The 144,179-nt window shown below is 47.8% G+C and overlaps 1 protein-coding gene across 1 annotated transcript; it reads left to right on the top strand.

Moving 5' to 3' along the window:
• The first annotated feature begins 69,020 nt into the window (after positions 1-69,020).
• Positions 69,021-140,386, top strand: LOC138520500 (butyrophilin subfamily 1 member A1-like). Its single transcript, XM_069632858.1, has 9 exons — positions 69,021-69,240; positions 70,394-70,497; positions 113,832-113,915; positions 125,708-126,055; positions 126,443-126,727; positions 126,840-126,953; positions 130,915-130,935; positions 131,029-131,055; positions 131,769-140,386. The coding sequence occupies exons 3-9, from the start codon at positions 113,843-113,845 to the stop codon at positions 132,278-132,280; spliced, it is 1,380 nt and encodes a 459-aa protein (XP_069488959.1). The 5' UTR covers positions 69,021-69,240; positions 70,394-70,497; positions 113,832-113,842; the 3' UTR covers positions 132,281-140,386.
• The last annotated feature ends 3,793 nt before the right edge of the window (positions 140,387-144,179 follow it).

Here is a 144,179-nt window from a genome sequence, read left to right as displayed (position 1 = left end):
CGTATTGTTTTTCGTCCTTGGAAATAAAGGGAGGATTCATAAGGAAAGGAAAGGAATGGGGGGGTTAGTAAAACCGTCAAATAAGATAAGGTTCAGCATTCCAAATCTGGGCAATGGAACCTTTAATTTAATTTCATGAAAATATGTTGATCTGAACGGACACTCTGCGTTACGCAGAGAGACTGGACATGCTGATTATTATGTACGTTTTACTGTAGACGTATTTGTAGACAAAGGAGTCAAGATTTCATTTTATGACCGGTATGTCTGGCTGGCTAACATTGCAATGGCTTGTTGTTTTGGCATTTTGTGAGGACACTCAGAAACAACCGGTGTGTACGTGTATTTGTCCCAGGCACGTGGGCAGTCCAGCACCGAAATGCATGGAGTCCACGTCTGTGTTCAAACAGGTTCCAACAACACCCAATTCTAGGCCAATGTTACGTTAAAATGCCATGTATGTGTTATTCAAATTCTTACGTCAACTTCCGCATCAGCCTCCCATTGCAAGCTAAACACACTGCATAGCACTAACCTCTCAATCACATCGTAGACTCCAACATTGCACGTTGTTTTCTCTGTGTTTGCATTGTTTCACATTTGTGTTCATCATTAGTTTTCACACAGTGCATAAGTAATGGATCGACTAGAATAGAAGAAAGAACGGCTACTGAGTCACATTTCTGTCATGTTTTATACACAGCCACATCCTGCCCTACTGCAAATGTCATAGTTTCCAGATACCAATTGATGGCTTCTTCAGCCGGCAGTTGATGATACACCTCAATGGTTGGATGACCATCACACTGTTTTGGGATGATTGCCCCGGGCCCATATGCCCTTTCGCGGTACCAGCAATAAGGAGTACCTTGACATCATTTATGGTGGTGTAGCAACAAGCTGATGCCGAAGCCTTGCGAATCACAGTGCCTACATCCAATGCGCTTATACCCAAAGGAACACTATGTGACTCACGATAAACATTTGTGTATCGAGAACAAAGAAAGAAAAAAAGAATTTGGTTGAATATGGAAATCGGCGGATGTTCTCGGAGCGTTTATTGTGAAATAAAAGCACATTATAAATTGCAGAGTTTTGCGGTTTCCTTTAAAGATAGTGTTTTGTATTCAGAATTGGGCCGTGCTGTGCTGTGAGAGGATATGTGTTGATATTCCGGGTTCTGTGTTAACTGACGTCGGGACGTAGGTGATGATTGGGCGTGTTTGGCTATGATGCACAGTAGCGCCACGTAGATAGGCGGAGAATATCGCTAGGAATGGTGATGTCAGCTTCAGGGGACGGGGACTATGATTTAGTGCCGACAGGGCACTTGAGCTTAGGGCGATGCAGCAACAGATCAGATTAGCACAAAAAGGCCGCGCCGTGCTACCTGATTTTGCATTTGTAAAAGTGAGGAAAACCACGGTAAGGTGCATAGGAAATGTTTTTATGATCAATCAACGTATGCATAAAAACACATGCCCGAACGCTTGGGATAATAATATTTTTGTGCGCACTACTCCTTTAAACCCAAACTTACATTATTTAAAAAATGGTACACTTCAGGAATCTGTCTTGTTAAGCATATATTTCATAATTACGCTGCTATTCCATTCCCTCAGGTATGCATACTTTTTGATCTCAATAACTCTCATTACAAAACATATCATACTCTTGTAAATCTAATTCTAAAAGTATCTCCTCATTATAACCAAAAAGAGCCATCAACATTTATAAAACTATTAATTAATTCTCCATCCACCAAAGCATCTAAACTATACTCAGTTCTCAATCACCCTAGAGAAGATAATAATCTCCACTCCAAAAGTTTGCAAACAATGGGAATTAGATTGGAATTTACAACCTTCTCAAGACATATGGGTTAAAATTTTGAATCAATCCTTTACCGAATCTATGTGATCACTGCGCCGCCTGTAATTCCGCCGACGAAAATGCCGATGACCATTAAAGTATGGCAGAGTGATCAGATAGACCACTGTAGCCTGCATACCCCCACCCCACTTACCTTAACGGCGGCACACATGGAAGTGTGCCGCCGACATCCCTCGATCCCTGCGTCATCAGATCCCACCCACTTGTGTGGGTCGGTTCTGGCGCTGCAGGGTTCTTTTTTTTTACACTTTCTTGTCCCCCCTGTCCATTTAATGGAAGCGGGGGACACCCCCACGACCCCTGACCCCCACTGCCATGACTAAGAGGAGCGGGGGATACCCCTGCAGCCCCTGCTTCCCTTAGTCACAGTAATGGAAGTCGGCATATTTGTTATGCGCAAAGGTGCAGTTTTGGTACCAGGCGACCTTATGAGGTTGCAGTACTGGTATGATTCCTCCTTTACCTTATCAGTTACTGCTAATCTTACGCAGTGCCACTACTTTATTTTACAGAGAGCTAATTTAACACCAACAAGATTGACAAAAATGTCTATAGTTGTTTCTAATCTATGCTGGTTCTGTCAATCCTCACTGGCTGATTTTACCCATTCCAAATATGTCTATTCTTTTTGGGAAACAATGTGGGATTGTATGCAACATATTTTTTCGTTTCGTTTCATGAACCTCTGACACTGGGTGATTTGATGGTAGGTGTCCTAGTGAACCCACATATGACCACCATCCAATCCCCTGATTTATTCTTTTTTTTCATCTTTGCTGCTTTTCTCCTTATTGCATCCAACTGGAAAACAGGTCAGAAGTTGTCCTATAATCTCTAGTGGAACTCGATTTGTACTTTTCATAGAATTGAGAGAATGTATGCCTTCTCTTCTAAGAATGTGCCTAAATTCAAAGCTAAATGGAGGGTGTTTACAATATATTTGTCGTAACCTTTCACATTTCGTATTATTTCAGCTAATAATCCCCATTCGTCTCTCCTATTGTTTCACCTGTATGTCTAGTCTGTCCCCCCGTGAGTCCTAATTTTTATAGTTTATAGTTATTAGTATCCGTTTTTCAAAATATCTTATTTAAATTTGCATTACTTTTACACGTATTACTTAATATTTATTGTATTTAATAATTCTTACATGTTACAAATGATTCATCAACAATTTGTATGTTTATCAATGTTCTAATGTTCTTGTAATCACTAATCAAAAATAATTTTACATAAAAAAGAAATTAGCACAGCGTCCCCAAGTTCGCCGAGGGTCAAAGATGTCTCAGTGACCTGGGGAGGGGGTGGGAACCAAAAGGACAGTAACTTCCTCTTGTGACCTCTCGCGCGAGGGGTCACAAGAGGACATTACAGTGACTGACAGTAGTGCCAGCAGCCATGTGGCTTGCTGGCACTTCTGTCAGCTTGCCTGACTCGAAAAAGGCAGGTGCATCTCCCGTCACGGCTGCGGCCGTGGCGGGTAATGTGCCCCGCCAATGTTGTGGTGGGACCGGGGGGCCCTGGCTCAGTCACACCTTTTGGAAGCTGCCGGGGTCCGGCCAAGGCTGGCCTAGGCCCACTTAAAGCACTGCCTATAACTAACCTACCCGACCCTGCACGGAGCGCAGCAGAGTGGGGGCAGTTAATTGCAGATAACGCTGTCTGAACTCGCTGGAGTCTGCCTTCACTGCCTTTCGACAGCGTTTTACCGAGGGAAGAGGCTCCTATAACTAACCCGACCTGGCGTGGAGCGCGTCAGAGTCGGAGCAGAGTAGGAGCAGTTCATTGTAGATAAGGCTGTTTGAACTCGCTGGAGTCTGTCTTCACTGTCTATCAACAGCGTTTTACCAAGGGAAGAGGCTCCTATAACTAACCCGACCCTGCGCAGTTACGGCTGGAGTGGACAGGGTGGGCAAACCTGCACATTTATGCGCGCTTAATCTTGGACAGTGTTTCATAAATAAAACTAGTAGGATTCCACATCCCAAACTATGCCACCAATGTTAAGAAGTAAAGTGACTATTGGGGAGACAACACTGATAACCAGCCTACGCTGCCGGTGGCACTCAGGGCTGAAAATGATAAGCTGCTCGACCACTAATCGCGACCCATCCGACCCACCTGCCCTGGCATCTCCAAGTATGATCCCATCAACTACAGCCCCTATAATAGCCCCTATACCAGCAGGGGACAATGCAAATCTTTTAAACAGGTTTGTTGGTCTCATTATCTCCTATTTATGGAGAAAGGCACTTGGAAAAAATTCTACAGCCAAAAACACAGCTACCAAAATCACTGCATACTTTAGTAAAACAATGACAGACACTCTGCATACAGATTTAAATAGACCTCCATCTGACGACACTCTCATGTTAGCTGCCCAGACGCAAGGAAGTCAGGCCAATAGGAAGGCCACTGTCCTACCTCCGCTCGAGGAAACAAATACAATACCTCCTGACATTGAACTGTTAAGACAATGTTTTGAGGGTGATGGTGGTTGAGACGGGATGGAAAGCATAGGGGTCCTGTTGGAAACTTTACCACCAACACCTATTGAATTGGGGGAGCATGCAAGTATCAGCACGGCCAAGTCGGTCACCCGCGCAAGAAAGCCTGTGGCTAAACTGAGGGAACATTCAATGTAACTTTCTGCCTCCTATGTTCTATGTCCCGACATTGAAGATGACAATATGGCAAACACTTCCTCCTCTACAGGTCTTTCTACACCCATTTTGAGGCCGTCATTTCGGGTCTCTCGACCCCAGGAGGATGTAATGACAGCTACCCCTACTCTTCAGCTTGCTCTAGCCATGCTAATCAAACTATATGACTCACTAAATGGAAAAATAAATGATCAAGTCGCCTTGTTAATAGTAAAATAATTTATATAAAGGGCTACATTACAGGCGTGACAGGGCACAATGTTCCTCCTAACCAAGACCACCAGTGTGATATACAGATCCCTATTCAGACCTTAACTATGGCTGTAACAGCCCCTGATGATAATCCGGAAGCGTGGGAAGCCATAGAAGTTGAACGTATACAAATAAAAACATAGGGTGAAGGTGATGCTAGAGGACCCTAGGATGAATCAGAGAGAGCACTTTGACACCCCTAGCTTGGAAGATATTCACCTGAACTCAAATTGTCTACCAAGTTCTTTTCCAAGCAATGGATTTATCCCCTTTTCCAAGCCTTGAAAAAAGCAAAGTCCAGATGAAGGAAAAGAAAGGGCCCTCCCAAAAAAATTACAAATGTAAAAGCAAAGCGCTTAACAAAGGCTTGAAGAAATTCTTGCGCACCCTAACCACTCCTGAGCACTCATATACAGAACAACTGCAAGAAATGGAGGAAGATCTAAAGAAATATGTCAAAAAGCATCAAACAATGAGACTTCGACACAGGCCCTAGAGGAAGTGCAATTGGTAGGTGGAGAAGCTTCCATAGAACCAGAAATATTGAATTTATTGACTTATAAATATGACGACCAGGTAGACCGACATGGGCCAGTGTCAACTATAGACTCATGCATTCCTGGATCGACACAAACTTACGAAGAAGGATAAAGTTCATAAAATGCTGCCGGAATCTCAGCACTGCAAAAGGAACAAGAGGTTCAAACTTTTTATACATTGGAACAGCACAGAAATCTTCTAAAGCAATCTAAGGAGAGCAAAACTTTATATAATCGCATTGTAGAAGGTCTGCAATCAAGTCACCACCAGCAAGAAAAGAGTTTAATTCTCGGATGTTTACCACTCTCCAAGAATGATCTGACCATGAAGGGATCAAACATATTGGTATTATTTTACACCATTCCTGCATTACTGAGTGGTTGGTTGCCTACACAACATCAATCTCTCCTTCTAGGTCCCGGCCTTCCCTCCAATCGCCCTCAGCCTTCTGCCCCATGCCAGCACCTGCCTTAGGGGACTCACTGGCTTGTGTTCTCACAGCCCTGCACTTAGTATTGACAGATGATCACTCTTTACCAAGTGATCTCTGCCAGGCACTTACTGTTGCACACAACTGACTCCTTGGCACTTCCCTATGTGTAACTCTTAGCACTTACCCCCTTCCCTGTCCCTTCACTCTTTCCCTGCACCTGCACGTTGTGAATGCTCACAAGGCCTAGTAGGACCGCCCCTTTCCTGTTCATCAGTTTATTCTATTTGCCTTTGTTCCCATGTTCCCTTCCCTTTGCCCTGTGGGTGCTTTGAAACACAATTTCTTGATGTATAAGTGCCTTACAAATGCACAATAAATAAATAAATACATTACGGCTGATCCAGTCAAGAGGCATTGCTCAAGTGGAATTCTGTTCAGATAAAGTTCTTGACTAAGATTTCTTGCATATTCCATGGAACATGATTAGGGAATATCATCCTGGAGAGCAAGTCTTTACTTCGGCCCGTAGGTTCTGATTTAAATGAGATTGATAAATTAGCTTATTTAAAGATGCTAAATCAAGAGCACCAGGCTGTGGAGATCACATCTAACCCTATTGTGTTTCAACCTTTGAGACTAACTTGCTCAGATAATAATCCCAGGGCCGAAAAGTACAAGATCTAACACCTCTAAGCCCGGCTAGAGATGTAGAACAAAATTGGTCTTGGCTAGCGGGAGCACTGGCTAGAAGAGATAACACAAATGAACTAGCAACTCTTAGAGGGTCGGCAGCCATCCAGCGGCGCTCCTGGAAAAAAAGGGGCATCTCCCATCTATTTGGGGTGGGGTTGGAGGCCCTTTTTGACTGTGACTTAATGGTTCTTCAAGAAGCCTGGCTCAAGAAATGTCCCGCCAATAATGAATTCTCTATACTTCTAAATCGGGCTATTAAAGGAAAGAAAGGCAGACCTATGGCGGGCCTAGTAATAGATTCTAGATCTGGCAAAGGCTTTACTGTTTTAGAATGGAGATCCCCAAACCCCTATACCCAAGCAGTTTAAATAACTTGGAAGGCCAGATCTTACCCATGGTTGGGCCAATGACATTATTAAATCTGTATTGGAACCCCACTGGTATGGCTGCTGATGCTTTTTTAGATGGGGTAGCTAATTGACGACCCATCCACAACAGGGATTATAATTTGCAGTGCTTTGAACATCACCTGTGAACAACTAGACAATCAATACAAATTGTATTTAAAAGTCAGGGTAGTATGCGGAAGCAGGGTAATCTATGGAATGACCTAATGGACTCGAGAGGGTTGTGTATGCTAAATGGTGCACTAGTGGCGGACATCCCACCGTGGCCATCATGGTCCAGATTAACTCAGCAATCGATTTCAGATTACGTTTTTCGTATCTGGTTCCATATTGGAATATGCATTGAGTTTGAAAGTGTACCCAAATAATGCTTTTAGTGAACAAAACATTTTGAAAGTAACTTGGAATTTCCCGCGTAATGCATGTCCGATAAAAATATACAACCCTGAAAATTGAGAATAATAGGGGTAGAAACAGAATAGTCTGGACAGAAGCACTAGCAAGTACATTAAATCAGAAGATGGCAGTAAAAACAATAAAACCACTACTTGAGGGACCCATATACCAATTCTAAATTTGTTTGTAGGAAAAGGGGGAAACAGTGACATACCAAAGTACAGACATAAGCACACTTTTGAACACTTTGTGAAAAAAAGAGGGAACTGAAAGATGCCCTGCAAAAAATAGGTAAACATTCCTTGCAGACCGTATGTACCGAGGGGGAACAGCTGAGGCTTAAATTTAGAAATTGGGTTAGAGGATATAGATCACATCTACTCCAGAACGACTCCTAAGCAATGCTGAGAACCCTGGCATCCAAGATCTCGCCGGAGCTCTGGAAATTACTTAAATCCTGTGACACCCCTGAGTTAGCAGGCAAATAAACACAATAGCAGAAGAAGCCTGGATCACCCACTTCACTAACATCTTTTTTTTAAATCAAAAAGATTTTATTGCCATTGTAATTATAACACAAAAAACCACAATGTATTTCTCAATATCCCTACTGCAAAAAAAATCCCCCCCAAACCTCCTCCCCCCATGTTATGGTCTTTAGCACAATACTCCACCAAAGAGTGAGCACACAGTATTATCTCCTTTCAAAGTCAAGGTTCTCCTTCCAGGGTACACCCAAACGCAGGGCAAGTGAACATCTCCTCTTTACCCCAACATAAGGAGCAGGTCCTTCCTTGACACTTCTTAATGGATGAATTACCTCCTTCCAACCCCATCCCCCTTTCTTTTTCAGTCCTTCTGATCTGTCTGCCCATATTTCTCAAAGAAAGGGAGCCACACACCTTCAATATTGGTCCTAGATTCAGCCAAAAGGTGGGCGAAATACTCCATGTCATATATAGCCCTTATCCTGGAAACCCATTCCTTCTCCCCAGGCATTTGTGGGTTTTTCCACATTTGGGCCAGACAATATTGTGCAGCAACCAAAGTTATTTGAAACATATGTCCCAGATCAACTTCAGGCTCTCCCTACTTCCTGTACATGGATTTTTTAAGCAGAAGGTAGTCCCCATTGAAGTGTACAGGCTAAAAATGATATGTCCAGCTGGATGATGAACTGGAACCTACTGGGAGGCCTTTTTTGGAAAAGGGTATTGGGCCTTCCAAATAGTACTCCTATACAACTGATCCATTATGAATTGGGACTGTTATCTCTGAAATCCATGGTGAACTGGAAAAGGCTGACTTTCTTTCGGAAGTACTTGCTGGTTGATGACTCCTCTCTTCTGTTGATTATAGCGAGGGGATTAAAGGTTGGATAAAGACACACCACACCATTGTTATATTGGAAAGAAGAATCTTTAGAAACACTGAGAGATGTGGGTAGTGAAGTGGAAGGCACAATCGTGAATCCAGAAGGAGCCAATCTAAACCTTTCAATGAGTTACATACCTGCTTAATGAAATTCCCTGATCGTCACCATAGAAGGTCCTTAATGAAAATGCGTTTAAATTTGCGACCGACAAGAAAGGTCTTGGGGGCAAGGACTAACTGGGAAATTAATCTTCTCTGCTGTCGCTTTTGTAAGAACTCCAAAGAATTGGAAACAACTAGACATATTCTTATTGAGTGTAAAGGTTTGTCAGAAAAGCGTGGGTTGATATTGGACAGATTCATAAAATATCATAGAACATTAACACTGGAGTCTTGGTGGGTGAAAATATTCAGGGTCAGCATCTTGGTATCTCTACAGCAGTAGAAACATTCTTAAATCAAATTTTTATTTAATCGTTTTAGATGTAACTATCTACTCATGAGAGCTGGGTGAATTATGTGGGTTTAGAAATAAGTGTAAAAGTGTTTATCAAGAACGGTTTATAGAGATTTGATGTAATTGTTTTTAAAGAAATGTAATATACATGTATGGTTGATTGTGTAAATAGTTAAAGGTTTGTTTTGATGCCTGCTAACAGTTAAATACAAATACAATTAAAAAAAAGAACAAGGCAAGACTGGATGGAAAGACAGAGAAAAGAAGGGGAGGAGAGAGAAGAGGCATAGCAGAAGGCAGTGAATACGGCAGGGCTAGAGGGAAAGAGAGAGAAGGGTAGGAGAGCTAAGAGGCAGAAGAGAAGAAAGAGAAGAGGCAGAGCAGAAGGAAGTGAATAAGGCCAGACTGGAGGGAACGATAGAGAAGAGGAGGGAAGGGGGTCCAGGAGGCAGAAGAGGAGAGAGAGAAGAGGCAGAGCAGAAGGGAGAGAATAAGGCAGGACTGGAGGGAAAGATAGAGGAGGGAAGGGGGGCCAAGAGGCAGAAGAGGGGAGAGAGAAGAGGCAGAGCAGAAGGGAATTAATGAGGCAAGACTGGGGAGAAAGATAGACAAGGGAGAGAAAACCAAGAGGCAGAAGAGAAGAGCAGAAGGGAGTGAATATGGAAGCACAGGAGGGAAAGAGAGAGAGGAGGAGGAAGGAAAGAGCCAAGAGGCAGAAGAGGGGAGAGAGAAGAGGCAGACCAGAAGGGAGTCAATAAAGCAGGACTAGGGGGGGGAGGGAGAAGAGAAGGAGAGCCAAGAGGCAGAAGAGGAAAGAGAACAGGGGCAGAGCAGAAGGTAAGACTAAAGGGACTAAAGGGAAAGAGAGAAAAAAAGGAGGGAAGGGGAGCCAAGAGGCAGAAGAGGAGAGAGGGAGAAGAGGCACAGCAGAAGGGAGTGAATAAGGCAGGACTAGGGGGGAAAGAGAAGGAGAAGAGAAGGAGAGCCTAGAGGCAGAAGAGGAGAGAGAACAGGGGCAGAGCAGAAGGTAGTGAATAAGGCAAGACTAAAGGGAAAGAGAAAGAAAATAAGGGAAGGGGAGCCAAGAGGCAGAAGAGGAGAGAGAGAGAAAAGGCACAGCAGAAGGGAGTGAATAAGGCAGGACTGTGGGAAAAGACAGAGAAGGGGAGGGAAGCCAAGAGGCAGAAGAGGAGAGAGAGAGAAGAGGCAGAGCAGAAGGTAATAAGGCAGGGCGGGAGGGAAATACAGGGAAGGGGAGCCAAGAGGCAGAAGAGGGGCGAGAGAAGAGGCCTAGCAGAAGGGAGTCAATAAAGCAGGACTCAGGGGGGGGGAGAAGAGAAGGAGGGCCAAGAGGCAGAAGAGGAGAGAGAGCAGGGGCAGAGCAGAAGGTAGTGAATAAGGCAAGACTAAAGGAAAAGAGAGGGAAAAGGAGGGAAGGGGAGCCAAGAGGCAGATGAGGAGAGAGAGAGAAGAGGCAGAGCAAAAAGGACGAGAGGGAAAGATAGAGATAGGGAGGCAGAAGAGGAGAGGCAAGGCAGATGGGAGTGATTAAGGCAGGACTGGAGGGAAAGAGAGAGCAGAGGAGGGGCGGAGAGCCAAGAGTCAGAAGAGGAGAGAGAAGAGGCAGAACAGAAGGGAGCAAATAAGGCAGGACCGGAAGGAAAAATATCCCTGCTGGCATCGGATGCTGGTGACAGCGCAGCAGGGAATCACAGCAGTGCCCAGTGCCTTACCATCCACCACGGCCTGCAGCAGAAGCACCAACATCCTTTTATTAATTAGCTAAGCTCACTTGGGATAGGGGGGCTAACAGGCTTCCCTTTTTTATAAAAACAAGGCATCAATCATTTTACACTTTGTTTGCCCACTATTGGGTGTGCGCCGTTGTTCGAGTGCGCACTACTCCAGGAAAGACCAGTTCGGCCTTATTCATATCTGGGCCTATTTTCCATTCCAAAATGGCTGCATCCGACCTGGGCACCAGAGTGCCTGGTGTCCCAGTCCTGTAGCTGCACTGATTGGGTGCAGCCTCACTCTTCAGGCCCAATCACGGGAGCCGGCAGGCGAACGCCATCCCCCTTCCAAGGCCCACTCCTAAGGCCCCTCTCTGGCCCAGTCTGGAGCTGGAGGGGGCACCTTGCAAACTTTCAGCTCCTCTGTACTTCATAACCATGAGCTACCTGCCTCCACTCTTCACCAGTAAGCACCCTGGCTCTGAACTACTACCCTTTGCCTGGTTGCCGTTGACTCTCGGCTACCTCTCTTTCTAGCCTTACTACAGACTGTTCCATTTGATTACCTTCTATGTGCATCTTCCTCTGAACTCACTCACTGCTTGTTTTCCACTGCTTGTTAATGCCTCCTCATAACTCCTCTCTAAGTTTGCTTTACATCGGTGCATCCTCCACTTTGTGCTGCTTTGTTGTGCTTTTGGGGAAAATTGAATCTTGGTGTGCTACTACATCTGTGCATCCTCCACTTTGGGCTGCATTGTTGTGCTTTTGGGAAAATCAAATCTAGGTGTGCCTAAGGCATTTGGCTGCTAGGCCGCCTGGTGACCCTTGTGTATTGGCAGCCTCTCTATCTATCACTCTTTCAGCTACCTCAATGGCACTCTTTATCTCCCCAATCTATTCTAACTGTTAGTCTATCAACTATCTCTCCTCTCTCACAAAGACGGGAAGGAAAACATTAAAAAAAAAAGACCTCTTGGCCTCAAATCCTGGGATATTACGGATACCTTTGTAAGTGCTACTTGCAGACAATCACTGATATCCTCTTCTCTGTCTCTTCTCCTGACCTTTGGACCTCTCATCTGATCTCTACCCTCTCCCCATTCTCCTCATCACCCATTAATGGTGGCATTAGATGGGAAATACTCTTGGCATACTTCTCATCCTCTAGGTGCATCATTAATGTCTACCACAATGGCAATGTCATGGCCCAGGGTCCTCAACCCAATCATTTTCTCTTCGACCGGCGCCTGCCGGCCCTCATCAGCTTCCTAACTTCTGCTACTCCCCTTTCCCCTCTCTCTGCACTTCCTTCACCACCTCCGATGGCTGTACCTCACTCCTGTACACCTCCCATCGTAAAACCTTCAAAGGTGGTGACATGCTACACTTAGCCACTCTGAATGCTTGATCTGCTGTCAAACATTCTTCTGACATCTGCCTCCTCCTTGAAGACTTTGATTTCAATGTCCTCGCTCTCACTGAGATATGGTTCAGTCTCCTGGAGAGGTTTGTCATCCCCCAAATGACCCAACACAGAGCTCGTTGGTTGTCTACATGACCATCAATCTGGATTCTGAGCATCCAGAGGCACGAGAACTGCTCTCCTGAACACCCTTGAAGAATTGCTCACAAATCTTGACTCTAATGCTCCTGCTGTTCTCATTCTCCTTGACCTCTCTTCCGCCTTTGACACAGTCAACCATTCTATCCTCATAAAGTGGCTGCAAGATACACTTGGTATATCAGAACGGGCACTGGATTGGCTGACCTCCTTCCTTAATGACTGCCCTTCTCTGGTGCTCCTGGACTCCTGCTCCTACCCCACCAATCTCTCTACTTGTGGTGTGCCCCATGGCTCTCTCCTCTTGCCTTGGCTTTTCAATATCTACCTAGCACCTCTTGCTTACTTGATCTCAGCCTTCTCTCCTCATTTAAAGTGTTACGCGGATTACACACAACTCTTCTTCAAGCCCCCTCTTCCTCCACCTCCTCTTGCTCCTCTTTCATCCCTTACTGCCTGTCTGCTATTCAGTCTTGGTGCACCTCAATGATCTCAGCCTTAATTTCAATAAGACCAAGATCCTGCCTATCGGGACACCTGTTCCAAGGTTCCCTCCTGCACTCTGGCCACCCTCTATGGGCTCATCTCCCTCTCCTTCCACTGAGGCCAGAAACCTCTTAATCCTCTTTGACTCCCCCATCTCCTTCACCCCTCACATCTTGGACCTTGCCAAGAAGGCCCACTTTCAACCTCACCTCCTTAGAGGCATTATTTCTTTTCTCACTTTCCCCCAGAAACTCAATGTCTCTATAACTCGGGTCCTCTCCAGGCTAGATTACTGTAACAGCCTCTTCCTCAAACTGCTTCTTTCTTCACTCCGGCCTCTTCAACTAATCCAGAATAGGGCTGTGACACTTAGCTTCAAGTCCTGGGACCGTATCTCTCTAGCTCTAAAATCTCTCCACTGGCTCCCGGTTGTTGCAAGGATCAAATTCAAGACCCTATGCATTATCCACAAGGCTGTCAGGGGCCTGGGTCCACGCTACCTGCAACTTTCTTTTACTAAATACTCTCCTTGCAGATACCTTCGATCTTCAGGCTCCAAATCTCTGCTGATCAAATGCTTTTCCAAGCAAAGAGGTGAGGGTAGATCTTTCTCCTCAGCTTGCTACCTCCTATGGAACAGTCTCCCTCTTTTTCTCCGTCTTGAACCACGTTCCGAAAACAGCTCATGATCATCTCTTTTCCTCCTCTTTCTCCCTCCTGTATTAAACATTCTCTCTGTCACTGAGATTGGCAGACTGGTCTCTCAAGAGTCAAATAGGGTCCTGGCCTCTGCCCAATCGCACCCAGCACCCCTCACTAGGCACACAGCCACCTGGCAGATGGTTTCGCCTCTGCCCCGCACTTACCTGCTGGGCGGTAATCCGCCCTCTTCCCCTGCGCTTACATGTTGCCTCCCCAATAAGCACCTCTGGCACTTCCTGCCCTAGAGAAACCCAATAGCACTTACCCTCATCCCACTCCCCCCTCTTTTTTTCCTCTTCTCTTCTCACTGCACTTGCGCACTTCGAATGTCACAAGGCCTAAAGGACCGCTGTTTCTTTCTATTTATTCATTGTTATTTCATGTGTACTTTTCTCCCTTGTTCCCTTCCCTTGTGCCGTGTGGCACTTTGAAACACTGTCTTGTTGTATGAGCGCCTTATAAATGTCCAATAAAATAAATAAAATAGGGAAGGGGGGCAAGAGGTAGAAGAGGAGAGAGAGAGAGAAGAGGAAAGCAGAAGGGACTGAGTCAAGCAGGACGAGAGGGAAAGAGAGAGAAGAGGAGGGAAGGGGACCCAGGAGGCAGAAGAGGAGAGGCATAGCCGAAGGGGGTGAATAAGGCAGGACTGGAAGGAAAGATAGAGAAGGGAAGGGGAGGTAAGATTCAGAAGAGGAGAGAGAGAAGAGGCATAGCAGAAGGGAGTGAATAAGGCAGGACTGGAGACAAAGACAGAGGGGGTGTGTCAAGACTTGATGGTCGTGCAGGCGATGATACCTCTGTCCCCAAGTCCCACTCGAGCAAACAATCAATATACTGCTCGAGCAGCCCTTGAGGCCACAGGTGGTGAATGTCGTCAGCCGGAACCAGGAATGCCGGAAGATGTCCCCCCGACCACTGTAAGGTAAATACGCGGGTTAGATAACAAATATACCCCGTACACAATCCTTAATGTTATCTACAAGGGAGCTTACCCTGAGTGGTTGTTTGGAAACCAGTGTTGATGTGGGGTGTTTGTCTGAGGGAGCCGGCAGGGTTGACGACAAGGTAGCAGCCTGGCACTGCCCTTGAAGGATGGAATCACCACCTGATACGGAACTTGGTACTGTGAGCCAAACAATATGGCACGTGATCCAGAGAGCAGAGTCTAAACCAAGGGGCAATCCAATTGCAGTCCAGGAGGAAATCCGAGGTCGTGTCCAGGGGGAGCGGTTCAAGACAAGGTACCAAACAAGGGAAATCCAAGAAGCAGTCCGTGGGAGGAGCCGAGGTCAAAGCCAGAAAGAAGCAGGTCCGGGCGAGGTACAGAAGGGGAAGCGGGTCGGAATCCAAGGGCAAAATCCGAGATCAAGAAAAAGCAGCGTCAAGTCCGTAGTCCAACCAAGATCAGCTGTGAAGCGCGGATGGGAGTTCACGTGTCGCTTTTGAACGCTCGCTCCAGTGACCATGTGACCCACGCACGTGATCGTGATCGGACGCTCCCGCGATCACGTGGCTCACACACGTGATTGGCACACACGATTGGACGCGTGGAGGAAGAATGTCCAAGCGCCGGCAGCAGAGACGCGGAATGCCCGTGGCGCGTCTCCACGGCAACCGCCAATGCAGAAATGGAGAGCGAGGCACAAACCAGCGCCGCTGAGTTCGGCCAGCCCCTTGTCGGCAAACCTGAGGGTGAGGATGTGCAATGTTGCGTGTGGGGACTTGCTGTGCTCTATGTCTCTGCCGTGTACTGATGGAATTACGGGGTGGAACAGGAGGGCTCGTGGATGTGGGCGTGACAGAGCCCCCCCTCAAAGGCCCACGACCCCGTGGGCTCGAAGGGTTCTCCCTGTGGAACCGAGCCACCAACCACAGAGCATGGACGTCAGGAGACGGGACCCAGGACCGTTCCTCAGGACCATAGCCCAACCAGTCTACCAGGTACTGCAACTGCCCTCTAACAATCCGGGACCCCAAAATAGCGCTAACCTCATAATCCTCCTGGGAGACCAGCGGAACAGGAACGGGAGCGGGCGTCATGCGAGTGGCATCGAGGCAGGGTTTGAGGAGGGACGTGTGAAAAACAGGGTGCAGTCTCCATGAAGCGGGGACAGCGAGCCGGTAAGCTACCGGGTTCAGGACCTTGGAGACCCTAAATGGGCCGACGAAACGGGGTAGTAGTTTACGTGAACCCGGTATGCGTAGGTGACGCGTAGACAACCACACCTGATCGCCCGGTGAGTATGATGGGGCTACCTTTCTCCTTTTGTTAGCGGCTGTCCGCATCAACTCCTGTGCCTCCCGGAGATGGACAAGGGTTTGGGCGTGTACGGATGCGAGATCCCGGGCACAGTCATTTGCCGCAGGAGTCCTGGTCCGTAGTGCGGGGGTATTGGCAAAATCGGAATCGGAAAAAGGAAGAGTACGTGGATGTTGGCCGTAGAGTGAGTAGAAAGGGGAGAACCCAGTGGATGAATGCAGGGTGTTGTTGTAAGCAAATTCTGCGTAATGTAGAGAATCAAGCCAGGTGTATTGGAATTGCAAGGCCAAACAACGTAGGTACTGTTCCAAGGCCTGATTTACTCTTTCGGTCTGGCCATCGCTTTCGGGATGGTAGGCTGATCAGAAGTGTGCGTCAATACCCAGTAGTTTGGTAAGGGCCACCCAGAAACGTGACGTGAACTGTGTTCCACGGTCTGACACAATGACACATGGCAGACCGAACAGACAGAAAACAGACCTGAAAAACATCCGGGCCAAGGAAGGAGCGGTGGGGATGCCTTTACACGGTACAAAGCGGGCCATTTTTGTATACGAGTCCACTACTACCCATACCGTGTCATAGCCCCGAATATGTGGTAATTCTGTTATCAAATCCATGGACACCGCATGCCAAGGTTTCGGCGGTATGGGTAAGGGCTGTAGTAATCCCAATGGACGGCCTCTCCATGTTTTGCACTGTGCGCATGTAGAGCAGGTGTTGACATAAGTCTCCACATCTCGTCGCATCGATGGCCACCAGCACCAGCGTTTCAATAATTCCAGGGTTCGTCGCTGACCTGGGTGGCCATTGATGAGAGCATTATGGGACCATTCCAAAGCCTGGTCACGAGTATCACTGGTGGGTAGGAATAATTTCCCTTGAACAAAAGGCAAGCCATCTTGTATGACGGGATCCCAGTCAGCTAGTATCTGGGGATGTTGTGCAACCCATTGTCCAATAGCAGTCAACATAGGTGGGGGTGGAGTGCAAGCACAAACTACATGGCCTTCGCCTAGAAGCATTTCGGGATATGAAGGAAGGGGTACCCCCCCTGGTGAACGGGACAAGGCGTCAGCTTTTCCATGGATCGCCCCAGGTCTATGCTTGACAAGGAAATCATAGGCAGAAAAGAAGAGATGCCAACGAACCTGTCTACTGTTGACACACTTCAATGACGCTAGGTCCTGTAGGTTTTTGTGGTCAGTGTAGACTGTGATCTGGTGTTTCGCCCCCAAGAGATGATGTCTCCAGACTAGAAACGCATCTCTGATTGCTAGGAGCTCTTTTTCGGTGACCGTATAGTGTGTCTCGGTCGGTGTGAATTTCCTGGAATGGTAGGCCACCAGGTGTAGTGCTCCGGTGGAGGGACATGGTTGGGACAGGATGGCCCCCAAAGCGAATGAAGAGGCATCTGCTTCCACGACATATGGGAGTTCTGGGTCCGGGTGTTGCAAGACAGGAGCCGTGGTGAACGAGGTTTTGAGGGTATCAAAGGCTACTTGATGTGTAGCGGTCCAGTCAAACAACACTGCGGGACTGGTCAATGCGGTTAGGGGTGCCACAATGGAAGAGAAATTTGCGATGAATCTCTGATAAAAGTTAGCGAACCCCAAGAAAGATTGCAGTTGTTTCACAGTGCCAGGGATCGGCCAGTCTATGATGGCTTGGACCTTGGACTGGTTCATAGTCAGCCCCCCAGGGGAGATATGAAAACCCAGGAATTCGACTTCGGCTGTGTGAAACAGGCATTTCTCAGGTTTGGCATATAACAAATGTTTTCTGAGTCTTGTGAGTACTTCTCTAACATGGAGGACATGCTCGGCCATAGTTTGGGAAAAGACTAGTATGTCGTCCAGATATACTACGACATATATGTCCAGAATATCACTGAACATGTCGTTTACGAACCGTTGGAAAGTGGCTGGGGCATTGCAAAGGCCAAAAGGCATCACCATATACTCATACAACCCCTGACGGAAGCAGAAGGCCATTTTCCACTCATCACCAGAGCGCATACGGACCAGATTATATGCTCCCCGGAGATCCAACTTGGTATATACGGAAGCATTGGTCAGCTTGTCTAGCAGGGTCGAGATGAGTGGGAGAGGGTAGCGGTTTTTTATGGTGACCGCATTCAGGCATCTGTAATCTACACAGGGACGGAGGTCACCCTCCTTCTTCGGACCAACCCTCCTTCTTCGGAACAAAGAAAATGGGACTAGCCACAGGGGAAGAAGAAGGCCTGATGTGACCTAATTGAAGGGCATGACGTATGTATTCCTTCAGGGCCATTTCTTCTGATGGTGATAGCGAATATATGCGCCCCTTGGGAAGCGGTACCCCATCGATCAGATCAATGGGACAATCATATGGTCTGTGGGGTGGTAGTACTTCCGCATAGGCTTTGACAATAACCGAATGTAAATCGTGGGATTCCGGGGGTACCCCTGACACAGTGGCTCCCACTGTATGTGCCCCTTCAGGAGGACTCTCATCCACTATGCGTAGCCCCCCGAGTGCCCTTACGGGACTGATGAGGACATCGTCTTCCAGTAGGCAAAAATGCTGGCAGATCTCGGATTCAAATGTGACCTGACCAGTACCCCAATCGATGAGAGGGTTATGCTTTTTCAACCAGGGAAGGCCCAGGATTATCCCGAACTGTGGTGTTGATATCAGATCAAAGGACAGTTGTTCCTTATGGTTGCCCTGGATGGTCACGTCCATCTGGGCGGTCAGTTCTCCAGCATGGGGTCTGGCATGGATTCACATGCTCATGAATATTCCCCGTCGTCAGGCTGGGAATCCTCGGTAAAGAAAAAACCAGTATCAGTTTCGTTTCTGATCTGTCTTTCGTAGTAATAACCAATCACTGGTCTCTGCGTCATACTGACCACAGCCAATGACTGCCCTCTACCTAAGCACCGCCTCTGGCAGCCATCTTCAGATTTTTACCGCACGTTCATGTGTTGGGATCCTCGTGCTATTGCTCTCGAGCGTTAGTGCTATTTTTCGCGCTTTTTCACAAAAAACTTCGATTCTTTCGGTCAAAAGAGCCTCAAGCTCCACCGATCCTACATCCGATCAACGGGGACCCGTGTCGGATTCATCTGTGCCCCTCAAGGGTGAAGATTTCGTCGAGCTACGCTTCGGAGGACTCCAGAAGCTTCTCAGGCCCGGTCTCGGAGATGGCCCAGGAGAAGGGAAGCTCGACGCCCGGAAAGCTGTTCAGGGTCTGCCCTGGATGCCAGCTGCAGAACGTCTTCAAGGAGGACGAACACTCTTTCTGCCTTTACTGCCTTCAAGAGGACAAGACGCATGTGGAGAAGGACTGTGCGTTTTGCGGCAACATGTCGGAACGGACCATGAAGGACCGCCATCAACGTCTCGCCAACTGGCTGGAGGGTAAGAGCCCGTCTGGCGAGAAGAAGAAGAAATCCGAGCGGTCTTCTAAGACCTTTGAGGGCGCCCCGGCGACGGGGGCCCAACATAAGGCCAAGCACCGCGAGTCCGCTGGCACCGGGAGCGCCGAACGGTCGGGCTCTACGGGCGCCAGGCAGGGCGCACCCTCCCCGGCACCATCAACCACGAGCCAACGCTCTGGGTCGGGTAAGAGGAAGGCCGAGCACCCGGCGAAGCTCCTGGAGAGGCCCCGGTCGAGCTCTAAGGCAGAGGAGGAGCGTGGCAGTGCCCCCTCCCTCAAGGATAAGGCGGTGAGCGCACCTAAGGTGGTGAAGGCCTTGGTCCATCCGACCAAGCCCTCTATCGAAACGGTCGCGGCGGCCCTGGCTCAGCCTGTGGTGGCTACACCAGTGGTGGCGACCTCAGGGCCCAGAATCTCCCTGCCTCCTCGGAGGGAGTCTTCCTTTGTGCCCATCGATAGGACCCCCGTGAAACCCTCCGTGGGGAAGAAGGGGGGGCAGGGCGTCGTCGTAGATTCGGCCTCAACCTCAGAAGAGGAGCTGATCGAGGTCTTAAGCCACGGCCTAGGCGTGGAAGAAGGCCAGCCCGTCGGAATGGACCCCGACGCAGGTGACGACGACGACATCGTCGAGGATACCGACGGGGCCCCTGCTCGCCCGTCGGATTCCCCTCTGCCAGCGCCGCAAGACAACTCGGCGGCCATTTTGTTGGCCATACAGTCCTTATGCTCCGAGATAAGGACGAGGCTACCGTTACCGTCGGAGGAACCTCTCCCGTCGGGGGATCCAGAACCGGGACCTTCTGGTGTTCCCCCTACCAAGAAAAGAAGGATCCATCCACCACCTCCTTTTCAACCGTCGCGCCCCGTCCAGCCCTCCTCCCCGTCCACCCGAGGGGATGATACGGGGACTGACACGGCAGCGACGGGTACGGACGACGAGGCATACGACGAGGAGTTTCCGTCGTCGCCTCCCACCAGGGCTTCTCCGCCCGACGAGATCGGATCTTTCCACTCTATGATCTCCAGGGCTTCCGAGCTTTTCCAACTCTGCCCTGAGGAGAAGAAAAAGGAAGGCTTCCTTTATCAGCGGCGCGAGGCCAAGAGGAAGACGGTCCTCGCAGTGCCTCTGTTGGACGACATTTGGGATGAGGGCCTTTCCCTCCTCAAGAACCCTTCCACGACGCCAGCTAGAAGAGACCGGTACGAGAAAAAGTACCGGGTCCCGGACACGGCCCCCCTATGCCTCCGGGCGCAGCCTACCCCGGACTCCGTCATCTCCGCGGCAGCCAGGAAGAAAGCGGGGGGGGGTGCGGCCTCCACATCGACTTCCCCGCCGGACGGCGAGGGAAAGAAATTGGATGCTATGGGACGTAGAGTCATCTCGTCGGCAGCGACGACGATTAAAGCGGCCAACGCCTTGGCTATCGTGGCCCGCTACGACAGGGAGCTCTGGTACAAGATAGCTCCCCTGCTGGATTTTCTGCCGGACGACAAGAGGGCGGAGGCCCTTGAGATCCTGCAGGAAGGTGAGGTGGCGTCGGACCACGCCATCACCGTGGCGACGGACATCGCCGACACTGGGTTCCGCCAGCTGGGCAACGGCGTTTGCCTTCGACGTCGTGGATGGCTCAAAGCTACGGACTTTCGGCAGGACGTCCAGACCAGAGTCCTGGACATGCCCTTCGACGGGAACAACCTGTTTGGGAAGACAGTGGACGATTCCCTTCAGGCCATCAAGGCGGATACTGAGACGGCCAGGGCCCTTGGAGTCCTGCAGCAACGACGAACGCCCTTTCGGAGCGGCGGAGGCAAGGGCGCCTCCAAAGGTTCCGGCGGCGGTTTCGCTTCCTACCGTCAAGCGGCCCGCTCGTCGTCGCAAGAGGCCTACAGAGGACGAGGCAAGTCTAGCGGACCCCGCCGTCGTCGCCAAGGAGGTCAAGGCGGCAAGGCCGCGTACAAGCAGGATTGAACCGGCCGTGGGGTCGGGCCCCCACCGAAGCACCCCGGTGGGAGGCCGGCTGGCGGGCTTCGTCAGCGTGTGGGAGTCCATCTCCACCGACCGTTGGGTGCTGGACGCCCTGGCCCGGGGCCACGCGCTCGAGTTTCAAAGAAGGTGCCCGCGCGTCCCCCCCGTGGCCAGGAAAGAACTTCACGTCCCTCAACTTCTCCTGGAGGTAAAGGCGATGCTCAGAAAGGGCGCCATCGAACTCGTCCCAAAGAGGCTTCGGGGCTCCGGAGTCTACTCGCGATACTTCCTCGTGAAGAAGAAGACGGGAGGATGGCGCCCCATCCTAGACCTGCGACGTCTGCACAAGTTCATCAAGGCGCAGAAGTTCCGGATGGTCACCCTCCAGCACGTCCTGGGTCAGCTGGAGGAAGGAGACTTCCTATCGTCGTTGGATTTGGAGGATGCCTACTTCCACATTCCCATCCTAAAGGGGCACCGAAAATTCCTCAGATTCGTGGTCCAAGGGCGTCATTACCAGTTCAAAGCCCTTCCCTTCGGACTACGGTCGGCACCCAGGGTATTCACCAAGTGCCTCGCACCGGTGGCGGCGCAGCTGCGCCGCGAGGGGATTCACGTCTACCCCTACCTGGACGACTGGCTCATCCGCGCCAAGACGAGGGAGCTCGCCGTGGTCCACACGGCAAGGACCGTCCAACTCCTCACGGACCTGGGATTCTCCGTGAACTACGCCAAATCCCACCTGGTGCCTGCGCAAGTCGCACTGTTTCTGGGAGCGAGGCTCGACACAGTGTCCCTTCTGGCCTCCCCGTCGGAGGAGAGGACCAGGACCATCTTGGGCAAGGTGCAACGGATGTTGGTGGCCGACGCGGCCAAGGTGAGGTCCATCAAGTCCCTCCTCGGGATGATGTCTTCCTGCATCTACCTCATTCCCATGTGCAGGCTCCGGATGCGCCCGTTGCAAGAATTCCTGGATGCGCGCTGGATCCAGACGACGGGCAGCTTCGAGGAAAGGATCAAGCTCGACGAGAGTTTCCGACGAGCGATACGGTGGTGGGGCACCCGCGCGCATCTGACGGCGGGCATGGACTTCCAGACCCCAGCCCACCAGGAGACTGTGACCACGGATGCCTCCCTGGAAGGGTGGGGAGCGCACACCGAAAATCTGCACGCAAGAGGACTCTGGCTCCCGACGGAGAAGTCCCTGCATATCAACGTCCTGGAGCTCCGTGCAGTGTTTTGGGCCCTCAGGTCCTTCCTTCCATCCCTCAAGGGCAAGGTGGTGAGGATCTTCACCGACAACACCACCACCATGTTTTACATCAGGAAACAGGGCGGAACCAGGTCCCCAGCGCTGTCCAAGGAGGCGCAGGACCTGTGGCATTGGGCCGTCGCCCAAGGGATTTTTCTGGTGCCGTTTCATCTGGCAGGGATAAAAAACACCATCGCCGACTCACTCAGCAGGGAGCTGCGCTCGTGCCACGAGTGGGAACTACGGCAGGATCTGGTGGATCGCCTCTTCCGACGGTGGGGCACACCCCAGATCGACCTGTTCGCGACGACGACGAACACCAAGTGCCGGAGGTTCGCCAGCAGGTTTCCCCAGACGAGGAGCATGGGCGATGCTTTCTCGTTCCCCTGGGAGGGCCTGTTCCTCTACGCGTTCCCTCCCTTGCCTCTGCTAATCCGGCTCGTCAACCAGCTCAAGAGGTCACGGTGCAGGATGATCCTCATCGCACCTGCGTGGCCGAGGCAGATATGGTTCCCGGACCTTCTGGACTTGTCAGCGTCCCCGCCGATCAAGCTGCCGGCGGACGCGGATCTACTCTCCAGGGAAGGAGGCGCCATCCTCCACCACGACCCGAAGTCGCTGAACTTGCAGGCCTGGCTCCTGCAGCGCTAGAGTTTGGAGGATACGACATACCGGCCGATTGCAGAGAGGTTCTTGCAAAGGCCAGGGCGTCCTCGACTCTTAAATGCTACGGACACAAATGGAAGAGGTTCTCTGTCTGGTGCCACGCACAGAAGATTAACCCTCTACGGATTACGGCTCCCCAAGTACTGCCGTACCTGCTGACGCTGGCCAAAGCTGGTCTGGCACACGTGTCCATCAAGATTCATCTTGCTGCGATCTCCCGATACACCAGAACCACGGGGCGGACGTCCTTGTGGTCTCATCGTCTGGTGAAGGAGTTCATGAAGGGACTGTTCAGATCGTTCCCGCCGGTGAAGGCTCCGGCCCCGGCGTGGGAGCTCAACGTGGTGCTGACCAAGCTCATGGGACCTCCGTTCGAGCCTCTGCACTCGGCCCCGTTGAAGTTTCTATCGTGGAAAACAGCTTTTCTTGTGGCCATCACCTCCGCACGACGAGTGGGAGAGATCCAGGCCCTTTCCTGCAAGGCCCCGTACTTGACTTTCCACGACACGAGGGTAGTGCTCAGGACGCACCCCTCCTTCATGCCCAAGGTGCCGTCGGACTTCCATCTCAACGAACCCTTGGTGTTGCCTGTGTTCTTCCCGTCGCCTTCGTCGCCGGCTGAGAGGACTTTGCACTCGCTGGATGTGGCTAGAGCGCTGAAGTTCTACGTAGACCGCACGAAGTGTTTTCGGAAGACGTCACAACTCTTTGTGAACTTTGGACCTGTCAATCAGGGGAAGGCTCTCTCGAAGGCTTCCATTTCCAGATGGCTCTCCGGCTGTATCATGTACTGTCACCGGTTGGCAAACCGACCGCTGCCTGGCCGTCCGAGAGCCCATTCCACCAGAGCGATCGCAGCTACCACGGCGTTCCTATCTGGTGTGCCCCTGCTGGACATATGCAGGGCTGCTACGTGGAGGTCGACGCACACCTTCACGAAATTCTACTGCATCGACCGGGATTCCAGGGAGGAGTCCAGGGTCGGCCAAGCAGTGCTGCGCAACCTGTTCGCCTGAGGTGAGCCTGGTGAGGAGGTAAGATGCTTAATGTTGAGTTGATGTGATGCTTAATGTTGAGCCTTTGCCACCTCCCGTGGTTGTGCATGTGTGTACTGCTATGTATTCTTTATTCATGAGCATGTGAATCCATGCCAGACCCCATGCTGGAGAAGGAACAAGTTACTTACCTGTAACTGTTGTTCTCCAGCATGGGTCTGGCATGGATTCACATGCGAACCCTCCCGCCTACCCCTCTGCGGCTCTTCACTTGGTCATACTGCCACTTCACGTGCTTCCAAATCTGAAGATGGCTGCCAGAGGCGGTGCTTAGGTAGAGGGCAGTCATTGGCTGTGGTCAGTATGACGCAGAGACCAGTGATTGGTTATTACTACGAAAGACAGATCAGAAACGAAACTGATACTGGTTTTTTCTTTACCGAGGATTCCCAGCCTGACGACGGGGAATATTCATGAGCATGTGAATCCATGCCAGACCCATGCTGGAGAACAACAGTTACAGGTAAGTAACTTGTTCCTTGCTTGATCGGACCGGATACGAGGGAAGACCTGTCCACTGTCTGGACTGGTTCGGGATGTATCTTGGTTACCAGTGGAAGGTTCAGTGACTTGGCCAATGATATGTCGATGAAGCAACCGGTAGCTCCTGAATCAATGACGATGTGGACTTCATGTGAACACTCCCTGGCCGGGTGAAGAACCGCTTGAACAACTACTGGTCTTACTGGGCCGAATGAAGGAACCCCGGGGTTATAAACTGAGCTCGCCTTGTCCGCCGTACTCAAGGGCGAGCTTTCTGAAAACCCGAAGCCTTGCTCTTCGGGCGTCGAGGGCACTCCTTGACAAAATGTCCACTGAGGCCACAATAGAAGCATGCATTGTCGGTTCTCCGACGCTCTCTTTCGGTTTGGGTGATAGGGCTTCGTAGACCTCCTATTTGCATGGGTTCACCAGCACCATCTGAGGAAGAGGGCAAGGGTTTTACGGAAAGGCCTGACTCCATCCGGCGTTCGGACTTCCGAGCGTCTACCTGGAGGGCTAGGTCTACCAGATCAGAATAGGTGTCAGGAAGGGAAGGAACAACAGAAAGGGCGTCCTTCATAGTGTTACACAAACCTTTGTAGAACACCACGCCTTTCTTGTTTTCTGGCCATGAGGTTTCAGCCGATAACTGGTTGAAGTGTGTGATGTATTCTATCAAGGATTGTCTGTCCTGGGATAGCTCTAGCAGCTCCAGGTCCCGGGACTGGGCTTTATACCTGGTGTCAAATATTTTGGCCAACTCACTCACCAGGAGGCCGAAATCATAAAGGGCCGGGTGATCGTTTTCAAGGAAAGGATTAGCCCAAGTAGCAGCAACCCCGGACAGATGGGAAAGCAGAAAAGCGGCCTTTGTGGTGGAATCATGAAAGACTAAGGGCCGACAAAGGAAATGAAGCTTACACTGATTGATAAAGGTGCGGTATTTTCTGGGGTCCCCCTGGAACTTCTCAGGGGATGCCAAAGGAAACTGGGTGGGCAATACCACGGGAGCAGGTGGCGTGAGGGGTGCAGAGGGGCCTGAGGTTGGTGGTGCCGGATCCCCAAATTCGGCATCTGGCGGTAAAGGGTTGCGGTTGCTCTGGATGTTGTCTAAGCGATGATGAATCGCAGTTGTGGCAGCCGCCATTTCCGTTCTAATGCTTGCATTAGAGCGGCCACGGGATCCCCGGCAGCGGGTTCCATCGCCTGAACGACCAGAAAGGGCTTCACAGTCTGTCAAGACTTGATGGTCGTGTAGGCGATGATACCTCTGTCCCCAAGTCCCACTCGAGCAAACAATCAATATACTGCTCGAACAGCCCTTGAGGCCACAGGTGGTGAATGTCGTCAGCCGGAACCAGGAATGCCGGAAGATGTCCCCCCGACCACTGTAAGGCAAACACGCGGGTTAGATAACAAATAACAATCCTTAATGTTATCTACAAGGGAGCTTACCCTGAGTGGTTGTTTGGAAACCAGTGTTGATGTGGGGTGTTTGTCTGAGGGAGCCGGCAGGGTTGACGACAAGGTAGCAGCCTGGCAATGCCCCTGAAGGATGGAATCACCACCTGATACGGAACTTGGTACTGTGAGCCAAACAATATGGCACATGATCCAGAGAGCAGAGTCTAAACCAAGGGGCAATCCAATTGCAGTCCAGGAGGAAAGCCGAGGTCGTGTCCAGGGGTAGCGGTTCAAGACAAGGTACCAAACAAGGGAAATCCAAGAAGCAGTCCGTGGGAGGAGCCGAGGTCAAAGCCAGAAAGAAGCAGGTCCGGGCGAGGTACAAAAGGTGAAGCGGGTCGGAATCCAAGGGCAAAATCTGAGATCAAGAAAAAGCAGCGTCAAGTCCGTAGTCCAACCAAGATCAGCTGTGAAGCGCAGATGGGAGTTCACGCGTCGCTTTTGAACGCTCGCTCCAGTGACCATGTGACCCACGCACGTGATCGTGATCGGACGCTCCCGCGATCACGTGGCTCACACACGTGATTGGCACACACGCGATTGGACGCGTGGAGGAAGAGTGTCCAAGCACAGGCAGCGGAGACGCGGAATGCCCGTGGCGCGTCTTCACGGCAACTGCCAATGCAGAAATGGAGAGCGAGGCATAAACCAGCGCCGCTGAGTTCGGCCAGCCCCCTGTCGGCAAACCTGAGGATGAGGATGTGCAATGTTGCGTGTGGGGACTTGCTGTGCTCTATCTCTCTGCCGTGTACTGATGGAATTACGGGGTGGAACAGGAGGGCTCGTGGATGTGGATGGGGGCGTGACAGGGGTGGGAGAAACCAAGAGGCAGAAGAGGAGAGAGAGAGAGAAGAGGCAGAGCAGAAGTGAGTGAATAAGGCAGGAATAGAGGGAACGAGAGAAAAGAGGAGGAAAGGGAGCCAAGAGGCAGAAGAGGAGAGAGAGAAGAGGCAGAGCAGAAGGGAGTGTTTAAGGCAGGACTGGAGGGAAATACAGAGAAGGGAAGGAGAGAGAGAAGAGGGTGGATAAAGGTCCATGGTGATATACACACATGTTCCTGACCCATAGGATACACACACGTATTAGGCAAAAGGGAAGGTTTTCATTTCTGGTTAATTATAATTTCATTTCCCCATGGTGCACAGATTCGAGGAAAGCGAGAGATTGTGCGTGGAAAGGACAACACGTGGTGGAGGGTAGGGAGTCATCACGTGGGCTTTGTTTCCCATGGTAGCAACATTTCTCGGGCCGTTTCCTGAATATATGTAAGCACTGCAATTAATGATAACTTGTAATATGTCTGTCTCTAATCATTTCCGTCCCTGCTGTGCCAGCGTCACCAGGCTACACCTGCTAAACACATTTGGGAGTGAATCCATTTAGCTTTTCTGTTTGTCGATAAAAGCCATGTAGCAGGGCTGGCCTAGAGCCCGGCCGAGTTGTGTGGGTGGAAGGCTGACACTATGTGTGGGGAGATGACTGGAGAGCAGATAGAGGGCTTAGCGGGGCTATCCCCTACTGAAGCACAGCAAAACATTGGAATACATCACATCACAAATTGTTCCCTAAAATAACTTTGACATACACCACTTTTTGATTGGAAAACAGTCACTTTATTGGAGTCATCCTAAGGGGCGTTCCTAGCAATGCTCAGTTCACTAGTATGCCTGGTCTACACATACTTTTACGCGTGACCTTGCCAGTTCTGTGTTTACTTAGTTAATTTTAAAACCGGTGAGCGCTTCTCACTCGGTTTCCGTTCTTGCGAGAACGACCCGCCCTGTTATCCAACTGCCAGTTCAGGCGCTCGCATATTCTTTTAATGGAACAAACCAGGTCACTGCATTTCTTTTTGAGGAGTCTCAACTGTCCCTAGTGGCGTCAGTGCCCCGCTCATCCCACCCTGGCTCATGCAGCTAGCGGCTATAGCTTGCGGCAGGACCACAGCATACCTCTGCCTCTAGGACCGACCTTGTAACTTCACCTGTAACAGAAAAACAAATGAGAAACATTACCAGAAATAACCTAAATATCAAGAGGAACTGTAGTTAAAACATGCAACACATTTCTGTTCAGATCAAATTCATGCACCTGAGCTGGGAGCGTAGGTGGCTGCTGGTACCCGGGGTGCAAAGAGGATGAGCTCCTGCAGACCGGGCCATTTTATGTGCCTTCCCAAGGCAAACTGGTTTCAGCCGGACCCTGGGGGCACGCGCCTTCCGCCCCCCCCCCTTCAGGAGAAGGGAGGCGAGCCAGAAGCAGGGGGCCAGAGGGTCATTCCACTATGCCAGCTGTCCCTCTAGCCCCCTGCATGGGCTGGGGCATCTGCTTAGAGAGACTAACTCCTATTGAAGCCCCCCAAAACATTGGAATACACCACATCACAAATTGTTCCCTCAAATAACTTTGACATACACCACTTTTTTATTTGAAAACACATGATCACTTTATTGGAGTCATCCTAAGGGCGTTCCTAGCAATGCTCAGTTCACTAGTATGCCTGGTCTACACATACTTTTACGGGTGGCCTTGCCCTTCCTGTGTTTACGTAGTTCATTTTTTTAAAGTATTTATATTGGTATTTTGCGTGAACAACAAACAATAACAACCCCTGCAGCCAAGCCCCCTTCGTTCCCCCCTCTCCCTTGTTTTTCTTAATTTATTCATTTGAGTTCCCGCTGGTGTACAGACCCCAAAACAGAATGCATAATGAGTGATTACAGCATTCCAACAATTACAGAGCATAGCAGCCATTTGCCATCCATTCCCCTCTCTCCAGAAGCCCCCCATCCTCCCAGTCTTTTCCCCCTTCTCCCGTACTTCCGCCCCCGCCTCTGTACTGTTTACTCCACCGTTCCCTCCCTTCATTGGGGACATCACGTCTACCGACGAGCACAACTTATTCAACATCTGGCTGCAGGCTACCGTAACTACCGTAACCGCTTCCCCCTGCTCGAGGTCCCTAATTTTCTGAAAGACATTTAACTCTGCCATCCCCCACCTGCAGACATCTTCCATCCAGCATAGCTCTCAACCATTTATGTCACAAAGGCGGGTGAAAACACCCGATTTTATTTTTGGCGGGTGAGAGGCCCATTGAAATGAATGGGCGTGCAGGAGGCTTGGCGGGTGAGTCAGCTGTTTACAAGGCGGGTGACACCCGCCAAAAGCGGGTGAGTTGAGAGCTATGATCCAGTGCACGGCAGATGGACCCTGGGGCTTCTTCCAGGCAATGGCAATCCATCATTTGGCAAGGATAAACAAACTGGGCCAGTCGATTTAGTGATTTATGTTGTTTGCTCCCTGGTGTTATACCCCATAAACATACCCTCGGGTTACACTCGAAGCTGGAGCTCAGCAGCTCGTTAATCTTGGACATAACTACTCCCCAGTAGTGCGCAATAACCGTGCATCCCCAGACCATGTGCCAATGCCCTGCCGCCCAATCCCATAGCGAGGGCAGTCCTGACAGAGGGTGCCTTTCATTGCATGAAGTTTATCCGGCGTCACACAGACTCTGTGCAGTATGTTGAACTAAATAAGTTGAAACCAAGCATTTCTTGATACCTTGCAGACCTGCTCCCAGATTTCCGTCCATTCCCCCTCAGATATCTGACATCCGTGTATCTTTCCCACTTGCCTTTCACCCTAGGTCCTTCTAAGGGAGCTCACTTCACACTGCTTGGTACATGCCGGAGATTTTGGCCTCACATCGGCCCAGTGCGAGTATGTGGGGATAGGTGTGTGGAGGGGGACGCCGGCGGTGCCGGACTGGGGGTACAGCAGGGTGCTGTAGGCGCTGCAGGGACAGGCGGTGGGGTGCAGAGATCACCTCTTCGGGCGGCAGTGCCGGCGCCGCCTGCAGTGCCGCGGCCAGGAAAGGAGCGAGGCGCTGGGGAGGAGCAGGGGGTGTGCCTTCGGGTGCCGAGGACACCTGTTCAGCCTCCACTGCCAGGGCCGCCCGCACTGCTGCAGCGCCAGCCCCTCTCAAGCTGGCCAGGGTCACTGACGCTGCGGCAGTGCGGAACGAGGCCGAGGACAGACGGGCTGAAAGCCGTCCCATTCCCCTCTGGCGTTGGCCGGCGGCCGACCTCGGGAACCCGAGTGCAAGGCATGGGCTGGCCGCCCAACGTCGGAGGGGATAAAAGCACCCCACAACCCACTGCCATAAAAAGACACAGACAACCCCCTCCTTACCTATAACGCCAACGGGCCCTGGTCATCCCGCACGGCGGTCAGGGCACAAGACCAACAACAAAACACCATACTCAGTGGGTGGAGCATATAGGAGGCTCACACGCCATGCTGTACACGTGTACCACGGCAGCAACCAGGAGACTGGGGGCTTGGTGGGAGGTCTTGGTCCAACCAACAGGGAAAAGGGAACAGGAAAGGGGAAGGCAGCTCCTTTTCTAGAGAGAGGGCTCACCGAGTCTCAGCCAATCAGAGGGAGGGGGAATTAACTGATCCCTGGTTGGCCCTCTTACAAGCCTACGACTGTGTATAAAAAGGACTGGCCTAATGACAATGGTGTTGCTCATTGCAGGGAGAAGGAGAGGAGTGTGGAAGCGACTGGTGGGCCTATCCGGGTCCGAGTGAGTAGGAGAAGCCTCACAAGGAGTAATAACCCCAGACTTTGAACTCACAGTGAAGTAACGGTGCAAGAGCCTGGGTCCTTCCTTTTGTTAACCACTAAACATTAACGGTCTGAATAAAGGTCTCACTAGCAACAATACCGGCTCCTGTCTTGATTGTCACAAGTGGTGTAGTCGGCAGGATAATGAGAACGCAATGGAAAAAATCATCCAAACGCTGTCAGAGGGGCAACAACAGCTACAGAAGCTCCTCCAAATACAGGCCCAGCAGGCGGCAGCTGACCGCCAGGCCTTCCAACAGGCTATCCAGTTGCAGGGCACCCTCCAGACAGCATCCCAGGAGAAGCAACATGAAACCATCCTTCACTTAACAGATGCGGTGACAAGCTCCCAAAACCAGCCTATGGTCCCCTCCGCCATTTTGCAGAACTTCAAGGAAGGCGAAGACCCAACATTCTTCTTCACGGGCTTTGAGAGAATAGCCCGGAACGCGGAATGGCCTGTGGACCGATGGGGACAGTATGTAGCCCCCTTGCTATCAGGCATAATGCAAGGAGCTTACCAAGCGGTAAACCCAAATGGAACCACTCCCTACGCTGAAATAAAGAAGGCAGTATTAGACCGTTTGGGCCTCGATGAGGAAGCCTACAGGATGAAACTACGAAACACTAAGCTTAAACCTGGGGAGAATCCACGTCAGCTTTATTATCAAGTGAGAGATCTTGGTAGAGAAATGGCTGCAAGTGCCTGGCCCAGGTATACAAGACATATTGGATAAAGTTACCCTGGAACAATTCATAGAGGCCCTTCCCCCTCCAATGCAAAGGTGGGTCCGGCAACATCACTGACCCGACTTAGCAGAAGCAGTGACATCGCCTCCACCTACCAAAAGGCTGGAGGGGGGAACAAACCTTTCGGGACAGGCCCATCCAACCGTAGCATGATTCCCCTTAATGAACTACCTATATCCAAGGGACCTAGAGCTCCACTGCCAAGATGGAGACCAGCAGAGGAACGCCCTCACCGACAGGAGGAGAAGAAGCCGAGCCTCGAAGGCTGTTCACCCACGTTGGCTATAGGATTCCGTCAACCGCAGTGCTATGATTGTGGCGAATGGGGCAATATACCCGCTTTTGCCCCCGAAGAAGATGAACCGAGCCGATGGAAATTGGGTTTATGAAAGCCGACCTGGTTCCCCGGTTCCAGGGACCATATACCATGGACATCAGGGTGGATGGGATCCCAGCCCGAGCATTGCTCGACAGCGGAAGCAGACAGACCACCGTACTGCCAACCGTAAGTGATTCCCCTTACCTATCTGATATACAAGTACCTATACGCTGTATACACAGGGACGTAAAGGCTTATCCCATGAAAACCGTAAGACTAGAAGTAGGTCCCCACATCACAGAGATGAGAGCTGCCTTCCTTACCCGCCCCGGTTGTCATTGGAACCGACCTAGCCCTCTTCCACGAGGCACTAAATGCCCTGGACCACCACTGGTGGGGTGAAGCACCATTCGCCCAAGAACCAATACAACCAGGTACCCAGGGGCATAGGAAAAACAGTACTGAAAAAAGGGAAAACCGTCTTGCACGGTGTGAATCCATGTATGCCACCCAAGGAATAGCCTGGAACCCAGAAGATCATGAGGAATCCATCCGGGGAGAAACCTTGACGGATCCCACCCTAAAGATGGCCTGTGAAAGGGCTACACAAGATAAGGATCCTGACCTAACCAAGGGACCGGGTTTCACCTCTAGACAGGGATTACTATACCGAGTCTACCTAACTAAGGAAGGCATCCGAAAAGAGCAATTACTTCTACCCAAAGCCCATGGCATGATTATACTCCAACTGGCCCACAACCACCCGTGCGGGGGCCATATGGCCTCCCAAAAGACCCAACAAAACATCTTAAGAACGTTCTATTGGCCAGGAATCTACGGAGAAGTAGCTATGTTTTGCAAAGAGTGCAAGACCTGTCAGCTGACAAGCTGAGAAAAACCAGCTAAGGCTCCATTACAAGGTATGCCTTTGATTACCATACCCTTCCAGCGCATCGTTATGGATTTGGCAGGACCACTGGAACTGGCCAGTAGGGGGTACAAGTACTTGTTGGTTATCGTGGATTATGCCACTAGGTACCCCAAGGCCTTTCCCCCAAAGGGGACATCCGCAAAACAAATTTGTGATCAGCTGATTCCTTTTTTTTCCACGGGTGGGCCTGCCTACCGAGATCCTCACCAATCAAGGAACAAACTTTATGTCAACCATCATGCGACAGGTCTGCGAGAGGTTACAGATAAAACAATTACGGACCTCGGTCTATCATCCCCAGACGGATGGAGTGGTGGAAAGGTATAACAAGACATAAAGAAAATGCTAAGGAGGGTGATAGGACCCGAAGGAAAAGACTGGGACCGAACCATACCTTTGATTCTAATGGTGCTGAGGGATAGGCCCGAATCCTCCACTGGGTTTTCACCTTTTGAGTTATTATTTGGGAGACAGTTCAGAACGATTCTGGATCTGGTTAAAGAGGATTGGGAAAACAATCAAGAAACCTCCTTAACAGATTACGCTGAAGAGCTACGGGAACACCTGGCCACCCTGAGAACAATGGCCGAAACCAATCTAGGACTTGCGCAAGATAACCAAGAGAGGGCATATAACAAGAGGAGCCGTCTAAGGAATTAGAACCAGGGGAACGGGTACTAGTCTTGTTACCCACTAGCATCAACAAACTATTAGCCCGGTGGAGAGGGCCATATATAGTGAAGGACGTAGTAGGACCGGTTAACTATCGAATACATCAACACGACAGGACTCCTTCGGACAAGGTATATCATATCAACCCCTTGAAGAAATGGACGGAATCCGCCCGGTAGATGTCATGGCCGCCTATGCAACAAAGGAGGAACCGCTACACAGACACCTGGAAGCAGTACGATGGGGTGCAACCCTGACGGACCTAATAAAGAAGGAGATCCGGGAAACACTCAAATCCCATATGGAATCCTTCTCTCCGCTTCCCTGCAGGACCAAGAAAATAGAGCACCGGATTGAGACGCTACCCGGACAAACGGTCCAACACCGACCTTACAGGATCCCAGAGGCGTCATAAGGAAGGAAGTAGAAGAAATGATCCGGTTGGACATCATAGAACCGTCTACCAGTGCTTGGTGTTCACCCACCGTGCTGGTGCCCATACCAGATGGAGCAATACGGTTTTGCATGGATTACAGACAGCTCAATGCAATCTCACAACACAAAGCCTACCCCATGGCTAGGATGGATGAACTGCTAGAAAGGCTAGGCTCTGCCCGTTACCTTAGCACCTTAGACCTCACCAAGGGGTACTGGCAGATCCCGCTCCAGAAATCAGACAAATAGAAGACCGCCTTCTTAACACCGCGGGGGCTCTTCCAATACAAGGTACTACCTTTCGGGCTACATGGGGCCCCGGCCACCTTTCAGAAATTGATGGATATTCTACTGCAGCCACACAACAACTACGCATCTACATACCTAGATGATATTGTGGTATACAGTGCGTCCTGGAGAGAGAATCTGGTTCATCTCTGTCATGATACACAAAAAGGCAAATTTGCCAATCAGGGCTTTAGATGACAGCATTAGCCGCTGAAAGCCAATAGTTTATTCAAAGTATGTGCTAAATGCTGACAGTAGTCTGTTGTAGCACCTCTGTTACGCAGTAGTGAGCTACAAGGAATATGCAGGCCTAGTAGGGGTGATAGGTCATATTATGCATTGTAGATAGACAGGCAGGGCAGAGGCCCAGTTCTGTAGCTAATAGACATTATTGGAGTGTTTGGAGCATTATGGCACCTATATAGCGCTTAGATAGCCAATCTTAAGCGCTATGGACACTAAGCTATGAGTGCATGCCTTTTAGAGCTTGCTCACATGGGGTTAATTCATCTCGGCTTCTCTTAGAATATTCTGCCTTTCTAACTGTAGCCCTGCATGGCTTCGTAAACAAATCCTGTTTCCCTGAGAAGGCCTGGTACGGCCTTGCCCACACGCTGATAAGGACATTCCAGTGCTTTCGCAGAGAGGGCTCCAAGGGAGGGGTAGGAGCGAGCAGGGAGCATCACGGAGTTGGGTTTTTCCATGAGCAAGCCTATATTTTGCACAGGGAATGTTCTGGAACTGTGCGTCATGGACTGACAGCACGAGATTACAAAAATGCATGCCCACATGACTCAGGTGGGAGATCGATCCGTGGACTTGGTTCGAGCAAGATCGAGTGTCCGGAACTGATGCTCTGTCGGCACCCTGCAGCGCTGTCCTCTAAGCGGGGCTGGCAACAGCTAGCTTATGAGGGCCAGGGTCTCCCAGTGCTGATTGAAGGGGCGTAAGACTGTGTTTCTCTATGTTCTATGTTTCTCTATATTTTGTATTTCTCTAAGTTTTGTGTTTTGTAATCTTCTCTAACTTGAATCCCAAGAGGCTGCTAAATTTTACTGTTTCTAATAAATGCTAAACTTTTTGAAGGTGTCATTTGTCACTAGCATGAGTTCACAGCTCGACACAATAGAACCTGTATTTTGGGCTGAATTGGGTAATTTTTGCTCTCAAGGGCTGGTCCCGAGGAAGATTTTCCCCATTTCAAGACATTTGGTGGCAGCTTGGGGTTTTGTGCAGAGCAGTTCCTTGCTGTGAAATGACAAATTGTGTGAGAGAACACAGTGCAGAGTGAGGAGCAGGCTGTCACATTTCCTTGGTGGTCTCACTGCAGCTCTGAGACACCAAAAAGACAGCATTTTTTGTGTCGGTTTGCCGCGGCCGATAGCTTGTGTAGTTAAGACTTTCCCCTTCAGTAAATCAGTCGTGGCTGACTTACTGCTTGGGAACGGAGCCAGGAAGCACAAGGCGATAAACAAGCGGGAAAATGGCTATGTTTAAAGCGCTCCGATGAATGGTGAAGAAAGATTTATGTTCAATTAGGAAAGAATTTTATCATGCGGTTTTCCCCAGTTAAAGTTGCAATTTGGAATGCAAAGTGAGACGGAGTTCTGAACTCTATTCTGTCATGAGGGCAGGAAAATAGTTGCGAGGATTTGACATGCAAATTGTGAATAGTGATTTAAATATTGAGATCCAGCCCCAGTGTGCTAGCAAGTGGGGGGCTGTAATGTAAGGAGGCGAAGGTTTGCTTTATAAATTTATGCTTTTGAAGTGTCGACATTCCTGAAGATAACATGGGAATGAGCGGAGTTTAGGAGAAAGAGTAACATCTGTGTTGAAAGCCTAAAGGGTTTGTTTTTTGGCAACTGTAAATTCCATGTGCTGGTGGTGCATTCTGTTTAAGGAAACACACTAAAATGGCTACATTGCATTTTAGCTGTGCCATGCTTACAATGGGTGAGAGACTCACTTAAAAAAGAAAGTGAGTGAATGGTATTTGGATTTTCGATTTTTTGTGTATTGATTTGGAATTGCAGAATCAGTTTGCAATGATTTGGGGGGAAAGACAATTTATATTTTTCTAAATTGCCCCTAAATTGCCCCTAGAGTATTTTTGACTGCTTCCCACGCTATGCCATGGATCTGCTGCTAAAAGACAAAGTACTGTTGCGTTATAAGTGATGTATGTTTTGGAGATAGTGACCTATTGACTGTGATACATGGTACAAAATGTTGTTGACACATTAACAGCCCACAAGCCATAGAGTGTGGGTTGCTCCTGCAGAAAAACATGCAGGGAGCTGCACTACACATGACATGTTTTAAATGCACTGAAATAAGTGGTTATAATCTGGCAATGGTACAACAGAATGAAAAATCTGTGTGTGATAAGACAGAACAAAGATTTAGTGGGTTCCGGGTTCTTTTGAAAGATCGCACATTGCATTGGAGTGAGTTAGTGAAGCCAAACTAAACGGTTACGAGGAAAAAGAAAAATGTATGCCTTTACATGGGACATTGATCAGTTTAAACAGGCTAAAAGATGATTTGCAAAATTACATGGAGTTGAATCTGATGACAAGGAAAAGTGCCTCTTTTGAAAATAAGAGTCTTGCTGTGCAGAGCTTGTTCCTTGAAGATAATTTGCACTGTCTTTGGCGAGGTGCGCGAAAAAAAAAACAAAAAAAAAACTGTTGGAGGAAGGCAGGAAAGCAGAATGCTGCGCTCCTGTTCAGTAAAATGGTGTTTACAGAAGCTGGCAGATATGGGAGTTTGTCCGAGTTGCTAAAGCAGTGCAGAAAACAGTTAATCTGGGTGAACTGTCTGAAACGAGTGCCTTCCATTGAAGCCGCCCCAGTTTAAGAGTTATAGGCAAAGAGACAAGCTTGCTGCATGGTATGGCGCTGCCATGTGCACAGGAAAGATAAACAATGACATTCCTGCATTCCATCCCCTGTGAGAGACACCGTCAGTGTGAGCAAAGACTGAGGAGGGGGGTGTAAAGACAGAATGCTGAAACAGAACTGAAGGCAATAATTGCTGTGAGTGAGAAGATGAAAAAGAGCACAATCTACCTTAGACATGCTGATGTACGCATGCTTTCTGACACTGGCATGCAATAACAGAGCTGATCAGAAGTAAAGAATTAGCCGAGTATCAACACTGGAAGGAAAATAAATGCTGCATGCAGATGGCAGACTGGGCGCATCACACATCTGAACATTTGGGGAACCTGTGCATCTGTGAATGGGCTAAGAAAACACAGCTGCCCATTTCAAGAGACATTGCCGTGCAAGCTGCATCCCCATGCTCCATGTGATGTGAACTGAAGTAAAGCGTTGTGCACTGAAGAAGAAACCTCTAGGCGCTTTGAGAAGTGAAAATACACCGCTGGCAAAAATGCAAGCTACATTGCCAGGGCTGGAGTAACTGACAAAGACATTATGGTGTTCCAGATGGAAGCAAAACTGACAAAGGTAGCCGTTTTGCAAGAGACAACATGCAGAGCGGGGCTTTGGAGTATAACATGAACACTGCACATTAGCCATGATCCAGAAGCCTCATGGCTTAGTGCAAGAATGAATGATTTGTTGAAGCAACAAAAGGAACTGATTCAGACTATCGCTCTCAAGGGGTGGCCCAAGAAATCAGCAGACACCCTTTGGGAAAATGACAAGTGGAAAACCAGAGGCTTGAAAGACACTAGCTGTATGGAGAAAAATAAACAAAGCTGCTTGTGCAACTGCAGGCGGTATGGGACTGAAAGACTTTACCTTTGAAAAATTGAGTGATGCCAGCAGGGCAACCTAAATCAAGATCATGAAACACTGGAAGCAAGTTGGCGCCTGGCATTCGTGATCGCTTTGGTGACAAAGAAAACCATTGATCCATTGAGAAGTGCGACCTGGGTACTTATTATATGGCTTTTGTAAAATCACAGATCAGTCTGAAGTACCATTGACCAACTATGATCACATTGTACAAATGAGTTTGTGATTAGGCAGTTACACCCCGTTTGGTTGAGTGTAAATAATCCCCCAGTAACACAAAGAAGGGTGACCAATAATTGTGGTAGCAATGATAAAGTTGTAGTTACCTGATGGGACTGCTGAAGGTGGGGGAAGTGTTAAGGGAAGGGGTGGATAACGCTGATATGGTCGTTTTGATGACATCCTAACGTGAATAACAATGACATTGTACTTTTGATGAAATCCTAACATTTCTGTTTGTATTTTGCCTAGGCAAAAAACCAAGACAGTTGCGTGCCATGATTGGGGTAGATGTGTGCAATTTGCGGGTGAAACTGATCAGTCAAGCAGACGCAATCTCAGAGAAAGCGAGTCACTGCGAGATGATATGTGAACTTTGAACCTGTCCTGCACCGCACTCAATGATGCTAATATGCATGACGTATGAGGACATTTGTTCTGCAACCTGTGAGAAGTGTCCAACAAAGTAATAACTTTTGCTGAACTGGCTAGTTATCAAACATTTGATGCTGCACACTCAAATGATTCAGCTGCTGGAAATAACCTGGTTGATATGTTTTGCCTTTCTTGTTTAAAGGACTGTGGAAAATGGGTTGTGGACTGTGACATCATGCACCACAAACAGCTGTGTGACACAGCACTTGAATGCTAACACACTGAAAAATGTTTTTTTTTAATGTTTTTTTGAGATGAATCTGAAAAAACGAAATGTTTTGCTCTTCCAACTGAATTGCTTTAACCAGAGATGCTTTGTTTAAAACAATTTTTTTTAAAACTATTACGTTGCGCGTAGCAGGAAAATGATTTAGGAATTGTTGGGGCAGCAGGATTATGCAAGCAGGAGCGTAATATATTTTGAGATAAAATGAGTGCACACACCAAAGTTAGTTGTGCGTAGGTTAAGGTTCTTAATTTGTAGTAATGCTGCCAAGTGTGTGAGCTCTAATTTGAGATGGTAACCTTTGAAACACTGGATACTTTTACGGCCAGCCTTAAGGCGGGTAAATGAAACCAAGACTTACTTGATATTTGATTTTATGACACAGTGTGTGACACGGTTTTTTGTTAAACCAACAAGTTTCATGTTTATGTGGGGACGGCTGTCTCCAGCACACTGATGCAAAGAGTCACCTTTTGATTGTAGACATTTAGATTAATTCATTAGAAAAGAAAAGCACTACAAATGAGTATCCACATGGAACTGCTAACTTACTGGCCTGGCACATTGTCGGGCATCTTTTGTCACTGACTCATATGACGGGTGCTTATGAAATCCTAGGCCCAAACGTTTCAGTGAATGGATCCAACAATTTGTTTGATGTTTTATGTTTTTTCTGACCAAGAACTGCAGCGAGTGTTCTCGCCAAGATTTTATGGACTATAATTTGACTAAATGCATTTCACACAATGGTACGATGAAACAGCCACTGTCGGATGGTAGTATGGTGTTTGTATCTAAAACTAATATTGTATATGGTAGGCATCCCACTTGGAGAAGGGTATTCTCCAAGTCACACAAAGTAGAAACTGTGAACATGCTAGATTTTCCAGTAGTAAGGCAACATATAAATTGTAGGCTGGTAATGCACACCTCTATTATTACAGTGATACACTTAGACATAGATTTATCACGATGCGATGTTTCCTTAGTACTACCAAGCTGCTACAAATGGAGTCAATTTCTATGGCCCATCACCAGAGTGCACGTAGCTAAGGAGCTAGATTTGTTAATTGCGGGAGCAGCAGGGGATAACAGGAGCTTTATACGCTTTTTGACATAGAAACTGCGCAATAAGCTAGCCACTATGGGTTGTGATGCCAGCTCTGCTATAAAACTTCTGGCCTAGTGGGGTCCATTGATACGCCCAGCATTGCTACAAGTATTGGCCACCACTGCAGATGGCAAAACTTTAGTTATGAAGACATTTTTTCTACCATAGGGCAGGTCAACAAGACTGCTAAATACACACGATGCATTTCATGGCAAATATTGTTAAATCAGCAGGTGTTGGCTTTTCGCTCCGAGTGGGGACGACCATCTTCAACCCACTGGCACACAGAGCACAGTTACCAGCAAACAAAACCGCTTGCTTTTGATTGCATGAATAACACATGCCATGCTTTAATGCAAATTAGTAGAATTGTTTTTATTTAGATAACCTGGTGCCCATGGGTTCATCTTGCTCATGAAATTAGATGGTTTTTGGTTGGGTTCCACATACATGGGGGAAGTGTCTAATCACAAAGCCCATAGTCACATTTGAATGCCCTGGGATCAGGGGGAGGAGTAGGCCCTTAGAGTGAAAGGCTGCCAGGTTTAGAATTGGTAACCATACAATAAATGCAATAGTGCATTGTAGATTAGACTACACCGGATTGCCTTGATATTCTAACTGCATGCTGCTTTTTAACTGACAATCAGTTATACGATAATTATTTAGGTATTTTTGTGTAGGCCAGGTTTTGGCAAGGGTATATGTCACTGTTCACTTTCTGTACATTTTTGTTTAGGTAGTGTTTTTATTAACCTAGCAGGCCACGCTGACTAACCGCCAGAAGATAGTTTGCTTAAACCTCTAGCAAAGCCCCAAGGTCTTTCACCACCTCATTTATCACTGCACTACATACTATGTTGATGGATATTAGCCAGCATTGTCGCCCACACTTTGAAAAGGGGTGGAGTGTCATGATACACAAAAAGGCAAATTTGCCAATCAGGGCTTTAGATGACAGCATTAGCCGCTGAAAGCCAATAGTTTATTCAAAGTATGTGCTAAATGCTGACAGTAGTCTGTTGTAGCACCTCCGTTACGCAGTAGTGAGCTACAAGGAATATGCAGGCCTAGTAGGGGTGTAGGTCACATTATGCATTGTAGATAGACAGGCAGGGCGGAGGCCCCAGTTCTGTAGCTAATAGACATTATTGGAGTGTTTGGAGCATTATGGCACCTATATAGCGCTTAGATAGCCAATCTTAAGCGCTATGAACACTAAGCTATGAGTGCATGCCTTTTAGAGCTTGCTCACATGGGGTTAACTAATCTCGGCTTCTCTTAGAATATTCTGCCTTTCTAACTGTAGCCCTGCATGGCTTCGTAAACAAATCCTGTTTCCCTGAGAAGACCTGGTACGGCCTTGCCCACACGCTGATAAGGACATTCCAGTGCTTTCGCAGAGAGGGCTCCAAGGGAGGGCTAGGAGCGAGCAGGGAGCATCACAGAGTTGGGTTTTTCCATGAGCAAGCCTATATTTTGCACAGGGAAAGTTCTGGAACTGTGCGTCATGGACTGAGAGCACAAAATTACAAAAATGCATGCCCACATGACTCAGGTGGGAGATCGATCCGTGGACTTGGTTCGAGCAAGATCGAGTGTCCGGAACTGATGCTCTGTCGGCACCCTGCAGAGCTGTCCCTAAGCGGGGCTGGCAACAGCTAGCTTATGAGGGGCAGGGTCTCCCAGTGCTGATTGAAGGGGCGTAAGACTGTGTTTCTCTATGTTTCTCTAAGTTCTATGTTTCTCTATATTTTGTATTTCTCTAAGTGTTGTGTTTTGTAATCTTCTCTAACTTGAATCCCAAGAGGCTGCTAAATTTTACTGTTTCTAATAAATGCTAAACTTTTTGAAGGTGTCATTTGTCACTAGCATGAGTTCACTGCTCGGCACAATAGAACCTGTATTTTGGGCTGAATTGGGTAATTTTTGCTCTCAAGGGCTGGTCCCGAGGAAGATTTTCCCCATTTCAAGACAATCTCCAAGAGGTGGTCCGCACTCTAACCCAGGCTGGTCCTCACATCAATCCAAAGAAAACGGTCGTAGGAGCCCAGGAAACTAAATACATGGGTCATACCGCAGGTGGGGGTGTTATCAGGCCCCAGGTATCCAAAATCAAAGCAATACAAAATATACCGATTCCAACCACCAGGAAGCAAATAAGGGCGTTCTTGGGGTTTATTGGATATAACAGACGGTTTATACCCAACTTCTCAACCCTGGCTGCACCTTTGACCGATGCCTTGAAGAATGGAGGTTCTCCTAACCTATCTGGCAACCCTGCGGCACTTTGTGCATTCGAAGAGCTGAAACACTGCATATCTACGCATCCTGTGTTAATGTGTCCTGATTTCTGGAAACACTTTTACTTGCAGACCGAAGCCTCAGGCCTGGGGTTGGGTGCTGTCCTGTCGCAGGAAATTGAGGGCTTCCCAAGGCCTATTCGTTTTGTGAGCCGGAAACTCCTACCGCATGAGGCTGTGTACTCAATGATTGAAAAGGAGTGCTTGGTCATTAAGGGGGCGGTTGACACCTTGCGTTACTATCTACTGGGGAGGAGGTTCACGCTGTACACCAACCATGCTCCTTTGCAATGGCTGGCTATGCACAAGGATACCAACCAGCGTGTGCTGTGTTGGTTCTTGTCCCTCCAGCCCTTCGACTTTGTCACCCTGCATAGGCCGGCCAGGTTTCAGTTGGTGGCTGACTACCTGTCCCGATGCTCGATCCTGCCCGACCGGCCTGGATCTGTGGTGGGGGTATGAGGGGGTAGGGGTGCGGAGGGGGATGCCGGCGGTGCCGGACTGGGGGTACAGCAGGGTGCTGTAGGAGCTGCAGCGACAGGCAGTGGGGTGAAGAGAGCACCTCTTCGGGCGGCCCCTCTCAAGCTGGCCAGGGTCACTGACGCTGTGGCAGGGTGGAACGAGGCCGAGGACAGATGGGCTGCAAGCCGGCCCATTCCCCTCCGGCGTTGGTCGGCGGCCGACCTCGGGAACCTGAGCGCAAGGCACGGGCTGACCACCCAACATCGGAGGGGATAAAAGCACCCCACAACCCACCGCCAGAAAAAGACACAGACAACCCTCCTCCTTACCTATAACGTCAACGGGCTACGGTCATCCCGCACGGCGTTCAGGGCACAAGACCAACAACAAAACGCCATACTCAGTGGGCGGAGCATACAGGAGGCTCACACACCATGCTGCACACGTGTACCACAGCAGCAACCAGGATACTGGGGGCTTGGTGGGAGGTCTTGGTCCAATCAACAGGGAAAAGGGAAGGCAGGTCCTTTTCTAGAGGGAGGGCTCCCCGAGTCTCAGCCAAATAATAAAAACAAAACAAACAAACAAACAATCAGAGGGAGGGGGAATTAACTGATCCCTGGTTGGCCCTCTTACAAGCCTATGAATGGGTATAAAAAGGACTGGCCTAATGACAATGGTGTTACTCATTGCAGGGAGAAGGAGAGGAGTGTGGAAGCGACTGGTGGGCCTATCTGGGTCTGAGTGAGTAGGAGAAGCCTCACAGGGAGTAATTACCCCAGACTTTGAACTCACAGTGAAGTAACTGTGCAAGAGCCTGTGTCCTTCCTTTTGTTAACCACTGAACATTAACGGTCTGAATAAAGGTCTCCCTAGCAACAATACCGGCTCCTGTCTTGATTGTCACAGAGTATCACCTGCATCAGCGGACTCACGCTCGATTCCTCAGGTATCTCCCCCCATATTGCAGCCAACTTCCTAGTCACTGCGCCATATGTTAAGAAGTGTCTATCATGTATTCCACTTCGCGAACTGCATCAGCCTTCCACCCTTAAACAAATCCTCCACCCCTTCTACTTCAGTCCCAAAATCCATACCCTCCCAAGTATCAGTCGTAACTTCGGGCCCACACTCCATGGCAGGTCTGCACTGTATAATCCCCTGACATGCAATTTCCTGAGAAACTTTTTCCATAATGCCTGCACCACCTGGAACACATTAGTCGCCCCTTAGCCTCCCACCGTACTCCACAATTATTTCATCCCTCGCCGAGACGCTGGAAGGGTTCCCAACAGTCCCCTCAACATCTCTCCCCTAGCATCCTCCCATGTCATTACCGCCTGCACCTGTGCCACCATAAAGAACAGCTCGTAGTCAGGTAGATTAAGACCTCCTTCCAAGCATGGGTGCCAAAAAGTCACTAGCGAATCCCTTCTTTTCCCTGCATGCCACAGCAGATCCCCAACCTTCTGATCAAGCATCTTAAAGAACACCCTTTTGATCACATAGGGAATGTTAGCAAAATAGTAGAGTAGCCTCGGCAGTATCACCATATTACAAAGTGCTACCCTCCCCATCAGTGACAATGGCAGCTTCTTCCAGAATTGGACATAGTACCCTATCCCCGACAATGCCCTTCCCATTTTATACACAAATGTATCCCCTATGTCGTGAAAAATGTGGGTTCCCTTATACTGAAATTATTCCCCTTCCCAAGGTATCCCCCAGTTCGGGAGAGCAGCGAGATGCTGGCTCCTGAGACCTTCCAGTGCAAACAGAAGGGATTTATCTTTATTGATCTGAAATCCTGATAACATCTGGAAATTCACTAATATTTCATGCAGCATTGGCATATTGTCCCACAGGTTCCCCACATCCAGCAGCAGATCATCTGCATTTAACAAAGCTACATGTTGCACCCCTCCCACTAGTATCCCTGCTTAGCTCATCTCCTTTCTCAAGAACCGCGCTAGCGGTTCCAATGCCATGGAAAATAAAATTGGTTAGACAGGGCATCCTTGTTCTGTTCCTCTGCTTAGCGCCCACTGCTGCAATATCCAGTTGTTTGTCTTCACCGCCGCAACCGGTTAGTTGTAGAGCAGACTCAGCCAGCAACAGATATTTGCCCCAAAATCAAAGGCCCACAACACTCTGAACAGCCATTCCCATTCTAAAGAATGAAAGGCTTTCATTGCTTAGAAGGATGCCAACACCATTTACCCCTTGAGATGTTTAACCTAGTCTATAACGTGATTCAAGCGACAGATGTTCATCATTGTGTTTAGGCCCCCAATAAATCTGCACTGATCCGGATGCACTAGTATCAGAGCCAACCCAGTTAAACTGGTGGCTATTATCTTACCTAAGATTTTCGCATCTACTTTCATTAATGAAATAGGATGATAGGATGTGCAGTCAAGTGGGTCTTATCGTCCATTAATAGGACTGTTATAAACGCCCCCCCCGCCTTAGAAGCCGGAACAATCCCTGTCTCAAATGCCTCATCATATAGTTTCTTGAGACATGGGATCAACAGATCCATGTATTCACAGTAGAACTCTACAAGCAAACGGTCACTTCCCATAGATCTACCCTTTTTCTTCGACTGCAACGCCCCCCATCTGTCCACCTCTTCAATTGGCTCCTCCAGCTCTTCCCTGAGATCCGCTGCCAGGAACGGCAACTGAATCAGCTGTAACAGCTCATCCACCACCCTCAAGGAATACGTCCCCTCACTTGTACATAAATCCAGATTAAAAAAGCCAAAAACCCTAATGAATCCCTTCCTGAGTGCAGGTCAGTTTCCCTGTCTGCCTATGGATTTGAAAGATGGTGTGCCGCGGTTGCTCCCGACATTGCAGCCAAGCCATCTCCCTCCCCATGAATTCGCACATCCCGCTGGCTGCTCTCAAAATTTGATAGTGAAGCCAGTGCCTTGCGATGAGCGGCCAGTGCTGGAGCCAGCTCTTCCCCACCTGCCGTCCTACTGCCAGGTCCCTCTCTAGGTCCTCCACCTCCCCTTCGATCTTTCTCAGAGCTTCCTGCAGTTTCTGTCTTATCCCCGTTACATTAGATATGCAGACCCCCCCTGATCGTAGTTTTGAAAGCCTCCCACAAGGACTCCACTGTCTCTACCGACCCCTCATTAATCTGTAAAAACTCCCCTATCTCCTTCCCACAGCATCCCTTTGAACTCTGCGTCCACTAAATCTGTGTCCTGGAGGTGCCACAGCCACCACAGGGGCTGCCGACGCAGTCCGCGCAGCTGTATTATCAAGCGGAATGGTCAAACAGGGTGCTCCCGAAGTATTCCTTTCCGTCAAAGGAGTGAAAGTCCTCCATCCCCACAGATATATAATCGAGGCAGGAGTGGGAGCCATGTACCCCTGAAAATAGGAATATCCCTGTTTTTGCCCATGTGTCTCCCGCCATAGCCCCATCAAGTTCAATCCCTGACTACCCTTCGCAGTGCTGCCGCCGTTTGTCATTTCTGCAGACCCGATGTCCCTGTGCTATCTAGTTCCGGGTCCAACAGACAGTAAACGTCCCAGTCTGTACCTCACCACTTGCTTCAAAGCGCATATGCTTGACCCATTATATCATATCACTACGCTTACTCACTACTCTACACCATCACTCAATTAGAGTACAGCTATACCCCTTGATAAATTTGGCCTAGCTGCCCCACGAAACACCTTATCACTCTAATAAAACACAGCTATATCCCATGACAAACCGTTCTAGCTGCCCACATAAGCGTCCTACAGGCCTAATGCAGCCAGAAACCAGTCTGGGTGTCCACCCACCAGACTGCACACATTCAACTGATATCTCCACCACCACACCTAATGTTAGGATGCAGCTACCACCAGGCAATTCCACCAGCTGCACACATAACTGGTGCACCCACGCACCCTACGACACTATCTCTCTCTATTCGCTATACTGACCTGGACACGGTCCCCGAGGGCGTTCAACCTACCAGCGCTTTGAGGTCATACCAATGATATATAGAGTGCTATTCAAATGCCAAGTAACATAACATAACATCTATGTTCGACACGTACGCGTTCACTACACACATACGCCTCCCTTCCAATACTCCCGTCATCACCATCGTCCCCCCAATCTCGCCCGTCAGGACCTTCTCTACCTTGAAAGGAACCCTTGAAGCCACCCAGATTAGTACCTCCTGGATGGGACAAGTAGGATGTTCCCACTACCATCCCCCCTCTGTATCCTAAGTGTTTCCATATCTTTCCGAACCATGTGAGTTTCCTGGAGCAGTGCTATGTGGACCCTATGCCTTCTGAGGAATCCCCCAACGCGCTCACACTTGAGCCGTTTTTTTTCCAACCCTCAAACATTCCACGTCCCGATCATCAGGCAATCACCCCCCATACTGAACCCATCTTGCACATCTCCCCCATTCTCTGCCCTTTCCCAGGCTGGGGCCTCTTGTGCTTTCTGTATTATCAGCACAAACCGTAATCCCATTGTCTTGAACGTGCACCCCCAACTACCCATGCAGCTGTCCTCCCCAACAACCCTAGAACCTCAAACAACCATTCCAGGGACCTTCGAACTCAACCCCACTAGGCCTGCAACTCCCCCCCTCTTCCCTTCCTGTCCCCCTTCGAACCCCCCTCACCCATACTCCTTCCCAACTCCCCTCCTCTATTCTCCCTTCCACCCACCTCCCGCCCCTTCTCCATCACTCCTCCCCTTCCACATGATCCTATAGTTATCCCATTCATCACTCCCTCTCCTCCAATGAATATGTAACCTCATCTCGCCTGGCCCCCCGCTCCGCCCGCTTAACCAAACAAATAGTTGCATCAATGTCCCACTGCCGCTCCTCCACCTACAAGCCCTTCCGGACATCATCATGGGACTCTTCCCCAACCTACAAGCCCTCTCTACCACAGGCTGCTCTCAGTCTCTAGTCTGTGGTGCTCTTCCTGCCGCTGCTCCGGGATCTGTCCCGTGGCCTCCAACCAGGCCCACACCTCCTGTGGCGATGAAAAAAACGACTTGCCCTCGGCCAGAATCTTTAACTTGGCTGGATAGAACATCATATACTTAATGTTCAACTCCCTGAGGTGCTGTTGCACCCTGTCAAAAGTCCTGCATTGCCACTGCTTCTCCAGGGTGAAATCTGTGAAGATTTGTATCTTCGAGCTGCCCACCTCATAATAGCTGACCTTGCAGGACTCCTGCAGGATAGCGTCCCTGTCCCTGAATTTGAGAATCTTCGCCACTTTGGAGGCACCCTGTGCGCACTTTCCACTGTGAAAAGCTTTGAGAGCCCCCTCCCTTGCCGCTTCTCCAGGATCAAATTCTCCACAAACAACTCTACACTTGGCCCTTCTTTTTCTGGTACACCTACCAGGCGTATATTACACCGTCGGGAGCAGCCCTCTGCATCCTCTGCTCTAGATTTCAAGGTCTGAGTCGCTCCTACTAAGCCCACCATCTGATTTTTGAGGCACTGCAGGTCATTCAGCGTGCTCACTCTCTTTTCTACCTCCATTACCCTCTTGCACACTTTGTAGAGGTCCACTCACACCAGGGACACATCTACTCCCACCTCTTTAATGCTCCCCCCTCAGTGAGAACCAGTTTGCCTGAATTGCCTCCATCAGTGCGCCCAAAGTGACCCCTCCAGACCTCTCTCTAGGTGCCCCCTCTGCCTCCTGCGGCATCACCTCTGAGCTTGGTTGTTTGTGTTTAGGGTCTGTGTACTTTTCCATTCTTTGTTGGCCCTTCACCATGGTCTTTCTGGGCCCGGTCTCTGCCACAATACCGCCCCTCTAGGAAAATACAGATCATTCAGGCCACCAATGGGGGGTTCACTTGCCTCCTGCACCTGAACTTCTCTCCAAGAATTCCACCACACCAGACTCTCTGCTCACTGCCTCAATGCCACCCGTGGATGACCCACATACTCTGCCTTCAGATGCTTCTCCTTTCTGCCCCCACTCAGGACTCACTGCAGGGCCTCTTCTTGTTGCTTAGGGCCTCTCACCGGCTTCCCGTGTGATTAGCCCTTGCTGCTGGTACTACCGCCCCTCGTGAGGTGTGACCACATTGGTAAGCACTGTTGTGTCTCTGCCTGTGAGACTCTTGGCAGCCTCACCACCCCTCCCCCTTTGCACTCCAGTGCAACTGCACAGCCTTGCCGCTTCTCACACTCCAGCTGCCCTCCACAGCCGTCTTGAGCCCGTCCCCAGCCTTATTGATATCTCGCCTTCCCCAAGCTCAACCAGGCAACAGCAATAGCTTCCCAGCAAAGCAGGGGGCTCTCTCGCCTCTCTCTTCCTCACTTCAGTGACTGGGGAGCCGGCAGGGGAGCCTCCTTCCTGGTTTCCTCTTCCCTGACACGGCTTGATCTTCCCCCCTGCCTGGGCTCACTTTCCCAGAGCAGGTTCTCTGGTGCCTGCTCCCCTTACAGCCAGCACACACCGTGGCCTGTGCACGTTCCTAGTTGCTGGTGAATCCTCATTTCAGGATACCCCCGGTGTGGGCTCTGACCGCCCTGTCTGTGATCTGCTTCTCTGCAGCTTGAGGCTGCTGCGCCTGCCTGTAGTGCGGCAGCCCGCATCCCACGGGCTGCTCCCCAGTCACTTCGTACACTGCAGGCTTGCCAACATGACCAGCAACACCAGCCTTAACACTGCCTGGAGGGATCGGACTCCCCCACAGGCTTTCACTGGCCTCTCCAGATGGCCCCTTCAAAGTTGTTGGCACCCACCGTGTCTGCCCGGCAAGGAGCAGTTGCTGGCAGAGCCTGCCGGCAGCCATCTTGGGGTCGCGTGTTCGCACCCAAAGCTGCGAGGTTCACAATGAAAAGTCACCTCCAAAAGCAGATTTCAGCTCTCACCGCACACCTGTGGGGACCCCAGGCATTCCCCTTATCTGCCGGGAGGTCCTTCTTTAAGTCAATGCTGTTTTGCTTCTATACTTTCAGGATGTTTACGGGCGGCCACGGGAGCTCCAGGAGATCACCTCGGCATGGTATGCCCGTTGGCCACATCCCTATTTAGTTCATTTTAAAACCAGTGAGTGCTCCTCACTTCGGTTTCTGTTCTTGCGAGAATGGGCCGCCCTGGTATTCGACTGCCAGTTTAGTCTCTTCCATATTCGTTCAATGGAATGCACCAGGCCATTGCATTCAATTATTTTGGAGTCCCAACTGTCCTTAGTGGCGTCAGTGCCCATCTCACCCCATCCTGGTTTATGCAGCCAGCGGGTATAGCTCACGGCAGGACCACAGCATACCTCCTTCTCTAGTACCGCCCTTGTAACTCTGCCATGCTTTAGGGTGCCCCCCTACAACCCTCAATGCCCCCACTAGTTCTGCCAGATGAAACCCAATATTCCACGTGCATAAACTCTCCATACCACTGCCAAGGATACCTGTTTCTCCTGGTCTTACCAACTTCTGTGTGGCCCATTATCATTGTCGGGAAATACCTCCCGCACCCTTTATGGAGCATAGCCCCGGGCCACTTACCCTTCATTGAGCAGTCCTACTGCCCTTAAAAATATTATCCGGTGCTCACTTCCGGGTGACCACCCAGCGGTTAACGGGCATTCTGGATGGCCTTTGTGCCATTACCGTTCACCCATGTGAACGGCTCTTTGCCAGTTTCCGACAGCCATTTATCTTTAGACACCACCTACCAGAGTGTAATGCATCTATGCTGGTACCTGGACCTACTCCTGGCACAAGTGATTTTCGCAGAGGTCCCAGAGCGGCAGGTCTACGTCACCAGCCACCACTCTTCCTTCTGAAACTGCTCTTCTTTCTCACCGATCCTACGGATCATCTTTCCGAAAGTTCCCCTGAATATCTGTGCGCTGTATCTGGAAGCTGCAAATACCCCTTCCTTGCAGTGCACACCGTTTACCTGGCCCATGATGATATCTTGCTCCAACCTGTATTCCCCCAGACAATGCTGTGGCATCCACCACTGTTTAACTGCTCGGCACACTAGCCACGTCAGTTATTGCATTTATGTGTGTGTTTTTTTACTATCCTAACTGGGCCCCCTTTAACTTGCATGCATGAGCCCACTTTACCAGTGCTACTCTGCACCTGTTCTCACCAATGAAGATTACCCCTGCATACTGCACAGGGAGTCTTGGTTCTATTAAAGCCACACAGGCAAGCATTATGCTTCAACTTCTTTAATAACTACTCTTCAGCAGTTTCAACAAAACAACAGAAATACTACACAATGGCTCTAACTACTCATTTTCTCTTCCGGTTCTGTTTTCTCTTCATCAACTACATTTTCCTCTGGTCTCACTCCTTCTGTAGTTCTAGGCAGACCTGCCCTGTCTACATGTCACTTCCTGTCCTCTGCTCCACCTCTTCTTTGGATGCTCTGAACGGATCCACACGGTAACTTCGAGTCAAACAAAAAAGTCTGCACAGAGTCCAACTTTCCAGTTCCCTCATAGATGTCTTTAACCTTGCACAGACATTTGCTCCAGCCTTCCCGCATTGTAGCTGTATTCTGCCTCTCGCTCAGCCGGTTTTCTGGTCATCCCTTGCGGACCAGAAAGAAAAGAATGCCATCATGGTGCGAAAATGCACTGCCGTAAACATATCAAACATCGCATTCATTATTCGCTACAGTGTATTCGCCGGGAGGGAGAGTAATGCTTGCCTCTGTGTCTTTAAAAGAATAAAGACTCCCTGTGCAGTATGTAGGGGTAATCTTCATTCTATGTCAAGACCGGAGGCAAGCATTATGCTTGTTCAAAGCGCACCACTACCGCTGTCGCCATTGACGTAATCGGCTTAAAGTAAAATGACTTAATGTCTTGATATGGGCAAAATCTTCCTCGGGGCCAGCCCTTTGAGAGCAAAAAATACCCAATTCAGCCCAAAATACAGGTTCTATTGTGCTGAGCAGTGATCTCATGCTAGTGACAAATGACACCTTCAATAAGTTTTAGTATTTATTCTAAACAGTGAATTTCATATACATTTGGTATTCAAGTTAGAGAAGATTACAAAGCACAAAACTTAGAGAAATGCAAAATATAGAGAAACATAGAATTTAGATAAACATAGAGAAACATAGAGAAACACAGTCTTACGCCCCTTCAATCAGCACTGGGAGACCCTGGCCCTCATAAGCTAGCTGTAACAAGCCCCGCTCAGAGGACAGCGCTGTCGGGATGCCGTCAGAGTTCCAAAATTCCGGGCACTTGATCTTGCACGAACCAAGTCCACAGGACGATCTCCCACCCGAGTCATGTGAGCATGTGTATTTTATAATCTCGTGCTGCCCGTCCGTGACGCACAGTTCCAGAACTTTCCCTGTGCAAAATATAGGCTGGCTCATGGAAAAAAACCCAACTCTGTTAATTTCCACTGCTCCTTCTTCTGAGCCCCTCCCTGGCTCCCTGGAGCCCATCTGCCAAAGCTCAGGAATGTCTTATCAGTGCCTTCCCAGAGAAAAGGAGATTAGCTTGGGGCCATGCAGGGCTACCGTTAGTGAGGCAGAATATTCTAAGGGAAGCAGGGATGTATTAACCCCATCTGCAAGCTCTAAAAGGCATGCACTCATAGCTTAGTGTTTATAGCGCTTAAGACTGGCTATCTAAGCGCTATATAGGTGCCATAATGTTCCAAACACTCCAAAAATACCTATTAGCTACAGAGCTAGGGCCCTCTCCCTGCCTGTCTATCAACAATGCATAATGTGACCTATCACTCATACTAGGCCTGCATATTCCTTGTAGCTCACTACTGCATAATGGAAGCGCTACAACAGACTACTGTCAGCATTTTTAGCACATACTTTGAATACACTATTGGCTTTCAGCGGCTAATGATGTCATCTAAAGCCCTGATTGGCAAGGTTGCAATTTTGTGTATCACTACATTCCACCCCTATTCAACGTGTGTGCGACAAATGCTGACTAATACCTATCAATATAGTATTTTAGTGCAGTGATAAAGACCTTGGGGCTTTGCAAGAGGTTTAAGCAAACTATCTTCTAGCGGTTAGTTAGCGTGGCATGCAAGGTTAGTAAAAAACACTACCTAAACAAAAATGTACACAAAGTGAACAGTGACATATACCCTTGCCAAAACCTGGCCTACACAAAAATACCTACACAAAGTGAACATGGACATTTACTCTAGCCAAAACCTGGCCTACACAACAATACCTAAATAATTATTGTATAACTGATTGTCAGTTAAAAAGCAGCATGCAGTTAGAATGTCAAGGCAATCCAGTGTAGTCTAATCTACAATGCACTATTGCATTTATGTATAGTTACCAACTCTAAAACCTGGCAGCCTTTACCTCTAAGGGCCTACCCTCCCCCCTGATCCCAGGGCATTCAAACGTGACTATGGGCTGTGTGATTAGACACTTCCCCCATGTATGTGGAACCCAACCAGAAACCATCTAATTTCGTGAATAAGGTGAACCCATGTGCACCAGGTTATCTAAATAAAAACAATTCTACTAATTTACATCAAGCATGGCATGTGTTATTCATGCAATCAAAAGCAAGCAATTTAATCCATATGTATGCTGGTAACTGTAGCTCTGCGTGCCAGTGTGTGGAGGATGGTCGCCCCCACTCAGTAAAAAGCCAACACCTGCTGATTAAACAATGTTTGCCATACAATGCATCGTGTGTATTTAGCAGTCTTGTTGACCTGCTCTTTGGCAGAAAAAATGTCTTCATACCTAAAATTCTGCCATCTTCAGTGGTTGCCAATACTTGTAGCAGTGTTGGGTGTATCAATGGGCCCCACTAGGCCAGAAGTTCTATAGCAGAGCTGGCATCAGAACCCATAGTGGCTAGCTTATTGTGCACAGTTTCTATGTCACAAGCATATAAAGCTCCTGCAATTAATGAATCTAGCTCCCTAGCTACGCGCACTCTAGTGATGGGCCATAGAAATGGACTCCATTTGTAGCAGCTTGGTAGTACTAAGGAAACATTGCCTCATGATAAATCTATGTCTTAGTGTATCACTGTAATAATGGAGGTGTGCATTACCAGCCTACAATTTACATGTTGCCTTACTACTGGAAAATCTAACATGTTCACAGTGTCTACCTATTGTGACTTGGAGAATACCCTTCTTCAAGTGGGATATCTACCATATACAATATTAGTTTTAGCCACAAACACCATACTACCCTCCGGCAGTGGCTGTTTCATCACACCATTGTGTAGAATGCATTTAGTCAAGTTATAGTCCATAAAATCTTGGCGAGAACACTCGCTGCAGTTCTTGGTCAGAAAAACATCACATGAAACAAATTTAAACAAATCGTTGTATCCATTCACTGAAACATTTGGGCCTATGACTTCATAGACACCAGTCATATGAGTCAGTGACAAAAGATGTCTGACAATGTGCCAGGCCAGTACGCTAGCAATTCCATGTGGATACTCATTTGTAGCGCTTTTCCAAAGAATTATTCCAAATGTCTACAATCAAAAGGTGACTCTTTGCATTAGTGTGCTGGAGACAGCTGTCCCCACAAAAACATGAAACTGGTTGGTTTAACAAAAACCGTGTCACACACTGTGTCATAAAATCAAACATCAAGTCAGTCATGGTTTCATTTACCTGCCTTAAGCTGGCTGTAAAGTATCCAGTGTTTCAAAGGTTACCATCTCAAATTAGGGCTCACACACTTGGCAGCATTACTTCAATTAAGGATCTTAACCTACGCACAGGTGACTTTGATGTGCGCACTCATTTTATCTCAAAATAAATTACGCTCCTGCTTGCATAATCCTGCTGCTCCAACAATTCATAAATCATTTTCCTGCCTACGTGCAACGTAGAAGTTTTTTTTTTCAAAAAAGCAAAGCATCTCTGGTTAAAGCAATTCAGTTGGAAGAGCAAAACCATTTCGTTTTTTCAAATTCATCTCAAAAAGTGCATTTAAAAACCATTTTTCAAGGTGTTAGCATTCAAGTGCTGTGTCACACAGCTGTTTGTGGTGCATGATCTTACAGTCCACAACTCATTGTCCATAGTCCTTTAAACAAGAAAGACAAGACATGTCAATTAAGTTATTTCCAGCAACTAAATCATTTGAATGGGTAGCATAAAATATTTGATAACTAGCCAAGTCTGCACCATGCCAGTTCAGCAAAAGTTATTACTCTGTTGGACACCTTTCGCAGGTTGCAGAACAAATGTCCTCATAGGTCATGCATGTTAGCAGCATTGAGTGCGGTGCAGGACACGTTTAAAGTTGACTCGCTTTCTCTGAGCACAGTTTGCTTGACTGATCAGTGTCACCCGCAAATTGAACACATCTACATTTGTCAATGGCGCGCTATTGTCTTGCTTTTTTTGCCTAGGCAAAATACAAACAGAAATGTTAGGATGCCATTAAAAGTACAATGTCATTATTCATCAATATCAGCGTTATCCACCCCTTCCCTGAACACCACCCTCATCTTCAGAAGTCTCATCAGGTAACTACACACTTTATCATTGCTACTGCAATTATTTAGCACCCTTCTGCATGTTTTCTGGGGGCTTATTTACACTCAACCATACGGGGTGTAACTGCCTAACCACAAACTCATTTGTGCAATGCGATCATAGTTGGTCAATGGTACCTCAGACTGATCTGTGCTTTTACAAAAGCCATATGATAAGTACCCAGGTCGCACAATGCTTTTCTTTTTCACCAAAGCGATCACGAATGCCAGGCGCCAACTTACTTCCAGTGTCTCATGATCTTGATTTAGTTTGCCCTGCTGGCATCACTCCATTTTTCAAAGGTAAAGTCTTTCAGTCCAATATCGCCTGCAGTTGCACAAGCAGCTTTGTTTATTTTTCTCCATACAGCTAGTGTCTTTCAAGCCTCTGGTTTTTTCACTTATCATTTTTCTCAAAGGGTGTTTGCTGATTTCTTGGACCACCCCTTTGAGCGCGATAGTCTAAGTCAGTTTCTTTTGTTGCTTCAACAAATCATTCATTCTTGCACTAAGTCGTGAGGCTTCTGGATCATGGCTAATGTGCAGTGTTCATGTTGTACTCCAAAGCCCCGCTCTGCATGTTGTCTCTTGCAAAACGGCTAAGCGCTTTTTGTCAGTTTTGCTTCCATCTGGAATGCCATAATGTCTTTGTCAGTTACTCCAGCCCTGGCAATGTAGCTTGCATTTTGCCAGCTGTGTATTTTCATTTCTCAAAGCGCCTAGAGGTTTCTTCTCCAGTGCACAGCGCTTTACTTCAGTTCACATCACATGGAGCACTGGGATGCAGCTTGCACAGCAATAGCGTTTCACTTCACATCACATCACATGGTGCATGGGAATGCGGTTTGCATGGCAATGTCTGTTGGAATGGGCAGCTGTCGTTTCTTAGCCCATTCACAGATGCACAAGTTCCCCAAATGTTCAGATGTGATGTGCCCGTCTGCCATCCTGCATGCAGCCTTTGTTTTCCTTCCAGTGTTACTGGGCAAATTCTTTACTTCTGATCAGCTCTGTTATTGCATGCCGTTAGAAAGCATGCGTACATCAGCATTTCTGTCTTTGCACCCCCTCTCCTCAGTTTTTTTTTTGCTCACTCTGCGGTGTCTCTCACAGGGGATGGAATGCAGGAATGTCATTGTTTATCTTTCGCGCAGCAAGCTTATCTCTTTGCTCTATAACTCTTAAACTGTGGCGGCTTCAATGGAAAGGCACTCGTTTCAGACAGTTCATCCAGATTAACTCTTTCTTGCACTGTTCTTGTCCAGCAACTCAGAAAAGCTCCCATATCTGAAACACCATTAAACAGGAGTGCAGTATTCTGCTTTTGTTTGCCTTCCTGCACCTCGCCCAAGACAGCTTCAAGGCACAAGCTCTGCACACACAGCAAGACTCTTATTTTCAAAAGAGGCACTTTTTCTTCTCATCAGATTCTACTCCATGTAATTTAGCAAAATGTCAAAGCGTCTTTTAGCCTGTTTTAAACTGATTAATGTCTCATTTAAAAGCATACGTTTTTTTTTCTCTCCTTTTTCCTCGTAACCTTGTAGTTTGGCTTCACGAGCTCACTCCAATGCAATGTGCGATCTTTCAAAAGAACCCGCAACCCACTAAATCTTTGTGCTATCTTATCACACACAGATTTTTCATTCTGTTGTACCATTGCCAGAATATAACCACTTATTTCAGTGCATTTAAAAAAAAAGAAATGCCATATTTAGTGCAGCTCCCTGCACGGTTTCCCTGCAAGGGCAACCCACACTCTATATTGCTTGTGGGCTGTTATTGTGTCAACAACATTTTTCACCATGTATCACAGTTAACAGGTCACTATTTCCAAACATGCATCAGTTATAAGGCAACAGTACAAATCCATGGCATAGCGTGGGAACAGTCAAAAAATACCCCAGGGGCAATTTAGAGGCAAAATATAAAAATATAAATTGTTTTTTCCCCCCAAACCATTGCAAACCGATTCTGCAATTTCAAATCAATACACAAAAATCGAAAATCCAAATAACATCACTCACTTTCTTTTTTTAAGTGAGTCTCTCACCCATTATAAGCATGGCACAGCTTAAAATGCAATATAACCATTTTAGTGTGTTTCTTTTAAACAGAATGTACCACCACTAGCACATGGAATTTACAGTTGCCAAAAGAAAAACAAACCCTTTAGGCTCTCAGCACAGATGTTACTCTTTCTCCTAAGCACGGCTCATTCCCCACGTTATTTTTCAGGAATGTCAACACTTCAAAAGCATACATCAAAAAAGCGAACCTTCGCCTCCGAACATTACAGCCCCCCACTCGCTAGCACACTGGGGCTGAGTCAATGGTTAAATTACTATTCACAATTTGCATGTCAAATCCTCGCAATTATTTTTCCCTGCCCTCATGACAGAATAGAGTTGAGAACTCCGTCTCACTTTGCATTTCAAATTACAACTTTAAACTGGGGAAACCGCATGATAAAATTCTTTCCTAATTGAACATATATCTTTCTTGACCATTCATCGGAGCGCTTTAAACAAAGCCATTTCCCGCTTGTTTATCGCCTTGTACTCCCTGGCTCCATTCCCAAGCAATAAGTCAGTCACGACTGATTTACTGAAGGGAGTCTTAACCACACAAGCTATCGGCCACGGCAAGCCGACACAACGCTGCTGCCTTTTGAAGTCTCAGAGCTGCAGTGAGACCACCAAGGAAATGCGACAGCCTGCTCTTCACTCTACACTGTGTTCTCTCACACAATTTGTCATTTCACAGCAAGGCACTGCTCTTCACAAATCCCACAAAGCTGCCACCAAATGTCTTGATATGGGCAAAATCTTCCTCGGGGCCAGCCCTTTGAGAGCAAAAAATACCCAATTCAGCCCAAAATACAGGTTCTATTGTGCTGAGCAGTGATCTCATGCTAGTGACAAATGACACCTTCAATAAGTTTTAGTATTTATTCTAAACAGTGAATTTCATATACATTTGGTATTCAAGTTAGAGAAGATTACAAAGCACAAAACTTAGAGAAATGCAAAATATAGAGAAACATAGAACTTAGATAAACATAGAGAAACACAGTCTTACGCCCCTTCAATCAGCACTGGGAGACCCTGGCCCTCATAAGCTAGCTGTAACAAGCCCCGCTCAGAGGACAGCGCTGTCGGGATGCCGTCAGAGTTCCAAAATTCCGGGCACTTGATCTTGCACGAACCAAGTCCACAGGACGATCTCCCACCCGAGTCATGTGAGCATGTGTATTTTATAATCTCGTGCTGCCCGTCCGTGACGCACAGTTCCAGAACTTTCCCTGTGCAAAATATAGGCTGGCTCATGGAAAAAACCCAACTCTGTTAATTTCCACTGCTCCTTCTTCTGAGCCCCTCCCTGGCTCCCTGGAGCCCATCTGCCAAAGCTCAGGAATGTCTTATCAGTGCCTTCCCAGAGAAAAGGAGATTAGCTTGGGGCCATGCAGGGCTACCGTTAGTGAGGCAGAATATTCTAAGGGAAGCAGGGATGTATTAACCCCATCTGCAAGCTCTAAAAGGCATGCACTCATAGCTTAGTGTTTATAGCGCTTAAGACTGGCTATCTAAGCGCTATATAGGTGCCATAATGTTCCAAACACTCCAAAAATACCTATTAGCTACAGAGCTAGGGCCCTCTCCCTGCCTGTCTATCAACAATGCATAATGTGACCTATCACTCATACTAGGCCTGCATATTCCTTGTAGCTCACTACTGCATAATGGAAGTGCTACAACAGACTACTGTCAGCATTTTTAGCACATACTTTGAATACACTATTGGCTTTCAGCAGCTAATGCTGTCATCTAAAGCCCTGATTGGCAAGGTTGCAATTTTGTGTATCACTACACTTAAACACGCTATTGCTAGCCCAGTCTGCTGCTTGCAAAATATCCTGCAGTGTCACTCCTGCCGCAAAAGCTTGAGATGCCATAGTGCCCCTCACTGAATGCGCTCCAAATCTACCCAAATCGATCCCCGCTGACTGCATGATCTCTCAGACCTATCTGGCAATGTTGCCCATCTCTACCGTTTTGTAAGGCTTTCTACGTGCTATTAAGAGCTGTGACACACCTGCTGATCGCACCTCTGGTGTCCCACACACAATTTTGGCTGCTCAGGTAAATAGGGGTATGAGATGGACGTGGAATTAGTCTTCGTTCTCTTAGAGATTGAGAAGGTAACTCTGTCCGGCCCGAATGTTTTCCTGTCTACAACCAGGGCATTGACGTCCGATACTCGCTTGTACGACACTAAGCATAACAGCATCGCCAACCTAACTGACAATTGCTTCAGGGACAGATATCTGTTTGCCGGCCAATTCGTTAGAAAGCCAAACACTACCGTCACTTCGCATAACTGAGAATATTTTGGGCCTCGCGGTACCCAGAAACGGGCTTCCTTTACAAGCTGGATCACCGCGGGATGTTCTCCTAGTGGCGTCCCGTCCACGGGCAAATGCCCCACTGAAATTGCCTACTTATATACTCCAATGGTCCTGAAAGTCTTCCTGTCCTGAAACAGACAGGCTAAAAATTCAGGACTGCCACCACAGGTGCAGAAATGGGATGAAAATGTCTCCTTTTGCACCAACTCAACCATCTGTTCCAAGCTCCGCTGTAGCTCCTCTGTGTAGAAAGCGCCCATGACTCTGCAATGAGCTCTGCAGCTTGTTTTGAAATGCCTGGCAGTTTCCAACACTGCCTGACACCCTGCATGCCATTAGGGGAAGTGTCCCCTTCAATCTCAGAGTATGAAACAACTCAACTGGGTCCGTGAGCAGGTGCTCGACTGGCAGGAGAATCCTTGGGAAATCCCCTGGAAAGTTCCTTCAGAGTTGGAAACCACACTTGCAAATTCCAAATGGGAGCCACCACTATGAGGTCTGCTTTCTGCACACCTTTGCTAGCACCCTGCTCAGCATCATGAATGGGGGGGGGAACACGCATAGTGCAGTTCCCTGCTCCAGTCCTCCAGAAAAGCGTTGGAGCCTAGAGCGGTTGGCTCCAATCACCAGCTGAAGTAGTTGCTCTTCTGAGTTTTCAGCCTGTATGTAAACAAATATGTGTGAACTGGCCCCCACAGCTGTTCCAGCTGTTGAAATATCCCTCTGTCTAGTTTCCAATCGCTGGAATCTATCAGGTATCGGGATTTCCAGTCTGCTACTATGTTGAGTGTGCCTGGCAGATATTCCGCTGTCACTGAAGTCCCTGTCTGAAGGCAAAAGCAGCAGAAATCTTTTGCTAGCTCTGTCAGGAGTCTGGACTTTGTCCCTCCTAGATGATTTATGTACTTGACTGCCAAAATGTTCCCTTTCCCTTTCGTGAAACCTTCGATTGCAAAGGACCCAGCTAAGAGTTCTAAACAGTTTTTGTGAAGCTGTAATTCCTCTGTGCTCCATTCCCCCTGTCTCTATTGTGCTGCACCTGGCTCCCCAGCCTACCCTGCTGGCATCTGACTCTATCACTAGGTCGGGTCGGTCTCTGAAGATGGCCCGCCCATTCCAGGCTTCCATATTCTGTAACCACCACTCTAGTTCCGAGACGGACTCTTGATCCAGTGGAATCGTCTGACAGTATCTCAGCCCCTGCTGGAGATGTCTGATCTTTAACCTCTGGAGGGCCAGGTAATGCAAGGGCCCTGGAAATATGGCCTGAATAAACAACGCTAACAGCCCTACTACTCTCGCCAGGGTTTGCAATGAAATCACTAATTTGTTGAGACATATCTTGATCTCTCTCTTGATGTCTCGGATTTTCCTTATCAGAAATTCTAGTGTCGCTGCCTTGGTGTCCACTATAAAGCCTAGAAAATATAATCTCCTTGTCGGGCCGTGTCTGACTTTCCTTGGTTCACTAGGAATCCCAACGATGAGAGAAGCTCTTTCACCCACGTCACCTGATATTCTAGCGTCTCGCTGTCGTCTGCTAATAGCAGTAGGTTGTCTAAATAAATAACCATGCGGATACCTTTCTCCCTGATCACCGCTGCTACTGGTCTCATGAGCTTGGTGAAAGACCACAGCTCTGATGCCAGCCCGAAAGGCATTATCTTGAACTGCCATAATCGCCCATCCCAACTGAACGCCATTTGGAAGTGGTGGTATATCACCCAGCTGTTCAATTCTTTCAAGTTTATAACTGGCCTCACTCTATCTCTCCTTCCTGTGAACCAGGAACATATTGTTCACGAACCTCGGGGCAGCTGCGCATGGTTCGATCGCCTCTTTCTAAATAAGCTTTCACAGTTTGTTGTGAAGGTTCTCCTTCTCTGCCTGTGCCAGATATATATATAGGGTGCAGAGCGCGCTGTTGGCTCGGCTCTGGAATGAACTCTAATCGCAACCCTCTGGCTGTCTGCAGTACCCAAGCATTGCTGGAAAGCAGACGCCAATTTTGCCAAAACTGCAAAGTCCTCCCCCCTACTGGTGAGTATACAAACTGTCTCACCTGTTATGGAGCCTGGAGCTCTTCTTTTTCCCCAGTTTCTGTGACCTCTGGGGACTCGCCCTCTGGAGGGGAAGAAGGAGTCTTGTTGTTTGTTTTCCCAGTATTGGGGGCTCTGCTGTTCTGAGGCCTTCTCGCTGTCTGGAAGCGACTGGCCGCTCGAACCCTGCAGGGACCGGACCCGGCAAAAACTCTGCTCGAGAAGATTTTCCTAATAGAGGCTTGAGCCTTCTCGAGAGAGATGTAGGTCCCCACGAACCTCGCCATCTTTTTACCAAAGGTCTCACCGAAGAAGAGGGCCTGTGCCACCTCGGCTGCCTCATACATGGCTAGGTCACTTGGCTTTGCATCTATTCTCAACAGGAGCCCTCTCCTTCTCTCTGAAGATATTGCACAGTTTGCGTTACCGAACAGGCTAGCGTATCTGTGTCTACCCCTTCTCCCATGTATTTGGCGTGTTCTGCCAGGTCCATAACTGTCACCAACGTGCCTGCGAGGTCTAGTACCTTCTCTTTGCAGCTTCTTCAATACCCGTCAATGCCTTTGCGTGGGTCTTTTGCTGTCTTGGTGACGAATGCTAGCATTTTGGGGTCTAACTTGGGTGCCTCTGCAACCTTCCCATTGCAGGTCTGGGCGCAGGCCCTCAGCCTTCATGCGCTGACTTGTCTTTGTGCAGCGCCTTCCGAAGTCTGTGCGTCATGTAGAAGAAAAAAACCCACAAAGACTCCACTTTTGCGCTCCAAATTTAAATTGTATTCAAGAGAAAAGTTTTCAGAATTACTTCATTCCTTTTTTATACTTTTTTACTTTTTGTTTGCAATTGTTTGAAAATTATAAACTCATTTTCATTCACATTTCTTGCTCTCAAGATAGAAAAATGATAACCTTTGTTTACATACACTTCTGTTGCTGGTTGTTTGAGCTACACCCTCTACACGTGTTTCCCCATACTGTGTTTTACATGGTTCTTCAGGAGGGAATTGCTTATATGTGTAAGAACGCTGTCTTTGTTACCAATTGTGCAGTTAAATTGTGCTATGCTTCGTTATGTGTTGTGCTTCTTCAACTCATTTCTTTGATGTCTGCATAGCCTGGTATAGTTGGTTTAACAGTTTACCACAGGGTCTCTGGGTTTTGTAATGCTTCTATATTGCTCGATTTTGAAGAGATGCATCAGAGTCTCTGCGTCATGTACTTATAGACCATGGGTGATGGCTGCCACTCGGAAGACCTGGGGTTCGTAATGTTCTCTGTATGAACATATCCGCTGTCTCCCCCTCATCACCTTCTAGGTGTTTCTCCTTCCAAGCTCTTTTGCCTTCGGTGGGCTTTGCCCAATCTTTCTCAGGCTTGCTTTCTTCATCCTGCGAAGAAGCTGTGGCTTCTGGTGACTCTTCTTTTGGGTCCATGCCTGCATCTCCCATATTTTCTTCCCCTGTGGATGGGATCATGAGGCCTGCCACTGCTGATCTCTGCAAGAAAGCTTTCCTCAGTTTTCCAAAAGCGTAGGCTGCCTCTGGGGCATCTTTGCTCACCACGTATTTATGACCGGGGGGGTCTGTAGAGGTCTTTCTCTTATGGGTCTGGTTACACCCCTGAAGGCCCTTCTCACTGGCCTTGGTGGACGTGCTCTTACTTACTTCGGTGCTTTTACTAGGTTGACTCAGGAGGGATTCAACCTGTCTTGTAAGGGCTTTACCCCTTGTGCCACAGCATCTACCAATGAGCTTCCCAGCACCTCTTTAAAGCTGTATACCAGGTTGTGCGCCTGCTCCTCCTCACACCACTCATACTCTGACATTGTAGTGAAGTCTGGGTGCTCTGTGCCAATACCTGAACAAGCACGCCTGAGTTTACACGGTCACAGCTGCGTTGAAATTAATGAAGACTACTGTCAGGTTTTATGGAATCATTCTTATAACTTGCTTTCCTGTCATATATATAATATATTTTTTTTTCATGACTTGCACTGTATGCTTTTGTACTGCTTTAGGCTGCAGTCACGCTGTGCATGATGTTCTTGTTCGTTGCCGACCCCGTGCTGGGCTGCTCTTGCCGTTCGCACAGGCCATACTGGTGACTTTGACTAAACCGGTTCCTCTGCCGTTGCCCACCGATCTGTACTGCTTTTCGTTCACTGCTGCATCCCAGGCTGCTGAAAGTCACGTTTCCTTGAGCGTCGCGTAGCTGTGACGTTACGTGAGCTCACGGGCCCCGCCTCTGCCAGAGAGGGGGCCGTTGTGCTCCTCCTGTGCCTGTTTGGGATCGCAGAAGCCAACCGGGCCCCCGGGCGTGCCAGGAATGTGACACAGGCCCCAGTCTGCCTCTGCTACTGCTTTTGCTGCGCACGCGAGCCACGCTTCATCCACAGCATGCACTTTATCTTTGTGCACTAATCGCTACTCCTGCGATGCCTCGCTGCTCACCGCTGCTGGTAAAGCGCTCGTAACCCCATATACACGTGCTCAATATTCTAGATTATGTTTCACCATTAAGCATATTAACGTTTCTTCACTAAAATTAACGCATTATGCTCACGCAATGTTGCTCTGCAGTAAGAGGATACTTATCTTGCTGAAGAGCAGGAAAAGAAGGGGTGGGGCAGAGGACAGGAAGTGACATGCAGACAGGGCAGGTCTGCCAAGAACTACAGAAGGAGTGAGACCAGAGGGAAATGTAGTTCTTGAAGAGAAAACGGAACTGGGAGGGGAAAATTAGTAGTTAGAGCCATTTTCTAGTATTTCTGTTATTTTGTTGAAACTGCTGAAGAGTAGTTATTAAAGAAGTTGAAGAATAATGCTCACCTCCGGTCTTGACATAGAATCCCCTCTGGACTGCTGCCTGGCTTAATCTTTGTTAGGCGAACCTCTCCCCGTTCCTCTGTTCCTGCGACATAACCGACAAAATTAGTAGTTTAGACATTACATGCACCACACCAACTCTCCATCTAGCCATTACATCCAGGTCATGTCGCTAATTACCTTTACAAAAGGGGAGGGGGGTGCTCCCCAATTTCACACATTTCACAGTGAAAAAACCTCAACAACCCACATCTTGACCATTACGGTCCGGCCCCGTGCCCAGCGACCTAATCCATAGCCACTGTTACTTTGTCACATTCCCGTGCTCCTGCCCCCTCGCTACGAGGGAACCAGACCCCTGGCGCACACACTTTCCCAGCTCCGCTGGTACCTGGACCTTCCTCCTGGTGCAAGCGTACACTCCCTGAGGCCCCAGAACATCTGATCCCCGTCACCAGCTGCCGCCATTTTCCCTTGAACTGCTCTTGTCTCCCGACCCTACGGATAGTCCTTCCGGCACTTCTCTTTGCAATCTGCAGGTCTTACCCAGGAACAGCACATGCACCTTTCTTCCGGTAGACAATGTTTACCTGAACTCTGCGAATATCCTGACCCCACCTGTACACCTGCCAACATTTTGCCACAGCTGGGAGGGAGATTTTGTGACAGAAATCGGGATAAGTGAACGTTCCCATTGTATTGAATTGGGGCTAAAAATATGTTAGGTGGGAGTCCCACCTAACATATTTTAAGGGCCGGCCTTACACCAGATTGCACCCCAGGCGAGAAGCATCGTTGGCGCCCGCCCACTACCAAAAATGACAACCAAATAAATTGTAATTTACAAATGTAACATCACAAAAAACATTAAACCCTAAACACACAAAGTGATGGAGCAGGACATATCCCTACAGCTGCCACATGCCAAGGTTTCCCTGACATCTCACTGGGAGTCACCCTTAATCCAGTGGCAGCCCACTTCCTGCAGTGTCCTATCTTTAGTGACTTCATATGGCACGGAGTGTGTGTACTCGGTCAGCAATCACTTTGTAAATACAGCCTTTACAAGCAGGTTAACAGGGTAACAGCGATGGCATGGGGTGGGTGTCTTGAATACTGTGTGTGACTATTTCCCACTGGCTCCAGGGTGCTTGAACAAGCACGGATTGGTCAGTGGATCCCTACCATATCCCATGAACTCCTGAGACTCCATCCCCATGGTGGGGAGGAGGGCTTGCCTGCCTTGTCTAGTGACATAACCTGCTGTTGGCTGTGCACCACTGGAGGTGATGCGGTCTCACCCATCTGATCCAGTGGTCGAAGTGTACGAAAAGAAGTAGTGGAACTATGTTCCCTACTGGCCTGCACCGCTCGCCACAGACCCCATCGCCGCGCCCCGCTCCCATGCACAATAAAACCCCCAAAAAACATGTGCCTGATCTTTAAGGAAACGTTGTGTGCAGTGCACTGAAAGTGCAAGTTTCAACTTCTTCCTACACTTTTATTTTAAAAACAAAACCGTTCCGGAAAGGTTTCTTTTTAAAATAAAAGTATAGGAACGGTAAAACTTATAGGAGCACCGCTCCCGCCCATTTCGACCATTGATCTGATCAAAGCCCTCCCTCCCAATGCATCACCAGGTGTCACTCCCAAATGCCTGCATCACCGCATGCATAGAAGATCATAACAAAGCCCAGAAATTATAGGGGTGCGGATGAGGAATAGGTCTGTTGTCTGTGCCGGTGCAAACGTTCAACTTGAACTTTTCAACCCAGCAGTGCTGCCTCCCTGGCCAATTCGGTCTTGTTTAGTGCGACAGAAAGAGGTGTGACCAGTTGGTCAAACAAGCGCTGGCTTGTTAATAAAGTTAGTACTTCTTTTCTACCCCCGTAAATTAAATAAACATCACCAATTTTGTGTTTTGCTGAATGAATGCTAGAGTGCTCTCACCATGCCTTTTAAGGACTGATACTGTGCAGTCCCAAACCTAATCCAGCCCCTTTAGCACTGCCCTCCATAACTTAGTAGTGAAGCAGGACACCATGCACATCAAACTCTCTGCAGACTCGAGCACTGACATTTATTTTTTACAGAGATCTACAAGGGTCGGACTGGGGCATAAAATTGTCTCGGGCACCAACGAAAAAGTCGTCCACCGTGCAAATGGGAATGTATTCCGTTTGTGGTGCTTTTTGCAGGCTCAAAAGCTATGGGGCACCTTACCAGCTATGGAGGAGCTTTTCCTGTGTTTCACGTCCCCATGGGCCATGGGCCCACTTACATCGGGTGAACAGACTACAGACACTGGTCTGGTCCCCTCACAGCAGCTCTAGCCTTGCCCTTTTCAGCCAGGAAAACCTTTCACTCTCTTTACGTAACACGGTCGGGCGCTCTCATTCCCCCTCTACTTACATGTATGTGCAACTCCAAGCCTCCTTTCTGCTAAGTAGTCCCATGCATGCTCCCCTTACAGAGGCATTTCCGTGCCACCTTCCCATAGATTACCTCAAATGGCCTGGGGCCGCCTGGCCACATGGAAGAAGGGAAGGATAGGACAACTATGGCACACCCTAGTGAGGAAAAATATTTATAAATAGTAAGAGTCAACTTGGATACTAGGTGTTTAGAAAAAATGCTTATCAAGTATGAGGTGCAGAGGAGAGAGGGGCAACCATGACACCTTGGTTGCACAATACAATGAAGAGAATTTAAGTTCCCAAACCGGGAACTTACGTCCCCTGCACACTATATATATCTGGAATACCAGACCAACAAGTAGATATATCTAACAAGTGATTTTTCTTAATAAATTCAAGAAAGTCTGTAAATGGTAATGCATAAAAAGCGGTAATTTGTTCAAAACAATGACTTTGAATCAGATAAGGTTACAAGAAACATTCTTCATTGTTTATTCTTGATGTTGAAGCTGTGGAAGGCCCAACGCGTTTCGAGTGCTACAACACTCTTCATCAGGGGCAATAACAAGGGTTTCTAGGAAAAAATATATATATAATATGTACATTAGGAATATATTTACACCAACAACATTTGTTCAACAACATTTCCAAATAACTCATTTTAGATCAGGATATGTATCACAATAACCCATGACATACAAGGATTACCTATGTAGCAGAACGTATGACATTTTTAAATATACTGAGTATACACTAACCCTCAAGGGGACGACCTATCCCTCATTAATAACTGTAGAAACTGATGGAAAATTCACTAGGTTAATAGTATCTTCTCTGCTATGATCGAATGAGGAAATATATAGAATAAATATATATATAGAGAATTTTGAACAAATTACCGCTTTTTATGCATTACCATTTACAGACTTTCTTGAATTTATTAAGAAAAATCACTTGTTAGATATATCTACTTGTTGGTCTGGTATTCCAGATATTAGATAGTGTGCAGGGGACGTAAGTTCCCGGTATGGGAACTTAAATTCTCTTCGCCGCCTGGCCACATACCACTCTTCCCGACGCGGGTCCCGCACCACACCCAACCTCATGTGAGCCCGCCCAAGAGCCGAGTCATGCCGCCGGCGCCTCCATACCTCACCTGACTGCAGCTCGCTCCTGGCTGTCCTGGATGGCCACGTACTCGTCCTTCCCATTCCGACCGTGACCACGTGCTCTGGCCCTGCATCAGCAGCTGTAGGGGCAGCCCAGAACCTGACTCAGTGCTAGGAGACCATGGGCGCAGTGCCAGTGTTACCCCACAGGACCGGTATGCCAATCTCGGTTGGCAGTGGCAGCCGGTATAACACAGGGATCAGAGAGTGGCTTCTGGGCTCGGTTTCAGGCTCCTCCTGGCAGGGCACCTGCAGCCTATGTCCTGGCTGGGCCTCGATCTCAATTCCTATTACTGCGTGCGCCAACTGACACTGGGCCCGCACAGGGCAGGCTGCCCATTTAATCAACCCTGTGTCAGTGCACTGTGGAGCGCTGGCGGAACGAGGGCGTTTGCGCCCAGGCCTGGTGCCTGGCTGGCTGGCGCCACGTGAAAGCAACAAATGTTTCTATTTGCTGCTCTACCTAAGCTGAGGCTGTTTAGCCATATACATTATAAAAATCAACGTGGCTGCCTGGTGCGGTGGCCTGGTTTTGCAGGAGCACCTCGAGTCCTGCACAAGATAATACAGAGACTGGCTGCTGTCTCTGCTTGCAACTTTGCCACTCAGTCAGTGGCAACTCACTTTAAACGTACGGGACTACAAAACAGTGAGATTCTTTTTTCACTAACACACACATTTTTTTAATGAGATTTGGTTTTTGCGCAGACTGCTGGCGCGGCGCCCCCTAGAGGCTCACGACGTCAGGCAGCCGCCTGATCTGCCTGACGTAAAGACCGGCCTGGAAAGTCTCGGGAGTCTCCCGCCTAAACCAGGATGTTGGCAAGTGTGCACGTGCTATTTACAGCAAACATTCATGCCGGGTCGTGTGGGCGGAAGGCTGACAGCAAGGGTGGGGACTCGGGAGCGGCCTGGGCTGTGGGAAGGGGCGAGGTAGGTAGTAGTAACACGGCTGGGCCGCAGGGAGGTGGCGGCTTGTGCTCCGGTGGACTTTCACTTTTGCTCTGAGCCAGAAGCTGGCAAGCCCTGGCTACCAGTGCCCAAACACTTCACATAGGCGCGCTGTTGCCGGAAGTGCCAGGCGGGCGAACCGGGAGCCGACGAGCCAGAACAACCCCCCCCCCCCCCCATTCACTGAGGACCGAGGGCCTGCACCGGATGCGGAAAGGTGAAGCAGATTTAATATGACTGAAGAGAGAGGGGCGAGGGCGAACAAGGGGAGACAAGACAGGGGGAGAGGGAAGGTCGAGGGAAGGGAGATGTGGGTGCAGGGCAGAAGGGAGGGGTGATCAGATATCCTTGGTTATGTGTTTGTGGAAGCCTCGCAGTCTCTTAGCAATATTCTCCTACTGGCAGAGGACCAGTGCCCGCACCCACCGAGTAATAGTAGACCTCTTTTGAAGGGGTTTGATATTGTCTGCACTGGCACCCGTGGTAAATTGCTAACAGTGTTCCCAGGGATATGCCAGCTACGGGTCCCGACAGATGTTGGATTAAAATTCCCAGGAGGCATTAAGGATGGGCCGCCAGGTGTTCATTCACATCATTGCACAGCCTGATCACGATGCGCCCCCTCCCCGGCACCCCGCGACAGACATCCCCCTAAAAGTAACGTGCCTGGGCTGTGGCGTGCTGCTGGAGGCGGCTTGAGGTTAGACCTCTGGCTCAGGACCCATGTGAACACAGTGCCACCGGTTTCGGCCACTTGGTGTCGCCATAATGTGCCTTTTAGCGCACCTGTTCCCCCTTCCCCTTTTCCTACAAGGGCGCCCAGATGTTTCTGCCTGGCGCGACGTGCTGGGGGCGCACGCCAGGATTCGCGGGTAGGTCTCGGGAAGCCGAAGACGATGCAGTACTGGACCTCTTGCTATCCATGTTAGAACACATTGAAAGGAAAGAGAGGGCGGGAGGCGAAGTGTGTCGGGGCTATCCGGGGCGCAGATCCGCCAGAGCCCAGAAATTACCGGGGCACCTGGACCAATGAGTGACAGTACTGCTCTTGCCGACTAGATGTCACTATCAACCAATGTTTAGATCGCATCATCAGGTTTACAATTTCCTAATGTATAATCTATAATATAGAGAATACATTGTTTTATGTTTGCAACATTGTATTGAAATCTTGCTATTAGAATGATTCAATCAAATTAACATATACATAAGAATCATTGATTTCCTTCGAAAGAACATAGCTATTGGAACCTGTATTGACCTATTTTGATTTAATTTCGTATTTATTCAGAATGTTTTTATTTTAGTGGATTTCATAACTGCTGATTAAATTATATTCACCAAATATATTTTACTCCTTTTCACCACAGGTGCGGCAAGGAAGAGACGAGCGGGCAGCTTCTAGCGAGTCGAGTGGCGGGAGGGGCGATGTGATGGCATAAGTGTTGAGGAGGAGAGACTAGTCCTTGAAGAGGTGGGCTTTGAGTTCTTTTCTGAATTTTAGGAGTGTGGGGGCAAGTCTGAGGGCGACCTGTAGGAGGTTCCATAGTCTTGGGCATGGGTGTAATTTTAGGGGGGGGGGCAGGGGTGTTTGTCCCCCCAACTTTCATGGCACACCATGTTGTCCCCATTCATTTGGCTGGGGCACCTTTTCTTCAGATGCCATGTCTCCCCCAACATTTTCAGCAAAGTTACTCCACTGGTCTTGGAACATAGGCAGAGAAGGCTAGTTACAAGAAATGGCACCTTCTGGGGGAGAGAGTTCTTGATGAGGTTAACAGAAATAGCCACATGGTACGTATCCCTTTACTTCCCTTTAGTAACGTGGTTCCAAGTGAAAGGCATGAGAGGCACAACCAGAAGCACAACCAGTTTACTAGCTCTTAAAGAAAACACAGTCAAACATATCACAGTCCAAACAAAGTTATCAACATACCGCATACACCATAAAAAGTTGAGCTAGAATCCTATTTGCTCCATACCCACGGAACTCCCTACCCAGTGATTTTAAGAGCATGCCCCTGTACTGATCTTCCAGGCTGCTTGCAAACAAGTATTGGCAAAGCCAAAAGATTTGGCTTTTGTTGCCAGGTACTGCCTTAATGGTACTTCCTGCACCTAAGACGGCAACAGCTGGAAAATGAAGTCAGTGTAACGGAAAGTCAGCTCTAAGGATTACACAGACTGCGCATTTTTGACTTTTAAAAATTACACAATTCTGGTCATTCTGTTTTTGGAATTGAAATCTGCTAATCGGATCCCACTTTTATAATACTCCATGCCAAAAAGAATAATGCACACATATACCTGGCTGTGACCGTTTGCTGACACCCCCACCAGCTGCACTGCAGTGGCAGCTAGGCAGCTTCAATGCTTCCCTAAGCAGAGCTGCTGCAACAACAAGTCCAACAAAGAGGGGGCTTTCTTAATTGCATGTTCCTCTGGTTCATGAATGCGCACCTCAGCACTCCGAGGGCAGTGATTCAAAAGTGAATGTAGCCATGTATCGTGCTGACATGGCGGCTACTGAGAATACACAATGTTTGATGTTACTTCTTTGTAGAACTTGCTGAATGTGATCCCAGGAGCTTGTGCTTTGGGCAGAGAGGGTCAGGCAGTGGGTTTGAATTACCATAGAGGTTAGCATGGCTAGGGGCAGTCAGTGGGTGGGTAAAAATCCATCTAACACCCGCAAGCTGTGTGCCTCATTTCCCTCCTATCTGCACTCCAATGCAATAGTTTCAGTTTACAGGGGCTGAAGACCAGCAGTGGATCGAGATAATGTTCTTGAGTGTTATAAAGATCTGTGCATCATTTAACCCCAGAAGCGCCAAGGACGAGTATGCTCGTCCTTTTTGCATAGACTTGCATAATAGCCTGGCACCAACTATTTCATGATACATTTGCAGATCACTGGCAAATGTTTTGAGCCATATCGTTTCCCACAATTGAAATTGCATTACCATATTGAGGCAATATGACTCACGAAGATGTATTTGTAAAGTCTGTTTTCCTCGTTGATGACCATTACATTATCAACAATTAGAACTGACGTTAGAAATACAGGGCGTTTGTCAGGCAGCACCAGTAAGATTTGTTTTTTAAAAATTTAAATGTGCCTTCGCGACTGCTAAAGGCAGCGGAGCATAGAGAGGTCAGGGGACGCAGGCCCAACATTTTGATGCTGCTTGGTGCGCAGGCTGATACCAGTGAATAATGCTTGTTCCAAGCTTCCTGATTGGCCAGCACCCCCTCCCAGGCTGCTAATGAAATGTAATTCACAATTGTTTTCTATTTTGCCCACAATTAAATCAATATTACATTTGCTGAACAGCTTCTATAAGTTTGGTTTTTTAGGCTTGAGAGAGCATTTTGATAAATGCAGAGTAATTAGGCACAACTTTATGAGTTAGAGAATAATGTGGGAGAGAGAAACCTGGCTACCTTGCACTGGGATATTTGGAAAGGATTAAGTTCCACGCTCAGAGCGGTTGATACGGTGTATGTTTATTTCCGTGAAGACTCTTAGTCTCAGTGGTGGTCAGCCGACGCGTGTTTCGACCTTTGGGGTCTTTATCAAGGCTATGGTTAGATTAGTAGCGTTGTGTGTGGTACCAGGTGGGGTCCCCCTTGGGGATGAGCTGATCCTATTGAGTCCCAGTCTTGTGTCCTGGATAGGCCTGTGGCTGTGTTTACAGTCCTGTGTGAAGCGAATGTTGTCCTGGAGGTGTCTCAGAATAATGTGACTTATAGATGAGAATGTGCAATAGCACCTGGAGCGTTCCAAGTGCCAGATGGGATCACCAATTAATGATCTCAGGCCCAAATGACCAGGCAGACTCAAAGGATATGGCAAAGTACTACTTTATTATTAGCTCAATGAAGTAGGGAAACCTGGTGAACAAACAGATTGTAGCTCACACACTCTCGAAGCATTTCCATTACACAAAAGGTAATGCACGCCAACTATGACATCATCCTACGTGCCGGTAATGTACGTCAACTATGACACCATCCTACGTGCCACCCATCTCTTCTCATTTATCTTCTCAGTGTATATGAATTTCTTCGTATTCACATATATATTCACTTTGTTACTTCAGTCACATCTTCATTCTTTAAGTATTCGTATATTGTTTCAGCGCATCCCTGCGTCTTCTCTTCATGACGTCACCCTACATTTGTCGGACTTTGCTTATAACTCTTCTATGTTCTACAGACATCCTTCTACCACGTCAGTTCGAGGATACATTGGATACGGTTGTCTGAATGCATAACGTTTTACATATCTTCGATGCAGTATTGGGGTGATACTTGGTGTCCCACGCAGTGTCTTCTTGCTATTCTTCCAATATGACGGAGGGGAGGGGGCGGACACTATAGATGATGTGTACATCTGCCTCTCTACAAGAATCTGCGATTTTCATCTGCAAATCCTCATAAAAGTTCAAGCGACTGACTCTGTAGAAGAGCTGCTTTTTCCAGAGTCAAATGCAAATTAAAATAAAGGGAAATGGAGGTGTTGCTGGTGGGATGATGGCGTTGGTTTGTTGTCAGTGGCCTTGCTGAGGGCAAGCTGGCATTAGCTTCCTTATTCTGCTTAGAACTGCCTTGAGGGGGGGCGCTGTTGCGCCGAAGCAAGATGGCCGCCTAGGTGTTGTGCTCTGGATGGGGAGAGCAAAGAACCTTCGTGTTCAGGCCCGCAACCCCACTGCATCCGCCTGGAATCGACGGCGCATCCCTATAACCCTATTCTCTGTGGCCCTGGGAGGTTTCGTGGAGAAACGCGCCCCCGGCGCTGAGCTCTGGTCCCCCGGTCCCCGCTGGGACTCCTTCTACCCGATCTTCCCGTCTGCCGCTCCGTGGACCGCGGCCCTTCCAGCCACTTGGGGGCGCGGTGTTGAGGCCTACTGCGGGGGAGGGGCCTGCGGAGCCAGAATCTGTTCTTCCTGCCCTCCCGACGGGCTGCCTCGCCCTGTTGGCCCGCCACAACTACTGCAGATGCTACCTCCGTTGACACCAGCGACGCCTGTACTGAGAGATTACCGGCACAGCTGGCCTGCCGTCTGCGGCTCTGCGCCTACTCGCACAGCACTTTCCTCCCTGCCACCCCTCCGCAGGCGCTCCGGTTCAGGCCTGCTACCAGGTAGGGGTTGAGGGGGGTTGAGTGGGTCTGCCTCCAGCGGGCCTTGGCCCTCTTCATTGGCTCCCCCCGGTTGGACTACGCCCCTCGGCCGACCCGGTGCCACACGTGCGCGTGTTTGAACGCCTGGGAGAGTACCCATAGCCGGTCTGTGTTTTTTGGGCTCCTTGATTCGACCCTGCTCATAATACGCGCCATCATCGCTCCCTGCTACGGGCATCCTAATAATCCATGCCCTGCTGGGGATTTCAAATTTTGGCCGGGAGGCACACATATGAACTTCTCTACTGCACGTTCCCACCCCCTGTGATGTGAACGGCCGGCTGCATTGTCCACACAGTGGCTCAAAGCTGAATCTGGGATTGATTACTGGACCTCACCGCCCATGGAATCGCTTGCATGGGTTTGGTAAAGCAGAGGAAACACTGCTGTTCCGCAGATCCACACGCTCCTGGCTGGGGTTGGTCCATCCCTTGCCTCCAGGATTACCCTGCTTGCAGCGGCCCACAGTGATTGAGAAGATCATTCCCTGTCTCTTATTAGCCTACTTCTCGTGGCCCCTGCCATTGCCGCTCCGGTCATATCCTCCCGCACTATCATAGAACAACGGTGGCCCGGTGCGTTATCACAGGACAGGCCTCCAGTGGTCCTCGCCTGCCCAGAGAAGATCATCCTGAGCTGCATCCGGAGGGAAACTTGCCACACCTGACAGCTGGCACCTTCAGGGCGCCGGCGAATTAATCTGTACTTGCCATCATGACCAAGGGAGCGGGAGCCGGAAGAAAGCAAAGCTCACTAAATATGTTTACTAAGACACCCTCCAGACCACCGACCGAGCCTCCAGAGGAATCGCCCACCGCCTCGATAACCTCACCCCCAGATGACTCGCAAAAAATGCTGGAATATATGCGCGAAGGCTTCACCACGCTGCATACTAAGTTAGACGATATGAATGGTACCATCTCGTCAATAAAGGCTCATATCGAGAGAACTGATAGCCGGGTTGCTGAAATCGAAACAAGGGATGGCACTACTGAGGATGACCTGGGCTCCCTCCGTGCGGCGGTTACCACTCTCACCAGTCGGGTCCTGGCAGTGGAGAAGAAAAACGATCTTGAATCCCGCACCAGGCAGAATAACCTCCGCATTGTCGGCGTGCCCAAGGACGACATTGGTGAGCCCATGGAGGAATATGTGGAACGAACCCTTGTAACACTACTGGACCACCCTAAGCTGTCAGCACAATTTGCGGTGGAAAGGGCGCATCGCTCCCTAACCGCGAAACCCAGACCTGGCGCACCTCCCCGCCCCATCATTGCCAGGATCCTGAATTCTCGTGATCGAGATGCCCTCTTACGAGCGGCCGGAGCTAAGGGGGAGCTGCTCCTTGGGGGGGGGGGCGAGGATACACTTATATCCAGACTTTTCCGTGGCTGTGCAGCAGCAGCGTAAAACCTTTATAGCTGTTAAAAGAAGTCTCTGAGACTTAGGGGTTAAATACTCTATGCTTTTTCCTGCACATCTGAGAATAGAACACACCAACCAAACGTTCTTTTTCACTATCCCAGAGGAGGCCTCCAAATTTATAAACAAACACATCCCGGGCTGAGCCACTTACTGTCTAGATGGGATGTGTACCTACTCTGCATACTGCTGTGCCTAGGACACGCGGGGGACCCCGGTTGGCGTCTCCCTCTATGATGGCACCTTATTGTTGAAGTTTATTGGTTGCTGGTTTGTTCACGTTGCTCCTTTTATCCTATGCAATTGCGGCCCTGTGTGCCACGCTGACTCATTGATTCCAGAGGCATTACTCCCTGACAAGACCCCATCTCGGGTGACTATTCTATGACTACTACCAGATTCCTGAGGGTGGGTCCTTTGGACCCCTGTCCCGCCCTTAACACTCGGACTCCACATTTTGCTCCCCAGATGGTGTATCGAGAAACCTTGGCTGCTTCCCTCCAGCTTCATTGGTTTCACTTCCCATTGGCCGTGGCCCCTCTATTACCTGTACATGCCTCGAACACTATGGTAAATACTATTAGATTGCATACTCTCCTCACGCTCTCCCCAGTCCGGTGCGCCACTGCCCGGCAGCTAACAGTCCCCCAGGCGTTGATGCCTAGAAGTTCCTGGTTGATATGGGTTAGTTTGGGTCTCGTCCCTCCGATTGGGGGAGGGATGTGGGTGAGGGGAGGGGGAGGGGATGTTATGGTTAAAAAAGTTTTGACGGCTACTAGAGGCGCCCCATGCGCCGAGGCAATGCGTTTTGAGTACACAGATGGGGCTCCACGCACCACCGGATCCACTAGCTCCCTGTGGCTGGTGCCCCCGTGGCAGGAATACAAGCAGTACACATGCGAGTATGGCTAACACTGACCTGACCTTCATGAGCTGGAATATCCGGGGGTTTATCAATCACAGAAAGATGAGACAGGTACAGCTACATGCTGAACGTCATGGGGTGAAAATCCTATGTTTACAGGAAACCCATGCTCGATCAGAGCAGTGTGAGCGGTTTGCGAGGCAATGGGGGCCCCAGAGGTACTATACTAACTATTCTACGCAAAGCCATGGCACCTTTACTCTGATACACAAGAGCCTGAAATTCACATGCCACCACTTGTATATCGACCCTCTGGGCAGATCCGTATTGATCACGGGCAAACTGCTCCACCAAGAGATAGCCATCCTGAATATATATGGTCCTAATATCGACAACCCTGAATTCTACCTACACTTAGCTGCCCTCCTTGAAAGTTACCCCCTGCTCCCAATATTATGGGGGGCGATTTCAATACCATACTAGATGTCACCCTAGATAGGTCAGGCACCAGACCTCGCCAACTTTCCAAGGCAGCCTACACTATCCTTACATCCCTTCCCCGTCTGGCACTTGTGGATGTATGGCGCCTAATGAACCCTGATTCCTGCACATTCTCCTTATACTCTTCGGTTCACGATTCCCATTCCAGGATAGACAGATGGCTTATAACGGACACACTGGTCAGATCCTTGTCTCACTTGGCTATCCTCCCTAGGACGCTTTCAGACCATTCACCAGTACTCATTTCCCTAAATTGGGGTCAGGATGCCGGAAAAGCTAGGTAGTGGAGGCTGGGACCATATGCGCTTCTCGACCAGGCCTTCGCAGCCGAACTCGAATCCTCCATCGAGGAATTCTTTGAGATCAATACAGACACAGTAACATCGCACGCTGTCCTGTGGGAATCGTTTAAAGCATATGTGAGAGGGATGGCCAAATCCAAGTGCTGCGGCATCCTTAAAGGAATCCGTTCTAACATTGCCACTAGCGAATCGGCCCTGGCTATCCTTGAGTCCCAATATGCCCAAGACCACTCCCCAACCACTCTGGTTGCTCTGGGTTCCGAGCTGGACAGGTTTCGCGACCTCGCCCAGTGAGAGGTTAAATTCCTAGACTCCCCTCAGGTGGTGAGGAAATACGGAGAGGGTGAACGCCCAGGTCGTATGCTCGCCACGCTATTGCGCTGGGAGTTCGGTGCCCCCCATATCCCTGCGATAGTGAGACCTGATGGCTCACTCGCCACCTCCCCGCAGGACATCAACTCCCAGTTTCAGGGGTTCTACACCTCCTTGTACTCTGCTGCCGATGGTCCCCAGGTTCCGGAAATTGATTCCTACTTAGAGGGCCTTCCCCTATCAGTACTGTCCACTGAAACCAGCCTTCTCCTGGAGAGACCGTTTACCCCCGAGGAACTTGACGAGGCCATTGCGTCGTTGGCATCAGGGAAGGCTGCTGGCCCCGACAGGCTCCCCATGGACTTCTATAAACGATATAAGTCAATCCTGATTCCGCAACTGTTGGCCTTGTGGGAGGAGTCGTGTGAAAAGAGTATACTCCCTCCATCTCTCCGGGAGGCACTGATAACAGTGCTCCTCAAACCGGGTAAGCACCCTACTCAGTGCCGCTCATGCCGACCGCTGTCATTGATTAACAGCGATGTTAAAATATACGCTAAACTGCTGGCCAACCGCCTAGCCCCATACATGCCGCACATCATCCACCCGACCAGGCGGGATTTGTCCCGGGCAGGTCTACATCCCTGAATTTGAGGAGGCTCTTCAATGTAATCAGCAGTATCAGTCCGACCACACAGGCGGTTGAAGCCACCCTAGACATGCAGAAGGCATTCGACTCGGTCTCGTGGAGGTATCTATGGTGAGTCCTCGAGAGGCGCGGGTTCGGCCCCAACTTCCATGCCTGGGTTAGGCTGCTTTACACTGCCCCGTCGGCCAGAGTTCGTACCAAGGACATATGTTCCACTCCCTTCCAGATATCCAGAGGCACATGACAGGGTTGCCCCTTCTCTCCCCTTATATTCGCTATTGCTATGGAACCCTTTGCGGACATGGTACGCCAATCACATTGACATAGGGGCCTGTGCACAGTCGGCCAATCCGATGTAGTTTCCCTATATGCAGACGACGCTCTTCTGTACATCCGGTCTCCCGACTTTAACCTCGCCCCCATACTAGCAGATGTGGCTCGCTTTGGGGACATATCTGTCCTTAAAATAAATTGCTCCAAGTCCACCTTATTTCCACTTATGGACTCCACGCATCCCCCCTCAGATTTATGTGGATTCAACTGGTCGCCGTCCAGCATCACCTACCTGGGGGTGGTGGTTTCCCGCCACGTGGCCAAGCTCTGCGAGGATAATTATAAGACTTACTTAACTAGCCTCGCCGTGAGGGCTTCCAGCTGGTCCAAACTCCCCATTTCACTAGCAGGCAGGATTGGAATACTTAAAATGGTGGTATTACCCCAACTCCTGTACCGATTCACTAACCTCCCTGTGTGGCCTGGGGATGTTTTTTTCAGAACACTGCGCCAGATAAGCAACACCTTTCTGTGGCATTCGGGGGCTGTCCGCCTTAAGCTGTCCACATTGACCGCTCCCAAGGAACTGGGTGGGTTCAACGCTCCAGATTTCATCAGATACTGGGTAGTAACCCAATCGCAGTTTGCGTCATATTGGTTTAATAACACTGATCCCCCCCAAACGTTCGGCTGGAAAAACTGGCGGTCTCGGACCGCGTGAGAGATTCTCTGATCCTCAAACCGGCACCCCCTGACCCAGACTCCGCAGACCCGGTTGCTGCCACGTCCTTAGCATTGTCCAAACTTTGGATAATGGTCGGCACGCCTCACCTGTTCCACAGAGAGCTGCCATTATGGAACTTTCTTCCCGATGTGCCGCGTATCCCACAATCAGTCGTATCTCACTGGGCAGATGTTGGCTTCCTGGCACTCCGAGATGCCTACGAACAGGAGAACTTTATTGAGTGGCTAGATCTTCCCTCAACCCTTAGACACCGGCCTTCAGTATGGCTACAATACTCCTCACTACGGAAGAATCTCAAATCCAAATTCCCTGATTTCCCCGCCTTAACCCCTGACGAGCCTATAGTGGCGGAACTTTGCTCCTACCTCTCCTTTAGGGGCAAGGTGTCGAGACTGTACTCTTTAATGCAGAATGGGGCGGCCCCCTCCTTCACAGGGCTGAGACGCGCATGGGAGGAGGATCTTGGAGTTGAGCTCACTGACGAGGGATGGTTCCGAATGTGTGCCCGCACCCACAATGTATCCTATAACACTAAATTTAAATTAATACAATTCAAGGTGCTACACAGATACCATCATACACCAGTAAGGCTACATCGCATGTTCAGCAGCGTTCCTCCCAGCTGCCCCAGGTGTGGCATGGATCGAGCTTCCTACATTCATATGTTATGGCACTGCCCCCGTCTTACCCAATTCTGGTTAGACGTCTGCTCCACACTATTGGATAGCCCCCACCCCATTACACTGCCTGTTTCATGATCTCCCAGAGCTGCCCCGTGACTCTAAGAAACTTGCAGGTCTAGGCATGCTGTTGGCAGTCCACTGTATACTGTTGTTTTGGCTCCGTCCCAGGGCCCCTACCTATGCACAGTGGCTCAGATCAATTACATGGGTTCATGATACTGAGGAATCCGGGAATGCAATGCAACACTCACACTCGAGGCCAAGAGACATCTGTCGGAAGTTTCGGGACTATATGGCTGCCATGGCCTCACCCACAAACTCTGTTGTGACCTCCCCTGAGGGCTCCCCTTAAATGATGTCTTCCCCTGATACAGTTGTTAATGTTCAGTCTGCTGCCTCATTCTCTGTATACTGTAATTGACGCATGATGTGTTGCTCATTATGTATGTTGCTAGTTTCTTTGACTCATTGCTGGTGCCATGTGGCGCCTTGTTGGTTTCTGATGTGTTGTCAAGACAAATAAAGAAAGCTTAAAAAAGAACTGCCTTGAGGTGTTCAAAACAGAAGTCCCAGTCTAGCGTGAACAGTTCAGTACATTGAAAGCAAGAGAAAGTGAGACGCAGATGGAGGGACATAGCCAGAGATCGAAAATGAGAGCGAGACACAGAAAGAGCAAGCGAGAGGTAGAATGAGTGAGACACAGAGAGAGAGAGCAAGAGATAGAAAGTGAGAGTAAGATGCAGAGAGAGTGAGAGAAAGTGAGACGCAGATGGAGAGACATAGCCAGAGATTGAAAATGAGAGCGAGACACAGAGAGAGCGAGAGGTAGAAAATGAGTGAGACAGAGAGAGCAAGAGATAGAAAGTGAGAGTAAGCTGCAGAAAGAGAGAAAGTGAGACGCAGAGAGAGAGAGAGACATAGCCAGTGATTGAAAATGAGAGTGAGACACAGAGAGAGCAAGCAAGAGGTAGACAATTAGTGAGACAGAGAGAGAGAGAGCAAGAGATAGAAAGTGAGAGTAAGATGCAAAGAGAGAGAGACACAGAGAGAGAGGCATAGCCAGAGAAGGAAAATGAAAGTGAGACAGAGAGAGAGAGAGAGCAAGCGGTAGAATGTGAGACAGAGAGAGAGAGAGAGAGAGAGTGATGGGGTGAGATAGAAAGTGAGATGCAGAGAGCAAGCAAGAGAGAAAGTGATAGTGAGAAATTGAAAGTGAGAGTGAGACACAGAAAGCAAGCACGAGATATAAAGTGCGAGTGAGATGCAGAGAGGAGTGTTATGGAGATATAGAGTGAGATGCAGAGAGAAAGATAGTGAGGGATGGAAAATGAGTGAGATGCAGAGCGTGATAGCAAGAGATAGAAAGTGAGATTAAGATGCAGAGAGAAAGTGAGTGAGATGCAGAGAGCGATAGTAAGAGACAGAAAAAGAGTAAGAAGCAGCATGAGATAAAAAGTGAGAGTAAGAAGCAGAGAAAGTGTGCTAGCGAGAGATAGAAAGTGAGACGCAGAGAGAGACTGATAGGCAACGATAGAAGGTGAGAGTGAGAAGATGCAGAGAGAGTGATAGCGAGAGCTAGCAAGTGATAGTGAGACGCAGAAAGAAAGAGTGCCTCCCTATATTCTGTTAATGCAAAAGTGAAAAATAGATAAGCTTTTGCTGATTTACCTTTTTTCCAGGCCAGGCCAGGCCAGAAAACAGTTGTTTCAGTGAAGTATAGGACATCTGGAAACCAGTGAATGTACCCGTGCCACATGACGTAACCTTGAATTCTGCCAAGGTGCACTAAAAAAAAAATTAATACTTTGGTCCTCGTTTTTGTCACAACCCTTGCTCTATGAGGGCGAGTCATGTCCAGGAAACAGGCAACTGTGCTAGCCCCGTAAAATAAAAAAATAACTACTATAAACCGCACCCTTTCCTGAGTATAATGCGCCTGAACAACCACCCACACGTCTGTTTTGTTTCCTCTGATGCAGACACTGCACTGGATGCTAGACTGTGCCACTAAGAACCTTGAGGATAATGGCCTTGGAAACCCACTGCAATCTGGGCTCCTATAGTAAACACTCAACCACGACTGCACTCCTGCATGTCTCCAACCTTCTCTATGATGATCACTGCTACACACTCTCTTCTTTACTCATCCTTTTTGAAGCCCTTTGACACTTTCAACCACTCCTCTCTCCTTCCTCTCCCACTCCCTTTCCAGACCTTCGGTTTCGTAAATCTGCTCAAGCATGTGTTGACTGGTACTTGGATGGTCACTCCCTTGAAATCTCCTGGAACCCACACCCCTCTCCCTGTCCACGTACCCCAAGAATCAGTTCTTGGAAATCTGCTCGTCACCCTTTACACCTCTGCCGTAGGTAGGCTTATCTGGTCCTTTGGCTTTCATTACCGTCTCATTGCTGGTAGCAGTCAAATCTTTTTTTCCTTTCCCTTCATCACCCCATCTGTCTCAGAACGGTTTACCCATTGTCTCACTGCAACTTCTCCCAGACGTCCCTCTGCTGTCTCCGTCTCAGAACGGTTTACCCACTGTCTCACTGCAATTTGTAACAGGACGTCTCTCTGCTGCCTCGTGCTAAAGTCTTTGAAAAGGGGGTAACATTTCTCCAGGATTCCAACATTATACCTACCCACTCTGTCTCCTATATCATCTGCTCTTTCTCCCTACTTGCCCCACTCCATTGGCACCCGCTCCTCATCATAATTAAAGCCAGTCAAACTGTGGAACTCTTCAAAGCTTGGCTTAAACTTCACTTACTTACCAAAGGGTAGACCCCCTGCACCCCCTCCCCATCCCCTTACCTGACCCACCAGTCCCTCTTCTGCTCCGTAATGTAATTTTGTATATTTGTACAATGTTCCCCTCGTCTGTGCAGCACTCGCCACCTAGGTTAATGTTACCTTTATGAGTCACAGTTTTTTTGTTTTGTCCCTGATACATGTCCCAGTTTATTCACACACTCATAAAGTGGCTCACCTCTTGTTCTCATGTTTGTGCTATTGTACAGGCACCCTTGGGGGTGATGCCTCCGCCATCTGCAAATGTGCATTGAAAGCCATTTCTGATACAAATTGACATCCTTGTTCTTCAATGAAATACGGAATACACATGCAAATCTAGCTAACCTTACTTACTGATTCTTTCTTATGGGCTTATTTGATTATTGATGTGCTGTTAACAAGGAACATTCTGCATTCCTCTCAAACACACATCCAGAAGCGTTTTTTTTTGGTTTTTCTAGGATGGCCCTGCCATGCCACTCCTGGAATATGTCTGAGACATGCAGGACCAGGGGCTCCTCCACCTGTCTAATGCTGGATGGGCTTGTTCCCAGCCTCAGTCCCCCCCCTTCTGTGTCTGCAATATACAGTGCCTTTCCTCTCCTACCATCTCTTTACATTGAGAAGTAGAGGGCAGATGGAAGCTACAGCTCGGGGGGAGCTGGAGGCCAAGGCCCTTTTTAGTTAACTCCTGAAAAGAAAAATGGCTCTGATTTTACGTTGGGCAGGGGTGTTACTAGGTCTGGAAAAGATCCGGGGCTATGCTAATGTCGGGACTGTTGGGACTCGGGCTAGCTAGCCCTCTGGTTGTAGCCGCTGAGCTTCTATCAGGTGCTAAAACCAGAAGACCCAGGGCTATATCCCCCTTAACGCTCTCTAGCAACGCCTCCGGTGTTGGTGTAGTTACCTTCAATATTTCTAGTTCAATTAGACCCTCCCTTCCCCCCCTATTGAGAGTGCCTCTTCTGAGTGCTTGGGGCAGAGAGCTATATTTATGAATAATGCCCCGGTTTGCGAGTTGATAGTGGCTTTGATGTGTGCGTGCATATCCAGTTGTCTTAAAATGTTAAGATATAAGTCTAAGGGGAGAGCTACAACCTGTTCAGAGTCTCAGTTCCTTCCAGCCATTGAATGCTGTGGGTTTTTGGTCAATGGGGATGTGACCAATCTATGCGGGTTCACTTTCTCCCGTCCCCACCTCCAGGGTGGGAGGGGTGGTGAGGATTCTGGATTCGGAAATGAGTATTCCCTGGACTTATGGAATGGGCTCCATGGCTGCAATGTCTCAGCATATATAGGGCTTGCTGTGCTGGCGGAGTGCTGGCTCTTCGGCTGTTCCAGGTTTAAGTACCTGAATTAAGTCACTTTCCTTTACTGCTTTCTGTGTCCTGAGATGAGTGTTTTCTACCATTTCAGGTTTTCAGGCATCCCTTTGTATAAACTGTTGCCATACAGGATCTTGCATACTTTTTGCTGACTTCCACTTTTGACAGTTAGGTGGAAAATGGAGTCCGACTTTGTCAGATTTCACGTGACGGTGACCGTAACCCTCGGAAGTCCTGGACTCTGTGCTCCCCCTCCCCAAGGGAACCAGCCCAACAGACTAGTGAACAGCTTGTGTAACCAGGCCCCCCACAGGGTTTGAAATTGCCAGGAGTTGGGAGCTATTTAGCTCCTGGTTATAGCCAAGGGAAGCCTGGTTAGCTTGAAACCAACAGCTACCAGAAGCTACTTTTGACCCCTGGGGCAACTGGTGCCATACAAACCTAGCTATGTGATATTAACTTTGTATGTTTGTGGATGTATATAAAGGACGACAAAGAACACACTGAAGGGGCCATTTAGAGCATATTGGATAACATGAAATGGACAAAGAGGTAGAATTAGCATTGTGCGCAAAGTTAGATTTGCTGCGCAGTGTGTACTAGCTCCTGGTTCCCCAGAGGTAGCTCCTGCCTTACTGGTTATGCTGGATACCCAGGAGCTGCTTTTTGCTCCTGGTCAACAAATCCAGATGAATATGACAAACTGACTAAATATGCATCATACATATATCTTTAACAGTACTTCCAGCAATTACCTTACCCTCTTAATTAGACTCTAGGCATCAAGGAACTCCAGTGAATGATCCTGGTGCCTTACCTAAACCTAATTACCCATGGGAAATTCATCACCAGGCATCAGGATGCCCAGCAACATGGATTTTCACCATTGTGAGACACCGAGCTCCTGTAACATTGAGCTTTTATATCTAGAGAGAAGGAGAGTGCGCAAAGGCTGTGAAGAGAGGAAAGGGCCTTACACGTTGTGACATCATGCATCGCGTTGAAAAGTAACGCAGACATTTCATGGGATACCGTGGTGTCTGGCGAATCCGCCTGACGCCACAGCAATCCGTATCGGGTCCTGCAAGGACCAGGAATAGCTCACGTCCATCGTGGGTATGGGAGCCCACATCCTCCTGGCAAGTGTGGCGGTGATCGCAGCGTCAGTGGTCACAGTGTCCGCCTGATTCAGGTAATTATGGCAGCAAGTGTGGTGACTGCTGCGCCGCCGAACCCTAACAGGCTTCTCTATTGAGTAACATGTCTTATTTTGAGTCCCTAATCCCTTATCGTGGCCCTTAAGACTTCTCTGTAGCTTCCCCTCTACAATGTTACGTTATGTTAGGAGAATTTCTTAGGCGCACGTTCACCCGAAGGCATCTTGGCGCGAGGAAGAACACAACAGGACCACAGGCAACAACGTTTTAGCAAAAAAGAGCCCGGCCACCAATTCTCAGAAGGAAGAACTTGGGAACTTTGACCAGACGGTCACCACCAGAGCAAAGAGTGTAAGGCTGGAAATTCAGGGCCAACCTGATAATAGGCTCGATGAAGCAAGCATAAAGATTTAAAAGCTATACTCTGTTGTACTGGGAGCTAGTGTAGGCGACATAAAACTGGGCTGATGTGGGAACCTTACGGGGTTGCAGTGGCAAACCACGCCGCCAGATTTTGTAATAGTTACAGCCAATGGATAAGACCAACCGGGTTGAGCCAAATAAAGAGCATTGCAATTATCAAGCCTACTAGAAACAAGAGCAGCCACCACCAACGGATGCAGCGAAAGGGGAAGAAAAGGTAAAATCTTGCAGAGAACCCACAACAGAAAATGTATAGACTGACATACTGCACTCACCTGCGAGGCCATAGACAACGATGCAGACAAATAGACTGCTAGGTTCTTCACCACCGTCACCGTATTAGGGTGAACCCCCAGGCAGGCAGAGCAATGCTAGGAGTACGCGAATGACGAACGCATGGAAGGCCTAACTCCTTCCCTTACCCAAAAGAACTCAGGATCCACACAAGTAGCAAGGTACACAGAGGTTTATTACAGCCAACAAACCACCGGTATCACATGCGCGGAGGGAGGTCCAAGCACTTCTCAGCGAACTCTGGCTCGCAGGCCAGTTTTGATGATGTGTGACATCACAATTTGTGTCACTCTCTAGGCCCTTCTCCACTCCGGATAGGTTGCTGAGTGGTAGCTCCCATATAGGAACCTATATAGACATTGTGTTATTGAACAAGGCTGTGTCAGAATGATAGGCTTGGCACATCCCCAAAAACTGTTACTCTGGAATTGTTACAGTGAGCAGACCCTGTGATTGGTCAGTGACCCCCCACTATCCACCCCTACGGCCATGGATTTTGGTTGGTTGCGCCAGGGCCTCCAAGCTTGGGACAAACTATGTTCCCAGCCCGCAAGGCACCTGTGAACAGTGCATGTGCAATTATGTGTCTGCAAGGTGCAACTATATGTCGGCGTCATAACCATGGTTGGACCATTACTGCTGTGAGTGCACTCCGTTGCCAGTGCAGAACTGTAGCCCGGTTGTAACTAATTGTTGCAACCATTGTCTGGTCCGTGAGACAGGTTGCTCTTCCCAGCTACCAGATCTTGGCAGCTCCTCAGCTCGGCCGGAATACGAGCTTGGAGACCACGTTTGTGAGCATCGGAGTTCTGAATTATTCTGTATTTATCGGAGGGCGCACCTCTCCTGTAGCCGGTGTTACTTTAGTTCAGGGTAGGAATGTCGTTTTCAACATTGGACCTTGGCAGTGGCTTTGTTCCCGCTGCAGTGATTCTGCTTGCACAGCATTCTGTGTGGCCTCAGGTTTCTCTAAGATGATCGTGGCCTACTAGATTTCCTAAGCCATGGTCTGGCTTCTACTATGTGCGTCTTCCATAGTGTCCATAGGTTAGCGTGTCATGGCTGTCAGGTACCTCGAGTGCTCCTGTCATACCATGGGTTTATTTGCATGCAAGCATCTGCAAGCATTTACACAAGCCCTTCTTGCTTCTTGCGTTCCTGCATTGCTGTAGCAAGCCTAAATGGCAAAATAATAAACGTGCAGGCAGTATGTATATGTCACTGTCCTCTAACTCATAGAGCTGTACACATGTGTTCTTCGTGTAGTTGGGTGTATGAATGTCCCGAATGTGCCGATGGTACGTGTGCTTCCTGTATAACGCAGCTATGTTGTCATGATGTCTAATGACTCGTGGCACGGCGCGTTAGTAGATTCTGTCCATGTAGCTGTCTCCAGCTCCTTCTTGTGTGTCTCCGTCCACCCTGTGTAGGATTTGTACTGCTGCAGGGTTGTAGGGCCTGCTAAGGGGGTATCTTTCGTGGTAGTTGTCCATCGTAGGAGCAGTGGGAATTGATGTGAGCTCATATGATCGGCAGCCACATTGCCTTTGGTGTCATGAACCATCGAACTCGCCCCTTCTGGGCCTCCTGGTCCCTGACACGTCGGGCCTTACACTCCATAATACTACCAACATGGCGGCAAGCTCAGAACGCTGCTCGCTAGTCTTCACGTTCTACGCAGCGTCCTCTATAAAGAAGCCACACCCCCGCGCATCTCAACGCTGCTACTAGCTGTGATCGGACGTGTGCTCCGAATCTTCTCTAGTGCTACTTGCTATCCCCTGCCCCCTGGATTCCCTTCTCCCGACTTCTTCCCTCTTTCCTAACTTCCCGGAATCCCTGCGCCGCTTCCGCATGCCCCCAACTCCTTCTTGAATACTCCTCGAGTTTCCCGTGATCCTGGACATCGAAGCTGAACGTAATCTGGAAGCCGAGGACGGCCGAGCGGGCTTATTTAAGTCCCGAACCATACGAAAGAAGACTCCACCTAAAGAGGACATCAGGCAACATAGACAGGTGAGAAGGGGGGAAACCTGTGACAGATTGAGACGCCACCTGACCGAAGTCGATACAGACATGGAGGTGGCCATCCAGGATCTTATGCGTGGCATGCAAGAACTATCGACCGAAGTACAGAACTTGAAAGCGGAGAACGCTGCGCTGAAACAATTGGTACTTTCACGCGACTCTGCCTCAAAGGACAGCGTGCTATTGGGCGGCATTGTTGACAAATATGACGGCTGTGCAAAAACCCTCAGAGGATTCCTGGATTCTTGTTTGGTCCACTTTACCTTTAAACCTTATTATTTTGCCACCCCAGGGCTAAAGTGGGCTTTATTATTTCTCACCTCTCCGGGAATGCCATAGCCTGGGCCACACCATTAGTTAACACCAGAGATTCCCTTTTGGATGATTATGATGGATTCATTCAAGCACTAAAGACTATGTTTGACCGCCCAGAACAGGTCTTTAGTGCTCAAGAACGTTTACTCGATTTCCAGCAAGGCTCTCAGGACATGCTCACCTACGTAACTCGATTCAAGCAATTGGCTAAAGAAGCAGGTTGGCCTTCTGAAGCTTGCTTCACCCTCTTTCGAATAGGGCTAAATGAAGATGTTAAGGATGAATTAGCCAGGGTAGCACGTCCTAGTTCTTACCAGGCACTTATGGATCTTGCTCTACAAATTGATTTCTGCATCCAGGAAAGAAAGGCAGAGAAAAGGAAGACCAAGTCAACCATCCAAAAAATACCTCTTGTGAGCCCTTCAAAATTCGAAGATTCTCCTGTTCCTACAAATGAACCCAAACCCATGCAGCTAGGGGCCTTCCGTGGACCCATATCCCCCCAAGAAAGGCTGAGAAGGATCCATACTGGCTTATGCCTGTACTGTGCCTCGGACAAGCAATTAGTCAGAGAATGTCCCTTAGCCCCTCCACGGCATTCGGGAAACGCCAGCTTCCGATCCTAGATGGAGCTCAGTTTCGGGAGAGAGATGCAGGCTCCACATCTATACCATCCTTGAACTCTCCTGGACAAAACTCCCTGGTAGTTTTACAGGCTTTTCTATCGTCATCTAAGAAGGAATCCTACCCCATTCTGGCACTAGTGGACTGTGGGGCCATGGGAATATTCATAGATCAGGAATGGGTCCTTAAACATCATATTCCTTACAAATCCCAGAACGTCCTGCAACCTGTAGAAGCAATTGATGGAAGACCTCTTTCTTCTGGACCCATAAGCCTTCAGACTAAGGAAATTGAGCTTGCTATAAACCATCACCGAGAAAGGATAAAGTTTGACATCATAAAATCTGCCCATTACCCAATGGTTTTGGGACTGCCCTGGCTACAAAAACACAACCCATACATCAATTGGACAGCTGGTTCCCTGTTCCTAGGTTCCGAACTTCGCATGTCCCATTGTCTGCTCCATGATCCTTCACCGACAACATCAGAAGAACATTCAACAACTCAGCAAGATCCTCTTATGGTCTCCAACATCAGCCAGGTTCCTAAAACCTACCAGGAATACGCCAAAGTGTTCTCTTCTGCTATTGTCCAAGCCCTACCACCCCATAGGCCTGAGGACTGTGCTATTGAAACCGAACCTTCAGCCGTGATTCCCTTTGGAAGGATGTTTATCCTGTCTGAACCAGAGAAAAAGGCCCTTCGTGAATACCTAGTCCATCCAAGTCTCCGGCTGGAGCTTCATTATTTTTTGTTCCTAAAAAAAAGACAACAAGGAACTCAGACCTTGTCTTGATTATCGAGGTCTTAATCAGTGCACCCTTAAGGATCGTTATCCATTACCCTTGATCTCGGATATCCTGGAAGCCGTAAGAAGAGCCGTAATATTCACCAAATTGGATCTCACGGGTGCTTATCACTTGATTCGTATTAGAGAAGGTGACGAATGGAAGACAGCCTTCAGAACATCCTTTGGTCATTCCGAATACTTGGTCATGCCCTTTGGACTCTCTAATGCTCCGGCAATTTTCCAACGCTTCATGGACCGGGTGTTTTCGGATATGCTATTTCTTTTCGTCATCGTCTACTTGGACGATATTTTGATATTCTCTAAGGATCCTCTCAAGCATGAAGAACATGTTAAATCAGTGTTACAACGGCTATGTGAACACAAGCTTCTAGCAAAACCCGAGAAATGCCTTTTTCATGTTTCCACTGTTCACTATCTAGGATTTGTCCTTAGCCCAGATGACATAGGCATGGATCAATCCAAGGTTAAAGCCATACTATCCTGGCCAACTCCAACCTCTGTTAAACAGATCCAATCTTTCCTGGGCTTGGCCAATTTCTATCAGAGGTTTATACCATCCTTCTCCCAGATTGTTCAACCGACCATCTCCTTGTTGAAGAAAGATACTCCCTATCATTGGACCCCAGCCCAGGAGAAGGCCTTCCAACGCCTGAAAACAGAATTTACACAAGCCCCCATCCTGGTTCAACCTGATATAAATCGACCATCCCTAGTGGAAACAGATGCCTCTAACTATGCCATCGGAGCAGTTCTGAAACAGGAACTAGATGACGGGCTGGAACATCCTATTGCCTATCTTTCACGGACATTGACCTCCAGTGAAACTCATTACTCAGTCTTAGAAAAGGAACTTCTAGCCATCCGTCAAGCCTTCACCGAGTGGTGTCATTTACTTCTAGGAGCTAAACATCCTGTCCTGGTTCGGACGGACCATCGAAATCTCCAAGTGTTACAGGCCCTGGAATGCAGGAACAGCCGTCAGGCCCGTTGGGCGTTCTTCTTTGCTCAATACCAGTTCCAAATTCACCATGTTCCGGGAACACAAAACATAATTGCTGACGCCTTGTCTCGGCGCCCTGACTATGAACCTCCTGATGACCGAACATTTCCCAAGATGTTTCCCCGCACAATAATTGTAGCCCAGGCGACCAGCCTCCTAGATGAAGTCCGCAGTCAGACTCAATCCTCGGAACTCTGGAAAGATATCTCGGACAAGAACCAGTGGAAACTGAAGACCAAAGATGGATACTTGTTCAAAGACAATGCCTTGGTCATCTCAACACAAAAACTACAGCAAAGGATAATAAATCTCTGTCAAGATACTCTTTACTCCGGGCATCGTGGTATTACCAATACCCTCCGATTAATACAAAGGCAATTTTGGTGGCCTGGAGTGAAAGCTGATGTACAAAGGTATATCCAGGCATGCTCTGTCTGTAATCAAAACAAACATGACAACAAGAGACCAGCGGGTCTATTGCAGCAACCTCCACTTCCAACAAGGCCTTGGGAATTTATAGCAACAGACTTCATTGTGGAATTACCACCTTCCAGGGGATACACAACCATCATGGTCACCATTGAATTGTTCACCCATGTGTCCCATTTTACACCTCTGTTTAAACTGCCATCCTCGTCAGAACTTGCTGGAATTTTCCTGGAACACATATTCCGACTGCATGGACTTCCTTCCAAGATCATATCAGACAGAGGGCCCCAATACATTTCTCAGTTCTGGAAACATCTTTGCCAAATACTAGGAATCCAACGCGCTCTTTCCTCAGGATATCATCCCCAAACCAGCGAGGCCACAGAGCGCGTAAACCAAACCTTGGAACAATACCTCCGTTGCTTCGCTACCAAGGTCCAGGACGATTGGTCCCTCTTAAATACCAGTGGCAGAATTTGCCTATAATAATTCGGACCACTCTGCTATTAAGACCAGTCCTTTTTTCTGTAGCCAAGGATTCCACCCTTCGGTTCTACCCTCCATCCTTCCTCATGCTACACCAGTTCCAACAGTCGATTCCTGGATTGAAATGCTCATTACAGTTCAAAGAGAAGCCAAAGAACAATTAGAAAAGGCCAGGACCCAGACCAAACTGTATGCGGAATCCAAACGAAGACCAAGCCCCTCCTACACAATATGGGATAAGGTTTGGCTGTCCTCGAAACTGCTACCACGGCATTTGCGACCAAATAAATTGGCTCCTCTATATTATGGGCCATTCCTTATAAAGTAAATCATCAACCCAGTGGCCTACCGACTCAAGCTTCCAGACTCCTGGAAGAAAATCCACCCAGTCTTTCACACGTCCTTAATAAAGCCATATGTTCAGACCTCTCGAACTAACCTTCGGCCCAAACCAGTACTCATCAATGACCAACTGGAGTATGAGGTCTCCAGGATTTGCGATTCTAGATATAGACGTGGCAAACTATCCCCCCAGTGAACGCACTTGGGAACCTATCTCAAATCTAAATACCCCCAGGCTACTCAGAAGGTTCCATCTCATACACCCGGGCAAACCCGGTGGAACGAGTTTCCGGAGGAGGCATGCTGTCATGAACCATCGAACCCGCCCCTTCTGGGCCTCCTGGTCCCTGACACGTCAGGCCTTACACTCCATAATACTACCAACATGGCGGCAAGCTCAGAACGCTGCTCGCCAGCCTTCACATTCTACGCAGCGTCCTCTATAAAGAAGCCACACCCCCGTGGCCCCGCGCCTCTCAACGCTGCTACTAGCTGTGATCGGACACGTGCTCCGAACCTTCTCTAGTGCTACTTGCTATCCCCTGGCCCCTGGATTCCCTTCTCCCGACTTCTTCCCTCTTTCCTAACTTCCCGGAATCCCTGCGCCGCTTCCGCGTGCCCCCAACTCCTTCTTGAATACTCCTGGAGTTTCCCGTGATCCTGGACATCGAAGCAGAACGTAATCTGGAAGCGGAGGACGGGCGAGCAGGCTTATTTAAGTCCCGAACCATACGAAAGAAGACTCCACCTAAAGAGGACATCAGGCAACATAGACAGGTGAGAAGGGGGGAAACATGTGACATTTGGTGCTTCTTCTGGTTGGAGGGTCTTTCGGGATGGAAGGCACATTCTGACCTTCCCTCTTCAACCAGAGTGGGAAATACACCCAGTGAGGATGGTCAAAAAGATGGGGCCCAGGAAGCCTATGCAGAGGAGGACCCTACTACCAGGACCTCAGTCTTATCCCTGTTCAGCTTAAGCCACCTGGTGCCCATCCAGTCCCCCACCGCTGACAGGCAATCGCACAAGCGGGACGACACCTTGTCCCGGTCAAGGCGAGCCCTGGGGGACCCCACAGGTAAGAGAATAAGAAGGGGAGAGAAAAGGAGGTAGAGATACAGATTGGCCATGACCGGTCAGGAACGAGGTGAACCAGGCCAGTACGGGACCCGAGATACCGATGGAAGCCAGGCGAGAGAGGAGGAGGGGGTGGTCAACAGTGTCAAAAGCTGCTGATAAATTGAGCAGAATCATCAGGCTCCCAACCCCCCCCCCCCCCACCCCCCTGCCATCAATAAGCCTGGTCATATCATCCTTTACTGATAATAAGACGCTCCCTGTACCCCTTCCGGGGCAAAACCCAGACTGATAATGGTTGAGTACCGAAAAGGACTCTAAAAGGTAGACAATAGAGGAGAAATGAAATCCTCAAGTATCCTAAAGATGGGAAGTAAAGAAATAGTACGAAAATTAGAAAGAACAGAGACATCCAGGGAGGTTTTTTTTAGACGGGGGAACACAGTGGCCAGGAGAGATTCACAGCCTGAGTCACCAATGGAATGATCCTAGGCAAAAGATCCTTTAGAATAGATAGAGGAACTGGGTCGGACAGAGCTGCCAACTTAAGACGGGAGATGGCAGACAGGACGACCTCATGAGTGAATACCGGAAAGGAAGCCCAGTCGGTGGTCACAGATGGGTGGATTTCAACACCTTCGCCCCAGTGACAGGGGGAAAAGATTCAATATTGTCACGTGTACTAGTGATTTTCGAATGAAAAAAAAATAAGCTAGCGCATCGCAGTGACACTGAGATGGCAGAACAGTAGAAAGGAAACGAGCAGTGGATGAAAAAGATTTAACAGAAAAAAGCTGCTTAGACTGGTTAAGGGCAGATTCATTGCTATGTGTAAAAACAGACTCCTTTGCCATTTTAATCGCCAAGTGATACTTCCTCGATAGAGAGATAAGTATAACTTTGTCAGAGGGGCTATAGGAAGAGCGCCATTTACGCTCAGCTCAACGAACACTGAGTTTAGCTGCTTTAAGCTCGGCAGAGAACCAATGTTGAGAGGGCCGGCAGTAAACACTAGTGAGCTAAATAGGCACTAGTTGATCGGCAGCATTCAACAATGCTTGAGACAAAATAGAAAAGTCAGTAGGCCTGTTGCTAGGGCAATTTGCCATGACAACAGATGCTAAGTGAGGCAGGTCAAATTACGCCAGTTCCTCCTGAGAATAGTCCACTTGACAGGGGGCGGCAAACGGGTCATAAGGGACACTGGAAGGAAATTTAAAAAATGGTGTGTCCAGATGAGTGGAATAACAGAAAGAACCACTACCCCCGGAATGGCTGTAAGGATTAAGTCCAAAATTCCTCCAAGCAGGTAAGTGGATTCGGCTAGATGTTGTTTCTTGCCTAGGTTTAGAAAACATTCCACAAATTGACCAAGATTAGGGGCTAAAGGTGAGCTGAGTTGAATGTTAAATGTCCATGGATATATATCTGTATTTGTGCAATCCTTGTTCCAGTTTCCAGTATATCCTGTTACTCCAGCTTTTAAATGTTTGAGGATATTTCATGCCAACGGTAGGGTTCATTTCCTGGAAATATTGTGGTTCTTGAAGGCATTGTTCCCGTCTGGTATGTTCCTGTTTTCTGCTTCTGTTATGTCACTCACCTCGTGTTAATCTGACAAGTGGCACAGCAGTAGTTTCCTTCTATACCTAGTCCCTCGGTATCCCGTACTCAGTTGCCCAGGGAAAGGCCATCGGTGTTGGATCTCGACCCTGGAGGTAGACAAGCTAGGGAGGATCACCTGGGTAGGTGGTCCTTTGGGAGTGGGGGAGAAGCACCCAATGGTGAGACATGGTATCCCCCTTTTTTCGACAACCCTTTTAACCCCTATGCCTGCTTATTTTATGGGAAACTACATCTCCCATAATTCCTCCCCACTTTGTTGTGCAAAAGGACTGCACAAAGGAAGATGAGAATGAGGTTACAAGGATGACCTCCCCTGACTTGCATTGGCTCTGTCCCTGTAATGAGGCCGGGCAGAGTCAGGCACGTAACTCTTACAATGTACACCTGCCACTTATTAGCACTCCCTGTGAAGATAAAAGGTGCCTCGCACGAGGCTCGGCACTAGAGGGAACAACTCTTCCGAGGCTGATGCAAACCAGGTTGTGGATGGTGAAAGGGCAACGGGCTAATCGACAGTGGAGAGGATCAAGCCGTGAGTATTCGAAGAGCAAAGATGAGCAAGCGGAGGAAAGAGACCTTCAAGTTAGCATAAAGCAGCCTGCGATGCTCCTGGATGAGTTGGGGAGGAGCAGAAGAGGCGTTTGTAGCGGCCTTGAGCTGCGGGAAAGAGATGAAAGAAATCCAATTAACATAGCCAGTGAGTTATCGAGGGAAACAAAAGTCTGGTTGTTGTTAAAGGGAAAGTGACTGTAATTTGAAAGTTGAAGGGTGCATGTATGACGATAAAATGCAAATGAAGAGAACAATTGTTGACAGACCTTGATACAAGGTAGCAGATTGGTCCTGCGAGAGGAAATTCACTCATTCGAAAGTCTCTGTGAAATGTTATGAATTTTGAAAGATATTACAAGCGGAGATCAAAGGAAACCGCGATAAGGAAAGAAAGTTGAATAAGCGGAAAGTGACATTTATGAACTGTGAAATATGCCAACAGGGCAAAAGTCAAATATAAGAACTACGAATAAGAACTACAAGTACTAAGAGGCAATCGGTGTTCAATATGAACATTGAAATTAAAATAGAATAAGAACTACAAATACCAAGAGGTATTGGTATTGCACATGAACATTTGAAAAGGCCAAGAGGGCAGACTAAAGAGAGTGAGAATCATAAGTAACAAGAAGTATTGGTGCCACACAATGTTATTGATTGTGAATTGAAGTATTGTTGAAAGAGAAGTCGAAGTGGTCCTGCAGAAGTCTTCGTAAATTCCTTGCAGTCTTGAAAATCTTCGATAGTGGAAAGATATATGACATTAAAATGCGGGGAAGAGAACTCCCACAAAGGAGTGACAGTCTCGAGCCCAGCAGAACTGTGAGAAATTGTGTAATACGGTGAAGCAAGACAGGCTCGAGCCTGGGAGAGGGAAGCCTGTGTAGAACTGTGAGAAATTGGGTGATAAAGTGAAACAAGACAGGCCCAAGCCCGGTAGAGGAAAGCCTGTGCAGAACTGGGAGACATTGAGAATATATGTTAAATGTTAAAGGTATTTGTTCCGCGTACCGTCACCAATGGAATTGGTCCCCAGGCGCTCTGGCGGATCTGTAAACGATAAGGTGGGATAGTAAGGTGGCAAGGGAGTAGGATAGTTAGAGGAGTGGTGTTCTGTTGGCAGCTTCAGCTCGGTATACACTGGATACTGAGCTTTGGTGCAGGTATTGGATTGGTGTCAGTCCGCGTGTGCTGTTGCTCCGGCTTATGTGTTGGTGCAGTGTTGTGAAGTGCATGCGGCTTGTGGTGCGAGAGATGGTTGTGTGAGTTTTTGAGTGGGATAAGTATGCAGAGTTTGAGGTTATATTGATTAGTGGGCTACCTGACCTTTAGCATGCTAACATTCAGAGTTTTCTCTAAGTGTGGCACTTGATGGCCTTCACAGTCTTATCTAGAAGCGGCGCAGGCCAGTGTTCAGAGTTCTATCTAGGTGTGGGCATGCTAACATTCACAATTCTATCCAAGTGTGGACATGCTAATATTTACAATTCTATCCAACTGTGGACATGACAATATTCACAGTTCCATCTAGATGCGTTGCAGGCAAATGTTCACAGTTCTATCTAAATGTGGACATGCTAATATTTACAATTCTATCTAAGTGTGAACATGCCAGTATTCACAATTCTATCCAAGTGTGGACATGCTAATATTTACAATTCTATCCAACTGTGGACATGCCAATATTCACAGTTCCATCTAGATGTGGTGCAGGCAAATGTTCACAGTTCTATCTAAATGTGGACATGCTAATATTTACAATTCTATCTAAGTGTGAACATGCCAGTATTCACAATTCTATCCAAGTGTGGACATGCTAGTATTTACAATTCTATCTAAGTGTGGACATGCCAATATTCACAATTCCATCTAGATGCGACGCAGGCTAATGTTCACAGTTCTATCTAAATGTGGACATGCTAATATTTACAATTCTATCTAAGTGTGAACATGCCAGTATTCACAATTCTATCCAAGTGTGGACATGCTAGTATTTACAATTCTATCCAACTGTGGACATGCCAATATTCACAATTCCATCTAGATGCAACGCAGGCTAATGTTCACAATTCTATCTGAGTGTGGACATGCTAGTATTTACAATTATATCCAACTGTGGACATGCCAATATTCACAATTCCATCTAGATGCGACGCAGGCTAATGTTCACAGTTCTATCTTAATGTGAACATGCTAATATTTACAATTCTATTTAAGTGTGAACATGCCAGTATTCACAATTCTATCCAAGTGTGGGCATGCTAATATTCACAATTCTATCTAAGTGTGGACATGCTAGTATTCACAATTCTATCTAAGTGTGGACATGCCAACATTCACAATTCCATCCAGATGCGACGCAGGCTAATGTTCGCAATTCCATCCAAGTGTGGACATGCCAGTATTCACAATTCTATCCAAGTGTGGGCATGCTAATATTCACAATTCTATCTAAGTGTGGACATGCTAGTATTTACAATTCTATCCAACTGTGGACATGCCAATATTCACAATTCCATCTAGATGCGACACAGGCTAATGTTCACAATTCTATCCGAGAGTGGACATGCTAGTATTCACAATTCTATCTAAGTGTGGACATGCTAGTATTCATAATTCTATCTAAGTGTGGACATGCCAACATTCACAATTCCATCCAGATGCAACGCAGGCTAATGTTCACAATTCCATCCAAGTGTGGACATGCCAGTATTCACAATTCTATCCAAGTGTGGGCATGCTAATATTTACAATTCTATCCAAGTGTGGAAATGCTAATATTTACAATTCCATCCAAGTGTGAACATGCCAATATTCACAATTCCATCTAGATGCGACGCAGGCCAATGTTCACAATTCTATCCAAGTGTGGACATGCTAATATTTACAATTCTATCCAGCTGTGGACATGCCAATATTCACAATTCTATCCAAGTGTGGGCATGCTAATATTTACAATTCTATCCAAGTGTGGACATGCTAATATTTACAATTCTATCCAACTGTGGACATGCCAATATTCACAATTCCATCTAGATGCGACGCAGGCCAATGTTCACAATTCTAGCTAAGTGTGGACATGCTAGTATTTACAATTCTATCTAAGTGTGGACATGCCAGTATTCACGATTCTAGCTAATTGTGGACGTTCTAATATTATGGCACTCTATGTTATTGGGATGCAAGATAGAGTGGCAGTGGTCCTCTGGAGTAGAGCGATCGCTCCACTCCCCACCCATGCCACACTCACAGCCTTCGTTGGTGTCTTTTAGCTTCCCTGGCATCCCCCGCGGACACCTGCAGACACATCCCGGAGCCGTGAGTGTAGGAGCCGCCCCCCGCCTCGGGGTCCTTAGCCGAGGGGGCTGTCGGGCAGAGGGCTGCCCTGGGGAGATGGCTTTAATGGTGTAGAATGAGCCAATCAGGGTGAGGGGCGGCCTGGGAGACGGGAGGAGGGAGGGGAGGAATAGGATGGGGAACAGGAAGATGGGGCCACGCGGGCGCCGATACCAAGAGGCACACCGGGCCTCTGAATCTTAAATAAAGGAGCCCTGGAGGGTCTCGTGCGGGGCCTCATTGGGGGTGCTGGGTGCCGGGGCTTGCAGGGCGACTCACCTTAGGGCAGGGAAATGGTGGAAATGAGGCAGAGTGCGAGGGGGATTGGCGCCCTAGGCCCACTGTTGTGGGTGACTGCAAGCACCAATCACGGACAGGGAACGTCCAGGAGGCGGGATAAGGCAGGAGCCTGAGTCCGGCTGTGGCGCTCTGGGAGGCCGCGCTCCACGTGTTCTATGAACACGTTTGGGCCCAAAATGGGGTGCTGGGTGCCGGGGCTTGCTGGGCGACTCACCTTAGGCCAGGGAAATGGTGGGAATGAGGCAGAGTGCAAGGGGGATTGGCGCCGTAGGCCCACTGTTGTGGGTGACTGCGAGCACCAATTACGGGCAGGGAACGTCCAGGAGGCGGGATAAGGCAGGAGCCTGAGTCCAGCTGTGGCGCTCTTGGAGGCCGCGCTCCACGTGTTCTATGAACACGTTTGGGCCCAAAATGGGGTGCTGGGTGCCAGGGCTTGCAGGGCGACTCACAATAGGCCAGGGAAATGGTGGAAAATCATGAAATATATGAACTGAGTATTGATGGCAAGGCCTAAAGACATGATTGAACTACCAGAAGTTGAACGCCTAAGATTGAAGTGTTGAATTGTACCAGTAAGCCAAAGTGTGCAAGACTGACGACCGAACTGTGCCATCCACCCATCCTCTGTTTTTTTGGAGACTCTCTAGACCCTGTGGGGTTGAACCTGGGGAAGGGAGCTGGTGCTGAAGCCATTCTGACATTTCCTTTTGAGACACTATTTTCATTTTGTATTCCCTTAACACATTTTGTTATTCTAAGAAGGAGGGCAAGTATATGCCTTTTTATTTTGACCAGACTGACTTGGACGTATTTGTTGTTGTTTAATGGTCGAGATTACTCCCATTTTAGAGTTGGGGCCAGTTAGGAATTCCACCATCCCAAGCAAATTCGTAAACATAGTTTTTCGAAACTTGTATCCATCGTGTCTGTGTCTACTGCTCGATACCATGTCTTCCTCATAACTATCTTTTTGTTTCAACACTAGTGCCATGTCCAGCTGCACTTGGCCTTGTGCTCATGGGGTCCCGCACAGAGGCGACCCTCTTTCTCCTTTGGGGAAAGAGGTCAGCCTCTGAGAATCTCCAGTGCTGTAGTCTGGCGGATCCAGCCATCATACGGCCGCATTACCCTTCTCGCCAGGCTTGGCTTCTTTCACAATGTAAACATACATCAAAAGAAGGCTTGGCTTTTGTCTTCATGTGTGTTTACATTGTGAATGAACTAAGTCGGGCAGAGCAGTTTCAAAGCTCAGGCTGATTGCCATTCTTATGCAAGGCCACACGCAGAGTCCTGAGCTGGGCTGCGTGTGGCTTTTTAATGCCCCTTTCTCTTATCCAGCAAACCCTTTATTTGACACAGATGGGCTCATTACATTAGCAAGAAGGTGTTCACTTAAAATAAAGCTCCCCTTTCAAAGGTTTTCCATGATGTCTGACATGTAAAAAAATGGTTGCCTTATATGAATAGGCAAATGTTCTTAACATCTTGCACAACAGCCTACTGGAAGCTTGTGACAAAAATAACCTTTATTAGTAGTGGTCTAAAAAAAAATTTTTTTAGGCTTGTAATACTTTGCATTGTGGGCCTTATAATTTTCCATTCAGGATGTGGAAAATAAAGGAACAACAATATTCGTTTGCTTTAACATGTGTCTCTAAGGATTAACTTATTGTAATGTTGCTATAACATGAGATAGGTGTATTTTATAAGTAAACTATCTGAGCTCTGAAGTTGATGTGAGCTTAAAAGCCAGGACTCGTTGGTTATCTGACATGGGGCAACTTGAGAGCTATGCATCATATACAATTGGAAACACAGTACTTAAAATAGTCCTTAAAAAATGTGAAAATGCCATCAAAGAGGTACCAACAATCAAAGTGCTGGTCCTGGACTGCCCGAGAAACACCTGGATCACTTCGCTATAGAACCAGTGGGATGTATGAGGAGCTAGCCGCGCTCCCTGTCAGTACCGCCTCTGGGATAAAATAAATTGACTACTAAGCATTTTCATAACAACTATTTGTTTTCCCTCTATAAGCATACCCAACACATCCCAAGATTCCAGAGCTCTGTTTCAGGACAGCAAATATTAAGAAACAAACTTGTGCATGAAGTAGTGATGATATGTGTGAAAGCTGGACAGTGGTGAGCTTTAATGGGCATCAGAAGACAATCTCTCTCTCTCTCTCTCTCTCTCTCTCTCTCTCTCTCTCTCTCTCTCCCCCCTAGTTCAGAAGATTGGATGACTACATTTGTTGGTAATACAGAGATTTTCTGCAATCGGTGCACTAAAGCATTGCACAATCTGAGGAGGGGAGGTTGCCCGATATGGCTGTTTTGTACAACTGGATGATTTTACCATTGTCCAGCATGACGAATATAATACTTTTTCTTTGTGTTCTCATAGTGCTCATGTCGGATTCCTCTTAATTCTAAACGCTGTAATAAAAGGTGTTATGTAATGTGAGTTGTCTTGTATAGCGCTCTTCTGCCACAATCGGTGGCCCGCTGCATGTGTCTCTGTAAATGTAAATGGGGATTGGAGGAGTCATTAGTAGGCCAGTAAGAGAGGCAGATGCGAAACCTGTGGTTTTGGCGGATTCACGCCAGAAAGCCAGTTCCTGTGTGCCAATCTGCTTTTTATGGGTTTGGCGGAGAAAGCTAGGAGAAGGATATGCATAGGGAAGAACCCAAGCTCTGATGGACAACAGCCCTTTAGATCTGGTTAGCCGCCGATCTGGGAGTGCATGATAGGGCTAAAGAGGAGAGCCTTGTGGTGGTCCAAATTATTGTTGATGTGCGGTTGGGCCTGTGGCGGCCGTCTAGGGTGTTTGTGTGTGTAAGTGCTTGGAGATCTAAGTGCGCTTAGTCAGCTAGTCATGGCAAGGGGGAGTATGCCTGACAAGGCAAAACCTCCTGTAACCCTGCACTCCTAATCCTAGCCATTTGCAAGCGGTGCCATTTATCAGTGCCACCTGTCAATCCCCACTCTTATCCTCTGTGTCTCTGTCTCAAATGGATACATTGTATCCCATGCGGAAAAAAAAATACAAGCACCTGCGAGTTGGCAGATGAGGGAAAGGTACAGTCTGGAAACTCCAGACATTACCATGAGCAACCTGCTAAGGGTCATGAGAGAGGGCAACTTTTGGTTCAGAGGAAGGGCTGCTTGAAATGTGAGTCTGCAGTCACCTATTTCACTTTCGTTAGTGTGTTGGTTGGCAATCTGAGAGATGCCTCAAACCACACTCTAACATGCTCAGGTGCTGTGTTAAGTGGCCTGCTGTAACATTTGCTCCTCGTTGAGTCCTGTGGCGGCAGGAGAAGGCGTTTGTCAGGTGTTCGTCAGGGAATGGCTGGGGCAGGGGCCAGAATCTCTTCTAGTTTCTCACAGAGGTCTACCATACTATCTCCAACAATGTTGGATGTTTCCACCAGATGTTTCTCACACAGTCCGAAATGAAAATTCTGCTGTTAGTCTGTAGAGCGTGGCCCCCGGAAGGCCGGGGCACAAAAGGTTGTGCACAAAAGCTGCCATGCTGTGCCCTGGGCTAACAGTGCTGCACTGTACAGAGTGACAGTGGAGCCGGAGGGGCACGCTGCCAGAGGGCGCAGCCTCATCAGGTATTTGTATTTGTATTTATTTATGTTTTATATAGTGCCTTAAGCCAAGACGCTGTACAAAGAACGGGGAATGGTACAATAAAATGAATAAGCAAAAAATAATAAGAAAACAATCAATCAAGCATGTTGCAGAAAGTGAGACCTCAATGACTTACGAAATAAAGAATAGACAGAGATAGAACGAAGAGAGTAAGGGAGGGTGTTCCAGTGAAGGGGAGTTAAGAGAGTGAAGGTATGAAAATGAGATTGAGCACGAGGAGGGCGGGGAACCACCAACAGAAATTGAGAGGAGGAGCAGAGAGAACGAGAAGTGGTATAGAAAGATACCAGGACAGAGAGATAGTGATAAGCAAGACCATGGAGGCATTTGAAGACAAGGCATAGGAAATTATATTTAAGTTGAGAGTGAAAAGATTAACAGCCAAGAGTAGCAAGAGAAGAAGAGATGGAGTCTCGGAATGGAAGGAGACAAATAGAAGAGTTAAAAACTGATTTTAGAGGGGCAAGACGAGAAATAGGGAGCCCAAAAAGCACAGAGGAACAGTAAAAGAGTCGGGGAAAAGATCAAAGAGGAGATCAACGATTTAGAAGCTTGAAAAGTAAGAAATTGACAAGCTTTACGGATAGTGTGTAGGTGAAAGCGGCAAGCGTGTGAAGTTAGAGAAATGTGATGAGTGAAGGATAGACTAGAGTCAAGATAGAGCCCAAGATTTCGGGCCATAGACGAGATTGGACGCTGGGATGGGGGAAAGGAATAAAGGTCGGGCGGAGGAGGGGAAAGGGTGTTAGCAGGGAAGAAGAGAACCTCAGTTTTCCCTGCATTAAGTGTAAGATAGTGAGAAGATATCCAAGATTTGATGGCCAGGAGACGAGCAGAATGAGTGTGGTGAATCCCAGAAGAAAAGGAAGAAAAGGAGAGACAAAGTTGAGGGTCATCAGCATAAAAGTGGTGTGACAGACCAAAGGAAGAAATAACAGCAGCAAGAGGGGACGTGTAAAGAGAGAATAGAAAAGGGCCCAAGACTGACCCTTACACAACGCCATGGGCAAGCAAAAAAGATTGAGATGATTTGCCAGCCCAGGAAACAGAAAAAGTTCTATGACTGAAACCAGGATACGACCGAACCAGCGAAACCAAAGGAAGAAAGAGACGTCAGTATAAGGGAGTGGTGAACAGTGTCGAATGCAGCAGATAGATCCAAAAGATTAAGAAGAGATGAGTGTTTAGAATATCGTGCAGTAAGAATTGAGTCCAACACAGAAGGAAGAACAGTTTCCGTGGAATGACGAGTGCGAAAGCCAGACTGGAATTGTGGGAGCAATTAATTGAAGAGTTAGAAACAAAGGTAGAAACTTGCGAATAGACCAACCGTTCAAGTAATTTAGAGAGATACGGTAGCAGAGAAATAGGACCAAAATTTGAAGCAATTAGTGGACCGGCGGTAGGTTTCTTTAAGATTGGGATGATAGAAGCATGCTTAAAAGACGTGGGGAAAGTAGAAGTTGAGAGACAGATATTGAAGAAAGAGGTGAGGTAAGACACTAAAAGAGGGTAAACATTGAGAATGAATGCAGAAGGGATTGGGTCGGTAGGAGAGGCAGCAGGGAGAGCTTTAGCCAATAGAAGAGAAGTGTCAGCGTTAGAGATTGGTTGAAAGCAGGAGATGGAGGTAGAGGAGGCAGGAATAGAGGAAGGTGTGAGTTCAGGATGGAGGCTTCATTGTCAGCACGAAGAGAAGCTAACTTAGAAGACATTTTTTTTTAGCAAAGTCAGAGGCTGACAGACTAGTGAAGGGTGGGAGGAGACAGAAAGCAGGAAAGAATTTGAAAAAGACGCCTAGTGTGTGCAAACTGAGTGTGTAGGAGATCAGAGAAGTAGAGACGTTTAGCAGAGAATAAACAGTCATCATAGAGAGCATGGTAGGAAAAGTATGAAGAATGATCTGCCATGGATTTGGTCTTGATCCAGCGTCTTTCAAGACGACAGACGGAAACGGTGCATGGAACAAAGATGGGGGAAAGCCATGGTTGAGAAGGTTTGCGAGTGTGATGAAAAGGGGGTAAGGGGTAAAGTGAATCAAGAGAGATGAAGAAAAAGTAGAGGTGTTAGGGATGTGAGGGAGTATGGGAGTGTGGGCGCAAGGTGCCGCATAGCAGCTGGGGGTTCGAGTAGGGACCTCCGACATGGAGGGCATGTTTGCGCACAAAAGTTCGCACCCGCAGGATTTCAAACTTTTGTCTAACAATTGCAGGTGCAAACTTTTGTGCAAAACCCTTAGACATAGAACAGAAAATTCCTCCCACGCCCAATGAACACAACGCCTGCAACCATGCAGGAGGTTTCTTCATGATGAAAACGCGGAGCAGAAAAGTGTGGATTCCTCAAAATGTGCAGCACCGTGGCCTAAAAAGGTGGTTTTGGGGGGTACAGAGGCTGCAGAATGGTGGAGAGCAGTATGTTGGCAGTGGCAGAAAGGGGTTGTCGGTGGCGGGATCGGGTGGATTTCCAACAATAATGCAATCTTTCTGGCCCCTTGCTAGGTCAGGGTCTCGGGGAGTTCCTAACAAAGCTACATGTCACACCTAAATGATGGAACCAGAGATAAACAACCATCCTTTATTCATACAGATTTTAAGGGCTGTCCATCAAAGGGTAGGGAGGGACTGTCATGAACTAGCATATGCACATGGACAGAGCTGTTCCCCACAGGGGGTGTTTCTGACATCTGGGGAAGTGCTGCCTCAACCATTGACAACTATTAACTCTATACAAGAGAGGAAGGGGAGGTAGGGTGCCTCTCTGAAATACATGAGGTGTTGATTGAATTGTTCACTTGCATTTACAATTTGTACACAAGTTGATAAGATGTCTGAGGAAAATTCCAGAGAAGGCAGCACAGGAACCCACAGTCACCCCTAAACTGTGCACATGTGGACTCTGTACCCACAAAAGCAATGCCACATTGTCCTGCCTCTGTCTCATGCTTAACCATTTGAGAAATTTGAACAGAGAATGTGCAAAACAAAGAAAAACTTGCAATACCCTGATAATTGAGCAAATGGCATCTGTGTGGCTAGGATCAGCCATTTTCTTAAGGCATGATCTACTGTGTAAACTGGGTTTACGATTGCATTTTGAGACATTTTACAATCTGGATTCTGGTGAAGACTGGGATGTTGTGTGGTTATATGATATATGATATATGATATTTTATTTGTATCGCGCTCGTACACAAGTGTTTCAGAGCGCGACTAGGCAAGGGAGGGGAACAAGGGAGAACACAGCACAACATAAAAACGATTTTACTAGGCCTGGTGACATTGAGAACGCGCAAGTGCATGGGAAAGGGAAAAGGGAAAAAGTGCATGGAAGGGGGAGAGTGGAAAGTGCAGAAGCCGAGGAGCGCAGATAAATAAAATAAATAGAAAATTGAGGCAAACTGTGGTAGTGCAGCCAGCAAGTGGCAAGTGCTGTGTTTAAGGCAGCAGACTGGGTAAGTCTGAATAAGTGCAGAAAAAGAAGAATGGGGGGGGGCTGTATGGGTACATATACAGTCCCCAGTGCAAGTGGTGGCCAGGAGGCAGTGCAGGAAGGTGGCAGGGTGAGCAGGTACCTGGGCCCAGGGGACAGAGGGTGGCCAGGTGCACAGTGCCATGAGAGCAGATCAGCAGGGGAGAAGGGGAGCGAAGGCAGAAGCAAAGAGAAAGGTTTTGAGGTGCTTCCGGAACCGGCGATGGTTCTCCTCAAGTTTTAGAGTGGCAGGGAGGCTGTTCATGAGGGAGGCCCCAGCCGAAGATCGGGATCTACCCCTAGCTTGTGTCTTTGAAAAACGACTGACCCTGAGGGAGTTAGAGGTAGAGGAGCGAAGAGCTCGAGAGGGGAGGTATTTGCAGAGGGATAGCTGAAGGTATTTTGGACCCAGGCCCCAGAAAGCCTTGTGGACAATGCAGAGGGTTTTGAATTTAATCCTTGCATCCACTGGGAGCCAATGGAGAGATTTCAAAGCTGGAGAGATACGATCCCAGGGCTTGAGGCCAAGGACAAGTCTCGCAGTCCTGTTATGGATAAGTTGTAGAGGGAGGAGAGTAGAGGCAGGTAGATTTAGAAAGAGGCTGTTACAATAGTCCAAGCTAGAGTGAACCAGAGCTTGGGATACCATGAGCTTCTGGGGGAAGGAGAGGAAAGGCAGAATACCTCTGAAGAGGTGCAGTCGGAAGTTTGACTTTTTAGAGACATCAGAGATATGGGCCGAGAAGGAAAGTGTGGAGTCAAAGATGACGCCAAGGTTCTTAGCCTCGCAGGTAGGGGTAGGAGGAGGGCCAAGGGAGGCCGGCCAGAGAGTGAGGGAAAAGGATGGAGATGGTGTGCCGATGAGGAGGATCTCCGTCTTGCTGGCATTCAAAGATCATTGGCGGCACACAAATTTGGAATGGCAGTTAGGCAGTCAGAGATGAGAGAGGGAGAGGAGGTGGCCGAGGTCAGCCAGAAAATGAGTTGTGTCATCAGCGTAGCACTGGAAATTTGAGCAGAAAATGGCAATGCAGTGAGCGAGAGTTGCCAGGTATTAGTTGAAAAGCCAGGGTGAGAGGTTAGACCCCTGGGGAACCCCACAGGTGGAGAGGAAGATAGATGATAGTAAAGACCCCAGTTGGACCTGGGAGGGTCGATCAGAGAGGAAAGAGGTCAGCCAGGCCACAGCCTGATCAGTGATACCCAGATTATCACGGAGACGGTTGAGCAGGATGGTGTGGATGACCGTGTGAAAGGCAGAAGAGAGATCAAGAAGGATGAGGACAGTGGGAACGTTAGAATCAAGGGTGGAAGCAGATCTTCACGGATATTGAGGAGAGCAGTTTCCGTGCTTCTGGCCGCTCTGAAGCCAGACTGATTGTCATGGAGACAACCAACAGAATCTGAATGAATGTTAAGCTGAGAGATGACCAGCTTTTCCAGGAGCTTGCCCAGAAAGGGGGTAATGGAAATTGGGCTATAGTTTGCCAGACAGGAGGGATCAGCTGTGGGTTTCTTGAGAAGAGGATGCACAAGGGAGTGCTTCAGAGGGGAGGGGAAGGATCCTGAGGCAAACGAGTGGTTGCAAAAATCAGCAAGGGCAGGAGCAAGGGTGTCAATGTGGTCCTTGATGGTTTTGGAGGAACAGGGATGAACCTGTTTAGACGAGGCTTTCATAGATCCGACTTGTCTAGTGACCTTGTCAGGGGAGAAAATAGGAAAGGAAGAGAAGGATGGTGGGGGGTGCTTAAAGGGGGGTCTCCAAGCACAGACTGAGAGGGAATAGGAGGGGGAGGGGAGGCGAGGGTGGACAGGATGTCCTGGGTTTTAGAGATAAAGTGTGAGGCAAGGGCATTGCAGAGAGCCTGGGAGGCAAGAGGAGGGGAGGAGACTGCTGCAGGGTTGGCAAGCTGCTTGCAGATTTTAAAGTGTTCGACCGAGTTGTTGGATGCCGCAGACACACGGGCTTGAATGTCGGCTCTCTTCTTAGTGCGGACCGAGAGTCGTTATTGCCTTTGGAGCAGGTGACAGGCCAGTTTGTCAGAGGATGAGCAAGAAGACCTCCATTTCCTCTCAGCCGCCCTACACTTACGTTTAAGTGTAGCTAGGAATGAATCATACCAGGAATTGCACCGGGCTTTGGACTTCAAGCGGATGCTCATGACAGGGGCAAGAGCATCAATAGTATCAGAGATGGAAGAGTAGAGAAGGGACAGGGTTGTGTCGGGGTGTGAGTCAGCCAGGGGACGAGGAGGGGGAGAGAAAGTGGCAGCGAAAGCCTCAGCTGACTGAGCCTCAATGTTAGGGAACATTGTGTAAGTCAAGGAGTGGGCATTTTTTAAATCTGGGAATACATCACACTGTGGTGTGTATGGGGCTGCTGGATAGTTAATGAATGCAATGCTGGTGGCTTTAATTGTTATGCCCTGCTAAGTGCATTTGTATAGTACTTCTCGGTATTTATTGGGTACAGTAGTGCAGAAATTCATTGTGTAGGCTGCTGTTGGGACTCAATTGTGTGTATTGCTCCTGGGCATTTGTTGTGTACACTCACTGCTAATAAGCTATGTAAGGTCATGGTCATGGATGGTGGTAGTGAAGGGGGCACTACAATGTTACTGCGTCTAGAGCGGCCGAAATTCTGCCACCGCCCCTGCCGACACTGCATTGCTCACAGAAGGGTGTGAAGGAAATAAGAGCAAGAAAATCCAGCCTGAAATGAAAGGCAGCATTGGAAATCACCCAGAACAGGGCATCGCCCAGCACAGGGCATCCTCAGTCACCCCAGACAGTTTTTATTACAAAGTAATGTGCAGATTTTCCATAAAACATTAAAGGCACGCATATGCCATTATTAGGATAAAAGTGAGAACAGGGTCTCCCAAGACTGTGAGGCGTCGGACACATGATACGGACACATAGGTGGAGTTTTCCCACAAGTTGCCATTTTATTTAAATAATAAAGGGTGAGACAAATGCCTAGCTCTCTCTAACCTAACAAACTAAGACTAAAGCAAAATTACCTAATGTCAAAATGAAATGTCTATCCCTCACACTAATACATACAAAAAAATCATGCAGGTATCATTTGGCTGTTTCAACTTTACAAAATAACACAACGATTCAAACATACACATTATAAACAGAAATCCTTGTAACCAGGGTTGTATCCCCTTCCCCTGGATCAGTTCAGGATGTTTCAAACCAAAAGTCAATTTTAGGGAAGTTCTTTTCACTAGCCAGGTTCCACTCTAGGTTGAACATACAATTCCAACAAAAGGTTATTCACCCTTGAAACAATTGTTAAAGCTTTTGCAACCTTCTGCGTGGCAAACCCCAAAAGATTCTCTCTTCATACAGCAAATAAAAAGCCAATGGAAATCTTGTTTCCTGGTGTATTTGGCTGCCAGGATGAAACTCCTACTAGTTTTACTCTGTGATGAGGCTTGTTCCAAACTGTCCATACTAAATCCTCAATGATTTTCAGCACACTTGGATCACAATGTCTTCTACATATATATTGTACAAAAGGACAATGCTTCTCATATTGGTCTGTTTGCCATAGACAATGCAGGTTAGACTTGTCTACCCTTAATCCTTTCTATAAGGAGGGGCTTTCTCCTGCAGTCTCTGTTTTTTTTCTACATACACTTTTGGCTGCTGGCAATGTAGTTTACAACTTTCTCCCACAGGATATTTTGTTCTGGGACTGCTACTTTCAAATGGTCTTGAAGTTACTTTTAGCTTTCTTTGGCTTTGGCAATGCTGGTTATAATCTCCCCTTGTTACATATCCCTCTTTAGGCAAGTTGTATCCCCTTTGCTTTATTATTGCCTTCTCTTGGTCTGACAATGTTCTCCTATTCACCCTCTCCCTTTTGGGTTGTTGCATTCACTTTACTTACTGATTGTCCCCTATTGGCATTGGCAATGCGGGTTACAATGCTCTCTCATTCGACCTCTCCTAAAAGGAGAGTTGCGCCCAGTTTGCGGCAATTAAAAGGTTTTGGTATTCAAAATATATATTCTTACACAGTGGTCTATGTCGGAGCGCCCCAGGATCATCTTTCAGGCTAACTCACCGTTCTTTACTGGCTTCTCCTCCTGACCAATTTATTCTGTTTCTTCACTTGTCGAGACTTCCCTGGCATTTGACAGCTCCGGTCAACCCTTGCACGGTCTGTAAACAGAGCTTCTCCCGCTCCACACGCACTCTGGTGAAAATGTCACACTGGGCCGAGATGCAGAACATGGAGATCTTATCTCTTCCTGCGGGAAGGCTGGGCTCAACAGTGCTTCCAGCTGCGCATGCTCTGCAACTCCCAGGAACCCCGACCTCTGCCACGTTCCTCGCACAGCATACATCGATGGCTTACACTTCTGCTTTCTCCTGCTGCTTCTGCTGCATCCACTGCTTTCTACCCACCTGCACGTGAAAGGACTTTAAATGTTTAAAGGTCCCGCTCAGGTGTGGGTCATTAGAACAAATCGACCAATCACTATGGTGTAGTAACTGTGTCCCTCTTCCTCGTCTCAGTACTAAGAGCATTATGGTACTAGAAGTCCCATAATGCTCTTAGTTGTTTTTATATCAGAATCTTCGACTTCACAGTAAGCCTGCTCTCAAATCTTGACTCTAACTCTCCTTCTGTACTCATTCTTCTCGATCTCTCTTCCGCCTTCGACGCGGTAAACCACAACATCCTGATCTCCCATTTCTGTGATACCCTGGGCATCACAGATCGGTCCCTGGCTTGCCTCCTTTCTCTCTGACCGTCCTTCCCAGGTGGAACTTGGGCCTTTTCTCTCCTCTATCACTCTTTCTACTTCTGGTGTCCCCCAGGGATCTAACCTATCCTTGTGGTTATTCAATGTCTACATGGCCCCGCTGGCCCACAGAATCTCTACCTTCGCCTCTAACTTTCACTGTTATGCGGATGACACACAGCTCTCTTTCAGGCTACCCGATTCCTCATCCTCGCTCCTTCCTGACTGTCCTTCCGCAATTCAGTCTTGGTGTGCTGCTAATGATCTCTGCCTCAATGCCCCTAAGACAGAGATCATCCCCATTGGGACCCCTGCTCCTGCTTTGCCAATTTCTCACTGGCCTGCCTCCCGTGGCCCTGCGCCTCCACCTGCTAGTGAGGCAAAAAATCTGGGGGTCATCTTCGACTCGACTCTCTCCTTCTCTTCTCACATCTCGAACAGCTCCAAAAAGTCTCACTACCAGCTGCACCTCCTCAGAGGTATTCTACCTTTTCTCACTTTGCCCCAGAGGCTCATCACCTCGAGAGCCCTGGTTCTCTCTAGGTTGGACTATTGCAAGAGCCTCTTTCTCAATCTTCCTACTTCTACTCTCCGTCCTCTTCAACTCATCCGGAATAGAACTGCAAGACTTATCCTTGGCCTCAAGCCCTGGGACCCCATCACTCAGGCACTGAAATCCCTTCACTGGCTCCCCGTAGCTGATAGGATCAAGTTCAAGACCCTCTGCATAGTCCGCAAGGCTTTTTGGGGCCAGGTCCAGCACTATCTAAAACGCACTGTTCCTAAATACTCTCCTTCTACAGCCCTACGCTCATCCTCCTCCAACTCTTTGCGGGTGAGCCGTTTTTCTAAGCAGAGATTTGGGGGTAGATCTTTATCCTCTGCAGGTGCCTCCCTCTGAAACAGCCTCCCTGTCCCTCTCCATCTTGAGCCGGAGCTCCTTGAGTTCTGGAAACTCCTCAAGACCTTCCTCTTCGCTTCCTCCTTCTCTCTCCCTCTCCCCTGCTAACCTCCTCTCCTTTTCTCTCCTGCCTCACTCCTCCTTCCCTTCCCTAACTCTGTTCAGTTTTTCTGACTGGTAGCCTGGTTTACCTTCAGATCCTCACAGTTCCCATGCTCCCCTGCCAGTCTTACACTTGTCTCTGGGACTCGTACTATGTTCAGACTACTGCACTTTCAGCATACTCTCCATAAGAGGTGTAACCTCTCTGCACTTAACCCAAGGCTCTGCTGGACTGGGCACACTTACCCCTCCCCCCCTTACACGTCCATCTGTACGCTGCATGACCCAAATTTACTAGCGCTAGTAAGTTCTGTCTTGTCCCCCCTTTGTCTCCCCTCCCTAGTTAGGTTGCGCATGAACCACTTCATGTACTTGCACTAGGAGAAATGCCGTCAGGCCTAGTACGCTAGTTACTTTTTTGTTAGATCATTCGGAAACATCAAAGCCTAAGAATGACTACTGTATTCCCTTGCTCCCTTCTCGCCTTGAAGCGCTTCAAGTGTGTATAACCGCTGTACAAATAAACAATAAATAAATAAATAGATTATGGAAATTATCCAAGGGTTTTCCCATCCCTCCTGACCTGAGCCTCCTCCCATGTGATCCTCCCACATAATACCACCCCAGGGCCAGGATCAGATGGTGGCTGCCTTTCCCTGGCCACATGAAAAGGAGTCTAGGCCAGGAACTTTGGGATGATCACTTTGATTCAACACAAGGCCCATAAATGCAATAAAGGAAAAATGCATAGCTGGAATTCACAGTGCTTAAGCGGTGGGTGGTCAACCTGCGGCTCTCTTGATGCGTTGGCCCTACAACCCCCATGATCCCTCACTACTGGCAATGCTGGCTAGGGCAGATGGGAGTTGAACTGATGGGATTTGAAGGTCAAAAGATCTGGAGGGATGCAGGCTGCCCACCACTGACTTTAGTCAGTGCTGAGGGTATCTGCATCATAGAGCCCTCTGTGGCCTTGTTTGCCTATTTTATGGCCCCAGGTGTCTTTTGCAGCCCAAGACCTCTCCATTAACATCAAGGTAAATAACTGAGAGGTTCAGGAAAGAAGAGAGGCTAGTAGCAGAAATCTGGCTCTGTTGCATAGGGGTCTGATCTCCCCATAGTGATTCCGGGCTGAGTGTCAATAAAAAGCATTGCGTCCAGACCTTCTGGATGTAAGGATTCTTTTACTCGCACTGGTTTAGAGGCCATTCCACGGAGATCAGGCAGGGGTTAAAGCGGACCTTGAACAATCCTCCCAAATCCGTCCTACAGATCCGAGTGAAAAAGCATGCATGGTTAGGCTGTGGAGTTGGTGGCGTTGTAGTGGCGATGAAGTATGCTACAATCAGAAAGTTGGAAGACCAGAACTGAGGGGTTTAACTGTATCACATCAACACAGCCCTCCTCACCTTGCAGACGTTACAGTACGCCTTTGCTAATTCAGGACAGATCCGAGCAGGAACTGCATTGGCATCCCTCTATGTTCTTGGAATGCTGAGGAGCAGACCTCTCACCAAATGACCTACTTTTGCTGCTGCCTCCTCAACAGCGCTGTCTTTTTAGGTGTAGGTTTGTCTAAACAGCCCATAGTAATCAGTTGTGCCACTAAAACACTTGAGCTTGATGCAATCATTCTGTGCAATCTATTTTGTGTTCTTTGGATTTCAGTTTCCCTACCCACAAATCCCTCCGGATGCTGCTCCTCTAGGAAGGCAAGCTATTTCTCAGTGTTCCCCCCCATAAGATCAGACTTACAAAACCTTCCCAATACCTCTGTCCGGAACCTCATGAGAGAGGATCTTCCCTGAAGCTAAGCTCGCCTTTTCCATCACTCATGGAATCATAGATATTCACTGTTTGTTCTTGACCTCTTATGTGGTTCCTTGTAGTGTCCCTGCAGTTTACCAGCCTTCCCCCATCCCTTCCGGAGTTCTGAATGTTCACTGTTCGTTCTTTCAGGGCCTTGTACTCCCTTCCCACGTCACTGCACCTCGGAACGCTCTTCCATATCTTCAAGAGTTCTAAATGCTATTGTTTTGTTTAATTTAGGCCTTTCCGGTATGGCGACAGGTAGCCAATCCCTGCAGCTCCTCTTCTGGCTCATGGTCCTGGACCTTCAGAATTCCAACTCAGGTAGGAATGAATTCTCTAGTGTGCCATGAAGAACAGTCGGTCGAGAAAGTGTGTGGAAAGGTTTTATTTTGAATCCTTTATTAGCACCCCCAGCCATTGACGCTTTGCAGAAAGGAAGGGGACGTCTATGAAGAATCCATGATATCTTAGTTTTGTGGCTGAAGGTTGTCAGATGTTTGTGTTTTGGGGTCTGGTGGACCCCTTCTTAACGTATCTCCTTATGCTCCCGTATTCTGTTCTGAACCCATCATAACATGCCTTACCTAGCAAGCTGGTAAGGTTTGAGAAAGATGTTACATTGCAAGCAATGTTAACAGTGTGAAATCCAACAAGGTAAGCAGTATTTCAATACTTTGGTTGTAATACTAATTTAATGTTACTAGATGGGTCAAAAAAGAATATATAAGCAAGATGGAGCAATATGAAAGCCAAAGATTTTCCTTGCATGTGGGATCTCAAAAATAGGATTTTATTGAATACATAAAGGTGGGTATTGTAGGCACTCACTAGGAGGATACAAAAGGAAGATTAGAAAAATAATGAGCAAATAAAAACAATTGTTCCAAAATGATATTGGATACCACATCCAATTCTAATTTTGAGGCACATAATACTCGAACGGTCAAAGCCTGCGCCCCACCCGATGAGGACGTGCATAAGTCATGTTTAAATAGAACGTCGACAATGTAGAGGCCTTTAAACAATGAGTGGCGTTCAGAATGTCCTCCAACCTTGCAAACAAAGCGTTAGATATCACAACAGCCACATGCAGATGAGGCACCAAAAAGGGGCTCATCTATTCCAGCTTCCATTATCAGAGATTTGGTGCATCTAGATGAAGTGGCAGAGGAAACAGGTTAATATGTTCTCTAGAAGGAAATCAGCAGTTGGAGAAAGCCAGTGGGTCTCGCACTCAGAATGCTGCTCACACCACTGTCTAAACAGACAACTGAACTCATCTTTGGCTCATCAAAAAATGGGTAACAAACCTCTTTGCCTAGATGTGTACCAATAACTCCACACTGTAGGAAAGTAGGCTATCTGTCCAGACACAGAACAGGGGCATCAGAAACCTTTCAAAATACACCAAACACAAAGAGGGCTGGTGCGTTTGACTGAAATCTGCCTAATACACAATACACTGTGAGCAGGCCAGGCCTGAAACAAATTTTGCGGGTCACATCCCCGTCCAAGAGCAAAGCATAACAGGGAACTGTAGGTCCCCAGCATCTAATCCCAAAGCAGAGCCTTGCGATCCAAACTTCATGCTCTACTAAGGCTCCAGACACCACACAATGGCTAGCAGCAATCTTCGAGCAGTAAACACCTAATAACAACAACCCTTTGGAAAAAGCAAAGTGGGAAAATTACCTAGGTACCTCAGAGGGATACATGGCCCCTGCCAAGAACCGAAAAAATCAAAGTTGACTAGGTAGGACCTGTAACATTTACTGGTACCTGGAGCCTAGTGTTTCCTGACCAAGAAGGTAGCTCCTAACGAAAGGCAATGGACTTGCCAGGAAACCCGGAAATCATTTGCAGAATCAGTCGTAGATCATATGACACAGAGAACATGCTGAAAACCATTCTGGTGCCTGGAGAGAGAAAGATATGATAACGGGAGCTGAGGCCAATGCCAAATCCATAAGTGTGAAAGGGACTATAGGGCATGCCAGAATGGGATCAAAATGACTATTCAAGATGAACACCTCATCTGAAGTATCAGTTATCGGAAATATGACAAAGGGAGGGAATGCATAACCCAGGAGACCCCCACAATGCTTTTGAAAAGCATCTGTGGCCATAGCCTCTGGGTCCGGCTGCTGCCTGAAAATTGTTTTCACCTGTGTCATCAGACGGGACACAAACAGATCCACTCTAAAAAGGGCCCAAAAGGTCCTGGGATGCCTGGAATGTCACAGGATCCAACATCTCGTCGCTGGACTCCACAAACATTCCTGGCTGCCTATTGCATTTGGTGCCTTTATAAGGAAATCTACTCAGAGTGAAATGTCCTTGTCCAAACAGTAGCAGTAAAGGTCCATCGCTGGATCTGCCTGCCTCTTTGATGGATTACCCCCTACTTGTTGATATAGCAGACCTCTGAAATATTTCCTATCCTGACCAGGATAGTGATTGTCTTGTACTTTGCTGGTACGGTAGTTGATGGCGAATACACTTGCTAAGATCTCTCAAGAGAAAGTCAAGCTCTCCCTCCATAGTCTTGGCCACTCCTGACTTCCAGACTGGGGTGCTACTCAATCAGGTAATCTGGCAAACACTGGTACCGCCACAGAAGCTCCTCCCTGGAATCCTGATTGAGGAATGAGAGATTGCTTGCCACCCGCACTTCCTGTAAATGTCTGTGGTTGGTCACGAAAATCCAGTCACTGCAGGACAGTTGTGTCTGTGGGCGTACTCATCAGCTACCCCGATGTCTCGTGACCTTCTGAAAAGAGGTGCATGAGTCGCCGGGGGAGCAGGTGAGCTGGGGCAGATGGCAAGGCACCTAAATGGGTGGGAAAAAAGAAAGACATAAGGTATAGTAACCGTTAAGGACTCCCTCCCCAAGCTAAGAACCACTAAGTGCATGATTGGACCTTGTAGTGAATGATGAAGAAGTGAATCAATGGAGGAAGCCCAAAGAAACTGGTCCAGAAAAATGTCAGGATAAGAAAGAACAGATTAGGAACCGCGTTCGACAATAAAAGGAAGACAAAGAGAAAGAAAAATGCAAGGACCTCCCAAAAGGCATAAGGCCGCGTTGTTAGGGGCTCCAATACTCATGTGAAATAGTTCCAGGGGAATTAAAGACTCCACCACTATAGATAGTCTCAATCCTTCGGTAGGTAGTCCTGAGTGGAGGGGAGAGTGGTTGAAGGAGGGTGCAGAAAGGCAGTCCAACATTAACAGGCCAGGTTCTTGTACTGTGACGATTCAAAAGGTGTTGTCACTTCTCCACAAGGGGGGGATCCCTTTTTCATGAGGCTGGGGAGGTGCGGCTGCTACCCAATAGTGCCCCTAGTGGTGATTTAATGCGGGAGGACATCATGGGAGGTAATCCATCAGGGGACAGACGAGGACGGGTACAGCCCACTGAGTAATGCTACTCCCCAACATTCCTTAGCCCCCCCTCTATTCAGAACCATTTCATTGGGAGTAAACCCATGTATGTTTGCAGCACATGGAATATAGCTAAAGCAGAAAGTATTGGGATGAAGAGCATAAAAGGCATGAAGATTATTGACTGTGCTAGTACTTGTACGGGGTGGCCCTGAGGAGCTATGAAGATCAAGTTGTCAATGGAAACAAAGGACTTTGACAATCTGCCAGGGCGGGACGGCAACATTGTACAAGAAGAGACGATGGGCTAACAAACCTGTCAAGCCCAGCTGGGAGAGGCAACAGGCGTGGCAACCAGCAGGAGTTTTAAACGCTGTCTGTAGACTGTAGTCCCAGAAGAGTAGAGAACACCATCAAAGTGATGAGGGAGTTCTCAATCGGTCCAGCAGGAGACAAATGCCAGTTCCCGGAATTCCCAGTGGTGTACCGCAGTCCCTCAGAAGGTAACGGGAGGTACGAGAGACCTGGAGGTGACATGTGGGTGGAAGAGAGACGGGTCGGGGACCCTAACAATTGTGTACCTAGCATCTGAGGAGAGTTTCCTCATTGCATTGGCAACGATAAACCCACTGACTATCAGAGATGGGTCAGGGACCCTAACTATTGAAAACCTAGCATCCGAGGGGAGCATCCTCATCACAGTGGCAACATTAAGCCCACAAATCATCAGAGATGGGTCAGGGACCCTAACTATTGAAAACCTAGCATCTGAGGAGAGCTTCCTCATTGCAATGGTAACAAAAAGCCCACTGACTAGCACAGATGGGTCGGAGAACCTAACAATTGTGAACTGAGCATGCAAGGAGAACTTCCTTGTCACAGTGGCAACAACAAGCCCACTGCCCACTAGAGAAAGGTCTGGGACCCCAAAAAAAGGGAAATGAACCATTGAGGAGAACCTCCTCATTGCAGTGACAGCAATAAGCCCACTGACCAACAGAGAAGGTTCAGGGACCACAACATAAGTGAACTGGGCATCCAAGAGAACTTTCTTGCCAGACATCAAGCTGAAGGTCGCAACATAAAGCTTTTTAGGCACCAGGAGAAAAGAGTAATTTGCCTATAGAAGAGTCTAAAACCATTGGAACATACTCTAGAGACTCCCAGGGAAGAGAGTCAATTCCCCTGGTCTTATTGTGAACTATACATACCAATACCACCAGAAGGGAGTCATTTTCCTGGTCAAGGGAGTCATTCACCCTGGCTTGATTGTAAACTGTATAGACCAATACCAGGGGAATGGAACCTTTCTTCTGTCCTAGAACGTGGAGTTGTGTAAAGACTGCGTGAAGCCCGCAAGCTGGGAGAAGGGAGTCATTCCCACTGGCATTCTTGTTGCAACAGAACATTCTTTCTAACACTTTCCGAGTATCAGGAGAAGGGAGACATTCTTCCGGAGAAGGAACTTTCTGTTGGATTATTCTTTAGTTGTAATGTAAGGGATAGAAGTATGTTGTGACACAGGATGGTGGAGTTTGATTTTGACAGATATTCTGATGGACCCTTTAGTATTCGTTTTGAGGCAGCAAAACCCCCCTTGGAAGATAGGGATAGTGAGGACTTTTTTATGCAAAATAAAAGTTTATAAACACAACCATGCCACCTTTGCGCCAGCTTCCTTCTTCAAAACCCTTACGGTACACAGAGTTTGAACTAATGTGGTTACAGCTAAGGCAATCCTGGAAGCAGGCAGAAGGTCTGGTACTTAGCAGTGTCAGATAAAGCAATGGACAAAGCTGAGGCAATCCAAGAAGCAGACAGAGGGTTTGGTACGCAGCGGATTCGGGAATCTGAATACAAGAATACAGAAGCATCTCATGGGGAACTCACTGGAATGTTTGTTGAGCACCAACCTCTGTACTTGCGCTGTATTTACAGCAAGCGGTTCTGGCTTCCACGTAGCGTTGCGTGATGACGTGAGGGTTTAGTTCACGGTCTGGTGACAGCGGCTCTCCTGGCAACTGGAGTCTTGAGTTCCCAAGCGCCATGGCAACCACCAATGCGCCCAGATGAACGATTGTTGCAATCTATGACCGTGGCCCAGTCCTATGACAGTAAAAAAGAATACATCATCATCTGGAGGGCCCCATAAGGAAGAGGACCTCACAAGGTAGTATGAACCTAACGCACCAGAAGGCCTGTTACTCACAGCTGACACCTGAGAGAGAGAGAGAGAGAGAGAGAGAGAGATGAAAACCTGTCATTCCATGTCAGCAGTAACTTCTGCTTCATGAGAAGCAACTGGGCCATTAGTGTGCCCATGGTAACCCCAAAACAACCCAGTAACTGGCTGTGAAATATATCCCACACAAAGCCCAGTCTGTGCAACAGGTCCGCCATCACGTCAAGCTTGAAACAGAACTGCCCCAGATCCAGGGACATCAATAGAAAGTATACCTTAATGACAATCAGACAAACATCCCTGGTACGAAGAAAAGTCATTACCGGTCAGAGAATCGTGGTGATGCACCAGAGACAGACTGCATTCCCTAATATGCGTTCCCACCCAAATTGCAAACATTTGTGACATCCTACTGAAAAGGCCCCAAAAGTTAGGCATCTTTTAAGATCCATCATGATGAGCCAGTGCTCAGTATGTTCTTGAGCTAATGGATGAATACTCAAGTGCTTATATGTTTGCTCACCTGCTCACAGCCCATAGATTTGTCACAGAGGGACTCCTATTTAAGACCTGCTGAGGAAAATGTTGCCCCCTCTCCGACCCTCGTCCCACCTCTATCTACTGCCTCTGCCCAGTGTAAGGCCCCTTGACAACCTCTGCTGGGTGTACCTCCCTCCTGTACCCAACCCCGGTAGTCAGTCTTTATAATGTAGCTACCTGCTCCACGTCGCTAATCTCAACTCTCGCTCTGCTGTCAAACTCTTCTCTGACATCTGCCGCCTCTTTGAAGACCTTGACCTGGATGTCCTAGCTCTCATCGAGACAAGGTTTACAGTCAGCTCTGTCACGAGTTTTGACACCCTCGTCCCGGAGGGCTACAAGATGCTCTCTGAGCCCAGAACCTACCAGCCCGCAAGCTCTCTATCTCTCCTGGCCTCTATTTGACTGTGGCCACCATCTACAGGCCACCTGGCCAGGTTTCCCTCAACCTCTCACACTGGGCTGATCCCTCCTCTTCTCTCCTTGCCTCTACCTCTCATCTTCTCCTCCTCTGAGATCTTAACATCCACCTGATGCTTCTAATCCCTCCTATGTGCTGTTCCGCAACCTCTACGACAGTCTCTCTCTCTCTCCATTCTACCCTCTGGCCCGACACACTCTGCCAGACACACCTTGGATATTCTCATCTCCTCAGACATCCCCCTCTCTAACCCTCTCACCACTCCTCTCTCTTGGACTGACCACCTTCTGCTTTCCTCACATCTGAAACTCTGTGTTCCTCAGGCAAAGCCCACCACAGCACTGCCACCTACCTTCTCGGTCATTCGGCCCATGATGTGTGTTTCAGTATATGCCTTTGCCTCTACTTTCTCTGCTCCTCCTACTCATGCAGCTGACACAATCCTCTCTAACCTGCATCACAAACACTCTGGACATTATTGCCAATGTCATGAGAATCAGTCTGAAGCCTGCCTCCGAGTGCAACTCTTGGTATGAGTCTGACCTTGCCGGACTTAAATGCAAGTGCAGGGTGGCTGAGAGGAAGTGGAGGGCTTCGGGCGCATCCTCTGACAAACTGGCCTGCCGCCTGCTCCAAAGACAATACAGACTCTCTGTCCTGTGCAGGAAGATAGTACACATCCAAGCCTGCATCCCTGCATCCTCTAACAACACGGCCCAACGCTTTAAACTATACAAGGAGCTGGCCAATCCTTCTGCAGTCTCCACCTCTCCTGTTCCCTCCCAGACCCTCTGTAAGGCTGTGGCTTATCACTTCACCACTAAAACTCAGGACATTGTCCTCGCTCTCCTCTCCCTCTCTCATCCCCCCTTTGGCCACCTCTCCCTCTCCTCCTCCTTTCTCCACTTTCTCGCTGGCAACACCTGACAATGTTTCTAGACAAGTCTGAGCTATGAAAGTGTCATCCAAACAGGTGCAGAACCATCAAGGACCACATTGAAATCCTTGCTCCAGCCTTGGCCAATTTCTGCAATCACTCTTTCACCACTAGATCTTTCCCCTCTCTCCTCAAGCACTCCCTTCTGCAGCCCTCCTTAAAAAGCCTTCTGCCAATCCTACCTGTCCAGCAAACTATTCTCCCCTCTGAAAGGGGTCTACTCTGCAGGGAGTGTGTACTTTTGGAGCAACTGCGGAACAAGAGTCTGCTGTTGGCAGCATTGGTCTATATTAGATGAAAAGACCTTACTTCCAAAGCCAACACCTACCCTACCACACAGCGGGGTAACTGCGTTGCAGTAATTGTGTGGTCTACCTGACGTTCCCTGCCCTGTAGAGCTTAGCTGCTAATAGAGCAGTAAACCCTGCATGCCCTCTGCTCCTCAAACATCCCCAGATGTTTAAATGAAAAGACCTATCGGCTGGCAATTACGGTAAAGATCTAAGGGAACGTGTGTCTGGGTGCAAGAAGCCACGCAAGTCAGGATATTTGCTGTGTCTAAACCTGAGGAACAGAGTCCCAAACCTTGATTGTCACACAAATCAGGGGTGCTTGTGTATAGTAAGCATATATTATCCATGTAAAGTGCAGGAAGGGGTACCCAAAAAGGTTTTCCATTAACATTTCATAAGGATTGTATAAGAGGACATGTGCAACTGTGTATTTATACAAATTCAGGAGGGTACTTCAGGAGGGTACGTCAGGGTACTTCAGGAGGTTACTTCAGGAAGGTACTTCAGGGATGTCACATGATGAGGACTGTTCTTTGTTAAATGGTAGAGCAACTCAAATTTGCACTGACTTGACGCTTTATTTGAAAACTGTCGTACTAACACATATACCGGCATTGCCCGTGCTAAAAAGTAACCAAACATTTGACATGGTTTCCCACTGGTGAACATAGAGACCTAAACATTGGCTAAACAGTACTCGGTATACACAATGTTGTGTGTCTTTCTTTCCAGTAGGGGCATAAAGGGAAAGATGACCTCAGCTTGCCTGGCCCTTTAACTCTTGCGTCTTGTTTGATGTTGAACTGGTGTCTCTTGCTGTAGTTTTGAAGCATACCTAGCTGCATTAAACGTTTGTCGGGTTTATCTGGTGCTATGTGAAAATGTCCCCAAGAAAATATCATATGTGACAATGTAGCCAGCAAAAAGCCATTTTCAAAAATGTAGCCAGTGAATACAATCAATGAACAGTGAACCTAACTCCAGCCCCATCACCAGCTCGCCACAAAGTACATAGCCCTTGCCCTCATCCAAACCCATGCTCTAATCCTAACCTTAGCCTTACCTTAACTGCAACTCTAACACTTACCCTAATGCATTCTTTGCTCTAACCACTAGGTACATCCTAACCCCTATCCTACGCCAACATCACCACCCCTCCCCAACTATCCCTTCCTTTAACACATACTCAAACCATTACTCTTTCAGCACTAGCTTTACCATAATCCTTACTCTAACACTTACCCTGACACTCAATCTACCCTAATGACTAACCAAACCCCAACATCACCAGCCCTGCAGCAACCACCCTGACCCCAACTCTTACCCTAAATCTAACAAAACTCTTTACTCTAACCCTAACCCATATCCTAACCCTACACCAGGCAATCAAAAGCCCACAAAACCCTCATTAACCTTAATAATTACAATAGCAACACTACATTTTTTAAATACTTTTCAGCTGCATTTTTTACTACATTTTGCTTTGTCACCTTTTCACCTTAGAGATATTTTCACTATGACTTTTTCATTGACTACATTTTGCATGGCAACCTTTTCACCGTAGATATATTTTCACTATGACTTTCTCACTGACTACATTTTTGCAGGAAACCTTTTCACTGGATACTGTTTGCCTTTGTTGTGGGGTCTCTTGCTGTATTTAAGCTTTCTGTCTGGCAGCATCAGCCTACTGTCTGGCTTGACCCCATTCTGGTGTCTCCAAAATTAGAAAGATCGTCTCTAGGGTGGCATGATGATTGAATTACAGCTTTTGCTTGTCGCTGGGGATCTGCACTTCTTGAGTGTCAAGAAGAGCAATTGTCCGGATTCTCTTGTCTTAATTTACCTGGATTTCTTGTACTAATCCTTGGCGCATTTTCAGCTTTTATTATGGCCATTAGTTGAGCAGATAGTTTTCTTTTGTCCAGGTCGTCGAGGCCGTTGTATGTCAAGCAAAATAGCTGCGGTTGTTTGTTTAGCAAAATAAGCATTTGTTCCAAGTTCGTCCACCATGGGTGCCACTTCAGCAACAATAAATTAAGCAAAATGAGCATTGGTTGTAGTTTTGTCCACCAGGGGTGCCTCTTTAGCAACCACACCATTATATTCCTCGTAAAAAGTAATCATGCTTACACCCCTTTGGGAGCACTCTAGATCAGTGGTATACATACCTTTTTATGCTGACCCCCACCACCCCCCCCCCCCCCCCAGATGTAATATCTGCTTATATTTTCTATTAAAGGCAGTCGATGCACTTCCTTTTTTACTAGCCTCGTGCCACCCTGGACATCTTTTGTGCCCCCTAGGGGGGGGCCAGCCCCACAGTTTGAAGACCACTGCTCTCAGTATTTCCCACTCAATTTATATAATGGACAAACAGACACACTTTCAAAAATATATATTAGATTACTGCCATAGGGGCTTATGGCACAAGAATCTTTTGATTGATTTAATTTTTATAGAGCGGTGTATCGCCCATGGGCCTCAAAGCGCTTGAACAGACAATAACTGAAAACATATAGTCATACAGGCCGATACAAAGGGAATCCGAGGTAGGTCAACGGTGAGACACATAACTAGCCCTGAAAAAATTGTCTGGTTTCACATTAAACAAAACAGTCTTAACACCTTTTTTGAAATCAGCTAGGTAGTTTGCTTGCTTAAACTCAGGCAAATGTTTGTTCCACATAGACAGCGCCTTGAAAATCAAACATGGAACCTCCAAAGGTTTTCATTTTAAACCTTGGTTGTACCAGTTTGAGAGGATCACAGGATTGTAAACATCGACCCGGCACGAGGGTAACAAGATGATTAGCCAGATACTGCATCGCTTCCCCATTACGACAGTTATAAGTGATGCAGAGCGCCTTATGAGTAATCCGGTGTTTAATCGGGAGCCATCGTAGACCTCTCCTGGCCTCTGTGACATGTTCCCTTCTAAAGAGAGCAAAGGCAGCTCTAACTGCCCCATTCTGAACAACTTGCAAAGCATGAATGTTAGCCTTAGCTGTGCCTAAAGGTAAGCTATTGCAGTAGTCCAGCTGTGAATTTATTAGGGCTCAAGCCAATAGAGAGCTATTCTTTTGTGAGATATAAGCGTGAATATGATAGAGTAGTTTAGTAACGTACCCACAGGATGCACGAACCTGTGCAACATGTGGTTTCATAGACAGCTCGGCATCTAAAATAATGCCCAAAGTGTTCACCTTCTTGGATACGTTAATCATGTTCCCCGCTATGAGGAAACTTTCATATTCTAATGACATTTTACTGATATTTTGGCCAGAGGCTCAAATAAAAAATTATGTCTTTTCTACGTTTAATGCTAGGAAATTGGTGCGCATCCATTCCTGAATATCCTTGTATACCCTATTACTGGCAACTATATGTTCGCTATAACAACCAGATAGTTCAAAGACAACCTGGGTGTCATCTGCATAATTTGTATAGTGGGCACCCAGGCCATCAAGAAGCGTAAGAAAAGGCATTGAGTAAATGTTGAACAGTAACGGCGAAAAACGGGATCCCTGGGGGACTCCACAGGTGATGTATGTAAGAAGTGAACTTGCATTTTCCACGGCCACTCTCACAGTCCTTGGTCCCAAAAAGGAAGCAATCCACTGAATGGCCTTATAGGAACAAGGTGCCTGGGCGCTCAACCTGGAGATCAACAAAGAGTGATCCACCAGGTCCAACGCCAAGGACAGACCCAGCAGCATAAGCAGCGCTGGCTTACCTTGATCAACAATACTAACAATGTTGGACTTCAGGTCCAACAACGCCATCTCTGTTCCATATCTGGATCTAAAACCTGATTGTCTCAGGTTAAGTATGTTGTTGCTTTCTGTAAAATCCCTAAGTTGAGTGTAAGCAACATAATCCAGAATTTTCAATAAAAACGGAAACTTAGTGATTGACCGATAATGTTTAGCAATATTAGGGTCCAAGCTGTTTTTCTTCAAAAGGAGAGTAATCCATGCTTCCGTAAGAGTCACTGGAACTGTGGTTTCCACAAAGGACAAATTAACTAGTTTAGTCACCCAAGGAACAAGGGTTTCCATGCAAGCTTTAAAGATGCTTGCAGGGCAACTATACCCCAGGCAAGAAATAGACTTCATGCCTGCCACAATTTTGACAATGTTTGCCTCGCAAAAAGGGCTTTTGCCTTGCACCTTGGTCCAGGCAACAGGAATTTAAGAGTGTGCTAACCCTGGTGTGGTGCATTGGTGGTGGGGATGGATGAAAGGACATGTAGGGTTATCTATCACTACAGCGACAGAACATTATAGTGTAGGAATTCCTGTATTCAGTGCTGGTATTCATGACTGCTTTTTGCTTTTCCATCCTCTTTTGCAGTTAAGTTCTCTGTCCTGGGACCCGAGTTCCCTGTGGTTGCCACTGTGGGGTCTGATGCCATCTTGACGTGCCGACTGCACCCGGCTACCAGTGCCCAAGACCTGGAGGTGAGATGGATCAGCGCCAGTCACAATTCCATTATAAGCCTGTACAGGGGTGGCAAAGAAGTGAATGTGAGCCAGATCCCAGTGTACCAGGGCCGGACACAGCTAGTGAAGGATGGTCTGGAAAGTGGCAGTGTGGGTTTGCGGATCCATGGCACACAGCTCTCTGATGAAGGCGTGTACCGCTGCTTTGTCCAATCTGAGACATTCAATGACCAAGCTACCCTGGACCTGAAGGTGATAGGTGAGTGGAGGAGGCCACATCAAGAAAAGGTGTGCAGATCTAGACTAATGGGTGATGGTATGAACTGGTTTTAATGGGTAAATTGTAAGTTGTAATTGTAATGTGTTATTTATAACACGCTTAATACCCAGAGGTTTGTAATGGGTGTTTTTATGAACTGGTTTTAATGGGTGATTACACAATATTGATGGCCTCCAATTGTTTATTTTATGTGCTTCTTCCAATGGATGATGTTACGCATTACTTTCAATTGGTTTAAGACTTGATTTTATGCATTGCTGCTAATGGGTGATTTTATCCATTACTAGTGCCAGAAGGTTGTTCACCGTATTGTATTAGTACTGAGCAATTGGTCAAATGTAACTCCTGTTGTCCCCCAACTCATAGGTATTGGCACTGTCCCGAACATTCATGTCGAGAGTTACCAGGATGGAGGAATACGGCTCGTCTGTAAGTCGGAGGGCTGGTACCCAGAGCCCGAGGTATTGTGGAGAGGGCATGGTATTGAGAGGTTGCCGCTGTCTTCTGACCATCGCAACACCCCCATGCCGGATGGTCTCTTCCAAATCGACAGCCCGCTCCTGGTAACTGGAGAGACCAGCAAGGACCTGTCTTGTGCTGTCCGCAACCTGTACACAAATCAGTCCAAGGAGGCGATGATATCGATCGCAGGTCAGTGAGCACTCAAAGCTTTCTTACTAACCAGGCCCTCCCAGTGCCACAGCTGAATGTAAGAGTTTGTTCCGGAGCTTCCCTCATGCCTGCATTCTTTTTCTCCTCATAGAGCCCTTCTTCGTGAAGATTTCCCCCTGGACATTGGGCCTTTCCATTATTTTGGGTATTTGTATTGTCTTCAGCCCTCTGCTTGTGTATACTTCATCGTTCAAGAACGCAAAGTGAAAGGTATACTAGGAAATTCGGGACATGGTGACTGGGAAAGGGTTCAAATAGGGAAAGGCTGAATATGGGGATGTGGAGATGAGAAATGGTGGTAAGAAATTTAAGAAGATAGGAAGTTGGGGAGGAACATAAGCGGGTGAGAATGAGCAAGGCATATCTGGTGGGGCAGAGCAGCGGCTGGAAAAGGGGAGAACAGGGATGTGCTGAACAATTGTTACCTCAAAACCTTGTTTGTAGTTCTTGAGGCATGGAGTTGGGCACCTCTGGCGTACAAGCTTGTAATCCAACAGCAGTTGGTGAGTATCTTTAGCGTTTAACATGCACGTGCATGGCAGTACCCGCTACCCATTACGTTGGGATTAATGTAATTCATTATTATCACGCCAGCTGTCCCCAAACTGCCCAGGATCCTTTGGTGCTAGCACTGTGAAGTTTAGATTGAAGCTTGATAACTACGTGGGATCAGTTGATCATACTGTTGGGGGCAAAGGCAGGGGCAGTTAGCGGTGACTGACATTATTGGGGCACTCCATTTCGCTTATAACTAGGGATCCCAAAAGGACATTTGGGTTTCCTTGTAAGACAAAAAAGGTTGTGCACACATATTGTTCACTTCCTCTGTTTTTAAGCATGCGCCCCGTGATATGCACTGCTTTGTGGGAATAGCAGACAAAAGGCAGGACTTTAGCAGACAATTTAGGAGAGAGATTCCTTAGCTGTAGCCTGACCAGGCACCTCTCCTACGTTCTGAGTTCTGACTGAAGTAGGTTGACTCCATCTCATATCATAGAAGCCTTATCGCTATATGTTGTGTCCTGTACTCATATGGCCACCCTCCTAGCTTCTGCAAGAGGATGCTGTATATGCCCTGCCTAGCACCAAAAACGAGGTAGACTAAATATTCCATGTGCCTGTCACTAGAAGCCAGTACAAATATACTACACTTATGTATAATTGCTAATTGCTGAATGGTTGAGGCTAGGTTACATGTTCCATTCAGAGAAATAAAAAAACAGAGGGGCTCATGTTCATGAGAGCCTTAACATTAATGGAATGCGTAAAAGCCTTGAGTAAGACTTTAACACCTTCGATTCATGCCATGCTTAATTTCAAGCATTTGCATGGCGGAGGAGAAGCGGAATGTAACTTGTGTTTCCGCTGATCCCTTCCTCTCCGTCATGCAATATCATATCATATACTAAGAAACCTATTAGCAATCCTTACTGCTATGTTAAGAAATAGTGTGGGACAATGTTCATAAGAAAAGAAAGAAGTTTTCACAAAATGATAAGTCAGGATGGTATGGCCAGGGTCTCAGTTGCCCATGTTTTTTAGCACTGGACAAGGCGGGACTCTCGAGCACAGCACACTCCTGGCCTTCTCTGGCATGACCTCACAGTTACTTTTCTCAGCATCGGGGCATTCTGTGCTTAAGTCTCTTCTCAGGCAAAGTCCCTTGCTTCAGAGGGCCTGATATGCCAAAACAACAAAGGTTCTCTTTACGTGGGTTGACTACCTGTTACCCTTGGATCCCCCTCAGCCGGGCTCCGATACCTCTCTCAATTGTCAGCCTCCCTCTGTCAGGTTTAGACGAACCGCTCACTGTGGACATCCCTTAGTCAGGTTCACACTTGTCATCACAATGTTCATAGGTGTTTTAACACTATGATATGAAATGATAGTTTATTTATATAGCGCCTATACACAATGTGTTTCAAAGCGCTTCAAGGCAAGGGAGGGAACAAGAGAAAATACAATGACATTCTTACAGGCCATGAACAGTAAGGATGCGAAATTAACCATTGTACTCGGCCTGACGACATCTCAGATAGTGCAAGAGCTAAGACATGAATAGGGAAGGGAGCGGGAGAGTGGGAAGGAAATGGAAACAGACAGGCGACTACCGTACTAAGCCTGACAACATTTCTGGTAGAGCCAGAGAAAAACAAGAGGTAAGGGAGAGGGGTGCAGAAAGGTACGGGAGGAACAAAACAAGCGACTATCATACTAGGCCTGACAACATTTCAGATAGAGCTGGAGGGGGTAGGGGAGGGGGGAGGAGACAGATGAGGCTGCTATCGTACTAGGTCCAGGGACAATTCTGATAGAGTAAGTGCATAGAAGAAAGTAAGGGGAGGAGATAGGAAAAGGGAGAAGGGAAAGGAAGAGAGATTAGAGAGTTAGCAGTCAAAAGAGTGGAGAAGCAAGAGGGGAGAATGAATACAATTGCAGAAGTCAGTAGTAACACATAATGTTGCAAGCCTGGATACAAGATGAAGAGGGGAACAGCACGATTCAGGGCCACCATGAGTACAAGATGCAAAGGAAGTCCAGCATGAGAGTTGAGAAAGAGTGACGCACCGTGAATGAATGAAGTCCATAAAAGTCAAATCCAGCATTGGCCACAAGACGGTGATGGTGAAACCAGAATTTATCAGGACAGACTCCTGCAGAAGTAGGCTTGAGAGGGTGAGGGGGGAGCAGGGTAGAAGAATAAAGCAAAACAGGCAACACCTTTGTTAGAGAATGGTGGGGGCACAAGGGAACATCACGGGGGGACCAGAGCGGGTGGGGATGGCCTGTGGGGACAGAGGGAGTAACACATGTTGGTGCATGCTTACCTGCTGTCTGAGCAGGGGGTCGGGCCCTGGATCCTCCTGGTCCGAACAGGTCCAAACAGGAATTGCCCTCTTCTTCATCCGCCCTTCGCTTAGGATGCCCGGGCGAGAGATGCCCTTGATCTAATAGTTAAGAGCAGGAAGGAAGAGGCAGGGCTAAGAAGGTGGGTGGTGCTTAGACCAGGTGACCTAGATCCACTTGCACCTGCTCCCCATCTGCAAAGGAAAAGAGGCTGGAGGGCTCCTTAAGTAGGGAAAAAGAGCGGCAAGCAGGAAGGCCCCATGTGGGCAGGGCTTGCTAAGTGGTGAAAAAGAGCGGCAAGTAGGAAGGCACCGGGTGGGCGGGGCTTCCTAAGTGGTGAAAAAGCGCAGTAGGCAGGAAGGCACCAGGTGGGCGGGGCTTAGGCCAGGTGACCTAGATCCACTTGCACCTGCTCCCCATTTCTCCGTCTGTATAGGCCCTTTTATTTTGACTAGACTCCACTTGGACAGTATTATTATTATTTGATGGTTGTAGCTTGCTCCCATCTTAGATTTAGGTTTAGATTGGGCGTTTATCTAACCCATTTTAGTTTTACCCGTGAACTGTGATCACTTGTGTCTGTCTTACTTTGATGCCATACCTTTCTTACAAGTGCAAATGGGAAGGGCAAAAGGCGGCATACATGCTTATATGCCTCCTTTTGCCCTTTTACATTTGCACCCTGCAGTGCAATTCACAAAAATGTGGCACAGGCCCCGGGCTACGCCTCAGTGCAAAGGTAGCAGGTACCTGCCTTCAAATTATGTCTGGGAGCAAAACAATCTCAAGAATGTATTTGTTATGGGTGTAGAAGTGCATCAGCATGCAAGTTCATCTTTCAGGGAGGGTATTGTGGAGCCAGTTATACCAGCAGATGCCCTGTGGCTTTGTTGCTATCTTGTGTTCTGTTGATATCCAGTTGGCTGTGAAAGTGATTCACAGCAATGGAATAATAGGCCAGATTGGATGAGGATGGGAAAGGATAGGGAAGGGGTAAGATAGGGAAGTGGATAGAAGATGAGGATACAGTAGGGAATTAGGGCGGGGGTTATGGAGCCTGGGATCATAGGGTAGCTCGTAGAAAATAGCCAATGCATAGATGATGGGCATGTAAGGGAATGGGGAAGGGGAAAGATGTGGGTGGGCTGAGGTGAGTGAGGAAACTACGGAACAATAGCGAAAGGAGTGAGTAAGCCATATGAAATCCTTAAGTCTGATTGGTGTCGAGGGTCCCTGAGAACTACTGAAGGTGAAGCTTAGGATTTTGCTGTTTGGTAGTTGCAATATGCCCTGACATGTTTTCTCTCTTCTTTCTATAGTTTCCCTCTCCAATGAAGTCGGTAAGTATCCTGTGCAGGGGGCAAGTAGTAGGGGAATGTATTTTTCCTGACTTACTTTCCGGTGCTAAGATCTCTTTCTCTCTCTGTTTATAGATTTCAGGAGAGCCGTTATGAAGCCAGGTAACCTTACCCTCCTATTAGCAGTGGCAACCCTCTGATTATAGGCCACACACTCCCAGGCAATGTCACACCCTTTATCAACCAGGGTCCAAACTTCCTGTTCAACCAATGCTACTCTTCCCTTTGTCAACACATTTCTGTACATTCGATACTCCTCTGCTTCGTGGCATTGTTTGCTGAGCCACTTCCTCTTCAGCCAGTGCTCACCTGTTGTGTTGATCACTCTGGCAACACTATACTCCATCTTTCTTTCATGTCCACCACATTCTCTCCCATTCTGTCTGTTGTGTGACAATCTGGTTACACAAATGGTCTCTGTGGCATGCACTTCTAGTGCTGTTCGGTCCCCTGATTGCCACTGTTTACACACACACTTTCTCCATTTACTATGTATTCTATATAGAGCTCCCAATTTCTGCTTCCTGTTGTCCCCCCAAGTTGATTGTGACCTGCCTTCTTCATGTTGATCTGCACCCTGTCAACCCTGCATTCCCTTCTCCCTGAAATTGCCTTGCTCTCCACTTCTGTTGATTCCCACTCCTTATTCATCCTTCTCTCTGTTAATCGCATTCCCTAGTTACTCAGTGAACTTCTGCTTTCAGCTCTGTGTATCTAGCTTCCCGTCCCCTACTTCCTCCCCAATCACTTCTTCCCTGTACCAACTTATCGCTCCCTTAGCTTGTACATCTGAACATGTTTATCTTTTGCCTCAGAGATTGTGACTCTGGATCCTGACACGGGGAACCCTGAGCTCATTGTATCTCCGGATCTGAAGAGCGTCACCCGCAGCGATGTCAAGCAGGATCTTCATGATGGCCCAAAGCGCTTCAGCTCCGCCCGATGTGTCCTGGGTGCCAATTCCTTTGCCTCAGGCTGCCACTATTGGGAGGTGTTGGTGGAGAGCACGGGCGACTGGGCAGTGGGATGTGCCTGCGAGTCCGTCACCAGGAAAGGGCTGATCACTCTGACTCCTGATGATGGCATTTGGTCCGCTGGTGTCACCGGTGGCCAGTACCAAGTCCTCGCCAACCCGAGGCCCCCTCTATACATCAGCAGGACCCCCCAAATGGTGGGCGTGTACCTGGAGCACGAAAGGGGGCGCCTGTCCTTTTACAACGTGGAGGAGGAAATGGGACTTATCTATACTTTCCAGGTCCATTTTACTGAAAAGCTCCTGCCCTTCTTCTGGGTAGGGTCTGGGGTGGAAATTAAGATCCGCCACTGAAACAGAGACGTTTCCCGCTAACACTAAAAGGGGCATGTTGGGAAAATTCTACCAAATGAACGAAGCGTATAAAGTGCTGGGGTTAAGGAAAGTGATGAACCAAGAAGTTCCTGGAATAGGAGAAGGAATGTTGCGCCACAAGAACAGACAACACTTGGTACTGTCCAAAAGAAAAAGGCCTCCATCCAAGTTGCATGGTGTTCGCAAACACTAGCACTGCTGGATGGTCTGGGTGCACACAGGCTGCAAACATTCAATAGCCAAGGGTGGACATTGCAGCCTGCAGTACCTCAAATCATACAAATGCACGCAGTTCTAGCGTTGCCCCAAAGTGGTTCACTGTGATCCGTGGAACCATAAATCACCTATTTTGTATTTTGATTTGATTTGAAATGCTAATAACGCGCAAGACCGAGAAGACTTAAGTGCATCCAGGCACAGATGTTCATCGAATCCATGTTCCACTCCATATTCGGGCAAGAGGTTTTAAGGAGATCCTACCAACATATCTGAGCTATAACTTATTTAAGTAAAAATGTCTTTAAGGATTTCCAAAACTGTAGTAACTCTGTCATGTTTCTTAGTTCCATGGCAAGGTATTCCATAACTTGGGCCCATAAACTGTGAAACGCCTCTCTCCTCTAGAGGTGCAGCGAGAAGGAGGGATAACTAAGAGCAGTTTGTCAGCCGAACGCAGTGGTCGTTGGGTTGTGCGGTAAGTCAGAAGAAGGAGGCAAAGGGGTGGCATTTTACCCAAAGCTTTTATTGAAATAAAAAGAAAAACGCCTATCTTTCTCTATAATAGAGTCAGGGGCAGGGGAGGCTACCTAACAGAACTCTCTATGGTGCTCGTCGTCAGGGTGGTTGTCCAAATCAAAAAGTCTGTCCTCCATCCAAAAACTATCCTGCTCTGACCCCACCACTAATCAAAAGAATTAAGCAAAAACAAAAAGGAACTCCCTTCTCCTGCCCGGGCTTGTTCAGCCTTAGTAGCTGATGTTCATATACCTCCTTGTAACAGTTCTGATTAGCCCCTGTAGTGGCTTTTCCAGTCTCTCCCAAGTGACCACTGATTCTTCTGCTTCAATGTTCTATAGTTGAATCCAAGTGATTTGCCCGCGGCTGAAAGTACCGCGGGCAAAACGTTTGCATGATGCAAACTACCAAAAGTTCATCTTCACGCTGGGTTCCTGCAGCGCCAGTTCCCTTTCACTTCCGTGATCAGGAACCAGCGCTGCAGGGTACTTTTCTTTTTTTTTTTTTTTTTTTTTAACGGAAGACTGTCAGCCCCTGTTTTTTTTTTTTTTACAATGCTACCACCAAAGGTTCGAGCTTTTGGTGTTCGAACTTTTGGTGGTAGCAAAAAATCAGCCTAAACCCTATAGTTCACAATATCAGGATCCGGCTCTTTTGCCCAATGGGTCTGTTAGTGTCTCTCTTTCTCTTTCTTGGCCTTGGTTTAATTTATGGTTTTCCCAGTTAATGAAATGAGGGAGATGACCCCTGAGGCTGCCTTGGCCTGTTTTGTGGTTTTTCCCAATTAGTGGGACGAGGGAGATAACTCCTGAAGTTTTCTTGACTTGCTTTATGAAGTTCATAACTACTGTGATGAGGGAGATTACTCATATAGTATTCTTGACTTGTATTATAGATTTCACAATTACTGTGACGAGGGAGATGACACCCATAGTATTTTTGACTTGTATTATAGATTTCACAATTACTGTGATGAGTGAGATGACTCCTGTAGCATTCTTGACTTGTATCATAGTTTTTGCAATTACTGTGACGAGGGAGATGACTCTTTCAGAACTCTTGCATTGTATTATAGTTTCTACAATTACTGTGACGAGGAAGAACACTTCTGTAGTATTCTTGACTTCTATTATGCTTTTCACAATTCCCCAGACTCCACCTGGGTCTCCCGCTGCTCCTGTTACCTCTGATTCGGCAGGCTGGTGTCACTAGTTCTTCCTGGGCTTGTGGGTCTGCTTCCCATTGGAAAACACTCCCCATGTTTCTCTCTCTCTGACTTCTCATGCTTCTCTGCGGCTCCGCAGAGCCCTTAGCTTTGATGGTTCTGATGTTGTTTGCAGACCGCACGGTACATCTTCTCGTGGTCACGCCACTGTCTGGATCTTCCCAACTTTCAAGTGTGTCGGCTTGCAGCCGGCTCATGGAATGCTTCTCTGTCAGTCTCACAACGTCCTCTCAACTGAGGACCAGCTTCCATCCACGGACTTCTCTTTCCCAGATTTGAGTTTCCCGGGCTATCTTGGCTTGATGCCGGCTTCCCCTATCAGCAAGTTCTTTCTTTATTTTTATATGCTCTTGCTGGGACCTCCCCAGCAGAGGATCATAGTCCTTCATTAGTTTCCAAGAGGTACTCTTTATGGCTCTTTGGTTCCAATTCTTCGTATTACTGTCTGTCTCCAGTGAAGGAGTGGTTGTTATTACTCCTTCACTCTTCTTCTTCCCAATACTATTGAGTCCCAACCTATTGCCATTCTTCATGTCTCCTTTACTCTTCCTCTTCTCAGTGGTTTTAGGATTTAGTTTAGATTCCATAACTGTCAGCTGAAGGAGATGGCTGCCTGAGAGCGTTGCTCTGCTCTAGCCCTGAGATCCTGAAAATGTCAGATACAGCTTCAATTGAGATGGCGGGTCCCTCTTCCTCTAGAAGATCCAGACAAGGGGGTGAATCTCCTGAAACTCATGAAAGAAATACACAGCCATCCAAGAGAGTTAAGGAAGACTGCCTGATTGCCTGGAGAGCTGAGAGACAATCTGCTGAAGATTACTTGACAAACATTATGGGTGGTGTTGTTTTATCCATTGGGAAAATTAAACAGACTGTTTTGGAAATGAAGAATGATCAAGCACTGGTTAAAAAGAGGACGGAGGTTTTGGAAACCAGAGTCTTGATGCTGTGGAGGAAAAGGTCTCTCAGCTGACCCTGCGCCTGGATGTAGCTCAGAAAAAGATTTCTGAGCAGGAAAATGACTCTAGACCGTCAAACCTGAGAATAACTGGATTTCCTGAAGGTACTGAAAATGGGCGCCCTGTTGAATTATTTTTACAAAAAACTTTGCCTACATTATTGAAACTACAATCTGGAAAAATATTGGAAATTGATAGGGCACGCCGTACCGTGGCGCCTAAACCTGCAATTGGCCAGCGCCCCCAAGAGCTTTTCTTGTGAAACTGCTTAGATTCCCCACTAAGGAACTTTTGCTAAAAAAAGCAAGGGAATTGGGTGAACTGAAATGGAATGATCATAAATAGTTTTTTTAAATGATTATAGCAGTGATGTTGCTGCTCAGAGGAAACTCTTTATGGACTCTAAGCGACTAGCGAGGGAAAGGCATCTTGTCCATTGCATGATTTACCCAGCAATCTTCAAGGTTGGTGTGGATGGGATAACTCATACCTTTGCTGATCAACGTAAGGCAATGAGCTTTTTAAATACTCCTAATGTGGAGTAATGCTTCTTGAGACCTTAATTCATTCATGTCCACCATTGAAATTAGAACTTTGTTTTACTTTCATCAATCTTTTTCCATGTAAGAAAACATTGCATCATTTGTTTTTTTTTAAAGACTGTTTGTTTGTTTGTTTATTCATTTGTTAAGCGTACCAGACTCGTAAGTAAAAGGGCGCAGCAGTATGGAAATGCAAAGCTTACAAAGTTACGATATGAGCACAGGATACAGTATTTACATGCTTACAAGATATACACAAAGTAGAAAAATAGTGGCAGCGAATAAACATGGCTTAAATAATTACCGAAATAAACACTAAACACTGTACAGAAATATATATTACAAGAGTAAGGCTCTTCATGTATCACATAGTCTCACAAGCAGACTAGATAGCACATAGGGCGACTAGAAATCACATTGTCTTTGAAGGTGGCGCTGTAATACACTGTTAGTGCAAGCTCTCTTCAGGGAAAGGCCGGTTCGCAACAGGTGCAGGGAGCTAGGGGTCAGTGGCGATGATGTATTTTATAACATTTTTTCTGAAATGTGGGTAAGGTTGGTCAACTCTCAGATCTTGAGGCAGTGAGTTCCAGAGTTTAGCGGCCTTTACAGTAAAGCTGTTACCACCAATGGTAGTAAGCTTGTATTTAGGTATGGTCAGACAATTAGCATTCCCAGATCTGGTAGGTCTGAGAGAGGTTCTTCTCTGGAGTTTATCAATAAGGTAGGTGGGGAATGCGTTATTGAGGGCTTTGTAGGTCAAGGAGAGGGTTTTTAATTGTATTTTATTGGATGTAGATAACCATTTATGCTGACGTCTCACAGAGGAGATGTGGGTTTTTTTGTTTATGCCTAAGGCTGCTCTTAGGGCATTGTTCTGTAATGTTTGGAGCTTTTGGGTAGTGAATTTATGGGCACCACTGTATAGGGCATTACAGTAGTCGATTCTAGAGAGTATTAGGGCTCTGGCCTGGATCAAGCAGCTATTGTCGGAGAGGAAAGGCTTACCAACTCTGACTAGCTTGCAGGTGTAAGCAGTAGAGGAGGTAAGGGATTTAATCTGTTTATCAAAGGATAATGTGGAATCCAAGTAGAATCCAAGGGTTTTTACATCCTTCGAGACTTTAATGGTGTTCCCATCAATATTAAAAGAGGAAAATTCTTGGCCTAGTTTTTTAATGTTAGCCTGTGAACCCAGAATTATTAGCTCAGTCTTATCATCATTCAAGCACAGGCCATGATATGATATGGCATTTATAACGCGCCTATACACGCGACGAGGCAAGGGAGGGGGAACAGGGGAGGAAAGATAACGATCCTACTAGGCCAGGTGTCATTCAGATCGCGCAAGTGCATGGGAAGGGGGAAAGGGAAAAGCGCGATGGTGCAGGGGAAGGGGAGAGTGCAATACATGGGATAAAGGGTAAGTATAAATAATGGCCAGCAAGTGTACGGTAAGTGCGGGTAGGGGGACTGTAGGGGTACAGAAACAGTCTCCAAGTGCAGGGTAGCCAGGGAGGCAGTGCAGGTGAGCAACTGGCTGGGCCGGGCCTGTGAGCAGAGAGGGAGGCCGTGTAACCAGTGCAGTTTCAGCCAGGAATCGGCAGGGGAGAGGAAGAGAGAAAGCAGAAGCAAAGAGGAAGGTTTTGAGGTGCTTCCGGAACCGGAGATGGTTCTCCTCAAGTTTCAGGGAGGCAGGAAGGCTATTGCAGAGGGAGGCCCTTGCCGAAGAGAGAGATCTACCACCAACTTGTTGCTTGGAGAAGCGGCTGACCCTGAGGGAGTTGGAGGCAGATGAGCAAAGAGCTCGGGAAGGAAGAGATTTAGATATTATGAGTAGCCATCCATGCTTGGATGATAAGGTAAACTTTGTTCACTAATCCAGTGTCTGTAATATAATCCCCAGAAAGTGGGAGGAGAATCTGAGTATCATCTGCGTAATTAGTGTAGATGACACCCAGATGGTCCAGATCGTCAAACAGCGGCTTAGTGAAGATATTGTAGAGGGTTGGCGAGACGCAGGAGCCTTGAGGGACACCACATAGGATAGGTGTTGGGCCAGCGTGTGCCGACGGGGAGCAGACTCTCATGGTTCTCTCAGGAAGGAAGGACTCGATCCATTTGATGGCTCCAGAGGAGAAATGGGCCGCAGAATCAATGTGACGACATAGGACCTTATGATTGACCAGATCAAATGCAGCAGAGAGATCAAGTAGGAGCAAGAGTACTCTCCACCCTTTGTCTCTCTGCTCGTCTATTTGGGACTTTAGGTCAATCAAGGCTGTCTCTGTTCCGTGTAGTGGCCGGAAACCAGATTGTCTATTTCCTAGGAGTTTATGCAGTTCAAGGTGTTTTTGAATTTGGACATAAGCAGCTTTATCAAGTATTTTGAGTAGAAATGGGACCGTAGTGATAGGCCGGTAATTAGTAGGGATAAGAGGATCTAATGATTGTTTCTTGAGGAAGGGGAGCACCCATGATTGTTTAAGGTAGGCAGGGATAGTGCCTGTAGCAAATGAGGCATTTATCAGTTTTGTAATGAATGGTGATAGTTCTCTGGCAGCATCTTTTATTAATTGTGCTGGGCAGATATCGCCTTTGCAGTTTGAAGGCTTCAATGACAGGATCATTTTTTCCACCTCCAAGGTGGACATTTTACAGAAATGGAAAGTCGTATTAGGCGCCGGTAGTGAGACATTAGGCAGACGGGTGTTGGGTAAGTCCTGTAAGTTCAGTGCTTCCTTTTTTCGTTGAACTTTATTTTGGAGTGTGTTAATTTTATTGGCTAGGGCATGTTGGATATCTGTACACCAGGATTAGTCCTTGGTGGAGACATCAGGTATAGCAATTGGGGACTCTAGTTCCTTGAGTATGGAAAAGAGTTCTTTCATGCTAGAATTAGAATTGGCAATGCGCTCATCGTAGGAATTACGCTTTGCCTGACAAATTTGAGGAGAGTGAGGTTAATTTGGCTTTGTTCTCGCTAGTGGGGCATAGTCTCCAATTGGTTTCACTTTTATTCTTTAAGATACGGAGGTCTTTAAATTGAGGTGTGAACCATTTGTTTAAGTGGGCTAATGGTTTACTAGGTCTGAGTTTGGCAGGAGCTATTTTGTCCAATGTGGTAAGCATAACATTATTAAATTCCTGAACAAGGATACTTGGATCAAGGTTTTCTGGCAGTGCATTGAGTGTGGGCAAGATGGCAGGGATAACTTTCTCTGCAGTGATGCTTTTTCTACTTCTAGTAAAGCAAGGTGGCGCTAATGGCTGAGCCATTGGATTGGGTCTTATAGTAGATAGGTGGAATGGTACTAGAAAGTGGTCTGTCCACGATAACGGCAGGATGGAGGAGATGGTAGCAGAGCAGTTAAAGTCTACTATCCAGTCCAGTATTCTTCCTTTTAGGTGGGTAGGTTTGTTGACATTTTGGGAGAGGCCTAGTGCATTAATAGTATTAATTATGTCTGTTGCATTTGTATCCATTGGGTCGTTAAAGCCTAAATTAAAGTCTCCTAAAAGGATTAGTTGCGAGGCAGGTTTAAGGTTGTTCGAGATTATGTTATGCAGATCTTCCTCGAAGGAACCAAGAGGGCCAGGCGGTCTATGTATTAGGTGAATCGTAAGTGTTTGTGAGTTATTTATCTGCAATTTGGCAGTAAGAACTTCGCATGATTGAGACTGATGGGTAGGTGCTAGTCTAAGTCCCAGGGTAGTTTTAGAGATAATGGCAATACCGCCACCTCGGGCGTTGTCTCGGTCTTGTCTGACTGTAGTATAGCCATCAGGGATAGCTAGCATAAGTACAGTTGGGTACCTTCAATGACACAGCCATGGATGACTCACAATATGGCCTTTCCTCTAGTGCTTTGCCTCCGCTGGGATGTTTATGAAATGCCCTGGGGAATTGTGGCCCGTCTTTTGGTAAAGACACAAGGCTGCCGTTAATGTGCATTGATCCATGGGAGGAACGCATGGTCTGCACTGGTAGCTGAGGACGCGTTGCTCTGACGGGACCCTGACCTGCAGGGAACACAAGCTGGTGAGTGCTGGGGATCTGCATGTATGCAGACGTGATCCTCGATGTCCATAATTGCACTTAGTGTGTTTGGGTGAAACACTTACTCATCCTTTTCCGTCTGCGCTGCAACGAATTCGATCTAATTTCTGTCAGATATTTAAAAGGAACGTGTGTCGTAAACATTGCGCAGTGATAATGACAGCGTAACGCTATGAGGAGATGAAAGTGAACACCTAACCCATGATGGTTGAACGTGTGTGGCGGGCCACGGGATAATCCATGCCTGCTTGAGCACCAGGGTTATTAAGCTCTTCTCTGGAGAGGAGCGTGAAATCTCTGGGTTATTTCCAGCGTCTTCTGCATCTTGACTAGATTCAAGTGTTTTGATCCCTTTCCTACCACGGACGTCTGTAAGTAACTGTGCCGTTTGACACTCCATAATAACTCATCTGTCAGGAGTGAACGTTTCTTTGCTGTCCCTCCCGAAATGCGTCCATGTTCGCCTTTAAAATGTATTTTCTGTAACAAAGAGTTCATGTTAAGGCCTCCACTATGGCGAGTACTTGTACTGCATGAGGATTAAGTAAACAAAGGTTAACGTGATGTGTGCTTTTGGTTTTTCACTATCACGCAATTAATGCATGAGTTGTCATATGTGTTTAAATTTGAATCTACATGTTAATGATGACTGTTTTAATGTGTTTCTGTGTTTCGCACGCTAAGCGCCTGTTATAATCCCAGGAGTTTACAAGAAATGTATAGTACAGAGTAAAATACACAGTTTATGTGTAGGAGTGGCCTAGCGAACATGTGAGCAAGACATTCCAATGACATGGATCTATGAGTTCTTTCACTCAGAAATGTAGGCCGATATGAAAGGTGCCTCTGAACTGATCGTTGTATATGCCGGCTGCTTCAGACAAAGTTCACCTTGCTGGAGAGCTGCATACAGGTAACAATGAGGAGGCTGACTTGGAGTATACTGGGTCCAGTTCTAAGGGGGCTTCTCAGAGTCACACATGCACGCAAATAGATGGCTAGGAATTGAGATTGGATCTGGGGGGGTACTGTGTGTGACTACAGGTTGAGTAAGATTAGATGGGGGGGTGGGCCTGTAGAGTTGACATTGGTGCCATAGGAAACCTCAGGTTAGCAAGATCCTGGTAAATAATATTGCACTATAACAAAACAAAAAGTAATGTCCTGTGCTAATGCCTTCTTTGCGGCATTATGTGATAGATTTCCGCCTTTCATTCAACAAGGATGTCCCTGTTGGATAGTGGTGATGGGTTGTATTTGTTGGGTGGTTATTCTGGAATTTACGAGGCAGGTATCTTGGATGGTGTTGTGGTTGGGTTGCAGCTTGGCTGCTCATATATCTGTCTCATGCGGTGGGACCTGGAACCTCTACTGGCGACTGGAGCCTGGTGTTTGACCCCTCATGCAGTTTATCATGTGTTGTGGCCATTTGTAACGGGAATGTTGGGTGGTTGGGAGTTCCCCCTGCAATACTATCGGTAATTAATGCAGATCCTCTGTGGGTGCATTGGGTGTTTCACCCGCAGAACTGGAGATGGGGGGCTGGCTTCCAGACCGTGCCTCTGTGGGTTTTGGATTTGACCTGACCTTATAGCTATGAGGAAATAGTGGACTTGGGGTTGTTGATTGCTTGTGGACTTTTCCAACTGGAGGGGGCTTGTTCTTGTGGTGACTACAGGACCAGGAGGGAAAGTGTGAGTCATGACCTGACTTGTTAATTCTGAAATATATGTCCTAATCTCTTGCATCGTTGAGCGGTGCGCAGTCTACCCCCGCCATGGGCTTTGAGCTCACAGCAGGGGACCTGCAATTCGTGGGTGCTGTACTTGCGAACTAGTAACGGAACTCCTCAATTATTAAAGTTTCATTAGAATTGTGGGGTGCGCTCTCGAGCATTGGACATCACAACCTGATCAAAAATGTAGTTGAAGAGAGCTGAATTCCGGGATTTGTAACCCTTTTGTCAATATTGTCAAAGTCTGCATTTAAAATAGTGATGTGCGATCCTGGGCAGCAAACCTTTGCTGCAGCCTTAAAGCCACTCATAGTTCTTGGGGTGGGCGTTTTATTACTTTTAAGGCGTTTGTAATGTGTTCTAATTGTTAGTTATTTAATGTGTCAGATGATATTCATTCCCCCTTAATTGTCATTGTTAGAGGACGTGGGTGGTGTGGGAGTGAGAGCTAGAAGGGGAGGGTGAGAGTCGACATAAACGATCCGATGGGGTTGTCTACAGAGTTAATAAAACTGTCTGCATTTTCAAATGCGCCTTAATACTGTACAATGCTGACAATATGACGTTTTATCAGATTTTGCAATTTTAAGTTTTACAAGATAACATAGACTAAATACGGGGTTGAGCAGCTATGTGTTCTCTTTCTGCTGCCCTTTGCCATGTTCTGGTATCTACCTGCTCTGAATTATTTCCTTCTTCGTACATTTCTGAATAGCTTACCTGTCTTAATCTTATCTTCTCCCTATACTCTATCTATTCTTTCTTGAGTGTTCCTTTCTAGTTTTACTTATTCCTATGAGGGAATTGTTTTCCAGAATTTTGTTGAAAGTATTATAGATTGGTGGTTTGCTTGTTGCTATGCTTTAATGGGACCAAGACTCCAATTGGGTAGAAACCCTAGAACGTTTGTTAGATGCTTTAGTCCGAAGACGTATCTGTTGTTTTCTTTGTTCATCTTAATTAACTGAATGACTGAGAATTTGAAGATATTGAGCTGGAATGTAAAGAGAATTAACAGTCTGATAAAGAGAATAAAGGTTCTTAACTTTTTAAATAGAAATAAGCTTGATGTTGTTCTGCTTCAGGAGACTCACCTGCAACAGGTCAGAGCAGAATACATTTTATATTCTGTTTTTGTGAAAGAGTACTCTAGTACTTTTGCTAGTAATTCAAGAGGTGTATCTACTCTGTTTAGGAGAAACTTAAAAGCTCTCCATGGACAGGGTAGACATTAACTCTGAGGGGAGATTTGTAGCGCTAAAATTGTTAGTGAAGAATATTCATTTAGTAATCATTAATATCTATGCTCCAAATGTTGGGCAATCATATTTCTTTTGTAGAGTGAATGATGTCCTGATGAACATGGGAGAAAGCGCAATCCTGATAGTCAGTGATTTTAATACCATCCCTGATTAAGGGGGTCATTCATAGAATTCAGCGCACAAGTGGCGCACGCGGCTGGCGCACAGTGTGCGTGTGCGGCAGTCTGCGCCAGCCACGTATGCCAAAATCCATTTCAGCGCACAGCTTATTCATGGATTTCAACATCCATAACCAGCCGTGGCGCAGAGTAGCGCAGCGACCCTGCAGCAGCGCCAACTACGCCCCCAGCCCCTCTCCGTGTGCCATGAACAGCGCAAAAATCCCGTACCAGCATACAGCCCCCCAACCACGAAAACGTCTGTAAAACTCCCCGCGTACCCCTCCGAATACACGGACCCCGCTGTGTGGGAAACTTTTACACGCAATTGGGCCTGTGCGAGCAGGGTATGTGTATTTCGGGGGTTCTAGGTAATTTGGTCGAAAATAAATGGTCGACAGAACAAATGGTCGACACCAAAAGGTCGACAGGTCAAATGGTCAAATTCTTTTTTTGTTGTTTTTTTCACCCACCCCCACCCCCTTTTTTTTTGCTAAAAACCCCTTTTTTCCCTAAACGAAAACCTAAAAAATATATATATAAATAAAAAAAATTCAACCATTTGACCTGTCGACCAAATTGTGTCGACCATTTGCCTGTCGACCATTTGTCTGTCGACCATTTGACTGGACACCTATTTCGGGGTTGCGGGGAAAGTGTTACACGCGATTGGCCCCTTGCGAGTGGTGTACGTGTATTTCGGGGGTACAGGGAACGTTTTACACGCGATTGGGCCTGTGCGAGCGGGTATGTGTATTTCGGGGGTGCACGGGAACTTTCACACGCGATTGGCCCTGTGAGAGCGCGGTACGTGAATTCCAGGGGTACGGGGAAAGTTCTACACGTGATTGGCCCTGTGCGAGCAGGGTACATGTATTTCGGGGGTACGGGGAAAGTCCTACACGTGATTGGCCCTGTGCGAGCAGGGTACATGTATTTCGGGGTTGCGGGGAAAGTTTTAGATGCGATTGGCCCTGTGCGAGCGGGGTACGTGTATTTCAGGGGTACGGGGAAAGTTTTACACGTGATTGGCCTTGTGCGAGCGGGGTACGTGTATTACGGGGGTATGGGGAAAGTTCTACACGCGATTGGCCCTGTGCGAGCAGGGTACGTGTATTTCGGGGGTGCGCGGGAACTTTCACACCCGATTGGCCCTGTGCGAGTGGGGTACGTGTATTACAAGGGTACGGGGAAAGTTCTAC

Source organism: Ambystoma mexicanum, chromosome 13, assembly GCF_040938575.1.
Source record: "Ambystoma mexicanum isolate Mex_15411 chromosome 13, UKY_AmexF1_1, whole genome shotgun sequence".
Taxonomy (NCBI): Eukaryota; Metazoa; Chordata; class Amphibia; order Caudata; family Ambystomatidae; genus Ambystoma; species Ambystoma mexicanum.
The sequence above is the reverse complement of the archived record's forward strand: the minus strand, read 5'-3'. Positions and strand labels throughout refer to the sequence as shown.

Coding starts and splice junctions, on each gene's coding strand:
- LOC138520500 (XM_069632858.1), top strand. CDS start 113,843: ATGGCGACAGGTAGCCAATCCCTGCAGCTCCTCTTCTGGCTCATGGTC. Junction 126,954..130,914: donor ATCGTTCAAGAACGCAAAGT/GAAAGGTATACT, acceptor TTCTTTCTATAG/TTTCCCTCTCCAATGAAGTC. Junction 130,936..131,028: donor TTCCCTCTCCAATGAAGTCG/GTAAGTATCCTG, acceptor CTCTGTTTATAG/ATTTCAGGAGAGCCGTTATG.